Raw genomic sequence first — 133839 nt, forward strand, 5'->3', positions numbered from 1 at the left:
AGAATAGTTTGTTTACTTTATATTCTTTGACAGTTTGCTCAACCTTAGGTTTCGTTCATTAGTTCGTTATTGGTTTTAGTTTTAGCTTCGGTTAACTCTGTCTAGTGTAGCTGCCTTGAATTTCCTTGAACGATCTCGCGTCAGTGAATATGTTCCATTGATTTGAATAGTTTCATAAATAGTTGATTTCGGCGTACGTCGCTTCGAGCTTTGTTTGCTCCGCCCTGTTGGGCGGCATTCCGACTGTACTAGGTTGCATAATGATTAAAGTTCTTTTTTGTTTCTTTGCGTTCCCTTATCTTACCCGCTCTATACTGGAAGAACTGCTGAAGTGGCGGAAATCTGTGATGACGAAGCCGGGGATATCAGTGTCGTGGTAGCCGTTCCGTGTGGTGGGCCTAAATATTTTTCCTCATAGACCAGTTCCTGCGAGGAAAAATTTAGAATACAATTAACGTTACGTCATGTCAATCAAAGCCTGGCATGCAAGACGTGCGTTGTCTAACTTTCGCAGTACGCAAGGAAATGTGAAAAACGGATTATAAAAGATCGACCGTCTCCTTCCCGCACTCTAATAAAATACCATGCTGCATCACCATCTTCAGCACCGAGCTTTTTGTTGTATGGAATATTGCATACTAGTTGTCTGTTTTATGCAACATGTTGTACAAAGTTGCTATAGGGTTTGTTTTCTCTTTTGCCTGAGCTGTCAGTCCGTAAACCCAAAAGATGGATTTATTAGATTGCAAGCGCGGCATCAACATGTGTGATTAACATAAACTAGAGCAACATGTGGAAAGGGCCTAGGCGCATATGTTGCATCTCCTCTCTTCCGCTTATCAAGGCGATGCAAATGCACTTGAACGGAATAATTTTGCATGAAACGGTTGCAGCATTATTAGCTGTCTATTGGTAAAGAAAAATGCATTATAATGCATTTATGTCGGCGTGTTACATGAAGAGAAGAGACATGAAGCGTATCTGTCATTTGCGCATAGACCCTTTTCACATGTGCGAGAAATATAAACACGGTACATGGGAATCTGAACAAATATTTTGCTAACGACCATATTCTAACTCACATTACCACATAAAATTCCCCATTATTTTGTTAGGATAATTAATTAATAGCAGTGTTTTGTTTTCCCTGTAAAGTAATTTACGATACTCTGGTTATGGCACCTTGCAGAAACGGACAAATCCAGTATTGAAAACTTTACTAGGGTAACCAACTTCTTTTGGACCCCATCAGCAGCTGTACATAATTTGGACACTTCCATTTGATTTTGCTGTAAGTGTCCAAATTATGTACAGCTGCTAAAGGGGTTCAACATACGTTGGTTACCCTATTGCTTTTTTTAAATAAATTAAGCCACCAACAGTTAAATAAGCCAGTTGCAATCATACTGTTGGGAGTGGATGAGCACCTTGCGTATTACCTTGGTACACTTATACTTGAAACCTTCGAAATTTTCAGTACATACTGGCTGCACAGCAGTTTACATATTTGTCATTCCACAATAAATCAGTTTCATGTACAGACGTGTTCTCGTTATTCTCCCGAAAGTACTAACGGTTATTTCTTTGGCTCTCTGGTGGTTTCTTTATTCGTTTCCCGGTAATTCCGTGCAGTTCTGCATCTCGTTGGGTGGTCTAATGCCCACAGGTTATGTGCCCAGTGACCGGAAGTGATTGAAGAAGTTTTTAGTGCTATTACCGAGAGCTGGTTTGCCGGAAGGTGCGGTGTTTGCTCTTCCGAGAAATGTTTAGTGCGGAGAAGAAAATGAAATGGCGGACATCACGCGAGTATATTTCGCGAGGCTCAGTAGCGGAAATTATGCTGCATGGAAATTTCGAATGAAGGCGCTACTCGAGCGTGAAGATTTGTGGAACGTGATTGGTAGTCAATAGTGCGACAATTTCGTTGTTTATCGAAGATAGCCAGTTACGTTTTGTCAAGAAGGCGGAGTCCGCGCGTGATATGTGGAATAACCTAAAAGTGAATTATGAAAAAGCAATGCTGAGCAGTCAGGCAATGCTCCTGAAGCAATTGTGTGCAACTGATCTCGAGGAAGGCAGCAACGTAGAAAAACATCTAGAAGAGGTCGTAAATTTGTACGATCGGCGCGACAGTAGCGGTGTAGAGATTAGTGAGCATTTGCGAGTGATAATGTTATTGCATAGTTTACCGCTTTCTTTCGCGACTTTCGTTACTTCGCTGGAAAATCGACCCGATGGCAATTTAACGATGGATTTAGTAGTGGCTAAATTGCGCGATGAGTGTAACAAGCGATCGGGTGCTAGTGGAATCAGTGTTAAGGAGGAGAAAGTCCACAAAGCGTTTGCCAACGTAAACAGTGACAAAATAAAGTGTTTTTTCTGCAAGCAACCCGGCCATTATAAGCGAAATTGCCGTAAGTTAGCTGCACGGATATCAACACGCGGGGCACGATATTCAACAAATCTAGTCAATTCGTCTGCTTTGCCGATGACATGGATATTATCGGCAGAACATCTGTGGCGGTGGCTGAACAGTACACCAGACTAAAGCGCGAAGCAGAAAAGGGGGGGTTGGGTTAAAGATAAATACGTCTAAAACAAAGTACATGCTGGCCAGCGGAACCGAGGCCGAACGACACCGCTTGGGCAGTAGTATATTGATCGCCGGCAATAAGTTTGAGGTAGTCGATGAATTTGTCTGCCTTGGCTCACTGGTAACGGCGGACAATGATACCAGCCGTGATATTCGGAGGCGTATTATCAGCGGAAGTCGTGCTTACTATAGGCTCCACAAGCAATTGCGGTCGAGCAGACTAAGTCCCCGTACAAAGTGCGCCCTGTACAAGACGCTTATTAGACCGGTTGTTCTCTACGGGCATAAAACATGGACAATGCTCGAGGAGGACCTGCGAGTGCTCGGAGTCTTCGAACGACGAGTGCTAAGAACGATCTTCGTCGGCGTACAGGAGAACGGAGTATGGAGGCGGAGGATGAACCATGAACTCGCACAGCTCTATGGCGAACCCAGTATCCAGAAGGTAGCTAAAGCTGGACGGATACGATGGGCAGGGCATGTTGCAAGAATGCCGGACAACTACCCTGCAAAGCTGGTGTTCGCCTCAAATCCGGTAGGAACAAGACGACCAGAAGCGCAGCGAGCAAGATGGTTAGACCAGGTGAAGCGAGATCTGGCGGAGAGTACTCGGTGTCCGAGGAATTGGAGAGCGGTAGCCCTCAACCGAGTTACTTGGAGAAATTTTGTTCAACAGGCTTTGTCTTAGGACGGCAAGCCACCGAAGTAAGTAAGTAAGTAGCTGCTCGGAAGAACGGTAACAGTTCGGGTGAATCCAGTAAGAAATCGGGTTCCGGACAGCAGCAGCAGGCAAAAACAGTACAAGCAGAAAATGCACAGCAACCGAAACCAGTGGTAGCGGATGAATCTTTCTGTGGTGCCGTATGTTTCGTTGCGGGTAGTGCTATCGCGGGAGCTTGGACAATTGACAGCGGGTGTACTTGTCATATGACAAATGATCGCGATTTTTTATTGAGTACAAAAGTGGTATCGTTGTTGATGTTAATTTAACCGATGGTACGAAGACAAAGTCTTGCGGTGTTGGTAATGGAAACATGATTGGTGTGAATGCCAATGGACAGCGCGTTTTGATTACGTTAGAGCGAGTACTATACGTTCCAACATTGAAAGGAGGATTGATTTCGGTACGGAAAATGGCCGAAAAAGGGTTCAACGTAATGTTCAATGGTAAAGACTGTGAGATTCAAGATTCGCGAAACGCAGTTATCGCAGTTGGTGAGCTGGTTGGCTGTCAGTATAAGCTGAAGTATAAGCTCTTCTAACGTCGAAAAGTGAGGCAGAAGTCAAGATTCGAGAATACGTTAGGTGGACCGAAAACTTGTTTGGACGAAAAACTAAGGCAATTAGGTCTGATGGAGGAGGCGAGTATATTAGTGAGTCTCTAAAGCAGTTTTATAAGACCGAATGCATTGTTGCGCAATATACCACTCCGTATACACCGCAACAGAATGGTGTGGCGGAGCGCAAAAATCGTGCGCTTCAGGAAATGGCCAACTGCATGCTATTGGATGCAGGGTTGCCAAAATGTTATTGGAGTGAGGCCATACTCACAGCGAATTTCGTCCAAAATCGTTTGCCATCAAGAGCAGTAGATAAGAATCTCTATGAACTTTGGACAAAGAAAGTGCCTGATTTGGCAAAGCTGAAAGTGTTCGGATGCGAAGCTTATGTACACGTACCCGACCAAAAGCGGAAGAAATTCGACCCGAAAGCTAGGAAGGATATCGCTTTCTTGACCGTGAAACTAATCGCATCACTATAAGCCGTGACGCGCATTTTTTAGAACTGGGAAATGGTTCAGAACAACTGGAGGAGAAACCGCTTTCGGATGTTCCTGTAGAGCGAAGCAGGGATAGTGTGAGTGATTGTGAAGAAGAAATCATTCTTGGGAATCGGAACCAGCATGAATACGAAGAGCAAGTGCCTGACGATCAAGAACAGTCGGAATATGACGATGCAAATGAAATGAACGAAAGTGACTTCTTGGGATTTGAGCCACAATTACCAGAAGAATCATCAGTGTAGGACCATAGGAGTGTAGGAGTGTAGCTGACCGGCGTACTCGTGGAGTGCTCGCTTCGAAGACTACGTAGTGGGGCAAGTGATTGTCGATGAAGAGCCCGAAGATTATATGGAAGCGATATTAGTTCCGGATTGGAAGAACGCTATGAACGCAGAAATGACGGCGCACGCCGCAAATCGAACATGGGAGTGAAATGGGTTTTCAAATTAAAGCGGAATGAAACGGGGAAGATAGTTAAACACAAAACCCGCATTGTAGCTAAAGGCTATACTCAGACGTTTGGAATAGATTTCACCGAGGTCTACGCTCCGGTTACCCGACAGGCGACGTTACGTGTGTTGCTGGCAGTAGCTAGTAAGATAGGTTTGTTGCTGAAGCAATACGATTTTAAGACAGCGTATCTCAATGGGACAGTTGACGAGGAGTTGTACATGTCCCAGCCACCCGGATATGTTACCAAGGGGAAAGAGGATATGATTTGCAGGTTGCGTAAGAGCATATATGACCTACGTCAGTCGGCCAGATGCTGGAATAAGACGTTACACGCAGTGCTATTGGATCTGAATTTTAAAGCTTGTGAATCTGACCCGTGTCTCTAAATACGCCGAGGAGATTGTGTCATCTACATCATTGTATACGTTGACGATTTGGTAATTGGCAGTGTCGACGAGAAGGAAATTGATTAAGTCTTCATGAACCTGCGTGATAAGTTTGAAGTTACTTGTCTTGGTAAGCTTCGACATTTTCTTGGCTATGAAATCGATTTGGAAGATGGCTGCTACTCCTTGAGCTTGAAGCCGTACATAAAGTACGTACTCCGGAAATTTCAAATGGAAAACTGTCACACGCTCCACAGGCTACACAGGCTACACAGCAGAGAATGAAGGTAGTAAACAGTTCGAAGACACGACGTTGTACAGGAGCCTGATTGGCGCGTTACTGTACCTGGCTGCTAATGCGAGGCCCAATTTGTCATTGAGTGTGGGTCTGCTAGGACGCAAAGTCAGTCAGCCGAATAACAGTGACTGGCATGCAGCAAAACGTATATTGCAATACCTAAATGGCACCAAGGATTTCAAGCTGAGCTATGGATCGCAGAATGGATGGAACTTGGTAGACGTACTTGCCGTTAGAGGCCGAATATAATGCGATGTCCTTGGCCTGCCAGGAAGCGATTTGGCTAAGATGGTTGTTGCAGGAGCTGGAGGAATCAGAAAGGAATTCGACTTTCCTTTACGAAGATAACATGGGATGTCTAAGTTTTGTGAAAGCGGAGAGATGTAGTGGTCGAGTGAAGCATATAGATACTAAGCAACATTTCATCCGTGAGTTGTGTGAACAAAAGGCTATTGAATTAGTTTATTGTCCAAGTGAGGAAATGGTTGCCGATGCCCTTACTAAACCAGTAGGTCCGGCAAAGTTGAATAAGTTCTTGGTAAAAGTAGGATTGAAAAAGTGACACGGTACTCATCCAGGAGGAGTGTTGGGAGTGGATGAGCACCTTGCGTATCGTGCCTTGGTACACTTATACTTGAAACCTTCGAAATTTTCAGTACATACTGGCTGCATTGCAGTTCACATATTTATCATTCCACAATAAATCAGTTTCATGTACAAACGTGTTCTCGTTATTCTCCCGAAAGTACTAACGGTTATTTCTTTGGCTCTCTGGTGGTTTCTTTATTCGTTTCCCGGTAATTCCGTGCAGTTCTGCATCTGTTTGGGTGGGCTAATTCCCACACATACATCCTCTAGGATCATGAGTTCATTTCAGTTGAGAACAGTTGAGTCAATTAGAAGTGTGTCTAACGAAATTAGAAGTTTTTTTATTCGCCTACATTGGAGTCTCTTTTGGTGCTCTCCAAATAGCAAGCAATGGGTCGTGATCGATCAAATCCCCCACTTTCAGGGCCTCCGCAACTACCGCGAATGCAGCAACAGACCGGCTCCTAGGGATCAATCAAATTTTCAAATATCAAATTTATTACCAACACTACGTTTTACGAAACATAGAGGCAAAACTCGAACGTAACACTCGTTGCGATAAATTAAAATCAAATACTGCCGAAACTCGGTTGAAAGAACGCTGTAGACCAGAGATAGCGCTGTTGGCACTGTAATTTGTCCGTCGAAAAGGTAAGTTTAGTAGAGATAACCTCCGCTGCGATCTCGTTGGTGCATTCAAGTTGATTTGACGAAGGATGGTAGGGCAGTCGATGTTGGATGTCAAGATATCCGAAACAACCATGGCGCGCGCTGTTTCTCGGCGCTGTTTTTTGGTCATCGGTAACGGCGATTCTGTCGCCAAAAAGGACCGCGTGCCACTAGTCTTCGCCCCTATCCCCTAGTGTTGGGAAAATTCACGAAAAATGATTATTTGAATCGATAAATATCCCTCATGAACATACACTAGTCGCCTACCTCACTGATAATGCATACACCGGCTTCGAATTTTATCACGAACATTATCTCATGGCGAACATCAGAATTCGTTCAAAAAATGAATATTGAATATGGTGTGTGGCCGATTTAGTGGATATCGGATGCCCGGGGACGCCGAAAAGTGTTCAAAATAATATCCCCATGAAAAGAGAATAGTTTAAAGCAGTGTTAGTTGCTTTAAAAGCAGCAGAAGGTGTTATTTCGTAATTTTGCTTTGCACACGATATTCATATATTCAGCGATGCCATGAAGCGTAAATGTATGTAGCTCAATAGTTATTGGTGAATTGAACCGTTCATGTTTCTGTTTTCTCATGATAAAATTTTTGGTTCTCCCGGAGGACATCGCCGTATATATTCATTTTGCGAATTTTCCAATCTCTGCCTATCAAAAGCCCTGGGTTTATACTGTCTTTAGCAGAGGTTGTAAAACTCGCAAAATGAATAGATACGCCGAGCATCGGCAATCGGTTTTTATCATGATAAAACAGCTACGCGAGTGGTTCAATTCGTCAATAACAATGATCAACATACACTCACACTTCAAAGCATCGCTGAATATACAAATATCGTGAGCAACGCAAAAGTGCCAATTACCGCCTTCTGCTGCTTGTAACGCCACTAACACTACTTGAAGGTAGTCCCTTTTCGTGGTAATATTATTTTGAATACTTTCCGGCGTCCCCGGGCATTCTATATCCGATAAATTGAACATACTCAATGTTCAATATTCAATTTTTGAACGAATTCTGATGTTCACATTGAGGTTCTGTTCGTGATAAAATTCAAAGCTGATGCGTGCATTATCGGCGAGGCAGGCGAATAGTGTGTGTTCATGAGGGATGTTCATTGATTCAAATGATCACTTTTTCGCGAATTCTCCAACCACTGGTCGTTAGACATTACCCTTCTTTATCGACAGACTTCTCAGCCGGCTGTTAGAGTAAAGGAAAATTACGGGGCCTAGCCGAGATTCGAACATACGACGACTGCCTGTCAGGGTTCTTATCAAGCTCGTGACCGAGCTGACTAAGCTGGCTTGTGACCGCGCTTCCAGTTCCGCAGTGTGGGTATAAAATCAGGTGTTCCAGCCTGCAACAGTTCGAGCTGTTGAAATTTTAAAACCCAAACGCCGCACTACATGCACGGCATTCCCCCGACGAAACCATTGAAGGTGGTCCTAATGGTCTACCGCCAATCGAGGTGGTAATCGTGCAAACTGAACTGGAGTGGATTGGATTGAAGCCACAGGCCATCTACCCGATCCATCTACCAAATGCCTTCGGTTTGGTCACGGTACTAGAAATTGCAATATAACGCGGGCCCGTTGCGACAAGTGCGCTCGGGTGCACTCAACAGCGATCTGCGTACATCCCGATGACAGCGACTTAAAGTGTGCCAACTGCGAAGGAAACCATCGCGCTACCAGACGTACCTGCCCTAAGCTTTCAAAGTTCAAACGGATTCGACAACAAGTGTCGGCAAACAACCAGCCTGGTCGCAAGCGAACCGGTCGCCAACGTCCGTTCATCACGGATACGGAGTATCCTGCTCAACAGCCGTCGTCGTCGGCCCCAAACCTGCCTTAACTGCAACGGTTACTCACTAAGGAGCAAGCATATTGAACTGCTCGACTTTCTCAACGTGAAGAAGATGGGCATTGCCGTCGTTGTGGAAACCCACCTCATACCAGATGTTAGCCTTCGCCTATCTGATTTTCGACTTTTGAGACTCGATCGAACAAGTGAAGGAGGAAGAGGTGTAGCCGTTGCTGTGTTCCACCTGAAAGTCATTGAGGTCAGTACGGCGATGGGCGCAATCGACAGCGGTCTATTGGCCCAAACAAACTGTCTGTCGGTACTGCCGCTCAGTTACGATCAAATCGGAGCTAACACAAACAAACTCGGTGGCGGGAGAATTACATCATTGTCGTTTACCTCAATGCTCGCCATGAAATGTGGGGCAACCAATGGACAAATCAGAATGAGACCATATTGGCGGAAGATTCTGACTTTGATTACTGCCACTACCGATATGGTGGACAGTCGGCCCCGACGAAATTACCATCGTGCCAAATGGATCGAGTTTCAACGTATCGTCAACGACAACATCGATTCCGAGTAGCCTCTGCATACACCGGAGCTGATCGATCAGTCGCTGGAATCCCTCCAGGGAGCGATTGCCGTTGCCCGGGAAAGTGCGGTCCCAGTTCATCAACTCCACCAACTGATTACCTCTCTTCAAACAGATTCCACCACCATACATCTGATGAGGTTGAGTAATGTATACCTGCGTACTGGTGACCGCCAGAAAGAATCTATGACAAACCGTCTTTCCAAGGTTAACCAGGAGTGAATTCGAGAGTTAAGAAACAAGGAATTCAAACAGAAGTTGCAATAAATTCCATCTCTTGCAAAACTATTCTGGTCTTTGGCTAAGGTTCTCAAAAAGAAGCTAAAGCCTATCCCTCGTCTTGTCTCGTCAGGTAGCTCAGGCGATGGAACGCTGATAAAAGTGGTGTCTTCCTGGAAACAGTTTGGAAACTCCATCGAGTTTCTAACATAATACAGCGAAACAAGTCTGAATACCGGTGACGATAGCAATGGCGCTCTTGGATGACATTCGACAATGTATGGCACGATGGCCTGAGGTTCAAGCTGCATCGACATAATTTTCCGATTGTCTTATCAAGATCATCACAAACTATCTGTCTTACCGGGTTTCTCTGAATAGTGTCTTTTCGCAAACTTTTAACACCCCTGCAGGTGTGCCTCAAGGAAGCATCCTGGGCCCATTTTGTATAACAGATATATATCTGACAACCTTCCCCACCCAGAGGGTAGGGTATTGTCTCAGTTTGCGGACAACACAGCAATCATGTACGAAGGTCGTCTCATACGTGCCCTCGCAAGCTTCAGAGGGGTCTGGATACTCTGACCGAATATTTTAGGAGCTGGTGAATCGTGATCAATGCGGTTAAAGCTCCGGCAATTCTTTTTCCATACTCGAAATTTCCGAAGCTGAGTCTTGCTGCGAACGTGAGGGTGCGGTTCGGCGACTCCATCATGCAGTGGTCCGATGAGGTCGAATACCTCGGAGTCATGCTAGACAGGCAGCTGATCTTCAGGTCTCATATTAACAAAATTATCAACAAATGTACGATACTCATCCGGTCCTCGTATCCGATGATATGCAGAACATCCCAACTGAGCCTGAGATAATGTCTTTACCAAAAGTAGCAAGTTGGCACTTTCGTCGCCAACGAAGAAAGGGAAGCCCGCAGTAATCGGGGGCACTGTACAAGAAGGGATGCCCCCCGAAAATGGAGGCGCTGCCCAAGAAGTCGACTTCACCGAAATCTAACAACCCAGTTGAACTGCAGGTGGCTGCCTCTGCCAGTTCTGCCAAAAAGGTGGGCGACAACGGTAACAAAAAGCAACCGAGGTTGTCATCGGCCGACAAAGTGGCAAATCCTGTTGTTGCGGGACTAGAGCTACCTCCAATAAGTAGCAAGCTGGAGGAAGCAAAAAGGATCTGACGGTATTCTATCTTGCATCCTGAAAAAATGTTCTACCGTTCTCACTAGACCACTTTCACTGCTTCAATCTAGCAGTGTAAGTTTCCTACTCTATGGAAAGAATCAGTAATACCGTGTACCCCCGCTGGAATGTCCTTCCATAATCTGAACATTTTTGATCTGAACCCCGTTGGTATGAATGCGTTCACATTAAAAACTGATCAAGCGTCATACACAATTGACGGTTAAGTTGACCGGGCAAATTGAAAAAAAGCAAAAAAACTTAATACGTTTCCTCTTGCTCAGCAGCTTTGGCAATATAGCTCATATGCAACTTATTTCTCTCCAGCACTCAAAATAGACCATTTTAGTTGATACTGTCGAGTCAATTTCCTCTTTTACAATCTGGATGTTCGGAATTCGCGAATATTCGATATGTTTTCAAAACGTTTGTTTTCGTCAAATCAAAACAACAAGGTCATAGGGTGCGCGTCTTGCGCGTATGTGAAAGTGAATAGAGTTACCAAATATTCAGATTAAAAATGAATTCGCCTGATCTGAACGACGTGTTTTTCATATTAGCGGGGGTTGAGTGTATTCCCTGTACACAAGAAGGGTGATAAGTGCGACGTCCTGTATGGACTCATCACTGCGACTAGTATCGTTGGCCCGGGTGCTTGCTGTATGACCCGCGCACTGCATTCCTTTGTTATAATCGCTATTGAGTGAGCGATATGCTTATTGAATTTTATGCGTGCTTGTGTGTAATTGGGTTCAGTATGAAGGAAGGGTGATGAGGGGCCTGAGAATAAACCTATGCTAAAGTCACTTCGACATCGAATGGCCTGATTCTACTAAGATTCGAACCCACGACCATTCGCTTATCAAAGCAGACTCGGTAATCTAGCAGCTACAGAGCCCCCCAAGCGCAACGTTGAAAACAATCGAGGGATTACATATTTCTTCAAATCAGGATTTTTTTTTGCAAAAAGCTCAGTCTCCTCAAGTTTCGTTGATTTTCGTTTCGTTCTGCCTGCACAACATGAATGAGGGAGTGCAAATTGATACAGTGTACACGGGCCTGGAAGCACCATTTGATCGGGTGGATCACGGCATATTCCTTGCTACGCGTTGGGAAGCTGAAAGTTTCAGCATCGCTTTGCAAGTGGCTACACTCGTACCTAACACACCGTAGGTTGAGTGCGAAGATCAGGTCCGAGTTTTCTAATGTTCTGCAACATTTCTGGCAAACCACAGGGGAGAAAACTTGGATCGCTGCTCTTTTATAAATGATTTGTCAGCTCTCATACATACCACTTGGCTGTCGGTCTTTTTATGCTGATGATGTAAAAATTTTCAAAGTAATCAAAATGGCCTTCGACTGCATTGAACTGCAACGTCTTGTGGACAAGTTTGGAGATTGGTACCCGGGTAACATGTCTACTGCCAGCATCTTAAAGTGCGTCGATATCTCTCTTCACTGTAAAAATAAACCTATAGTCTTTAGCTACAACATGGTGAGACGTTTGCTCTACAACGCGTCAATCACATTCGTGATCTCGGTGTCGTCGTGGATGGCGCACTAACTTTCCGTATACACTAAAACGACATAATCTCCAGAGCAAATAAGCAACTCGGCTTAATTTTTTAAATCGCTAAGCAGTTCCGTCTCCGTGACCTACACTGTTTTCAATCATTGTATTCTTGAAAGAAGACATGCCAACGCTCAAGCCATGTTCCTGGCTAGATTGCTTTTAGAAGATATTGACTGTCCCGCCCTTCTGAGTCGACTGAATTTCTATGCTCCTGAACAACACATCAGAGGTAGATATTTCCTGCACCTGCAAGGACGTAATGCAATCTAGGGACTGTAGGGTAACCAACCTATTTTGGACCCCATCAGCTTCTTCTTCTTCAGCAGCATAGAGCCGGGGTGGCTCGTGCTGTTTCAAGCACTCGTCTCCATTCAACTCGGTCTTGGGCCACTCGTCGCCAATTTCCTAGTCGTCTCAGAAGTCGCAAATCGCTTTCGACCTGGTCGAGCCATCGTGCACGTTGGGCCCCCCTGTTCCTGGTGCCGGTGGGGTTGTTGAAGAGGACCGTTTTCGTCGCACTGTCGTCCGGCATCCTTACGACGTGTCCGGCCCACCGTAGCCTGCTAACTTTCGCTAGATGTACGATGGGAGTCTCCCCAAGCAGTGCCTGTAGCTCGTGATTCATACGCCTCCGCCACTCTCCGCTTTCAGTTTGTACTCCGCCAAATATCGTCCGCAGCACTTTCCGCTCAAACACGGCAAGGGCGCGTATGTCCTCCGTAAGCAGCGTCACGGCTTCAAGTCCATAAAGAACTACCGGTCTAATAATGGTTTTGTACATTGTTAGCTTCGTGCGGCGGCGTATGCTTCCTGATCGTAGCGTTTTACGAAGGGCAAAGTAGGCCCGATTTCCCGCTTGGATGCGCCGCTGGATCTCCTTACTAGTGTTGTTGTCCGCGGTCACCAGCGATCCCAAATACACGAACTCTTCTACCACTTCTAGTTCGTCGCCGTCAACGGTTACCGTCCGTGGGAGGCGCGCATTTGTTTCCTTTGAGCCTCTTCCTTTCATGTATTTGGTCTTCGACGCATTTATTTTTAGCCCAATTCTCCTAGACTCCGCTTTCAGTCTGGCGTAGATTGCCTCCGCCGTCGCAAAGTTCCTGGCTATGATATCGAAGTCATCTGCAAAGCCTAGAAGTTGGCTACTCTTGGTAAAAATCGTGCCTCTCGTTTCAATGCCCGCTCGTCGGATCACCCCCTCAAGAGCGATGTTGAACAGCATGCAGGATAGACCGTCACCTTGTCTCAACCCTCGTCGCGTCTCGAAGGGACTCGAGAGTGTCCCAGAGATGCGTACGAAACACATCACTCGATCCAATGTAGCTCTGATCAGTCGCGTCAGTTTGTCCGGAAAACCGTATTCGTGCATTATCTGCCATAGCTTGTCTCGATCGACTGTATCGTATGCTGCTTTGAAATCGATAAAGATGTGATGCGTGGGCACGTTGTACTCCCGACATTTCTGCAAGATCTGTCGGATAGTAAATATTTGGTCCGTAGTTGCGCGAGCCCCCATGAAACCCGCCTGATAATTCCCTACGAAACCTTGTGCTATCGGTGACAGCCGGCGTAACAGGATCTGGGAGAGTACCTTGTAGGCGGCGTTTACCAACGTAATACCACGATAGTTGCAGCAGTCTAGCCGATCACCCTTTTTGTAGATGGGACAAACCACTCCTTCCATCCATTCCTCCGGTAGCTTTTCCTCCTCCCAAATCCTCGAAATAACCCAGTGTAGAGCCTTTGCTAGCGTTTCCCCGCCATGTTTATAAAGCTCTGCCGGTAGGCGGTCCTTCCCAGCGGCTTTATTGGTCTTCAGCAACCTGATTTCTCGTTTGACTTCTTGGAGATCAGGTGCTAGGACATCACTATCTTCCATGGGCGCTCCTAGGTTAATTTCCGTTCCGCCTCCTTCTGCGACTTCGCCATTGAGGTGTTCATCGAAGAACTGCTTCCACCTGTCGACCACCTCGCGCTCGTTTGTAATTAGATTCCCTCCCTCGTCCCTACACATGTCAGGTTTCGGTGTGTAGCCCTTCCGAGTTTGGTTCACCTTCTCATAAAACTTGCGCGTGTCATTAGCTCGGAATAGTTGTTCTAATTCTTCACGATCTCTGTCCTCCTTTTGGCGCTTTTTTCTCCTCAGGATCGTGGTCAACTGGTTCCTAGCTCGTCGGTACTTGGCCAGGTTCTCTCTAGTGGCAATACTTAGATAATTTTTCCAAGCGTTTTTTTTCTCCTCCACCGCTTGTTGGCATTCCCCATCAAACCAATCATTTTGTGTACTCCGAGGCTCAATACCTAGTGCCGCGGTAGCGGCCTCTCCGATGGCCGAGCGTATTCTGCCCCAACCGTCTTCGAGGTTTGAAGCACCTAACTCTTCGGAAGAAGGCAGTGCCTCATTCAGTACTCGCGCGTAGTTCTCGGCAGCTTGTGGGTTATCTAGCTGCCTGATGTTCAGCCGAGGAGGGCGGCTTTGACGTGTCCGGTATACGGTGGACAGCTTTGAGCGCACATGTACTGCTACTAGGTAATGGTCAGAATCAATATCCGCACCCCGACGGGAGCGTACGTTCGTGATGTTAGAGAAGAACCGGCCCTCTATGAGAACGTGGTCAATTTGGTTCATTGTACGTTGGTCAGGTGATCTCCAGGTGGCTTTGTGGATATCCTTGCGCGGGAAAAAGGTACTTCGGATCACCAGGCCTCGGGAAGCTGCGAAGTTTATACATCGTTGGCCGTTATCGTTTGTGTCGGTGTGCAGGCTATGGGGTCCTACCACCGGTCTATACATTTCTTCCCTACCGACCTGGGCGTTCATATCCCCGATGACGATCTTGATGTCCCGTGACGAGCAGCTGTCGTACGTAGCCTCCAGCCTCGCGTAGAACGCTTCTTTCTCATCGTCGGGTCTACCTTCGTGCGGGCAGTGCACGTTAATGATGCTATAATTGAAGAAACGGCCCTTTATCCTCAATACACACATTCTCTCGTTGATCGCCTTCCAATCTATCACGCGATCCTGCATTCCGCCCAGCACTACAAAGCCCGTTCCCAGTTCGTTGGTAGCGCCACCGCTCTGGTAAAACTGGGCCTTTCCGCCACGTATCTTCCATACCTTCTCTCCTTTGCGACAGATTTCCTGCAGAGCTACGATGCCGAGTTTGCGGGGTTCCAGCTGTTCAATCAGCACCCGCTCGCAACCTGCGAAATTTAGCGATCTGCAGTTCCAAGTCCCGAGTCTCCATTCGTCGTCCTTATTTCGTCGCCTAGGTCGATGCCGAATATTCCGCTCCGAATATGCTTGAATGTTGTTAGTTTGTGTTGTTTAGGTGTGTAGCCGTACTGGGGCAACACAACCGAGTCTCGTGATGGGGCTGCCATCTTATAGTGCCGAGACTCACTACCTCCTTCCCGGTTAGTATACGACCTTAGTTTCCACCGGGGTTGGTTACCCGATCTCCGCTAAGGTTGCTCGTATTCCGGCTGGTACCACGAGGAGGTCGGGATCGGAGTTGCTGGATAAGAGGCTAACGACCACTATGGGGTCTATATTCCGCATTATCTAGCCGTTTACCAACCTGGACCCCATCAGCAGCTGTACATAATTTGGACACTTGCATTTGATTTTGCTGTAAGTGTCCAAATTATGTACAGCTGCTGAGGGGGTCCAAAATACGTTGGATACCCTATGATCCTATCCGATTTATGGCAATACGATTCATCGGCTAATAACTTATAATCAACGACGGCTCTCTCGTAGTCGATAAATTTGTAATTGTACTATAGTATGTATTTAGTGTTATATGTGTCTCTATAATAAAGTCGGATGATTTTTTACAAATAAATTAATCAATGTTCAACTTACCTGTGCCCGGTCGTACTTAAGCCGCTTCCAGATGGTGTTGCGAGAGGAACAGGGCTCACCTCCGCCCGGATGACACATACCGTCGACACCGTTGTAGTTGGGATTGGTAAACGTCAGTACGTCGCTTCCGCTGCGAGAGGTTTTCTTACTCTGTTTCCGTCTGGAGTTCATAATCAGCACTGGTGAGGGAGAGATGCCGCGCGAAACGTAAGCGTAGAGTACACACAAGAAAAGCAGACATACAATTGGGAGGGATATGATTGTGTTAGTGAACGTTGTTGAGACGTCATTTAAGCATGATTGGAGATTAAATGACAAATACACGATTAGCTTGTAATGTTACCTATTATGGCGATTACTACTATTAAGAATAAGCAGCCCACAATGGCGGTAGCGATAATGGCTAATTGGGTGTGCATTTTGTTTTTGCTCAGCACGGTAGATCCGCTCGATTTGGCTGGTTTCTCCTCGTCCATGGTGGTGGTAATTTCGTCGTTGGTTCTGATCGGTACAATGAAGGCCGGTTCAAGACGACAGTGCGTCTCATCGGGAACGTCAGGACAGCCACAGACGTAGCGTGTTTCAGCGAACAGGCACAGATGGCTACAACCACCGTTATCCTGGCCGCAGGGATTCCAGTCGTGCGGTTGTCGGCTTGCCGACACCGATCGAATCTCCAGAGCACCTCGCAGTCCGAAACGAACCTCTTCCACCGGGGAAGCGACCCGCTTCGGAGCTCGTAAAACCGATTTGTTATGCCAATCGGTCCAATACATGTAGCTGGCGGTCAGCGTGAATCCGAACGAATGTGTAGCCTGCGAGATGACTCGAGTGCGTCGCTTCCCATCAAAGTCACACATCTCAATTCGATCCTGCTGAGCGTCAGCCCAATAAAGCTTTTTCATGTCAAAGTCAATAGCCAAACCGGTCGGAAAGCCGAGCTCGGAATCGATTATGTTACGCCGTTCCGAACCGTCCATGTAAGCTCGCTCAATTCTCGGTGCCTGGCCCCAGTCTGCCCAGAACATGAAGCCACGCTTTGGATACAGAATGATCGAACGAGGATCATCTAGACCACCGGTCAGTACAGCCTTCCGACAAGTACCATCAAACCGAGCCACCTCAATTTTTTTCAGGGCCGCATCGGTCCAGTATAAGTTATCGGCAAGCCAGTCGACGGCTAAACCATTTGGTGTGTTTAAACCGCTGGCCACGATTACCTTAGTGTCGGAGAAATTGTGCACACTGACACGCCGGATGGCGTCCACATTGACGTCAGCATAAAAGATGTACATTCGATCGTAGTGGTAATCTAAAGCAACCACTCCGTGGACTCCTTCGAAAGGCAAAACGACGTCAAACAAATCTGGCGTGTCCAGTGAAATGCGCCCAATACCGGAACGTAGTGCAATTAGCAGATATTCCTAAAATAATGGAAATTTAGTAAGCGTGGTTTTTTTAAAGCAAGCAAAAACTTACATCTGGAACTGTCTTGCAGTCCTTGGTGCTGCCTTCTTTCATCAGCAGTCCAGTAGGACATTTGCAGGAATAGCTTTTTGGTTTTCTCAAGCACAGATGTGAACAGCCACCGTTGTTTTTGCCGCAAGGATTCTCGGTGTATTCATCTTGTTCCAGTACTACTTTAACGTCCATCAGCTGTTCCAAATCTTTGGCCACCTTTCGGATCTTACTAGTATTTGTTTTTGGAACTGAGTGGAGAGCCTTGGTTATCCAATCTGTCCAGTAAACCCAGTTACGTGTAACTGCAAGCGCATATGGATGCTGTAGGTTATCAAGCAACATCTTTCGTGCATTTCCATTCAGATCACATGATTCAATCGTTTTGGCCTTTGAATCTGTCCAGTAAATACGTTTCTCAAGTCCGTCAACGGTCAGTCCAGAGATGTAACCAAGATCGGTCGTGACAATACTCTTTCTACGTTCGCCATCCATGTCGGCACGTTCTATGATCGGGTCTTTGCGCCAATCAGCCCAGAACAGGTAGCCACTCTCGTAGTCCATTGCGATTCCCTTTGGATGGATCAGATCGTTCCAGACCAGTACGGTTCGCACACTACCGTCTAGCTCACTGACCTCGATCGAGCATCGCCCCGCGTCAGCCCAGTAAATCTTGCGACCGATCGAGTCTACGACCATACTATCTACACTATCCATACTTTCGCTAAGTATCTGCTTGACTCGCATTCCATCTGGGGAAGAACGCATTATAACATCCTCGATCGTATCTGCCCAGTAAACGTCTCCGGTATGGGTGTCCACATCCAGGGCGACAGCGTTCGAAATCGGAGGAAGCGGTAGAACGACGTCAATCTGGTAATCACTGTCCAATGATACTTGACGAATGTCTGTGCGGTGGGCAAAGATCAAATAGTTGGATGGACCGTCTTTACATGTTTTGCCATTATCCTATGAGAAAAAACATAATTTTACGTTAGAGGTGAAACAATCTAAGACATAAACAATACTTACATTAAGCTGAATACCAATTGGGCAAGCGCAGGTATATCCGGATGGGCTGAGCAAGCAGATATATGAACAGCCTCCATTTCGTGTTCCGCAGGGATTACGGACATCCTTCCTGGTTCGATGAAACACTCGGATATCCATCAGATCAGTATTGTTTGCCAGAACGACGTGCCTATCCGCCCCGGTGAGCTTATCCGCAACCTGGATGCTATGCGTATCCCAGTCAGTCCAGTAAACTTTTTTGTCGTACACATCTAACCCAAACGGATGTTTCAGTCCTTCCGTAATCAATCGATTTCTGCCTGTTCCGTCAAAATTCACATACTCCAGTGCTTTGGTTCCGCCATCCACAAAATACAATCGATGATTATCGGTATCCAGGGCTAATCCGTTGGGCCACTGCAGGTTTTCAGAAACCAGAGTCACACGACCACTGCCATCCATACCAGCTCGTTCTATCAGCGGGTTCGAGCCCCAGTCAGACCAAAACATGTAACCTTCGCTTGGATGAACCACAATATCTCTCGGCTTATCCAATCGCTCCCAGATGAGCAGTGCTCGTTGCTTGCCATCGGTACTGGCGGCTTCGATTCGGTTTGTTCCAGCGTCTGTCCAATAAATTTTACTAGTGATCCAATCCAGTGCCAAACCAGCCGGCGAAATAAGATTTGATTTAATGATTGCCTCTTGTTGACTACCGTTGATAAATGCTCGACTGATAATGCTTTTACCAACGTCGGTCCAGTAAATTACATTAGTTTGACTACACCAATCAATGGCAACGTTGGACTTAATGCCATCTAGTGGAACCACCATATCGACTCCTTTCGTTGGATTCTGTTGATCTAACTGCCGAACACGAATATCCTTTTTACGGGCAATCAGAAGGAGTTTATCCGGTACATTAGAACAAGTCCGTTGGTCTGCTTTCAAAGTAAGGCCAATGGGGCAAGCACAACGTCGATGGTTCCGGTTCGGCAAACACAGATGAGAGCAGCCACCACGGCGTCCTCGTTGATCCATCTGGCAACGGTTCGAGTAATCTGGCTGTCGAGATGCGTGGTAACTCTGAATGTCCATCGGGAAATGCAAACCTTCGTGAACGACGCGAAAACCACGCCCAGTAATCTTGTTCGCCGTGGATACAGTGCGCGTGTGCCAGTCTGTCCAGTACATTGAATCCTCGAATAAAGTCATTGCAAACGGATGTGGCAAGTTGTTGCTCAGGATTTTCTTCCGGTTTTTCCCGTCGAAGTTGGCACTTTCGATGACGTGTTTTGCATCAGCCCAGTAGATTCGATTGGTGGTATAATCGATTGCTAAGCCGTTTGGCCAGAAGATTGATTCTGACACAATCGTTTGACGCTCAGAACCATCCATGTAGACCTTCTCGATCTTTGGAACTGTGCCCCAATCAGTCCAGAATACGGTGGCCTTCCCCGGATGGACTGCAATGGCGCGTGGTTTGTCCAAATCGTTTGCAGCCAGAACTGCTCGAAGTTTTCCATCAAATGTAGAAACCTCTACGCGACGAGTTCCAGAGTCTGTCCAAAACAGTAAATTATGGATCCAATCGACAGCCAGACCTCCTGGCGATTCCAGGCCCCACTTGATGACGTCCTTGATGCCAGTCCCATTTAAATATGATCGTTTAATGACGTCAATCGAAACATCCGTCCAGAATAACAGATCTAGCTGGTAGTGATAATCTATGGCGATAGCATTAGGCAACCCTTTGACAATTGACGTGAACTGATTGTTACTGAGTGAAACTTGACGGATGTCGGCTCGGTTTGCCATCAACAGTTTAACGGCTCCTCCAACGGCTTTGCATGTACGTTGATCCGGTCGCAGTATGTATCCTGCCTTGCATCCGCAGCGAAAGCTTCCAATAGTGTTAGTGCAGTCCTGGGAACACACCGGATTGTTGACGATTGTACACTCATCGATATCGGTACAATTATAGCCGTTGCCGTGCAGCAGGAAACCAGGTCGACACATACACTCTTCCCGGCCGCTGTATGCCGTAACGCAAAGCTGCTCACATCGTGAATGTGCACTACACGGATGCACGATGGGACAACGCAGTTCGTCCTCGCCGTCTACACAATCCTTATGACCGTCGCATACGTGTTTCTGGTTGATGCAGAGCCTGTTGAAAGAGAAAATCGTTTTAGTGCATTGCAATGCTTTTCCGTAGTTGTCGCTTACAAATCTCGAGAGCTATTTCGGTTACTAGAAGGACACGCAAACTGATTCAGTTCACACTTAATGTCGCAATCTTGTTCGTCTTCACCACGCTTGCAGTCTGCAGATCCGTCGCATACCCATGAACGCTGAAAAGCAAACATTTAGTAAGGAAAAAAGAATTATTATTGGAGATTGGAGTTTGAACTCACCAAAATACATCGCCCATCTTTACACGTATACTCGTCCGGAGAACACGTCCTCCCGCCAAGTTTATCCACGGGGCAACCCTTTTCATCTTCCCCATTATTGCAGTCCTGTTTGTCATCACAGCGCCACTGCACCGGAATGCAATCCCCATCTTCGCACTTGAATTCATTCGCCGTGCACATGACTTGCTTCTTCGGGCAGCCTTCCTCGTCGCTCCAGTCGCCGCAATCGTTATCTCCATCGCACCGAAACCGCATCAGAACGCAACGGCCTCCCGGTCCACCAAGGCCACCCAGCGAACCCTTGCACTTGAATTCCCCTTCTGGGCAGCTTTGCATCGGCCGATCACAGGCCATCTCGTCCGATTCATCGATGCAGTCCGCTTCGCCGTCGCACTCGAACGATGCCGAGATACAGCTACCGTCATGGCAGCGAAACTCGTCTTGGGTGCATCTGGAAGGAAAAGATCGAAACATGCTTTTAAGTTCAACAATTAGTCGAATATATATGTATTTCGTAGCTGATGCTTTTATCTAGCGGGTCTTAATTAAAAGGTTCATTATTTGAAATAAAACATCCAATTGAATATATGAATAGCAAGTAGAAAAAATCATTAAATATCTTGTCGAAGTTCGATCTGATCAGCAATACTCGGTGAGTTATTTTGGTCCATAGTTTCCAGTGGTTCCTGACGGTTTACACTATCATATGTGGCCTGTCGATGACAATGTGACTCGAATTTCACAGCACATCTGAAGCAGAAGCACTTCACGTTAGTGACCGCTGGGTAGTTCTTACAATTCAGCTCGTCGCCATTATAGGAAAAGAATTTCATCTTACAACTACTCTGGTAGTCGTTCTGTTGCAAATAGCTTTACCTCCATTGTCATCCTTTCCCGATGCCTACACAGCCTACGCGGGGGATATAACATCTCCGTCGCTTGCGGCATCAATTAAGTTACTTCTTTCGTTATCTTGGTCTTCAAACTACCCGCCATTCAGCTGTTCATCGAAGTCCTCTGTCAAAACACTTTTATTCTTAACTTCGCCCATTTCGGCTCCGATCATCATGAAAGCCGAGCGTACAGTTTCTCGAGTTTTTTGCAATCTTTCTCCAGGAAGGGTAGCCATTATTGCCTTCGTTTCTGTTTAAATCGTGCCGTGAGGGGGGGCTCGTGCTGTATCAAAAACTTGTCTCTACTGTACTCGGTCCTGAGCTACTTGTCGCCAATTCGTCGAGCGACACGACCCACGCAAGTCAGTTTCAACCAGGTCGAGCCATCCAGCATCTTGGGCCCATCTATTCATGGTGCCGGTGGGGTCCTTGAAGAGAGCAGATTTTACTGCATAGTCATCCGGCATCCTTGCGACGTGGTCAGCTTTCCGTATGTATGTGTATGAATGCAGCAAGTGCACATAGTATGCGTAAGCAAAGTTACGGTCTCCAGTACGTAAAGGATTACCTGTTTGATTAGCGTAAACGTCAGCTTTGTGCGGCAGCGTATGCACCTTGTTCGAAGCATCTTACGGAGGGAAAAGTAGACCCGACTTCCAACCAGAGATACCAAATATTTGAACTCATCAACCACTTCCAGTTCGTCACCACCAATAGCCACTGTCCGTGAGAGGCGGAAGTTGTATACTCTGGAGCATTGCCCGCGACGCGTTATCCAATATCTGCTGATTCTCTTTGTAAAACGTTACGTCGATTTGCTTCCATCCCGCTTAAGTCATTCTCCGCTATGCTTTTAATCGCTGACTTCAAGAGAGGTTTTCTCCTAATCGCCCTCTGCCGGTGAGATAACGCGCAGCCGTTCGCGACATCGGGTTGCTTCAGTTGCATATGTGATTAGCCATGGCGGGCGCCTGCTGTTTATAATAAATAACTAGGTGTAACCCGCGTGCGTCGCCTCGCGTCTAATTGAGAGCAAATCGGAAGTACGCTATGTAACATTAACGCTATGTTACTCAATGAGGTGCAACTACGTTACTTTTGCTCATCTTGAATGCAATTTGGGGTGACATTGCGATTCTTGTTTCGAGTGATTTTGGTTCGTTTCACCCATTCGTTTAACGCGGTCGAAACGAACCAAAATCACTCAAAACGAGAATCGCAATGTTCATTGACGAAACTGGGCACTTGCCTGGGTGTTCTCTGAAGTCCCAGGAACATGTCTAAAGGTAACCAATGTGGTGCTAGGTAGTTGATCTGACTTTCATTGATCTAGTTTTTTAATTTTGGGATAATTTAAGGTGTCGCATGATAAGTTTTTGTTCATATTCGATATTGGCCATTTACCAAAGCGTTAATTCAATCCGGAACATTCCCGGTTAATCCCAATACAGCGAACTCAAAAATTCGTCGATTTTTTTAAAATTTGGCTCAGAGGTGTAGGATGGCAATACAAACCAACTGGCATTTGCCGTTTGAATGGCCTATTTTATTTTTTAATAACGGTATTTTGAACACCGTGCGATTATAGTGCCCTGGTAGCGTCTGACCTAGATATTAGCTGAGAAAAGTTCCCCAGCTATTGAAACGTTGATTTGTGAATCCAGTTGGTTTGACTTTGGTTGCTTGGTCTCCAGGTGTACCGATGACGGAGGTCATACTGAAAGGAAGTATCTACTGCGTATGCTCATGAAAAAGTCACCACATTGAGTAAAACCTTTGCGGAGATGCAAGAGACAAGTTTAATTAGAAAGATACGGCGAAAGAATTACAGGGAATGGAACTGATCGAGCCACGTCTTTTAAACTTGTCCCTTCATTTTCGACAGACTTCACAGCCGGTTATTAGAGTACAGGACAATTACGGGGCTAGTGCAACGATCCTACTGACTGACTTCGAATATACGACGACTGCCTTGCTAGAACTAAGTTAGAACAGCATCGTACCTCGAATCCCGCTTGATACTACTCTACGAAATCTCTTGCTATAGGGGATGGATGACGTTCTGGAGGAGCATCTTGTAGGTGACATTGATCAGTTACAGCAATCGAGCCTATCGTCCTTTTTATAAATGGGACAAACCACACCTTTGATCCATTTCTCCGGTAGTTTTTCCTGCTCCCAAATCCTAGAAATTATCCAATAAAATGCCGTTGTTCGTGGTTCCTTACCATTTTTGTAGAGTTCAGCTAGGAGTTAGTCCTAACCAGTGGCGCTATTAGTGTTCAGCTTACCGATTTGCACCGGACCTCTTCGAGATCGAAAGCCGGGACGCTATTAGTTTTTACAGCCAATTGAGCAGTACGATTGAGAAAGACCCAAAGGAGGACATCCAAATCCACTTACGCGACTTCAACGTGAAGGCTCAAACGTCACAGACGCTTTGAACATATCGTGTGGCACTATAGTCTCGGAGAAACAATCGAGAATGGAACGGAACTGTTTCCCATCGATTAGCGACTTTTTGGAGCAATCACTTGGGTATTTTGTGATGGCCAAAGTGATCTAATCTGAAAATTGAATAGATTACATCGGCGCTTGCCGAAAGTGAGGCAGAAGCCTGCTTGATGTACGCAACATACTCAACGCCGACATCGCATCTTTGGCTGGATAATCCTGGAGGTGAGCATGGCTTTCGCTTCGCGGAACTGTTGAAAAATAATAGACCGGCAGCAAGAACGCCTTCGTTACAAAAAGTAATAATAATAAAACCCTCGGCAGACTGTGCATTAGCTGGAGGGAATGAATTTCAGACGAAACCTGGAAGATGGTTAATGAGCGGAGAAATGCAAAAGCGGTGTTAGAACTAACACAAGCATCCCGCTCAGGGATAGAGCTGGCTCTCGTATCGTACGGATCTGCTTAATCTCTGGGCTGAACACTTTAAGCAACTCTTCCAAGTTTCAAGTGTCGCGGACAAACAATAAACCGATGTGCGTAACCGCCATAGTACGTCGCATCACCGGCGTCAGCTCTGAGGTGTCGTGAGTACTGAAACGTTGGTTCCATCAGTACCTTTTGCAGGGGGTACAAGGTACAACAATCGATCATCGATATCACCTTCTGCAGCCCAACGTTGCTAGCCAACATGGGCTTGGGGGGTATCCGATGAGTACACGCATAGCGACCACCAAGCTATACGGTACAAGATTGAACAACGGATGCCACCGTTGCGAGGGTTGAGGTCGATTGGGCGAAGGTGGAAGGATAAAGACCTATTCGTTGAAGCACTCAGCGCGAAGAGCAATCGTTTGAACCTGAGTGCCAATGAGCTGACCAACGTCCTAAGACGAGCATGTGACGCAACCATGCCTAGGACCGGTTACAGCTCGGTCCACTGGGTGAACGAGACCATTGGCCTCCTACGTTCCATAAGCCGCAGAGCATGAACGCGGATACAGAGAACCTGAACCGATACGGATGTCGATCAGGACCTATGTCGTGATGCGCATTCAAACTCCTGGGATGATGCTTACGTACCCGTCGGAAACCTGCCCACACAAGCTGAAAGTTATCGTGGGAAGACTACTCCTGCAACACAATCCAGTGAGGTGACCTCCGACCCCGTACGATCAAGCGAATGACACGTTCGTTCCGATCACAAATGGTGACCTCATGGCGGTTTACAGGGGTCTAGAAACTAAGAAAACGCCCGGTCCTGACGGAATGGCGGGTGATGGCGAAGAAGTATAAAGTGACGGCGGGTGTTCCACAGGGTTTGGTTCTCAGTCCTACTCTCTGAAATGTCATCTACGATGGGATGTTGAAGCGCGAGCTGCCCACTGGGGTCGAGATCACAGGCATCGGACACGACGCCGTCCTCACAGTAGAGGGCGAGTTTCTCGAAGAGGTGGAAATGCTGGCGTCAGACGCCATAAGTATAATAAAGGGTTGGATAGCTAGTGTCAATCTACGATTGATACACCACAAGACAGAAGCGGTAACGGTTAGCAACCGAAAGGCGGCCCTAGAAGCCAAAAATATCGTAGGGGGTCAAGTGATTGTCTCTAAACGCAATGTGAAGTATTTAGCTGACAATAGGCTGAATTTCATCAGCTATGTGGACTATGTTTGTGGTAAGACGTCAACGGCGGTTACTGCGCTGTCCAAGATAATACCGAACGGCTTAGCAGCAGTACGAGACGTCTTATGTCCAGGCTTACCATGTCGGTACTGACGTATGGTGCAACGGCTTGGGCCTCGGCTTTGGGTAGTAAGCGCAACCAGGCATGTCTGAACAAAGTGTCCAGTCTGACGGCGCTGTGCGTAACGTGCGGGTACGTACCATATCGCTGGATGCGATTGGAGTCATTACATGTTACATTACTTCTGGGTGAGGATATCGAGTGCCATAGGTAAAGGAACGTCAGAGGCATTCGGGACAGTCTTAGACCGGGCTCTATTAGGAGATGGCAAGTGGAATGGGAACGCGCTGAACAAGGCTGGTAGATCCATAGACTGATCCAGAACATCTCGTCCTGGATCGGTAGAAGACACGGTGAGTTGAATTTTTACCTTACTCAATTTTTATCAGGTCGTGGGTGGTATAAAAAATACTTATATAAGCGTGGGCAGGTAGGGTCAACCTTTTGCCCCGTTTTTACGGTAGCAGAGGGAACTCCGGAGCATGTGATGTTTCACTGTCCGCGATTCGAGGCCACTCGGCGGAAGATGTTTGCAGTCGACTAACGCAGACAACATCGTGCAGAGAATGTGCACGAAGCAGCGCGCGTGGGGCACCATCGATAAGACGGAGACGGAGTTGTAACGGCTAGAACAGGTGCAACGACCGGGCCTGACATAGCTTATCCAGGCTCAGATAAAGGGCTAAGTGGGCAGCCCAGGTCCTAGGTGACGGGTGCGGCAGCATGGCATGACAGAAGGTGTTTTCATGCAGAGTGCTGCACTCGGGTACAGGAGTTCCTGCTGGAGTAGGGCAGGGCTGCATAGTTTTCACTGTTCAGGTTCTCGTCGTTTTCGTCGAGATAATAATTAGTAGCATTGGTAGTAATCCAAGCTGGGTTTACTCATGGAGTCTTTGACAATGGAGTAATTAATCGTGTATATTATCGCAGGCGAGGCCGCCAAGCCCAAACAATGTATCGCAGACAATGGTTAACGAAGATCTGAAGGTTTCGTGTTATACGTAAATCCATTGTCGACGTCACCAGCGTTCGATATATAGAAATAGAAATTTTGGAACGCAGGTGGAGGTGAATGGCGCATACAGACAGACCCAGAAGCTCAACGTTATTGAGACTGTTCATGCGAATCTCTCCTAATGTCAAGTGACCTTAGAAAGTGGAGACTCCTTCCAAACTGACGTTGGGTTATGGACACAGAAGTAAGTCTTACAAATTGCATCAACAACGCGAAATGCAAGAATATTGCAAACAGTTTGCAAGTAAAATCCTAGCGGAGAGCTGTCAAATATTTATGTCAACTTATTGCGAGCTGTCAATCGCAATAAATCGACATGAATAAATGACAGCTCGCTACTGGGATCTTACTTGCATGCTGTCTGCCAGTTTCTTGCATTTCGCGCTTTTGATGGAATTTGCAATAAGTAATCGAGTAAGTGGGACGCTTATATTAGAAAATTTACTTACAGACGCACAGTTTACCAATTAGTGTTGTAGTTTGTCTACCCAACTTTTGGTTGAAGATGAAACAAACTTGCAATATTTATTGAACTGAAATTATCCGCTGCTAGTCAATATTTCGTTTTTCGACGTATTTTAGCTAAAGATATTGACAAATATATCGATTGAAATTGCTCAAATACAACTGCATAACTGAAAGTAGGCCAAGTTAGCTCTTTCTAGGATTTTTAACTCGTGAAGTGCATCTTTTTTCCATGGCATTTCTCATTTTTTTCACGACATTGAAGCATTCCTCAACGGCAGGACCTTCCTTTCGTTCACAAATTGTGCAATCAATTTCATTCATCACTGATGATGGTAGTGAAAAAAATCTTCTCAAAGATGTACAGCATCCAAGCGACCGAACCAGAAAGCTCGCATCACAAAATAGAGAGTATCTGGGAGAGAGAAAGAGATAATGGCTGTAACAGGCACTGAAAGCTTTCGCTCCCATATCCGCTTTCGTATTATTCTAATGCTACATGTTTCTTCTCTGTGTGGAGAGCTTGCGTGAAGGACCTTTTTATGTGTTGAAAATCTAACGCACAGCGATGGTTCCTTCGTTTGTCTCCAAAAGTTTGCACACACATTTTGTGCGCTACAAAATTTATTGAAACATAGTTAATATTGTTTCGAATATTTCGAAACATTTATAAATATTTCATCTCTAATAATAGCGTAACGCTGTTGAAAAATTACATTTAACCTCAGGTCAAAAAGTAACACAAAACATACCTTTCCAAAATAAGAGAGAGAAGAATTAGTCACAATGATTCGCACACAAATTGCGTGTCCTTCGTGTCAAGGACCACCCACGCATCGCATTTCATTCGCCAGCGTTAGTATTTACGTATCGGAGGAGCCAAATCATGCGAGAACGTAAATTTAGAAGATGAGACTTGGTTTTGTTTTGATATTGGCCTAAAATGAATCGAACGCCAACGTGTTTGTTTGTATAATTTTAAAATCTAATTTGCTTCCAAGTAGGAAATGTTTTAAAATTACTCATTTCAGATTGATTAGCACTCGAATGGAATGAATTGTTTGAAATTTGACTCAAATTGAATGTCATTTCATTCTGTTTATTTTAAAATTTTACACTTATAAATGAACTCTGCTATTGACTAGTAGCAAATTTTTCATGTTGGGAAATAGCTATTGAACTTAAAGCAGGGTAAACGAAAATGTATCTTGAATTAAAATTAACGAACAAACTTTAGTGAGGATACGCAATTCAGCCGCCATCGCCAAAAAACGCGCCCACGCACACGAATCAAAGAACAACCGCCGACCGCGCCGGATTCATATCGAGAGTGAAAGTTAATCATATCCTAGTGTGACGTCAGTCGCCATAAGGATTCCCAATTGAATGATTCATCTCCACTAATCCCCTAAAGCGGACCCGTTCCCTGTTTGAATATGAACAACTGCGCTGTCAGTTAGTGTTTTTTTCCGGTGCTCATGTGAAGTCAGATCCTCTCGTTAGCCTCCGACCTTCCGGTAACCGGTAACAGTTGAATGGCACGGAATGCGGAAAAAGAAGGCCATCCTCTGTTTGAACTCTCCTCGCTGGCAAGTGCTGTGAGTCCCAGGTTGTAATACACGACCTTCTTTCGGGTGCGTAGGTGTGAAATACTGCCGCGTGCGATAATAGAAGCAAATAGTGGAAACGGGCGACATCCAGATTCTGCTTCGTGGCCGATACCTTGCGTGTGCGCAAAAACATCATCTCTTCGTTAGATGTTAATGTTATTGGATCAACAATCTGATTCATTGGAGATAATTGTACAGATTCAAAGCGAATTACTGATATGAAAGGTCTAAAACAGCAATGCATCCAATTATTCGTGAAAAGTAGAACCGAGCGGAAAAAAGGAGCCATTATATTAAAAATAGGCTCTTTTTGAGGGTTCCAATAATGATTCGTTTTTGCATGAAGCTCGTTCGAAACGTTCTAATAAAGGTGCTGCAAAATTGTAACGCCAGGCAATATTTATACTGATGTTCGGTATCGAACGTAAAAAGTGCACCAAGCCCAAGCACCAATGTTTGCATAAAAAATTCTTGAGTCATTTTTTAATTGCACGTTTGATTTAAAAGTTATGACCAATCGTATACAACACAATAAAATTTACAATTATTTATAACGATTTTAACCAGGTAATTTAACAGATTTCAATTAGTTTAGTATCGAACGTGAGGCCCTGACGCTTTGAATATATCTGTTAAAATCGATAAGAAATTGTCGGTTTGACCGAAAGTTATTTAATAATAATTAAACGAAACTGTTTAAGAAAACTATTGTAAAGAATCAAATAAAATGCATAGTGGGCCCAAATTGATTTCAAACCCGCATATGGTATTGTATACCGACAAGAGCTATGGAAACGGCTTCCCGAGTAAGCTTACTAGACTTATCATGGCAATGATGGATGAGATCCAGTGCTGTGTGAGAATCTCGGGTGGATTGTCAGACCTATTCGAATCTCACAGGGAACTTCGACAAGGAGATGGTCTTTCCTTCCTGCTAGTCAACATTGCGCTTGAAAGTGTTATAAGATGAGCGGCGTTCGAAATGCGGGGCACAATTTTCAAATAATCCGGTCAATTTATCTGCTTTTCCGACGGCGTGGATGCTGTCGGTAGAACATTTGAGGCGGTGGAACATCAGCACACCAAATTTAAACGCTAAACAGAGAAGATTGGATTGAAGTTAAATACGTCGCTTTTTGGGAAATGGCGTATGTAGTCAAACCCAAATCGTAACAAATTTTTAGTTACTCTCCGACGTTTCGCTTTTATTTTTAAAGCTTTTTCAAGGAATCGTAACTAGTCTGTCCGTTGTCTGAATGACTAGTTACGATTCCTTGAAAAAGCTTTAAAAATAAAAGCGAAACGTCGGAGAGTAACTAAAAATTTGTTATGATTTTGGTTTGACTACATACGCCATTTCCCAAAAAAGCTACAAACAAATACAAGTCGACACCATACTACGCGATAAATACGTCTAAAACGAAGTATATCCTGACGGGCGGCATCGAGCATGACAGGACACACTTAGGCAGTTCAAAACCGTGGCAACCGACGGAGATGAGTTTTAGGTAATCGACGAGTTTATATACCTCACTGGCACCAGTAGACAATAATTGTAGCCGTGAGATTCAAAGGTGTATTATCAGCGGAAATCGTGTCCACTACGGACTCAACAAATACTTGCGGTCAAACAATCCTCTGTACAAAATACCCATTGTACAAAACGCTAATTAAACCGGTTGTCCTCTACAGCAGCGTTTCCTACATGGGGGCTCGCGAATCCCCGAGGAATTCCGCCAGGGGGTTCGCGAGCCAAAAAAAGGTTGGGAACCACCGCTCTACAGGTATGAAACGTGGACACTGCTAGAAGAGCGAGCACCTGCGAGCACTTAGAGTTTTCCAACGGTGAGTGCTAAGAACATTCTTTGGCGGCGTGCAAGAGAACGGTGTATGGAGGCGAAGAATGAATTACGAACTCACGCGTCTCTACAGTGAAGCCAGCATACAGAAAGTGGATGAAGCTGGACGGATACGTTGGGCAGGACATGTCGCTAGAATGCCGAACAACTCTCCTGCAAAAATGGTTTTCCCATCGAATCTGGAAGGAACAAGATGAAGAGGTGCACAGCGAACGAGGTGGCAAGATCAGGTGGAGCGAGATCTGGCGAGCACTTGGTGCCCAGGGAACCGAAGAGCAGCTGTTATGGACCAAACTAGTTATATCGAGGAATTATGTTAGGCAGGCCTTGTCATAAGACGTAAGGTCAAACAAGTATATAAATAAGCATATGGATGATAACTAATAAAGCGTTAATAAATAGTTGAATTAATTTCTGACAACGTGTCAATTTCTATATCAAATGACATCTAATGTTGGTATAATAAAGGTTACCTTCATCGCTAGGTGGATTAATTCAGATTTTTAGAAAATAAACAATTGTATTCGGAACCGAAAGGCAGAAATTTAAAAAGCAATTGTTGATATTGGTGGTGGTGGTGGTTGGTGAACGGCTTGATAATGCGTAACATAGACCCCATAGTTGTCGATAGCCTCTTCCTCTTATGCAGTAACTTATATCCCTACTTTCTCGTGGGTGGATCCAGTTGTAATACGAGCAACCTTAGCGGAGATCGGTTAACCAACCTCTGTTAAAACTAAGGTCGTATACCGACGGGAAAGGAAGCACTCATGCGAACGGTGAGTCTAGCAACGAGGAATAGCCTTGTTAGTCTTGAGCGTCAGTTCCCATGTCAGGGGGGCTCCTAGTGGCTTGACAATTCCTCAACCAAGTACGCGGTTGTACTCCAGGTTAGGACGCGTCACGACAGCGTCTGATCCGGAGTGGGTGGCTATATTAAGAAGTGTTTTGTCTCGGCACTACACTGATGGCAGCCCCTTCACGAGAGTCGGTAGCGTGGCCCTAGAAAGGTAGCCTGCCTAAACCCAGATTACTACGAATAATCTTAAAAATTTGACACGAAAAATTCGGTTTCACAAATGGCGACGAAATAAAGATATGGAATGGATGCTTGGTACCTGGAACTGCAGATCGCTGAATTTCGTGGGTGGCAACAGGGTGCACCTGGAACAGCTACTGGAAAATTCTGCATCGTGGCACTACGAAAGATTTGTCGCAAAGGCGAGAAGGTGTGGAGGAATCGTGGTGGCAAGGCCTAAAGGCCTAGAGCGGTGGAGCAATCAACGAGCTGGGAACGGAGTTTATAATGATGGTCAGGATACAGGATCGTGTGATGAACTAAAATGCATGCGCCTGTTTAGAATAAAAGGCCGTTTGTTCCATAAACATGCATTGTCCATACGAAGGTTGACCCCACGATAAGACGGAAGCATTCTTTGCGCAGTTGGAGGTCACGCATGATAGCTGTTCGCCACCGGACACCAAGGTCGTCATCGGCAATATGAACGACCAGATCGACAGGCAAGCGATGTTTGGACCGGTGATTGGGCCTCATAGCCTACACTCCGATACGAACGATAACGGGCAAAGATGCGTTAACTTTGCAGCTTCCCGAGGCCTGATGATCAGAAAAAATCTACAAAGCCACCTGGAGATCACCTGACCCACAATTATTGAACCAAATCGACCCGATACTAATCGGTAGTCTGGTTTTCTCGAACAGCTTCAACATCGGCGGGAAACTTGGATCATTACCTGGATTGACTTGGATCATGACTAACTAACTATATTACATACTAGCTATGGCAGATAATGTGCTGCTAGATGTGGGCACTCAAAGCTACCGACGGCATATACCTCGCGAAAAATCCGCCCTTCTCGGTTAAACATTCGGCAATTACTACAGACAACCGGCGAGATGCCGGAGAATGCAGCTCTGCCGTTCTCTGTGCAGCAAGGTGTTTCGATCCTCGAAGACGGTTGGAGCAGGATACGCTCGGCCATCAATGAGACCGTAACTGCGGTGTTAGGTGAAGCCAGCTCAAGTGTACGAAAAGACTGGTTTGACGGACAATGCCAGCATGCGATGGAGAGTAAAAAAGGAGCTTAGAAAAATTATCATTTATCATTTATTTATTAGATTCATCTGCCCATTTCGTCGTCATAATTTTGTGGTTAGCATTGCCAAGAAGGATAATTTAAGAAAGTTTCGACGAGCACGGAATTAGTTTACCGCGATCCTGTGAAGCGCCAGGAGGAGGACAGAGATCGTGACAAGTTAGAATAACTGTTCCGGGCCAATGAGATGCATAGGTTTCTTGAGAACGCGAACCAATCTCGTGAAGGACACACACGTAAGCTTGATATGTGCACGGACGAGAATGAAAACCTGGTCACAAACGAGCGCGAGATGGTTGACAAACGGAAGTAGTTCTTCAATGGCCATCTCAATGGCGATAAAACAGAAGCAGACGGAATGGAAGTTTACCTAGGAGTGCCTGCAAACGATAATAGCGTGCCAGCTCCCGAAGAACAAGAAGAAGAAGAAGAAAAAGTTGTCTTGTCACTAAAGCTAAGTTGGTAGCCCCATCCGGAGACTCCATATCGTGGTGCTAATAAGGGAAGTAACCTAAACATAGTTACTACGAACGTTACTACGAATGTCAAATTGCATTGCATACTTAAATGAGCTCTATCAAATTATTTCTAGAAAATTCAAATTTTAAAAATAAAATATAGGGTATGCTTCGTCGTAATTGCCTATTCCCGTCCTATAGGGTATGCTTCGTCGTAATTGCCTATTCCCGTCCTATCCAACACAAATTTTTAAAACAATGCAGAACTAGTTATTCCCTAATATTTTAGTTTGTTGTCTATCATACGCGATCAATCAAAGTGAGCTGAGATCTATTTAAATGCTTTTTATCAATATTTTTTTGAAACGATGATTCTACAATTGATGAAGGGACGGTAAGGGAAAGTAATGAAGAAGGATTTTTTTTCTCCCGGGAATGAAGGGGAAGGGTGGAAAGGAGGGGGAGGGGGGCGGTAATAGGTAGCTATGCTTAACAAGTTGTTGTTGTGACTCCTATCTTTTGTCCAATGCTGGAAGGTACTGGAAGGTGTGGGTTCAAATCCGGTTATAATCTCTGATTACAGCTTGGTTCGACCCATGCACCTTCCAGCATTGGACAAAAGATAGGAGTCACAACGACAACTTGTTAAGCATAGCTACCTATTACCCCCCCCCCTTCCTTTTCACCCTTCCCCTTCATTCCCGGGAGAAGAAAAATCCTTCTTCATTACTTTCCCTTACCGTCCCTTCGTCAATTGTAGAATCATCGTTTCAAAAAAATATTATTATATGCCTGACCGCATTTCAAGGTCATGACTAAAGTCACGAGTTTGGTCAATGCTTTTTATCATTAGAAAGTCCTACCAGCCAAATTTCCTACGTTTTTTCGTGCGACGAAGAAGAAAATGTTGACTAATCGTTTTAATTTCCGTCATTCATAAATGAAAATAACTTACGCAAGGCATTGTCCTTATTCTACAGTCAGGAAAACTTGCCTGACCTGCAGAAATTTTGCAGAATAACATTTGTCATGCCGTTCTACACAAATACATGCGCGTTAGCTTCGTAAACATTGTTGCGATTTTTAGTTCGGACGATGAAAAATTTTGATGGACGGATTTTAAAACGGTACGACGAATTTAAGAAATAAAGTCAGTTGCGTAATGTCAATAATATGCTTTAATAAACGCTTTTCAGTGATTTCAAAGTTCACGGATCGGAAAGTAAGTGTGTTTTAGTCAAATCAGTACAAGAACTTTTGGAGTATTCAATAAATCCATCTATCAAATGATGAAAATTGGAATGGCTTTACTTACTACGGCGGGAATTAGAAATAAACCCTAAGTCGCAATAATTAGGTGACAGTTGTAAAGTCTATGCTGGGGATGTTGAAAGATCGTAGAGAAAATGACTTCAAAGATTTTTAACTAAATTTTTAAAAACATTTGGCAATTTTTCAATAGCCCGTACTTAAATATCAGTTAAGGTTGACATGTTTTAAGGCTGGACCAGAAATGTTACAGTCACACGTACACATGGTAAATAAGGACTAAGCTTTTGGTGCTTTGAGAAAGGTTAAATATATCGTTGAAATCTCAGATAATTAAGAGCAATGCATTGGCAATGTACTAGAGTTGAAATAAAAGTTCCCACAGGTATACTTACTGCCTTGTGCAATTCCGCTCGTCGGATAAGTCGTTGCAATCGTTGTCGCCGTCGCAAACCCATTCTCTCGGGATGCACAACTCATTCTGGCATTCGAACTTTCCCTCGGTACAATCGTGCCGCGTGCCACAGTGTGTTTCATCGGTGAAGTCTCCGCAATCGTCGTCACCATCGCACAACCACTCCTTAGAGATGCAAGTGTGTGTAGTTGCACAGATTACATGCGATCCGCTGGCCTCACAGCTTTGCTTCATTTGCTTCACTAGCTCCTCCTGTACGGCCTCACAGTTCTGCTCGTCCTCCGACAAGATGCAGTCCGCTTGTCCATTACAATGCAGATCCATATGGACACAAGCACAGCTTTTGTCGCAGCGGAACTCTTTCGGTTCACAGCGGATGTCACAATTGTCCACTCCTGGGGAGGTGTCGCCATTGCTACCGGATTCACCCAGTAAATCTCCCTCCGGGACGAAAACCTTATCTAACCCGTAAGAATCATAGCCATTGTGGTGTGGCCGGTAATCCTCTGTTCGCTCGCCACCGGCTGGCCGATGGATGCCATGATAGATTGTACCGAATCCGGGTGGAACGTAGATTGGGACCGGCCTGGACCGATGACTGCGCAGATCCTGCGGCAGTTCCTGTCCAACACCGTACACCGGTGAAATCGGCCTCGGGGCTAGGACAATCTTTCCCGGTGGCAGAGGCGTCCGGATGTTCGTTTTCGCTTTCGTATTCGTTTTCGTCTTTACCAGTCGACCCTCGGAGGATTTCACCTTGCCGGGCGGATACAGCTGCCGGGGGCCGGTAAATTGATTCGCCCCGGGATACAGAATCGGTTGCGAATAGCGTCGATGATCATCCAGCGGGTGCGGGGTTGTTTCCTCATCGCCAACCACTGCAAGAGAGAGAAGAATAAAAGGAAATGGTTTTATTAAATGTTTTACTTATTTTGTTGATTTTACGAATAAAACCCTCATGTTCGATTTAAGGGCAACATAAAAGCTTTCCTTTCTGAGTTGGGGTGGTCTCAAAAATCAAATCTTTCTTTTTTGAAAATTCATAACTATTGAACTTCCAGTTGACTTCGCAGTATGACACTGGTACCTCAGACCTGTCATGGCTTGTTTAAATCTCGACTGGGAGAGGCTATTAGAGTCAATAGGACCGTAGCGCTAGCCCTATGAGTCTTGTCCTTTACTTTAAGTGGTTGCGCAGTTTGTCGAATAAAAATAGAAGGTCAAGTTCCGAAAGCGGCTGGCAAAGCCTTCACTTTTTTAAATTGCAGAAAATTAAAAGGTATGAAGTGTTAAAAAAATATTTGAAAAATTTGACGGCAAAAAAATGAAAATATAGGCAATTGTGAACAAATCTCAATAATTAGTGGAATTTGTAACCTAAATAGCAATGCCTCCGCGTCCCAAGGTTTCGAGTAATGAAATGATACCAAGGTCATCTGCGAAGGCTGAAAGCTGGCTACTTTTGCAGAAGATCATACCTTCATACCTTCAATAGCAGTATTCAATGACGATAGTTCATTCATCTGTCACAACTCTCTGCGAGATTTGAAAGGACTCGAGAGTGCTCCCGAAATACGCACGAATCACTTGCATCAGGGGACCCTTGATCAGCCGTGTCAGTTTGACCGGAAACCCGTTCCTGTGCTTTCTTTTATAGCATAATCATCATTCTACAATTTTTACGCAGCAAACGCCATTTACGCTCACTGTTCAAAACTGCAGAAATCACGTTTTAGTCCGACGCCTTTCAGCGCCTTTCAAAACTTGTCCACTAGTTCCGTCTCACCAAAGCCGAATCGTGCAAAAGAAGGGAAGCGCGATTGAACCGACATGCGAAAGAACGGGATGATGCCACTAAGAAAAGCACTTTCACTTTTTCGCATCCAGATCGTGGAAGAGACTAGTGGTATTTCAGTAGTTACGCGTTCGTTATTTTGTAGAAGAAATAGCTAGTACGGTCGAAAGCTTAGGCAGTGCGGTTCTTCGTCTATGGACGATTTTTCGTGTGTTGTGTGACAGCCAAGAAGCCGTTCGACGGCTTCTTTTGTCAGATTATCTTTTGCTGCGACCGTTGGCTGCCAACCCGCTTCTAGCGACGCCTAAGCTGTACCACCACTTCATGACGGCATCGAAAAGCAGCGCCGAGCAAACTACGCGCTTCGCTTTATTCTGGCAACGCTCAACCATCGCTAGTGCAACGGCTCAACACTGCCACGCCGCCATCGTAGCATCACGTTGCCGAACAACGCTGTTCGATGTCATCGTGCACGTGAATTTTAAAACTCGACCACACACACCCACCCACACACACACATACACACACATACACACACATACACACACACATACACACACATATATACACGCACACATATATACACACACATATACACACACACATATACACACACACATATACACACACATATACACACACACATATACACACATATATATATATATATACACACATACATATACACACACACATATACACACACGCACACACATACACACACACGCACACACATACACACACACGCACACACATACACACACGCACACACATACACACACGCACACACATACACACACACGCACACACATACACACACACACACACACTCACACACACGCACACACATACACACACACGCACACACATACACACACACGCACACACATACACACACACACACACACACACACACTCACACACACACATACACACACACACACACCCACACACACACACACACGCACACACACACACACACACACACACACACACACACACACACACACACACACACACACACACACACACACACACACACACACACACACACACACACACACACACACACACACACACACACACACACACACACACACACACACACACACACACACACACACACACACACACACACAGGATGGTAAATGGTTGAATAATGCGCTCCAGAACTATCACGAAGTTCCACAGCCTCTTATTTAGCAACTCCTATCTCTACCTCCTCGTGGTACCATCCGGGATACGCTCCTTAGTGGAAATCGGACAACCGGTGAAAACTAGGGTCGTATGCGGACAGAGAAGGGGGCACTCATGCGAAGGCTGAGTGTAAACTCTCCGCCTGCAAATGACGGATCTCGGTAGAAGCATGTTCGATGAACCTGAAAATACCGAGAACCTGAGCAGAGGGTCCAAAGCCCCCAAAGGAGGATGGTTTTAATAGCTTTTATCCATGGCTAAAAGTAAAAACATGAATGGATAAACCCCTAATCCAAGGTGTCATGCGACCCGTGCCGAGGGATGAATGGTGGGGGGGGTTCTATAAATACTCAGCCTCAAACGGAGCCTGTGGAGTACCAGAGCGCCCTCCACAGTAATCAGCCCTTACCGCATCATGAGGGGCTCTGATGTGGCGGACTTTTCTTTCCCCTCAACTCGTGGGATTCTTATGGAAGACAAAATCAAAAATACAACAAGTGTGGATACGGTGGAAAACCCGTTCGCTAGAGGAGGCATCCTGCGTTCTCCACCAAGGGTGGAGAAGGATGCAACTAGGAGCGCTAGTGTGGGTGGCAAAGGCAGCGGTATGCCTACCACGCCGGACACAGCGATGAACGGCCCAGCGCTTATCAGGGCGATGGAGAAAAATAGAGACGCTGTACCTAAAGTGGTAGCAGCGTCACAGCAGCTCGAGGTAATAATCGAGTTTACGTCAGGTCGCGGCAATTTCTCCAAGGACCTGAAGCAGAGCTTGCTCATGCTTCGGAGAACCTTGAATGCAGCGACCAAAACGCACAACGACCTCGTGGCGCGTGCAGGAGAGGCTAAGAAGGTGACCGTGAAGGCGTCGAAGGCAGTACAAACGGACGCTTGCCCGTTGACGGAGTGTCGTAACGCGGCCCAGGAGGCTACGGAAAGCGCTACCAGCAGCGGTAAGGCATCCGCCAAGCGCCCGAGACAGTCCCCGGGGGATAGCACCCCTGGCGGACCGAAAAAACGCCTGATCGGTAAAAGCCCTCAGGCTAGCGGGTTGGAAGAGCTAACCGATGAACCAGCGGGAAGCTCCAAGACAGGTGGCCCGTGGACCGAGGTTAGGGCCAAGAGAAAAGGCGGAGGAGGCTCCAGTAAAAAAACTGCTCCACCTAAACCGGCAAGAAAGCGAGCGAAGAAGGGCGACGCTCTTATCCTGAAAACCGACGGGTCGAAATACTCGGAGGTTCTGAAGGCCATGAGAGGAGACGCCCTACTCAAGGATCTGGGCGCGGACGTACGGAGCATCCGCCGCTCACGCACGGGCGATATGATCCTCGAGTTAAAGAAGGACGCCACAAAGAAGAGTTCCGCATACAAGCCCATAGCGGAAGGAGTGCTCGGGGACGGCGTGAAGGTACGTGCTCTCACACCAGAAGTGACTCTCCAGCTTAAGAACCTGGACGAGATCACCGAAGTGCGTGAGGTCGTACAAGCTCTCAAAGAGCAAAGTGGAGTGGTGGTGGCAACCGAGGCGGTTCGTCTACGCAAGGGTCCGGCCGGGACCCAGGTAGCCACCATACGACTTCCGCTGATTGACGGAAACAAAGCCCTGAAAGCTGCTAGGCTAAAAGTGGGGTGGTCGGTATGCCCACTGAGCGTGTCCAAGCAGTCGGAAGCTTGCTTCCGGTGTTTCGAGCACGGACATAAAGCCTGGAACTGCAAGGGGCCAGATAGGAGCCAGTTGTGCAGGAGATGTGGCAGTGCTGGCCATAAAGCAAAGGACTGCGCGGAGCCTCCTAAGTGCCTGATCTGTACCGGTAAACGGGACGCAAAGCACGTAACGGGAGGTCCAAGGTGCCCGGCCGGTGTGCCGGCGACTAAGCCACGTTCATAGTGCAAGTGACACAACTCAACCTGAACCACTGCAGCACAGCTCAGCAGCTGTTACACCAAGCAGTTTCTGAGTCAGCAATGGACATTGCCATAGTCTCGGATCCATATCGCGTCCCTGCCGGAAACGGCAACTGGGTCTCGGATAGGTCTGCGACGGCGGCTATATGGACAACAAGCAGGTTCCCGGTTCAGGAGGTTGTGTCAACTGCAGACGAGGGATTTGCGGTTGCCAAAGTGGGTGGAGTGTTCTACTGCAGTTGTTATGCTCCGCCGAGTTGGTCTATCGAGCAGTTTACGCGGATGGTAGACCGAGTATCAGTTGTGCTGACTGGTTTAAGGCCGGTGGTTGTGGCGGGCGACTTTAACGCTTGGGCGGTAGAGTGGGGAAGTCGTCGCACGAACCATAGGGGTCGGATTCTGCTTGAAGCTCTGGCAAAGCTCAACGTAGATCTGGCCAACGTCGGCAACACACGTACCTTCAGTAGGAACGGTGCGGAGTCTATCATCGACGTGACTTTCGGCAGTCCTGGTCTGATAGGAGACTGGCGGGTAGATAATGGCTACACTCACAGTGACCACCAGGCGGTCCGCTATGGTGTCGGTCAGATAACGAGGCGGCAGGCGGCGAGTAGGGCCAACACTCCAACCACCCGTGGATGGAAGACATCATACTTCGATCCCGAAGTATTTGTGGAAGCGATCCGGAGAGAGTGCGGTGATGGCGGTATGCCCGATCCGAACGCTGATCATTTGGTTGAGGTACTGTCGCGAGCATGTGACGCTACCATGCCTAGGAAAGGTCGTCCTAGGTATGGCAGGTCACCGGCTTACTGGTGGACAGATGAAATTGCGGAACTCCGCGGAGCGTGCTTTCGTGCGAGGAGAATTATGCAAAGAGCTCGTTCGGATGAAAGCAGGGCTGAATGTCGAGTAGCACTTGTTGCTGCACGCGCAGCGCTTAAGAGCGGGATAAAAGCTAGTAAACGAGCCTGCTTTGAAAGGTCATGTGCTAGTGCCAATGCGAACCCGTGGGGTGATGCCTACAGAGTCGTAATGGCAAAGACCAAGGGTGTGATGGCGCCCGCTGAGCAATCGCCAGAGATGCTGGAGCGGATCATCGAGGGCCTCTTTCCGCGCCACGAGCCAAGGCCCTGGCCCCAGGCCGCTGAGTCGTCCCACGGCCGACGTTCCAGTATCTCAGACCATAGCGTAGGATGGTCGGCCTCCCAGCCGAACATCCAAAGTAACGTGGGCGACGGCGGTTTGGAGGTCGGGGACGAAGTGACGGTTACGAACGAGGAACTCATTGATATCGCTAAATCCCTAAAGGTGAGCAAGGCACCGGGGCCAGACGGTATCCCGAATATGGCCATTAAAGCGGCTATTTTAGAGGCTCCCGAATTATTCGGGGCAGTAATGAATAGATGCCTGGAAGCTAGCCACTTCCCGGACAGATGGAAGCGACAGAACCTGGTCCTATTGCCGAAGCCGGGAAAACCTCCGGGTGTCCCCTCGTCATATAGGCCGATATGTCTACTCGATACTGCCGGCAAGGTGCTGGAGAGGGTTATCCTTAACAGACTCGTACAGTACACGGAGGGTACAAACGGTCTGTCAAGGAACCAATTCGGCTTCCGAAAAGGCAAATCTACGGTGGATGCCATCTAGTCTGTCACTAAGACAGCCGAGGTGGCAATCCAGCCCAAGAGGACAGGTATTCGTTATTGCGCAGTTGTCACGCTCGACGTGAGAAATGCGTTTAATAGCGCTAGCTGGGACTCCATAGCCAGCTCGCTTCGGAGCGTCCAAGTGCCGGTGTCGCTGTACAGAATTCTGGAAAATTATTTCCAGAATCGTGTGCTATGCTACAACACGGAGGAGGGTCAGAAATGCGTTCCAATCACCTCAGGGGTTCCGCAAGGTTCCATACTGGGCCCGGTGTTGTGGAACGTCATGTATGACGAGGTGTTGAAGCTAAAGTTTCCGGTAGGGGTGGCGATTGTCGGCTTTGCGGACGATATCACCTTGGAAGTCTACGGTGAATCTATCAGAGAGGTTGAGTTGACGGCTGCCCACTCTATAAGCATTGTTGAAGATTGGATGCGATCCAGGAAACTGGACCTAGCGCATCATAAAACGGAGGTTATCGTGGTTAACAACCGCAAGTCGGTGCAGCAAGCAAGTATCAGTGTCGGGGACTGCACTATTTCGTCAATGCGGTTCTTAAAACTCCTTGGAGTCATGGTCGATGACAAGCTCAAGTTCGGGAGCCACGTCGACTATGCCTGCAAGAAGGCTTCCACAGCTATTTCGGCATTGTCTCGTATGATGTCTAATAGCTCTGCGGTATATGGCAGCAAGCGAAGGCTTTTAGCCAACGTGATCCAGTCCATACTCAGGTATGGCGGGCCGGTGTGGTCATCGGCGTTAGGTACCAAAAGCTATCTAGCCAAGCTGGAAAGCACCTATCGTCTCATGTGCTTAAGAGTGGCGAGTGCGTATCGCACAGTTTCACATGACGCAATCTGCGTCTTAGCGGGTATGATGCCTATTGGTATCATCATCAGCGAGGACGTAGAGTGCTTCCACCAACGTGGAACTAGAGGCATACGGAGTACCACAAGATCGGCCTCGATGATCACATGGCAGCGGGCATGGTCTGATTCCACAAAAGGCCGGTGGACACATAGACTTATCCCGAAACTATCCGGATGGGTCAACAGGCGTCATGGCGAAGTCAACTTCCACCTGACACAGATTCTGTCATGGCATGGTTGTTTTAGACAGTATCTGCACAAATTTGGGCATGCGGAGTCCCCCGAGTGTCCCGAATGCGCGGACGTTGAGGAAACTGCAGAACATGCTTTCTTCATATGCCCTCGTTTCGAGGGCGTGAGAAGCAACATGATGGCAGTTAGCGGACAGGACACTACTCCGGATAACTTAGTCCAAAGGATGTGTTCTAGCTCGGACGTCTGGGGTGCGGTGAATGCGGCTGCTACCCAGATCGTACTTGAGCTACAAAGCCGCTGGAAAGCCGATCAACGGCGAATAAACAGCCTAACTACCATAGTCCAGTAGTTATCTAAGAGCGTGCGTTAAGCACAATAGCCCCTCCCTGAAGTAATACCGATAAGGTGGTTCCAGGGGGGATTGAGGCTGGAGACTCGAGTAGGGTTTTAGTGGGTCTGGATCTTCACGATCTTCACGGGATACCAAACCCCACTCCCTGAGCTGTCTTCTCAGGTGTCTGATAGCAGATTTCCCCACTCGTTAAAAAAAAAACACACACACACACACACACACACACACACACACACACACACACACACACACACACACACACACACACACACACACACACACACACACACACACACACACACACACACACACACACACACACACACACACACACACACACACACACACACACACACACACACACACACACACACACACACACACACACACACACACACACACACACACACACACACACACACACACACACACACACACACACACACACACACACACACACACACACACACACACACACACACACACACACACACACACACACACACACACACACACACACACACACACACACACACACACACACACACACACACACACACACACACACACACACACACACACACACACACACACACACACACACACACACACACACACACACACACACACACACACACACACACACACACACACACACACACACACACACACACACACACACACACACACACACACACACACACACACACACACACACACACACACACACACACACACACACACACACACACACACACACACACACACACACACACACACACACACACACACACACACACACACACACATAGATATCTATACCTATAAAGAAGGATTTCTGTCTGTCTGTCCTGTGTTCCTTATAGAATCAAAAACTACTGAACCAATCGGCGTGAAAATTTGCATGTAGAGGTTTTTGGGGCCAGGAAAGGTTTTAGTGATGGTTAGAGACTCTGCATAACTCGAGAACTAATCAAGCAAATAGAACCAAATTTGGCATGTGGGTGTTTACGGTGACAAGAATTTATTCTAGGGTAATTTGAGACCCCTCCCCTCTTTATAAGGGGAATTATAACTCCTCTCCCCTTTAAGAGGGGGGGTTTCCATACAAATTTCCTCATAACTCGAGAATTAATCAAGCAAATGGAACCAAATTTGGCATGTGAAGGTTTTCGAGAGCAAGAAAATTTTCTATGGTGAATTAGGACCCCTCCCCACTTTAAGAGGAGGGGCTCCTGTACAAATGAAATACAAATTTCCTCATAACTCGAGAACTAATCAAGCGAATTGAACCAAATTTGGCATATGTGTGTTTTTGGAGACAATTTTTTTTTCAATGATGAATTGGGACCCCTCCCCACTTTAGGAGGGGGGCTCCAATACAAATGAAATACAAATTTCCTTATAACTCGAGAGCTAATCCAGCAAATGGAACCAAATTTGGCATGTAGATGTTTTTGGAGGCAAGAATTTTTTCTATGATGAATAAGAACCTCTCCCCACTTTAGGAGGGGGGGCTCCTATACAAATGAAATACAAATTTCCTCATAACTCGAGAACTAATCAAGCAAATAGAACCAAATTTGGCATGTGGGTGTTTTCGGTGACAAGAATTTATTCTATGGTAAATTGAGACCCCTCCCTCTTTATAAGGGGAATTGTAACTCCTCTCCCCTTTAAGAGGGGGGGCTTCCATACAAATTTCCTCATAACTCGAGAACTAATCAAGCAAATGGAACCAAATTTGGCATGTGAAGGTTTTCGAGGGCAGGAAAATTTTCTACGGTGAATTAGGACCCCTCCCCACTCTAAGAGGGGGGGCTCCTGTACAAATGAAATACAAATTTCCTCCTAACTTGAGAACTAATCAAGCAAATAGAACAACATTTGGCATGTGGGTGTTTTTTTTTGGTGACAAGAATTTATTCTATGGTGAATTGAGACCCCTCTCCTCTTTATAAGAGGAATTATAACTCCTCTCCCCTTTAAGAGGGGGGGCTTCCATACAAATTTCCTCATAACTCGAGAACTAATCAAGCAAATGCAACCAAATTTGGCATGTGAAGGTTTTCGAGAGCAAGAAAATTTTCTATGGTGAATTAGGACCCCTCCCCACTTTAAGAGGAGGGGCTCCTGTACAAATGAAATACAAATTTCCTCATAACTCGAGAACTAATCAAGCGAATTGAACCAAATTTGGCATATGTGTGTTTTTGGAGACAATTTTTTTTTCAATGATGAATTGGGACCCCTCCCCACTTTAGGAGGGGGGCTCCAATACAAATGAAATACAAATTTCCCCATAACTCGAGAACTAATCAAGCAAATAGAACCAAATTCGGCATGTGGAGGTTTTTGGAGGCAAAAATATTTTCTACGGTGAATTAGGATCCTTCCACACTTCAAGAGGGGGGGCTTCTACACAAATGAAATACAAATTTCCTCATAATTCGAGAACTAATCAAGCAAATGGAACCATATTTGGCATGTGGGTGTTTTTGGAGGCAACCATTTTTCCCATTATGAATTAGGACTTCTTACCTTTTTATGAGGGGGGGGGGGCTCCCATTCAAACGAAATACAAATTTGCTCATAACTTTAGAACTAATCAAGCAAATGGAATCAAATTTGGCATGTGAGAGTTTTAGATGGCAGAATTTTTTTTCTGTGGTGTATTACGACCCCTTTCCCTTTTAAGAGGGTGGGCTCCCATACAAATGAAATACAAATTTCCTTATAATTTGAGTATCAAGCAAATGGAACCAAATTTAGCATGTAGGAGATTTTTGAGTCTTGAATTTATTTTATGATAGTTAGAGACCTCTTACCCCTGTGGTAGGGGGATATGGACTCTCATACAAATAAAACAGAAATTTTTGCGAAACTCATAAACTAATCCAACTCGAGAAATTCGAGACTCTTCCATAAAACATTAATCAATAACAAGACCACAAAAACTATCTATAGTAACACTGGATCATTCAGGACGAGCCGGTCGCGAGTGTTGCCGGTGACCCGCCGTCGGAAGCGCCGCCCACTGGGGGGCTTGCAAAACTCGAGATAGTGGCAAAGATCATCCGAGATTCATGATTTATGTACAACACAGGTTAATTTGTGGCAATACGAAGTTTGTCGGGTCAGCTAGTATATATATATATATATATATATATATACACCCCCACACACAGGGGCGAACTGGCAAATGCCCGTTGGGCCCCAGTAAAAATTTCGTTGTTACACAAAATGAGATGTTCCAAAATTTTTATTTCAGTTGAACTCTTTCTACGACTCACGAATGTTTGATGGCTGGGGCCCCATGATTTATGAAATCAACCGATTTGATGATTGAAAATTCAGCGTCAAATAGGACTATTAGGGCCCCGAACTTTAAACCAAAATTTCTCTTTCAATTAAACTTTTTCTATGACTCACGAATGTTCGATTGCTGGGGCCCCATGATTTATGAAAGCATTTAAGTTGAGCTGTTGGGGTCCAAGCTCCGAAAATATTACCAGCTTCAATTCTGAGTATTTAAAAGTAGAATTAGTATTTCATCCGCAGATATTGAACTGTCGGCTTAAGCTCCATACTCAGTTTACTTTAGTGGCGACGGTCCGTCATCATCCTCGATAGCGCACATCTATCAGTGCGAAGTGCGATGTCTACTCCGAAGTCTACGGCCTCTTCTTGATTCTCTGCTTAAAATAATTTTGGCTACTCTTTCGTCGGGCATTCTAGACACGTGACCAGCCCAGCGCAGACTGCCACACTGTACTATCTTCATTATAACAGCATATTTGCATTCTTAATATAGCTCGTGGTTCAGGTCTGGTAGCGTCTGCGCTACACTCCATTTTGGGTTTTGCCAAATTTTACGCTAAAACCCCAAGCATTCGTCGATCAGCTTCTTTGAGCGTCCATGATTCGTGTCCGTAAAGGGCCATCGAGAGGATTAGTGTTCTCTAGAGCGTCAGTTTTATGCGAATTTGCAAGCTACGGAACTCCAGCTACAAAATGTAATGCCTGCGTAAAGGCCAATTCGCAGCTGCAATCAGTCGTTTTATTTTGCGACTTACATTGTTGTCACATATCACGAGCATTCCAAAATATAGGGGAGTGTCGTCGTGGTTGGGCCACGTTTTGGAATTCGTCCATAACTTTCGTTTCAATAGGAATTTTGGAAATCTAAATACATCGTTGCAAAGGTCTAAGAATAAGGTATATTTCCGGAAAGTTTTGAATTGATTGCTTGAAAAATAAAAAAGTTATAGGCATTTACGTGAAGACGAAAAATGTTGTCATAGTCGGCCCATGTTGTACAGGTTGGGCCACCGCAGAAAATCTAAGACATACGTATTGAAATTCTATATAGAAACATGAAAAGAATGAGTTCCACGAACAACGGCTCAAATAGATACAAATACCCTATTTTTAATTGCATTCTTGCGAAATTTTGGCGATCTTGTGAAGTCAATATTGCTACAATCGCCTTTTCCGAAGTGTACAACAATGAAAAAAAATAACAAAAATGTAGGTTTTTATCGTATTAATTTTGCTTTATTTCATCACATTTTACGTAACTGACATTCTCTAGCGATTATTGTGCTTCTGGGCTTAAAATTATGGTGACCCAACCATGACTAACTCAAGTGGCCCGACCTTTACAAATAACGCTTTTCTAGTATTTCACCTTAGCCTTTCCAAACACCTTACTGGACGGGATTTTTCTATAGTCTTCATGTGCAGCAATACACTTCATACATTTTCAAAATTTATCTCAATAATTGCATTTCATGAATCATTTCTTGAAGAAAAGTTCATTGCGCCTGGAAAACTTTTTTTGTAAGATTTAGTCACCGAATTCAGTACGGGTGTTTTGAATACACGATTGAAACTCACAATATTGTGAAAAGTTAGCTATCACAGTAAGCAGTTTTACAATAGTTGTATCATAGATATCATGAGTTACTAAAACTGTTAAATCGTGATGGCCCAACCATAACAGTGGCCCAACGATAACGACAATACCCTATTCAGTTCCTCTTCGACACCAACACCATTGGGATTTCCACGCCATACTTCGTTTTGGTGGTGTTAATGGTAAGTCCCAATTTCTCAATAAATGACCTAAAGGCTTATTTCGCTGCTCTATTTTTGATTTCGGTGATATCGACGTCATCCGCAAAATCAAAATGTACGTGAGGTCTCACTTGCTATTCTGACTCATAATTTTTACTCATTCAGCGTCACACGAATCCACGTAACGAGTTCTGTGGGAAAACCATGTTCTAGCGTTAGCTGTCAGCTTATTTCGTTTGACTGAATCGTATGCCGCCTTGAAATCCATAAAGATATGATGAGTCTGCAAGTTGTACTCCTGGAACTCGTCAGTTACTAGACGCAGGGTAAATATCTAATCCATCGTGAAGCGACCCTCATGAAAACCAGCTTGATACTCACCGACGAAGAAAACAGCTAACGGACTCAGTCCGGATAGGGATAGCACTATGGGCCAGAAATTAAAATTTCGGGACAAAAATATTTGCGGTTAAACAGCACATCTCAGCTCAATGTGGTCTTCGGCAACTTTTTGAATAAAAAACTGATGCATATTCCGAAGGTGTCGTCCAATATTTAAGCGTTACTTAAACAACAATTTAAGTAATAACTTTTTGAGTAAACTTTTATTCACCTTTTTGGTTTCAAAATATTAAAGATAAACCAATTTTAGGTAATTTTTCTGAAGATATGAAACTTTTACCTTTTACCCATTTTCTGCAATAGACCTTTGTTTATAAACGACCCCTCAATTCACATTTCTTCTTGTAACATGTTTATTTCAACAGGCAGCTCAATGTGATGTTCTAGAAAATATTTGGCACATTAATGAGGAATATTTTTGCTGAAGACTGTTTTGCTTTATATGCATTAATTAATAAGATATAACTGATTTTAGGTTAAGGTTTAGGTTTAGAAAAGTTGTAATGGCCAACAATATGTAAACTTCGCAGCCTTTCTTGGTCTGATAGTCTGAAGTACCTTTTTCCTCTCGCAAGTCCAACCACAAAGCTACTTGGAGGTTACTTGACCACAACACAGAAAGTTAAATTGGTCACGAACTAATCAACGGACATGTATCGTAGAAGGAATAAAAATTCGTAACGATAGCACAACTAATAGTCGTAGTAGACATTGCCTAGCTGCAGTATACATGCCTTCAAAAGTCCCAACGGTGCATAATACAAGACGGAGTCGAATGCCACGATCCAACATATGGGCCATCACAGTTACCCCGAAATACTCGCATAAGCTGGAGGTAGCACTACCAACGGAAGATGAGTTAAGTGCAGCTACTCTTGAAGATGGCTGTACGCCCGAATAAAAATGTACAGCGAAAAAATATTGAATTTTACTGTAACAAAATATCGAAAAACCTCATAGAGACAGCGAAAAGCTCTGTAAGTTACATTGAAGTTACCATGAATATTGATGTTTTCACAATAAACTTTAATGTAAGCCGCCGATTTTACAACGAATAAGGAGGTGATTGGGTGAGGTTACAGTACATTTTTCGACTTTTTGCCATACATACGAACCCCAAAAACAGCTTTGTGATACATTCACTGTAATATAGAAGTTTTAAAAACTTTTGCAGTAAACTTACAGCATAAAGTGTTGTAAACAGTAAAATTCATAGTAATCGTAATGTTTTTACATTAATATTCGTTATGCATGATGGTTTTTTAACCTCTTGAAGAGTCAGGCCATAAGCTTAAGTAGGTTTATTACCCTCTGCTGATAGCAGCAGTAAAACCGATTATGCTGTTTTTGCTGCTTAACGGCAACTTAATCTAATAAAGCTATTCGCTTTGTTCCCTGGCTGCTTGTTTGTTTGCTGTGTAACAAGCTGAATCACCCGGACACCTTTATTAACTTGAAAATCAATAGCCGTGAGCAAAAAAGGTAAAGTTTCAGATTCACTGTCAGATCATTCTGATCGATTGGATTTACAACAGTGAATATAACAAAATACCCGGAAGAATATATAATGAAATTCCAGTCGTTTTCGTAGTTGTGCAGCACATATGCGTTTTAAATTTTATTGTGCATATTGGAAAGATAAATGGCGAAAATTAAAACGCCATCACAATCATGCAAACAAACATAATAAACAAAAACAAAATAAACATAAAAAAAACATTCTAGTTGCATTTTAACGTGAAAACCGGTTTATAATAATAATTACCTTTCTGCAACTCACAGTTTGTCTGGATAAATTGTTGTTTGTCGATCAAATAAAATATCCAATATGGTCTCGCAAAAAAAATTATTTCGATGTTGAACTTTAATATTCTTCTCACAAGAACGAGCACACTGCATACCGTTTGACAAGCAACCGCAATAAGATCAACGTTGATTGGTGTACCATGCTGTATTGCTACGCCCTATAAGTGGGGCGTTTATAAGATGAGTGTCGCAGCCAACCATTTTTATCGTTATAATATAAGTAAGCATAATAAATGTGATTTATTAACAGTTTTATTGTGGTTTTATAGCTATAGTTTATTACTTTTTTGGACTTTCAGCGCTCCGATAACGGCCAGAACGAATGTGCAATGGTTTTATTAGATTTTGTGTAGGGTATTGTCGTTATCGTCGGGCCACTGTTATGGTCGGGCCATCACGATTTTGCAGTTTTAGTAACTCATGATATCTATGATACAACCATTGTAAAACTCCTTACTGTGATAGCTAACTTTTCACAATATTGTGAGTTTCAATCGTGTCTTCAAAACACCCGTACTGAATTCAGTGACTAAATCTTACCAAAAAAAAGTTTTCCAGGCGCAATGAACGTTTCTTCAAGAAATGATTCATGAAATTCAATTATCGAGATAAATTTTGAAAATGTATACAATGTGTTGTGCTGCACACGAAGACTATAGAAAAATCCCCTCCAGTAAGATGATTGGGAAGGCTAAGATGAAATACTTGTCAGTCACGTAAAATGTGATGAAATAAAGCAAAATTAATACGATACAAACCTAGATTTTTGTTGTTTTTTTTTATTGTAGTTGTACACTTCGGAAAAGGCGATTGTAGCAATATTGATTTTACAAGATCGCCAAAATTTCGCAAAAATGCAATTAAAAATAGGGTATTTGTACCTATATGACCCGTTGTTCACGGAATTCATTCTTTTCATGTCTACGTCTTAGATTTTTTGCGGTGGACCAACCTGTACAACATGCCCGACTATGACAACATTTTTTGTCTTCAGGTAAATGCCTATAATTGTTTTATTTTCCAAGCAATCAGTTCAAAACTTTCCGTAAATATACCTTATTCTTAGACCTTTGCAACGATGTATTTAGATTTCCAAAATTCCTTTTGAAACGAAAGTTATGGATGAATTCCAAAACGTGGCCCAACCACGACGACACTCCCGTACACTTTGACTTGTGCATTTCATGTGATGTTTTTAAAAAGCATTTAAAAAGACTGACTAGGTATTAATAGTTTTCGTGTTTATAAGCCTGAATTGTGTATTATTGAATGTTTGGTATTGTACATTAAAAAGATGATGGGTTTTTTGTACCCACTTGAGGAAAACTTCACCTCAATTGGGTTTTTCCTCGTCATATCAAAAATTAAATTTAATAAATAAATAAAAAATAATAATAAATTATGTTTCGGTTTAGATTCAATGTATAATCTGATTACATTTTCATGAACAGAAGTATTATTTTGAGCATAAAAACTGCTTTTGAAATCCAAACAGTCAATGGCAACTTTTTGTACCTTAGGGTAGTTTGCCAATTGTTGCCCACCACCCAATTGTTGCCCACTTCTCAGTTTTTGAAAAATATCTGAGAATATCTGTATTATCGCAACACTCCAAATAATTAAAACACAACTTTATATCATTACCTTCAAATATATGTAAACATAGTTGTTAGCAAACAAATATTTGGCAAAAAAAATTTGCTGACAAAATCTGACTCTCAGTAGAGCCAAAATACGTCGAAAGCTTACAGTTTGGGTTAAGAAATCACTCATCAAATTTAAGCTTTAAGATCTCAACAAAAAGCAAGTTTTCTCCATCTTATTTTCTATGCCTTTAAAAATACCCGCATTCATAATGTTTGTTTAAATAAATATTTTTGTGTTCTAATGTACAGTGGTTAATAATTGGGAAAAAAATTAGGTTTTTGTCCATTTCTTGCACACCATCCACAAATGCCGCTGAGCTAGACCCTACTTTTACCATTCTTACTTGATTCAACTCTTATTGAAGTTTTACCACATACCACATACAAATATGTCTGATTAAAACAAAACAAATAATTATTGATCTGGAGACTAAATCTGCCTAATGATATTATCGGCCTGTAACAACTTTCGTGAATAGGAAATAATTTTCATTTCCGTAATCCATAGTCGATTAACGGAACAATGTGTGCGAAAGTTTGTCATGAAAAATTCTTAAGAAATGGAAATTATAACGCAAAACAATGCTTCAGCCTCTATTACAGGAAAAGGAGAAACTTATGTTATGGCTAAAAGAACTTAAAAGTCGAGGTTTCGACCTTATACGCTCGAATGAAAAAAAAAATAATCGAATAACTTTGCTATTGAAAACACAAAATCTCAACCAACAACGTATACTACGTTTAAATTTGAAAAGGAAAGATACCGGAAAACAAAGTTATATTAATTAATGTTAATTACTACATATTAATTCAATGCAATAATTTGTATACCTGTTCTAGTGAACCATTGTTCGGTGATGATCGAAATCAAATACCTACGTGATAAAATGGTAACGGTACAGTACTTATAATTGGTAAATATGCTTTTAAGGAGTTTTTCTTTATATGTCAATTTTCTGTGCTGGTATTTCTCTTAATTTCATCTTTTTCTTTGAAGTACAACAATTGGACTAAACGTGTGCAACATTAGGCATAGGACGCAAATCAAGTGGGCAACAATTGGATCTGTATACTGTTGGACAAAAACTCAAATTGCATAATATATGCAATATTTCGAGCTATGAAAACATACTAAATGTTTTACTGAAAGGTCATTTTGTTTACAGGAAAAATTTCGATTAAAGTAACGTAATAGTTTTCCCGAGAGATTAGGTGTGCAACAATTGGCAAATTACCCTAAATGGTTGTTTTTGCGCATTCATTCCACTACAAATATCAAATATATTTCCACTACTTGTTCAAGTATAATATATTTTTAACCTTCTACATTAAAAACAAATAGATTCAGTACACCGCAGATAATTCCTATAATTAAAACCCGTTCAACGATTCAGGTCAACCTGACTCGGTGGGAAAGACGCAGTATGATTGCTCGCTCGGGAAAACGGTGCCAGTTTTGGCGAATAACCTTGTGTTTAATGCTGGCTCTCCTGTTTTTCACTGCGTCGTCCCCTCCCCGGAGGGATTCTACGTTGTTCAATATTTTTTCCCCCGTGCTTCGATACCGTGTTCAGGAGTCTGGCTATCGAATCTGCTACCAAGCATCCCGCAGAGCTTTTGCTCCCTTTTCCAAGCGGGGCTTCTGGTGTATGTAGATTTTAAAAGCTCGCCTACTACGCTCAAACAGAGCGCATGCCTCGTAGAGGAAATTTTAGTTTCATTCAATTTTGAGAATGCCAATGAAAATCGGAATAACAATTTTTGCTATCCGTTTTACGACAGCGGATATAGTCTAAGTGCAATTTTAGGCTTAATTCCATTTTCCATTGCCTATCCCGTTACGGCTACATAAAGTAAATATAAATAATTAAATAGAAAGCAAAATATAAGCTGCATTACACTGTGTTTCCTTCGCGATGATGTTAGTCACGTAGGACTTTGCTAAGGAAGAAGGAAGCTAAATCGGCGTGGGTGTGTTATTTCATTCATTTTGCAACACCACCACCATCATCATCATCATCCTCAGCAACGTGTTCATCACCTGTCTCGTTGCGCTGTGCTGTGCTCAGAATTCGGTGCTCCCAACGGAGTCTCACACGTGTGACCTGGTGGCACGCGAGTAGCACAGACTATAGTTTGTTGAACAAATCTACCAAGTTGTTAAACACTGGTAGGTACCTACAAATGGCCGGTTTACCCTTTTCATTGAACGAACTGTTATTCCATAGCATAATAGCTCAATTTAGTAGATAATTTGAAACAAAACGTTTCAAACATTTCCTAGTAGGTACACGATTCTCAACCAATTTAGCACAATCACGTGCATGACCCAAAGCGGTCCAGCGAACGACTGAGAGTGATAATGCCATCAAACAACCAGCAGAATTTGCATTCGAAATGTAACCCGTTTCCCAGCGCTAATGCTGCAGCTGAGCTTGCTGATTGATTGAGTGTGCTATTCTAAAATTAGCAAATTGGCTTCTGGGAACACTGCTCCGCAGTGCGCGAACAGTTCGCCGCAATGCATCGCCCTAACACGGAATATTTGCAGAATTTTGTCAATTGAGAAAAACTGTAGTGGGAGCGGTAATCGGTAATTTTGTAATCATACATGTTAATACATGAGGTTCAATCGCTGATACCGGATTTATTTGGCAGATAGAATGTAATCTTAAACCAAAATGCGGTTCAAAACCGTTTCTCAAGCGGTTATGTGGGTCTGCCTGGTAAGGCCAATCCCATCTATTTTTCAATTCCCCTATCAATCTGTAGTTACTCACTCTTGACATTGGAACAACCACGGGAAGCTCACGGCTAACACATAATAATTTAGCATGGAGCACGTGTTGTAGCATTTGGGCTATGGAGACAACACTCTAACCTAGATACAAAAAAAAACCTTTTTTGACGTAGACTACTTCTGCAACTAACTGAATTGGAATTTACTCAATTGAAACTAACTGAAATTAAACTCTAGCTTACCACAAAAATACATTGTAAACTATAGTTTTAATAAAACAAAATTGTTCTAGTGACATCTTTTGCACCATCATATAACAATGTGTTCATTCTAAAAATAATACAGTAATATCTCGATATAAAGCAACTCTATTTTTGTTTCGAAGTTACGTTATCTCGAGGTAAAAGTAATGTTACACCAAGTTACATTATAGCGAAGCTGCTTTGAATCGAAGTTGTTTTGTATCGCGGTATTACTGTTTAATAATAGTAGATTGATAAACGACTGAATAATGTGTAGCGTCGCTGCCTTGCACACCTGTAGGTTTAATAGACCCTACAGTAGTTCACAGCCTCTTATTCTGCAACCTACCTCCTTGTAGTACCAGCCGGGATACCTTGGTTTAGATCTGGTGACCATGGCTGGCTTGGTGACCAAGCCAAGGTCGCATGCTAACAGGGAAGGAGGGCTCCTTCGAGCTTCGTTGGTCCTCCGGCGAAACAGGGGTTGGTGTTGCAGGCTTTGCAAGCCGTCACCACGAAAAACAATTAATCAATAAAGAACAAGGAAATTCGGACTGGAACAATCGGAATAGACCCACGTGACGTAAAAGACAATGGATTGGTAACTCGGGACGTGGAACTGACGATCTCTCAACTTCCAAGGGAGCACTGGAGTGCTCCCCACCAAACATTTTTGTCAACGAATATCTTATTATACTATTGTACAGCTAATTCCTGTGGAACAAGTGCTTGATAAGCTATTATACAACAAACATGTTGCTTGAGTCTCCGACGTATTGAAGAGCCGCAAGTTCGACGTCGTAGCACTGCAGAAGATGGCCTAGAAGAGCTCATCGGTACGTACGTTCAGAGATGAACAACGTGCACAGCCCTCACCTCAGAAGTACCGATGACGACAAGGATGAATTCTACGCGCAGTTGGAGAGTGAATACGACCGCTGCCCAAAATATGATATCTAGATCATTATCGGGGATTTCAATGCTCAGGTTGGCCAGGAGGAAGAACACAAGCCGGTAATTGGAGGGTTCAGCGCACACCAGTTTAACAATGAAATAAGACATATAAGACTTATAGATTCCACCAAGAATATGGCCGAACGTTGTACCTTCTTCCAGCACAGATTCCTATCCCAAATAGAACACTTTAGGTCCATTTAGTTGTAGCAACCGGATTAGGACAGAAATTAGTCATATTTCGCTTACCACAACAACTTTATAACAACTGTGGTAGTAGGGATGGAAGTATACCTGGAAGTCATCAAATCAGACAGAACCATCGACCAAGTTTTGATCGACACTCGGCACTTCTCAGACATCATCGACGCCAAATCCTATCAAGGCGCTAACGTTGACTCGGACCACTACCTAGAGATGGTTAAGATGCGCCCATAACTCCCCGTTGTTAACAACATTTGGTACCCAGCCCCAGCCTCGGTTAGATCTCGTGCGGCTGAGGCAGCCCCTCTTGAGGACTGCTGGAACAACATCAAAATAGCCATCAGCAGTGTGGCGGAGAGCTTCATCGAGCATGTGGCACGGAATCAGCGGAACGATTGAATGTAGGAGGGGGATAGATGAGAAAAACGCTGCGCGCGGGCCAGGATGCGCAATGCCTCACGTCAGAACATGGAAAGGCACAAACAGAAAAAGATGCAGCGAAACCAAATCTTCCGGGAAAAAAGCGCTACATGGAAGAGGAGGAATATGCAGAGTTCGAGCGGCCGCGTCGTTTTCAGAAAACGCGGAAGTTTTTTCAAAAACCGAATGAATCGCGCAAAGGCTTTGTGGCACTTCGATGAACACCCCGAAACGGTCATTGGCCTTATTAACCATTACTATAGTACCAAATTGGGGCACAGGATTACAACTAGCCGGCTCAACTCCATCCGGCGGTCTGTAATCTGTGTACATCAATCGGGACCTGCCAGAAAAGACTAATGATCGTAAAGACTGTCGCAGTGGCCTTTTAAACCAATGTCTTTCTGGCATACAAATAACAAAATACGTCTAAATGAAAGTATATACTGGCCAGCGGAACCGAGGCCGATCAATACCGCTTGGGCAGTAGTATAATGATCGACGGCGATGAATTTGAGGTAGATGACGAATTTGTCTACCTTGGCTTACTGGTAACGGCGGACAATGATACCAACCGTGAGAATCGGAGGGGTATTATCAGCTTACTATGGGCTTCACAAGTAATAGCGGTCAAGCAAGCTAAACCCCCTTTCAAAGTGTATGCTGTATAAGACGCTTATTAGACCGGTTGTTCTCAACGGGTATGAAACATGGACAATACTCGAGAACGACCTGCGAGTACTCGTAGTTTTCGAAAGACGAGTGCCAGAGACGATCTTCGGCGGTATACAGGAGAACGGAGTATGGAGGCGGAGGATGAACGATGAACTTGCACAGCTCTAAGGCGAACCCAATATCTAAAAGGAGGCTAAAGCAGGACGGAAACGATGGGCAGGGTGAGTTGCAAGATTACCAGATAACTACCCTGCAAAAATGGTGTTTGGCTCAAATCCGGTAGGAACAAGACAAGCAGGAGCACAGCGACCAAGATGGTAGACCAGGTGGAGCAACGTCTGGGGAAAAGTACTCGGTATTCGAGAAATTGGAGGGCGGTAGCCCACAACCAAGTTAACTAGAGAACCTTGTTCAACAGGCTTTGTCTTAGGTAGGCTTCATTCTCAGCACTCTTTTTGCTACCAACGGGGTAGCAGCCACGTAGCACCGTAAATACAAACGGTAGAACTATACTTTCTTCAACAATAATGTAGATAATAATTAGCTCCACAATCTCCCTCTACACTACTTTTTCGAATTCTCTTTAGTTGAGGCGCTGTAGTCAAATGAGCATCTACTGAGCAAAAAACCAAGAATGAAGCCTGGTCTTAGGACGGCAAGCCACTTAAGTCGAAGCCGTTCTAAAAAGAACGGCTTTCGGTATTCCTCTTTGCATTGAAAGTTGGATTTTGAACACACTTGTTCAGTCACACATTTGTAGATGAGAAAAGTTACCAAAATTTCGTGGAAAAAAAAACATGAATCTTGGTTGATTCTTATTTGAATTCTAATGCTTACATAGAGTTGTTATCGATGCTAAGAATAATATAAAAATAGTTTCTAAATACATAATTCATAACTTGAACAAATATGCAGCATATATGAAATAAATAAAAAATTAAATACTATTTGCCAGACTGAAATTGAAATAGCAGCAAACTCGTACCGTCTAGGTCTACCGATTTACCTCTCGTTATACACCAGAGGAAAAGAACTGTCCATCGAAGTAATGGAATAGTAGACCATGAAAACTGGGACGGACTAAAATTGTACCTGAAATGTGTTGGAATAAAACAAGGGGTAGCTCATGAGCGTCACTAACAGTTTTGCGGGTAATATTTTGGATCGCATAGCTGCTAAGGCTTCCCGGTAGGCTCGCTACAAAAACTCGTGCCTGATCAGCACAGCTTCGGTATGGCTATTTACCGTTTGCTGCAAAAAGAAATTTACGTTGAATACGTTGACGCTTGCACGCCAACCATTTCCTAAGGTGTAGTGTATTATCGAACATCGGCTTGAATGTTGCCAATGAAAATAGAAGCCTATATTGCTAACAAGTTCTACAGTTATCCAAAACGGTATTTTTAAGAACGAAAACTATCTTATATGCAGATTAAAGAAATTTTCTTCACTCTGCTGTTCTAGTGTAATTTGAAGATAGTTTAAGCACTGACAAACTGACATGACACATAGAAGAAAATCCCTTAAAAACCATCATCCTGCACATTTTGCTTGGACACTAGCACCCTCTGTTATGCATGTCGCGGAGTAGCTTGCATTTGCAGGGTTTTATACTGAAAACTCGAAACAAAGCTCGCGCGCCGCGGTGCGGTCATGTTGCGAAACATGCTTTTTTGAAAAATGAGTAGTTTTTATTGGACGATGGAATTAACGTGAGTGTCTCGTCTGTTTGTCTGTGGTTTAAGTCAACAAAAATTCACGCGATTTCTCCAAACCTGGAACTAATAAACTTTGTTGCTACTGAGACCAAAGGTACCAAACAAGGGGTCGGTCACTCGACACATTCGTTTTTATGTTATGCGTGTCGAATTGTACCGAACATTGCTGAACTGTGCCGACATTGTGCCGTTGCTGTGCCGTAGCTTACGAAATAGAGTACCTATAAGTAGAGTGACGACATGCCATTTTAAACATCTAGAAGAGACTAACAAAAGGGTGAATGTGCAAACGTAAGCGGATCATATGAGGGCTAATTGTTTCCTAGCCTAAAGCTTACTAAAAAAAAGCTATTTGTTTGACATTTTGACAATATTATTATTTGTCATTTTTTGTTGTAAAACAATCGAATCGGATATTTCGAACGAAAAATAGACATTTCAATTCAGTTGCATGTAAAACTTCGCCTGAAGGTGTAAAATATTTCTTGTGAGGTGCGTCCACCTCACTTTTACTTTTTACTCCTTTTTACCTTTTTACTTTTATCTTTATTTCCTGTATCCTTACTCTGTTTCTAGGGACTTCTTTGCGTAATTGTGTCGGAGGTGTGCCAGTGTGTGCCGTAAACAATACCGGAGTATGCCAAAAAGTGCCGAAGAGTGCCGCGGCACAATGTGCTGAATGTCCGACCCCTTGGCACCAAGCAGTCAACAAATATACCAGCTCTTAGTAAATGTGTTCGGTCAGGCTTTCTGTAGCCATCCAACAATCGACACTTTTCAAGGCCCAATATGTAAATGAAGTTCTAATTGATTGATGAAGATGTGTAAATATTTGAAATAACAGCACAGTTTCCTATATCAAACCATAGTAAATTAGTTGTACGTAAACAGCTGTCTCTATTTTACATATTCAATATTTAGTTTACATAATTGTAACATATAAACGCGACTATGTTAGGGAATTTATGGGGGAGTACATATTTCTATATTTAATAAATTTTCCTAAATAATCTCCTTACCATGCTGAATTACCGTGCCAGCGTTAGGCCATTGTTATGGTCGAGCCATCACGATTTTACAGTTTTAGTAACTCGTGCTATCTATGTACAAGCTATTGTAAAACTTCTTACTGTGACAGCTAACTAAGTTATGGAATACAATTTTGAGGCACATAATTTTATTAATTCTCTAAATAACCTGATGGGGGTTGAATGATCCCCTGTGGTAAACAAAGCAGGTTGCAAAACAAATCTCGGAAACTAATTAAACTTCAGAAGGATGTAAATGAAATTATAACGAAAAAAGCGTCGAATATGTAAATACAGCCCGGACTCGATTATCCGGGTGCTCATTTTTATTTAATCGAAGATAATCGAATCACCCGGATAATCGAATCATCATTTTTGGTACAAAATTTTTTTTGGTGTGAAGTTTTTTGATTTTTAGGTATCAGAAATCTAGATAGAATTAACAAAAGGGCAAATGTCGCAAATGTAAACAAAACGAGTGAGAGTTACTTTTTGCTGGACCAGCATAAGAAAATCAACCCTCACTCGGTTTGTTTACGCTTGTGACATTCGCCCTTTTGTTAATTCTATCTTCAAATGTTTTATTTATTATTGATCTATCTTCCCAAAAGTCAGAAAAATCCTTACGATTTTTTCCACTGATGATCTTTTTTTGTACAATATTATTTTTTGTATGTTATGTTTTGCAATATTTTGGTATTATAAATGTTTTTTATTATTGATCAATCTCCCCTAAAGTCATAAAATTCCTTTTTTGCAATTTTTTACTGATGATTACGATGATAATAATGATGATGATAATGATGATGGTAATGATGATTTTTAAGTAAAAAAATTGATTTCATCATCGCAGGATTTATTTTTGTGTTTTTCGCCGATAAAAGGGATATAAGAAAGGAATTTTGTAGCTTTTGTAGCTATTTTGTAGCTGTTAATCAATGCTTGTCTAGTTGGAATCATCATGTAGCATGAAAATTATAACATTTGGGTTTAAAATAAATCAGTGAAAAAAAAATTTTTTTTTTTCACTCGGATAATCGAGTCTAAAAACCCGGATAATCGAATCCCCGGATAATCGAATCCCCGGTTAATCGAATCCCCGGATAATCGAGTCCGGCTTGTAAATAAAAGTCATAGTCTTAAAATATTTTTGGACGCATAAAAAATATAAAAGTTTGTATCACCCTTATACCACCCGGATTCACGGTCACTCTAAAAGTGTGAGAAAATGTGCTATAGACTGAAGTCGCTTTTCACGCGGTTTGTTTTTTATACGCGACTATTTTTACGCGAATTTCGGAATTTACGCGGTTTTTACGCGATTTTCGGAATTTACGCAGATGTGCTCAACACGTCTATTTTTTCGCGTAGTGTTGAAATCCACAAAGTTTTATTACGCGAAATTTTGGTTTTTTACGCGACTTTTGGAATTTACGCGGCTTTTTTACGCGAATTTCGGAATTTACGCGGTTTTTTCTACGCGAATTTCGGAATTTATGCGGTTTTTTTACGCAAATTTCGAAATTTACGCGGTTGTTTTTTACGTGGTTTTGATTTACGCGGACGTATCCTTCGCGTAAAAAGCGACTTGAGTGTATTTTATTGCGCTCTTCACCCTCAAATGGACTGCACAGTTATAAAGTGCAACTGTGACGAAAAGTGTGCTACTGATAATATCGCTAGTACTCTTATATCGATAATACCATCAAGCTTTATCGTCACGAAAGAATATCGAAATTTGGAGGGTTGGAAGAGAAATCTTCTTCTTGTCTTCTTATTATTTAAACGTTTTTATTCTATTTCTTATATATTTTTCCTTGTGCTGTAATATTATAGTTATTAGTTTATAACGGTAAGAAAACTTTATCAATAATCGTCATAGATTTTGATCGGCATTTCCCATCATTACAACTCTCACATCTGAGCCGACATTTGATTTGGCAGTGGTACCAGTACCAGTTGCAGGAAAAATAAATAGTATTTAATTTTTCATTTATTTTATATACGCTGCATATTTAGTCAAATTATGGCTTATGCATTTAGAAACTATTTTTATATTAATCTTAACGTCGATAATAAGTTGATGTAAGCATTAAAATTCAAATAGTAAACAACCAAGATTCATGGTGTTTTTCCACGATCTACAAATGTGTGACTGAAGAAGTGTGTTAAAAATCCAAGTTTCAATGCAAACAGCAATATTAATAAACTTCTCTAAAAGCTCTAAACCATCCGCTAAGTTGGTTTCGAGGTACGATGCTGGCCTAACAAACTAGTCGTCGTATGTTCGAACCTCGACTAGGCGGTGCTGCTAGAAAGAGTCAGTATCAGTAGGATTGTTGCACTAGCCCCATAACCAGGGATGGTTCGATCACTTTGACTCAATTTTGATTCATTTGACAGTACCGTCTCAGCCGAGCCAAATATAACAATCTTATATATGGGACATTCGTAGAATTAGTTCTAATCTACAATTTTTCTGAACGAAGTTTTGCTGTATCGTTTGTAGTTACGATGCTACAACGCTAGTAGCTCACCAGTGACTAAATGAACGTTCATTTAGTCACTAACAAGATACTAGCATTGTAGCGCCGTAACTACAAAAGATAGAGCAAAACTTTATTCAGCAAAATTATAGATAATAACCTGTTCTACAAATGTCCCATATGTAATTATGTCATATGTGGCCCCGTTAAGACGGTACTGTCAAATGAATCAAAATTGAGTCAAAGTGATCGAACCATCCCTGCCCATAACTGTCGTCTACCCTAATAGCCGGCTGTGAAGTCTGTCGCTAAAGAAGGGTCAAGTATTAGAAAGACGTTTAAGACCAAGGCTTAAAGACACCATCCATGAATAATTACGCATCTTTACGTAATACCAAATGATCATGTTTTTCCGTATCTAGGAGAGAATCAGACAAAATAGACCTTTTGTGAATTCTTCACGGTATCAAATCGACGACATTCAACACTGTTGTTGTTTTTCAAATAAATTGTTGCTATTTAGGTTTATTCTCTTGGTTTTGAGCTAATATTAATCGTATTAAGTAGATTTTACTGTGTATTTACAGGTGAATGAAGAAAATGGACTATTCTTGCACTTCGCACAGTATCGTGCGGATGAGATTTGATTCTCTTGATGTTTTGACACCATTTGGCAGCTATTTGAGTACATTTCACGGACTTAAATAGAAACTATTCTGTTTAATAAACTTTTATCATGATTTCCGGGTGGAATAGGGCAAAGGGCCCCGGCAGTGCAAGTATCCCTGAATGACGGTACTATTTATCTCTTAGAAAATGTCATCATCTGTACTATCATGTATATCATCTGTACTTGAGTACTGCCTCTCAATGTGAAAAAAGGTTTCTTTAGGAGGGTAGAGAACTGACTAATTATTAATTAATTTTATGTTTTTTATTTAATTCGAAAAACAATGAGGATATGAGGAAAATATTCCATTATTTATACAGCAACATATATTACATATCTTTTACGTTTATTTCAATTGTACAATTGAAAACTGTTGGGGTTTTTAGCACCTAACACTTGTTATTTGTTCATAAACATAGATGACATTTTTATCACGATCGAGGCATGCTACCCTGGTCCATGCTTCCGTTAGGCCAAATGAGACTTTCTGATCCAACCTCTCGTATTTGGGTTAGACTCGTTGCTCTCAACTGTGAGTGCACATTTCTCACGTCCTCACAAAACATTCATTGCTACACGGCTAAAGAAGCTTTCCAGAGACAGAAAAAGAGCGATGTCACGGGTTTCGCCATAGAGAGAGGATGTTAAAATAAGAGGAACCATCAGATGGGCATTGACGGCGCACAGTGGTTTCTCGGCGGATGTTGAAAAACACAGTTGAAGGAAAGCTTTTCTCTCTAACGACAACCGTGCTGAGATAGGCGGTCAGGAAAACCGCCCTATCCGTTCCGCTCTCCTGAGAAAGTGTGCGACTTGAACGAATAATATGAAAAATTTCCATTGATGAAAAAAGGTCCTCGTTCGAATGCAAGAGCAGAAAAGAAACGGGTCTACTTACCAATTCCAATCACCAGTAGCAATATCGAAAAGGTCGCTATCGTTCTGAAGAGCCGTCCCGAGACATTCCGGATAAATCCACTCCGACTTCTATCGATTTGTACGTTCCAAATGCAGTAGCTCATGATCACTCGTCTCGTTCTGTTTGGGGAGCGCAGATTATCGGTTGTTCCCGCTTGTTCCTTTCTATGTCCGTTCGTGCAAGAGCTCGGCCAGTTTACGAGATGGTGTAAATGGAACAAAAATCCGGGGATGACCACTATCCACCCAGTGGTAATCCGTTGTCGGGTTTTGATTGATTGGGTTGACTTGCTCAGTCGATTGCTTAAGTGGCGTTTTTCTTCACTTGTTTAACACACACGCTCGCACACACTTCGAAAACAACAATCCGACACTGGTGCTAGCTGCTTCCACGAAAAACGCCACGCGATATTAATTATGTTCCATCACTCGTGTTGTTTACAACGATTCACTAGCCAAAAATCACCGATTTCTGCACAGTCAATCTCCTGCTGGGGTATTGAATGGAATTTCTTCTAAACGTTGAAATCGGTGATCGATTGTTCCAGTAGGAATCTTCTCTTATATCCTTGCTTCATAGTTTTTGTCTTTGGTTCTACGGCAGGTCATACATACGACAACTATTGCATTGAATGAGACGATGTTATTTTTGTCGAATCGAAATGTACGACCCTCGAAAGGCCATTTCGGGACTCCGGATGGATGGGATTGCCAGGTCGCATTAAAATTTAACGACACCGAACGCGAAATTCAATGAATGAAAGCACACGTTGCTTTTTTTCGGAGCGGGAAATTGATGATGCTGAGAGAGAGAAAGAGACAGAGAGCGAGCGAAAGTGAGGTGCGCGTTACTGACATGTTTGGGAGTATAGATTGTGATGCGAAAATATCTTTTCGAAATCGTTATCATGGGAGGATGCTGTACCGAAGGAAAAATCATGAAAACATGGTTTGATTCGGTAGATATTCCAATCCTCAACATTTTGAAATATGTCAGCACTGGTGTACAAAGCATACTTTAAGAGCATGGCAATTGACAGCATTGAATAACAAAATTGGAAAGCAACATTAACCAAATTTGAATACTTTTTAAACATTGTAATTGGCGAAAGCTAGCCTGGATATTTTTCTCGAAATAGGTAAACTTCGCATTAAAAGTATCGATACAACCTCAGGCAGTAGGGAAAATGGACGAGAGTATCAATATTCAAGCGAAGGTCATTAATCGTGCTTACTTTAAACTCCGGAAAAAGCTCCAGTTGGATAAAATTCGCCATACCATGAAGTTGATCATCTGCAGGCACGAGACACAGGTTATGCTCAAGAAGAATCAACACGTCCTAGATGTTATTGGACGTCATATACGGCGGAGTGCTGAAGGCTGTTGAAACGTGAAAAAAGTAAATGTGCTCTGAATTACAGCAGCTGCTGGATGCGCCACCCGTCATCCATATTGTGAGAACCGGCCGGCTACGACGAGCTGGCCACACCGTGAGAATGTCGGATGACAATTGTGTGAAAATAATGCTTTTAAACGACCTGAAAGGAACGAGGTGAAGCTGAGCAAGATGAGCAAGATGGATCAACCAAGCGGAAGCAAATCCTTCTTAGATTGCTGGTTGGAAACAAGCAGTCATGAACCGAGTTGAATGGAGACAAGTTCTATGTACAGCGCAGACCTATTTAGGCACCCAAGTAACATTGTCAATTTTATTGCACTCTTACTGCGGTTTCTATGACCAATTTTGGCAATAAAAGCCATCATAAATGTATAATAAGACCCTGGTTGCTATCTGGGTTAGTAAGTAATAGGTTGAACCTCCCAAAAAAATTTCCCGATTTATAAAAATAAGCTTAACGTGCCACGCCAATGGGACTCGATAGTATGTGACTTCCAATTATCTTTTTCCGTTTAAATTTTGGCATTTGGGCACTTTAATGCTTGTTTTCCCACTGTAGAATGTCCATTCTAATAAACTGAATTTCAGTTCAATTGGATGGTCACGATGAATTCTAGAGATCTCCAGTACCGTCATGCGGGGATACTTGCGACGCTTTTGAACGACTTTCGAAGCATACCATTTAGGTCCAAATGTAAGTAGTCAAAACTAGTATAGTGGTTAGTACTTTTGAGTTATGATTCTTAGTAAAAATAGCAACCAAACGAAACTGTGGAATTTTTCACAATTTTTAATTTTTCGAGATAGCAGAAAGAAAAATAACATCGTACAGATGCAAACCTACGCTGAACATACTGTCAATTATGATAATTATCCATTTTACAAGTGCCGCAAGTCGCGCCATATTGGAAGTAACAACACGAATACATCATTTCTTCTGAAAATTCAAAACATAGACAGAGCTCCAAGTTGCCATTTATTAGCTTATGTGATGCACTAATTGTGTACAGGGACTAAATGAAAAGAATTACTTCATGTTAATGAACTGCACACAACTTTTCACACCCATTTTTCCTACTTTAAAATTAAAATTATTACCGATCGCACAAAAACAAGCAAAATGATGATATAATAGATTAAACTTAAGTAAATAATAGGTAAATGTCCCTACTTTAGAACAACATTGACTACAAAAGGTTATGTAAGCGAACAAATGCGTAGGAGCTGTTAAAAGCGCGATGCGCACAAGTGTTGCAAGTAACCCGGTGTTGCAAGTATCCCCGGATGACGGTACTTTTATACTCGCAACTGCGAAGGAGGATCTTTATTTGTTTAGATTGAGTTTGCACCAGTTTTGTGTTTTTTAGTCATTTATAGTAAATAACATTATTTTTATATCATTTGGGAAACATTTCTGTGTCCATTTAATGTTCTTGTGCCTTTTCCGTATCATTTCTGTGCCATTTTGTGTAATTTTTGTATAAATTTGGTGTCATTTTTGTAGTATGTTTATCATATTAATGAAGTTTTTGCATTAATTTCGTAGCTTTGCTGTAATTTACGTCATTTATGTTTTATATATTTGCATTATTTTGCGTCATTTTAATTGATACTGTGCAATTTGGGAATATGTTTGTATTGCCACAAATTAAACTGTGTTGTACATAAATCGTGTATCTCGGATGACCTTTGTCACAATCTCGAGTATTGCAAGTTTCTGAACAGTTCATAGGTGTTTTAATATATAAATTTTCCTCACAGTAAAGTAGAAAACAACTACCCCCATTGCTTAGCCTGATAAAATAAAGCGGATAGCATTTAAATATTCGCCATCATTACATACCATTTCGCCGAATACTATTTTGCGGAACACCAATTCGGTTTACCATATCGCGGAATATAGAGTTTCGCAGAATACCATTTCGCGAAAAACCGCGGAACGTTCCATTTCACGGCAAATCTTTTCGTAGAAAGTACCATTTCGCAGGGGTGACCCAACTGAAGGAAGGAATAGAGGTCAGTAGATCTAGGAAAATAAATAAGCATAAATAGATGTGATCTCTACGGGGGCTGCCTCCCCGCAGTAGCCGGCGCTTCCGACCGCAGGTCGCCGGCAACACTCGCGGTCTATGACCGTTTCGCGCTGAATCATCCAATGTTACTATTGATGGTTTTTGGTGGTCTTGTTATTGACTAATGTTTTATGAAAGCGTCTAAAATTTCTCGAGTTCAATTAGTTTTTGAGCTACGCAAAAATTTCTATTTTATTTGTATGAGAGTCTTTATCCCCCCTACCACAGGGGTGAGGGGTCTCAAACCATCATAAAAAAATTCCTGCCTCTAAAACCCCCCACATTCCGAATTTGATTCTATTTGCTTGATTAGTTCTCTATTTATGAAGATATTTGTATTTAATTTATATGAGAGCGCCCCCCCTATTGAAGGGGGAGGGGCCCCTCTTAAAGGTGGGAGGGATCCTAATTCACCATAGAAAAAATTCTTGCCTACAAAAACCTTCAAATGCCAAATTTGGTTCCATTTGCTTGATTAGTTCTCGAGCTATGAGGAAATTTGTATTTCATTTGTATTGGAGCCCCCCCTCCTAAAATGGGAGGGGTCTTAATTCACCATAGAAAAAAATCTTGCATCCAAAAACCTTCAAATGCCAAATTTGGTTCCATTTGCTTGATTAGTTCTTGAGTTATGAGGAAATTTGTATTTCATTTGTATAGAAGCCCCCCTCCTAAAGGGGAGAGGGGTCATAATTCCCCTTGTAAAGAGGGGAGGGGTCAACACGTAATCGTAACGCGTAGCGAACGATACAAAAGAATAAGTACACTTTTTAATCTTCATTTAATTATAAGACTTTTATATGAGAAAATTGTATATATTATACTAGTCCACATCGGTTGACGAAATAAATAAATAAATAAATTCACCATAGAAAAAATTATTGTCTCCAAAAACACCCACATGTCAAATTTTGTTCCATTTGCTTGATTAGTTCTCGAGTTATGCAGAAATTTGTGTTTCATTTGTATGGGACCCCCCCCCCCCTCTTAGTAGGGGGAGGGGTCTCTAGGAATCATAAGAACCTTCCCTGGCCCCAAAAACCCTATATGCAAATTTTCACGCCGATCTGTTCAGTAGTTTTCGATTCCATAAGGAACATATGGGCAGGCACACAGAAATCCATTTTTATAGGTATAGATTTTGTTACCATAAAGCCAAATTAAAGCGTATCGATTGGTGCCAAAAATACGTTGCCATAAAATTAATAATTAGAAGGATCATTCTCAATACAACCGTGATAAAAATCCCACAATATAACCGCAACGTTCTGTAACGTCTAGCTTACGTAAAGCTTACGCACACTGAAACGAAGTACACGTTTCCGGTCGAAATAAAGCATATATGCAAGTCGCTTCTATCTAAAGCTTCTCTTAGTTCATAGCAGTGTCTGTAGAAGAACGCTCAGACAGCAAGCTGACCACAGATTTTACGGTAAGCTCAAGTTTTAAGTAAAATTATACATCATATGTATAACTTGGAATCTACGGTAGGTTACAATCACTATAAACCGCGTATCGCGTAAAATATTTACAGAGACGAGCGTAAAGGAAATCACTTCACTGCATAACCTACAGCAAATTGTATGGGAGAGCTAACCTCGAACCCGTCATCCACAAGGCTACTGAGTAAAGCAGTTGCCAGCACGCAGTGATCGCAACAGGATCGTCGTTCCGTACGTCTACGTGGGACTCGTAGATATTCCTACAGGTTTCTGCAATTCGCAAGCTGAAGGTGAAGTAGTGTTTCCGTCGCGTAATCGTAAATCGTGTGTTCTAAGAGCATCGTAGTGTGGAGACGATGCGACAAGCGATTGAATGATCCACGTGATAATTGTGCCAGTTGTTTTACGCTCTTAGTAGAGCACTCGTATAAACGCCATCGAAGAGGCGTACTCGAATTTTTAGCGCGCTCGAAGAAGCGCGATCCATGTAAACGCGCTCGAAGAAGCGGGATCCGTTGAAACGCGCTCGAAAGAAGCGCGATCGAAAGCATAAAGCGACGTCATTGATGTATGACGTCAACATATCGCTCCGGGAAAGGGAGTCAATCTTGGACGCTGGAAGATGCAAGGTAAGCCTCAAGCTTCATTGGTTCTTTGGTAGCAAATTAAATAGTTTTGGTCGACTTTCGCCCTATTCTATTGACCAAAAGATAGCTAGCCGGTGGAACTGACATTGAAATGAGCAGGGGGAGACTCGACCAAGATTCGCTTGCCATTAAGTGGCGAGTTTGATTCAGATTAAAATTATATAGAGATAATATTCATTACCGTAATAATTTGTATGGGAACCCCCCCTCTTAGTGGGAGGAGGGATCTCTAACCATCATAAAAAAAAAAACTGTCGCAGTGGCCTTTTAACCCAATGCCCTTCTGGCATACAAAAAAAAAACCATCATAAAAACCATCCCTGGCACCAAAAACCCCTACATGCAAATTTTCACGCCGATCGGTTCAGTAGTTTTCGATTCTATAAGGAACATACGACAGACTGACAGACAGAAAGCCTTTTTTATAGGTATAGACTAGTTAAGTGCTTACTTTTTACTCGGAGCCCCTTTGTTTGTCAGTAACTCGTACACCTGTTATTGTAACGAAAATTCTCATAATATAAGAAACAAAACTTCTTTCCACTCCCTGTTGTCCACCAACCACTTGTAAATCTGTCTTTTTGATAATTCTTATAAAGCGAGGCAAAGCCTATTTATATGTTTTTGTCTCCCTTGTCAATGGCCGTCCTATGCCCTCCTTTCAGAAACCGCCTGTTGTCATCCGGCCCCTTCACTTGTACAACAGCTATCACTCCACATGCAAGATAAACGCACCCCTTCACCCATTTGAACTTCATTCCCCACACGCGTCGTCGTCTACCCACCAATGCTAATTCTCTTAAGTCTAATAATATTGTGAGTTTCATTGAAAAGTATCCACCGATCAACACAAAAATGAAATGCTCTTTCATAGTTACCGGGTCCATTTTAATATTATTGGTAGAAATTACACAGAAATTATAAATTTTTAGTTACTTTTGGCGACACAGTTAGGTGAACAACATGTTTGTTCACACCATTCTGGCAACAGTTCTAGTGCGGTGTTTGCTTCAAGCGCGGTGTTTCCTTTAGACCGCGTTTAACTTTGGGCAAAGCACCCAATATGTGTGCCAAGTTTGATGAAGAATCGTCCAGGCGTTTCGGAGTTATGGCGGAACATACATTAATATTCACGTTCCACGTACAACAAACCCCCCCTCCCCCTTCCATCCCCCTGCTGGTTCCCAGTCAGTCAGGTCTCTTTTCTGTAATGCAGCCAATTAGAAGTTTGATAGAGAACGGTCAAGCCATTCTGGAGTTATGGCGGAATATACATAAAAACATAAACATACAAACTCACGTTCACTTTTATATATGGGCCATTCGTCAAGTGCCCGAGTGCCGAGTGCATGTAATCGATCTTCTCGGATTTGAACCAAATTTTGTCAGATTGTTCGTTTCAGGTCAGGAAGAAAAAAACCCAATAATTATACTAAAAAGTTGGCAACCCTGTACGGCTTTCAGTACGAAACAGCCCAAGCAATAATTTCGATTTTATTACACGCTTATGGAAGCTTTTATGACCAAAATTGGTCATGAAAACCGCAAGAAAATCACGATAAAATTCATAATGTTGATTGGGAGTTTACACAATGCAATGACCAAAAAGCGGTAAAAAATTCCTTTTGTTTATCTTTCTTAGATTTTCGTATGAAAAATTATAACGTATATAGAAAAAGCAACAATAGATTTTGTTTTCACGGTTAAAATTTAAATAAAACGCATAAATTGCTTAGCTGTTTTTACTCCTCCACCACCTTCACTTGCCCAACACCAGAAAGACAAACAATTTGTAATGCCCTTACTAATATTAATTTTGGTCGCTTGTTTTATTTTTCTATAATTTTTTGCATAATTTTCGTATCATTTGCATTTTTTATGTCATTTTCTTATTAGTTTTGTATATTTTTGAGTCATTTTTGTATCGTTACTAGTACTATTTCGAGCATTTTTGGTGTTACTTTTGTATCATATTTTTATTCGGTCATTTTTGAATCATTTTGATTTCATACATCGTTTTCGTGCCGTTTCTGTGCCATGTTTGTCATGAAATTACGATGTGGTTCATTTGTTTTTTGAAATAGGGCGTGCTGAAAAATGGCGCTTGGAAAATTTGGATGCACATTTAGTTTCTTAACCAAACCAATCGACTTAATTTTGTTTTGTACCATTTTTGTGTCATTTTTTTATATTTTTGAGTTATCACTGCGTCAGATATTGTGTTATTTTTACAATATTTATTGTGTCATTTTGATATCTTTTTGCCTTTCTACTATATAAATATATAGTATAAAGGTATAGAAATCACTTGGAAAACCGGAAATGGAAAGAAGGTCCTGCGGGCCGAATGTTATATACCATTCGACTTAGTTTCGAAAACTGAGCATTTTCTGTGTGTGTGTATGTATGTGTGTGTGTGTGTGTGTGTGTATGTGTGTGTGTGTGTATGTGACGCTTTTAATCTCACTCACTTTTCTCGGAGATGGCTGGACCGATTTTAATGTTCTTAGTGTCAAATGAAAGGTCTAGGTGTCCCATTGGTCGCTATTGAATTTCATACCGATCGGACTTTTAGTTCAAAAGTTATGTATAAAAATATGAAAAATATGGGACTTCATTATCTCATAGGTCCCTTAACCGATTTGAACAAAATTGATTGCATATGAAAGAGGAGCCTTGCAAACCCTTAACTTCCAAATTTCATGACGATTGGGCTTGTAGTTTGAAAGTTACATAAAGAAATGTGAAAAAATAGTATTTAAAACATATTTTTGAAACATATAAACATTAATTCAATGAAAAACATCACACATTTTATTATTATTTGAAAATTACTGCTGAGATCTATCAAACGAAACCGAGTTATTAAAAATCGGACGGTTCATTCAAAAGTTATTTAAACTTTAACACTTAAGCACCGTATGTTAAACCGTTAAAACGCGTGAAATCAAAACAAATGTTGATTGTAGTCAATGTGTGTGATGTATGTGTGTATGTATGTATGTATGTATGTATGTATGTATGTATGTATGTATGTATGTATGTATGTATGTATGTATGTGTGTATGTATGTATGTATGTGTGTATGTATGTATGTATGTATGTATGTATGTATGTATGTATGTATGTATGTATGTATGTATGTATGTATGTATATATGTATGTATGTATGTATGTATGTGTGTGTGTATGTGGTCCCAAGCAACAATGTGAGTTTGATTGTACTCTTGTGGTGGTTTTCATGACCAATTTTGGTCTTGAATGCCATCATAGGAGTGTAATAAAACTCAAATTGTTATTTGGGATGACAATTTGCAATTTTTAAATTTGCATTGAAATTCAAGAAAAGATGTTTCTCACTTTTGTGAATCAATTGTCTGTTTTTGAAGCCTCTTAGTCGAATACGAAATTTGAAATCAAAGAAAAGAAAAAACTTTTACCGACTAAATTCCACAATTTAATATTTATTTGTGACAAATACGTATACGCTTTGAAATAAGACACTGATGAAGCCTGCACGTCGTAGACGAACTACGTATCTGTTGCAAATAAATATTAAATAGTGGGATTTAATCGAAAAGCTATTTCTTTTCTTTGATTTCAGATTTCAATTGTCATTTTGTTCACTTGCTGTTACTCACAATTGTACACGAAAAGCAAACAGCGAAAAGAAGCAGTTAATTTAAGCATGTAGGTATAGTGGTGTATAGGATTAAAAATACTAATGAGTTTTCCAAATAAATTTATACAAATTTCAAACAAATTTTACGCATCAATAGACGCTCTTTTTAATCAATAGATACTGGAGCTTAGTAATGTTATATGAAAAACAGGAAGTAAACGTTGCACGGTAGTAATTTTTTAGGATTTGTTTTCGTTAATGACATTTTAAAGGACAGATGTCTTATGTCATGTATCATGTTTGAACAAATAAATCAAAAATGACAAGCACTGGAAATCATATCGATCATATTTCCCATTCTCAAGCATGTTTAAGGCGCAGCTTGCACTATTTTTCGACCTCATCTTGTTTTCCTAACCCTCTAACATTGTAAAAACGATGCGATCCAGCTAATGACTATCTTTTCATGAAAGTACATTCAAAAGAAGCTTAAGTTTTGATTTTCATGCAAAATAATTATCTGAAGGAGCGCCAGCTAAGAAAAAGTTCAATTTCTCTTTTTCATATCTAATGCTCTATTCAGTTATTTTTTCTAATTCAAATATATTGCAAAATTGAAGCCAAGCAAAGTAATAGTAAAATTTTGAGATTAATCATTTTGTTGTCGATATCCTTTGTCTTCAAAAGCGAAGTATAATAATTTTTCTGAACTCTTGTTTTTCAAAGATGCTCACTTTTGAACGCATGGTATTAATTAATTATCAAAAAATCTGTTATAACCACATATTTCATATTGTCAATTCAAAACAAGTTTCGTATGTAGCTCTGAAGCCCGAAAGTTAAGGCCGACCGATTATAAAACTAAATAAGGTATTACAAGTATTTACGCACCCAAGGAAAGAAAATTTAATTATTCTACGCAATACGTTGGTAATTTTACTGGCAAATAAGGATTTTCAGGAATACGGAACGGATATTTAAAAATATAGTCAAGTTAATTATACATAGATGTTCCTGAGAAATTAAATAATGATTATTGTGGCAGTAGAAAGGCTAGGTCACGCCGCTAGGTGGATTAATTCGGGTTTTTGTATTATTTATGTAACGTTTATAGGTCGCTTAGGTATCATTTTTGTTATTTTGATGTCATGTTTTATCATTTGCATATTATTTCGGATCCGCAGAATCCGTAGATTGGAGAAGATGACGATTTTCCTATACTTTTCCCAGGAAACATGCTCGTCGAAAAATTGAATATGAAAGAATTTGCAAGAACCAGTATATTATAATCGCAATACATTCCCGCTCCTGCGCAAACATGTTATTAAAGCTTCATGTAACTTATTCTCACAGAAAACATTTATAAATTATATTAGGAAAGCTTTATAAATGCAGTAGACGTTTGCAGAAAACTTTTATGAATTTGGAATTTTGTGGATAAGGCACCATCTCATAAAAAAAGAAAAATAAAACTAAATTTTATTTTTCGAACACTTTTATAAATAAATTTTCCAATAACCTTACAGCAAAACCTGTCTCATAGTGATTGAATGACCCTTCCCATTTTCATATTTTCCGTGTTTTCACTCAGCCACCTGTACATTTGCTATTGGTCCAGGTAGAACTCGTAGCTGTATCCTCTCAGTTAGCCACGAAATACGACACTGGTCTAACAAGTTGGTTGTCGTATGTTCGAATCTCAGCTGAGAGATCTAATGAATCTCAACTGATTAAACGTGCCGGCCTCTACGTCTTTAAGGCCCGGAAGGCACCGAACCGGAATGACAAACAAATTACGGTAGCTAATACCCGCGCCAGGAAGCTATACCGAGAGTGGCTGACGAAATCGAGTTGCGTCGTCATAAACGATGAGACTTACACCAAGACGGACACAAAGTAGCTGCCGGGATGGAAATCCAGGTTGGCCGTTCCTGAGAAGGCAATAAAGCAATGTAGTAGAAATCTAGTCGTAAGTGGCGAGACTGATGGCTTCGGATAGAAATTTACGGAATGCCAAACTGAAGTGGACGTTTTCATCGAAGCCGCTAATTGCTACTAGAACATGGTTTTAGGAATCGTTTGCTAATTAAAAATGTATCACAAATAGAAATATTGCTTTCAACAGGACTCTACTCCTCCTCAGCAGTCAAGTTCAATAGAAGAGTGGTATCATCAGAATTTTCCCCGTTTCATATCCGAATCTAAATCGCTTGGATTACTTAGCTTGAGGTGATACATGCTTAGTGAGATTGGAAACACAAAAGGTCAAAGTTTGCAATCATTGAAGCAACAATACTATTGCCTCTGGAAACCACACCTGCCAGCTGGAAAGCACTTCGAAAACGTCTTCAAATATCTAATAACCTTACGCTAGGCAACGTAGCACTGTGGTCCAACAGGGCGAAAGGAGGAACTCCTCTCCTATCGTCTTTTGCTGTCACCAAACGTTTGTTCATACGATTCCGATAGTCTGTTCATTACGTTTTTAGTAATATAGAGTCTCGCATGAATCTAAACCTCCACCAATCTGAAACTCCCAAAACTTAGTCGTGGCTTACTATGATAATTAAAAACAAATCTAACTTTTTTATGTTAGAAGATTGAGACATGGTTTCTTAAACAAAGTTGTAGAAAATATAAAAATAAGCAACTTTGCTGAAAAAATGTAATTTACATCTCCTTAAAGTGCAGAGTAATAGAGTTTTTTTTAAAGTTCCTTAAAAATAAGTTTTTCATCCTTAATCTTTGCTAGTCCATTGTACAAGAATACATTGTTCTAAGCAAGTATCGAGGCGCTCAAAATACAAGTTTTTGCAGAAGATCGCCAATCTTTAGAGCAGTGGTGCCCAGGCACAAGCATGATACGGGTCAAATCAGATTATCCCATGAATGTCGCGGGCCGCAAGATGTAAAATATGCGACAACAAAAAACATTTTTTAGGAATCACCACAAGATTTAAACCGGAAAGCATTTAGATCCATAACATGCACGAGGCATTACGACTGAGTAACTCCTGTGTCATCAAAAACTTTAATCATAAGTCAACTATTTCCCAGATCAGTCCGCGGACCGCATCAATCGTCATGAAGGGCTGCGGTTTGGTCATCACTGCTTTAGAGCATTTCCTTGCAGTTATTGCATATTTAAACTTTATTTTTCCTTAACTTTACGGACCAAAAATATGAGTGGGTGGGGACAGACGATATCTATAAGTTTGTAGTACTTGAACTTGAACTTGAAGCTTGAAAGTGAAGTACTGATTTCATATCTCCACTTGTCCCATCCTATTCTAGCTGAGTTGAAGCCAAGGGAAAATATGCAATAACTTTGTATGAAATTTGCAGAGATTTTCAGTCTCCGGTAAAACTGTGTGTTTTGAGTGCTTTGATAATTTCCTACAACAATGTATTTTTCTAAAAAGCAACTAACAAAAATTAAGCATGAAAAATAATTTTTAAGAAACTTCCTAAGAATATGCTCTATTACTTTGCGATGAAGATTTCTTCAGCAAAGTAGCTTATTTTTACATTTTCTACAACATTGTCGAAGAAACAATGTCTCTCTCCCTCCTGGCACAAAAAAGTTAGATTTGTTTTTTCAGTCCTAAGTTGAATATCGCTTTATATAAAATTAAATGAAAATCCTATTTCTGTTTCAGGTTCGTTAGAATATTTAACATATTTTAGATCCTGTATATTAGAATATCAGGTTCAACTCAAATTTTAAAACTTGACCAGTTCTGATTAGTCTTACTTTTTTTTTAGCAAAGCTGAATGATAGTTTTCTATGACCAATTCCCTGAGATGTAGAAATATTAATTTCTAATATTTCTTCCTAATGATAAAGTTAAAATAAACCAACAGCTTGATGACCCTATCCGACAAATGTGCACAATGAAACATCTCCTCTAGCACTCGCCTTCGCAACGATTGTCCCGTTCCGATCGTATTTTATTTGCAAAGCCAGCTGAGCGTTGCTGCTAAAATGGCTGACTATATTTGCGAATTTTTTTCTCAATGAACGAACTCCGGTTGCCATCCGGCAGCAACCCGCTGTGTGCAATGAACGAAAACAACCGAGCGCACGCGAGCAGCAACCCGACGAACGCATGGTGGTTGACTAGCTGGCTGGTGGGCTGGCTGGCGAAGATGGCTATGCTGAGACGGAACAGGACGGAACCTTTTCTTGCCTGGCCTGTACTGGCAGTGGGCTATAATTGCGAAAGTGTATCATCTCCATAAACCCCGCAATCGGTACCATCTGTGCCCGCGTATCATCCACATTCATTTCTCTGCGAAGGACAATTTGCACAACCTACGAGAAAAGCTTCACCACACCAGAAGCAGCAGCAGCTTTGAGAGAACCCGAGAGCACCCAAAACCCCCTCGAGGACGACTGGAGAACACCCAGAGAGCTCAGGTTGATGAGATGAAAAACTGCAACAACAAAAACTTAATGGGTGTGTTTTTCACGAATCGAAAATTTCGGTTGGAAAATTCCCATCCATCCGACGGTGCCGAGCGGATTTTCGAAAACTGCCTACATCACGAAACATATAGCAGCTTCGATCGATCTATCGATCATCGCCTGGATCTTACACTTTATCCGTTTCGCAGGAGCATTTTTTCACGTGGGCGTGATGTTGAACCTTCTTCACTTGGTATCAGACATTCATCCATTTTTAAAATCCATTCGATCACTGATGGCATGTAGGGGTGGAAAATTTTCAACACTTGGTGGGGCCATTCTGGCTGGAACGCATTCTGCGTACCGCGCTAATCGCGGCCAGCCACTATGTTAATAACTTTAAACACAATTAACACTATTTTCGGAAGATTTTCACTAAATCCAAATGTCCAACACGAAAAAAGATGGAGGAACTACACTCCCTTTTTGCAAGTTGCACTCTCCCGCAGTCCTTATGCTGTGTGTGCTTAGTGGGGTGAAATTGCGTTTCGCCCTCCTCGGTAGAACACGCGGATGCTGTTTGCAGGTTTTTCCTTTGCTTGTACTTTTGAACGTGGCCGACTCGAGACTGACGAGATAAGCTGCTCAGCAGCGTTGCGATGCTGGCTGGAGAGTTGAACAGCAAGCTTTCGCCCACTTTTTTCCGTTCACCATTCATACATATGCGTACAGCTTCCAGCCTTTGCTTTGGAGAGATGCGATGCTCGCCGTTGGAGAAATGGGGCGAACTGGTTCGCCGGTTTGGCTAGATTAATGCACATCACAGGCAAACATACCGCTAACTTTATTTTGATTTTTCATATGTGAGTTTTATATTTTATTTGATGTAATATTTGTACAGAGTGAGTAGTAATATCGGTCAGTGTTTTTTGGACGTGTTAATTCAAAAATTGTTTAATCACAGATGTGTCTACATATTTTTTGTTTAGAGTGTATTCCTGTATAAACACAGCTTGCAAGTTTGTTTTGAATTGTCATTCGTTTAACCCTATCTGTCCCAGGGGTATTTTGGTGGTTTACAGTTTTCGATCATGTGAAAAAGCGAATAATAAGCAATTCGTCAAATATGACTATACAGCTTCTAAAATAATGTTTTTACTACGTTATAAAATCAAAATATCCATATTTAAATGCCTTAAAAATTTTATCGGCCTATTTTAGTCTCGGAAGTCATGGATCACCTGTGCTACCATGGGACAGAGAGGGTTAAGAGTGGTAGTAACCCGAGCAGGAGCGAAGAGCAAAATTATATAAAAACAATATTAAACTGTGTTATAATGCTATATTTTGTTATTGAATAGATCATACATTGATAACACATTTTGTTATTGAGTAGATATTTTAAACAGTGCACAGTGGTCCAAACAGCGAAATACGTGATCGTATGATATTGCGCCAAAACGTGAAGTTTTTCGCATATAGTTTCTTTAGGAACATTTCTTGGTATAATAAGCCCCTTCTTGTGAGAGAAATTTTTGGGTGATTAATTCCCTTAAAAGTGAGATACGAAATTTATTTTCTCGTACACTCAAGATACAGGTTTGGTACTTTCGGCAAAGTTGTAGTAAATATTAATGCAAACAACTTTGTCAAAGACACCATACTTGTATCTTTTCATGGAAATTATCTATGAAGCGTTATTCGTGGACAAACCCTTTGAAACAGTTTCTAAACCCTGACTTATTCTGGTCAAATTTTACGTGTTCATAGTGTTCTAAAAAGTTGTTTATCTTGCTATAATCAATGTTTTTGTAGAACATTGTTATACGTGATTTTCTGAAGTTTCGGAGATTTTGAGCATTTTTGATGAAAAATACTACTTTTTTGAGCTTAAATATTTCCCAAGGTGGCAAATGGTGGCAGATCAAAAAACTCGTACTTAAAACTACAACAAAAAGATGTGTTGCTTATTTTATTTTTGGTTTGAGTAAAGTTAATTGTTAACTGCTTGTTAATTCGTGTTTTCTAATTAAATAGTTATTTAGTCATTCCGAGAAAATTCGGCTTTCTGTGACTGTTGTTGAAATTCGGCCATTTGGATTTCAGCCATTCGTGATTCGACCATTTGTGTTTCGGCCCTTCGGTACCAGCCCATTATGAGTGTGATCTTTTGAAAAGACACCAATCGAAGGTATTGAACAAAATAGACTCAAGTTAGTTATTTAGAAGTCTTGCTCTTATTAATTGCGGCAAATAATTTTAAGTCTACATTCATTTTCGACTCGAAAATAGGCGAAAAAATTGCTGGTAACTCAACTTGTTAGAAAGAGATTGTCAACGTAAACAAAAAGGCGTTTATTGCATCCGAAGTACATTTTAATTATTCTATAAACATGACTGAGATGGATTTTTAAAACAACTATAACTTTTGAGGATACAAACAGATACAGACAATTGACACTTGCTTTTAAAGGTTTTTTGTTGTACTTTTAAGTATGAGTTGTTTGGTCTGCCACCATTTGCCACCTTGGGAAATATTGAGGCACAAATTAGTACTATTTTTCATCAAAAATGCTCAAAATCTCCGAAATTGCAGAAAATCGCGTATAATAATGTTCTACAAAAACGTTGATTTTAGCAAGATAAACAACTTTCTAGAACACTATGAACACATAAAAGTTGACCAGAATAAGCCAGGGTTTAAAAACTGTTTTGAAGGATTTGTCCACGAATAACGCTTCATAGACAATTTCCATGAAAAGATACAAGTATGGTGTCTTTGACAAAGTTGTTTGTATTGATATTTACTACAACTTTGCCGAAAGTACCAAACCTGTATCTTGAGTGTACGAGAAAATAAATTTCGTATCTCACTTTTAAGGGAATTAATCACCCAAAGGTTTCTCTCAAAAAAAGGGGCTTATTATACCAAGAAATGTTCCTAAAGACACTATATGCGAAAAACTTCACGTTTCGGCGCAATATCAAACGATCACGTATTTCGCTGTTTGGACCACTGTGCAGTGGTTGTAAGATGAGTTTAATAACTGATTTTGTTATCATATCTTATTTTGACCTTAAAATGACATTCGATATATTTCATAAAAATTTTTGTTATTGATTAAAGAGATTTTAGATCATAAATCTATACCTATAAAAAAGGATTTCTGTCTGTCTGTCTGTCTGTCCCTATGTTCCTAATAGAATCGAAAACTACTGAACCGATCGGCGTGAAAATTTGCATGTAGGGTTTTTTGGGGCTAGGGAAGGTTCTCTCGATGGCAAAAGACCCCTCCCCACACTAAGAGGGGGGGCTCCCATACAAATCTATGCCTATGAAAATGGATTTCTGACTGCTCTATGTTCCTTGTAGAATCGAAAACTACTAAACCGATCGGAGTGAAAATTTGCATGTAGGGGTTTTTGGCGCCAGGGAAGGTTCTTATGATGGTAAGAGACCCCTCGCCTTACTAAGAGGGGAGGCTCCCATACAAATGAAACAAATTTTTGAATAACTCGAGAACTAATCAAGCAAATGGAACAAAATTTTACATGTGGGTGTTTTTGGAGACAAGAATTTTTTCTAGGGTGAATTGAAACCTCTCCCCACTTTAGGAGGGGGGGCTCCTATACAAATGAAATACAAATTTCCTCATAACTCGAGAACTAATTAATCAAATGGAACCATATTTGGCAGGTGGGTGTTTTTGCAGGCATGAATTTTTTCTATGATGAATTGAGACCCCTTATCTTTTTAGGAGGGGGGGCTCCCATACAAATGAAATAAAAATTTCCTCATAACTCGAGAACTAATCAAGCAAATGGAACCAATTTTAGCATGTGGGGTGTTTTTGTAGGCAATTTTTTTTCACTGGTGAACTGAGACCCCTCCCCTCTATAGGAGAGGAATAATGACCCCTCTCCCTTTAAAGAGGGGGGCTTCTATACAAATGAAATACTAATTTCCTCATAACTCGAGAACTAATCAAGCAGATGGAACAAAATATGTCATGTGGGTGTTTTTGGAGACAATGATGTTTTCTATAGTGAATTGAAACCTCTCCCCGTTTCAGAAGGGGGGGCTCCAATACAAATGAAATACAAATTTCCTCATAACTCGAAAACTAATTAATCCAATGGAATCTTATTTGGCATGTGGGTGTTTTTGGAGGCATGAATTTTTTCTGTGATGAATTAGGACCCCTCTCCCTTTTTAGGAGGGGGGCTCCCATACAAATTTCCTCATAACTCCAGAACTACTCAAACAAATGGAACCAAATCTGGCATGTGGGTGTTTTTGTAGGCAATTTTTTTATGGTGAACTAAGGAGGAATTATGACCCCTCCCCCTTCAATGGTGGGGGGGGCCTCCTGTATAAATGAAATACAAATATCGCAATTGCAGGGATCCTTCAATTGGATCACCCCTACGAAATGGTACTTTCTACGAAAAGATTTTCCGTGAAATGGCACATCCCGCGTAAGGTTTTTCGCGAAACTCTATATATGGTCTACCAAGAATTGGTGTTCCGCAAAATGGTTTGTAATGATGGCGAATATTTAAATGCTATCCGCTTTATTTTATCAGGCTAAGCAATGGGGGGAGTTGTTTTCTATTTTACTGTGAAGAAAATTTATATATTAAAACACCCATGAACTCCTCAGAAACTTGCAAAACACGAGATTGTGATAAAGGTTATCCGAGATTCAGGATTTATGTACAACACAGTTTAATTTGTGGCAATACGAAGTTTGTCGGGTCAGCTAGTATTTTATAAAATGATTTTTTAATATCCCATATGCTACTGCATTTGTTATTCAATACCTTAATAATACACTCAAGTCGCTTTTTACGCGAAGGATACGTTCCACGGAAATCAAAACCGCGTAAAAAAAAACGCGTAAATGCCAAAAACCGCGTAAATTCCGAAAACCGCGTAAAAATAGTCGCGTAAAAAACCGCGTAAAAAGCGACTTCAGTGTAGATCAATGACACTTGTCGCAGTGATGACCCAGCGAGCACCAAATCGTACATCAATAACCGAAAATTATCATAAATAACTCCTAACAAATTCGGAATCGTAACTAAAGCTTAATAAAGTCCGCCTAAGTTGATTTTCAGTCGTAAATAATGATAATAGCTGACATACATACGATATACAGCACAGACTCGTATAACAGTACGAAGCTGGTCGGGCTTAATCGGATATTATCGTATATAATTACTTATATAGATGATACTCGTACATATATGTATTCCTCATCGCCTCCAAAGTACCACGAATATGCCAATTTTGCGCATCAAATACGATTTATTAGCATGTATAAATGTACGTAATGCTGATTTTTAACTTTTTTGTACATATAAAAATGCCGTCTGGGAAGTCCATACAAAAAAAATTTGTACCAGTATCTTTTAATACAAATTATAATAAATAAAATTCTCCTAGACAAATAAATAGTTTATCAAAATATTAGCGCTCCGATTTCCTCTATCCAAGAGATTGAATATCGTCTGTAATACACTCACTTTCAATTTCGTAGTTGATTCTTCTGGTAATTTGTTCGATTTGGCTGTCGTCCTCTGGCAATGGTAAACGGTTTATTTGCTCCAAAATTTGACCTTTTAGCTCTGGGTTCGGATTATTTTTAGCGTCATTTCCTAACAATTCAGGACCACAATTGCTCCTATTCAATGAATTGATCAAATAGGTTGACGATCTTTTACCAAATAACAATCATACTCACATAACCTCCTTCATTTGTCGGTTTTTCTTTTGCAGCTGCTTAATTATATTTAGGATTTTTTGTCGAATGGTTCGACATTTCCGATTGTTTTGTTCGACTTCATTGATAATTTGCTCTCCGTTGCTGTCATTTCTCCGAGTCTCCGATCATCCAAGACTCCTTCAAATTGGTTGACTTCGTGGCAATCAACCTGCACACACGCACCCGTTTATGTAAATACAAAGTCTAATGAATCACTCTAAACCGCCCATAGTCATTACTTGTAGAGTGCCTCTAGAGTTGTTGACTTACCTCATCTTTACCCACGAAATTGCAACATTTTTCACATTGTTTTCTGAAGCTCTCCTTGCTAGCTTCCAAGCTGTGCATTAGTTGCGTGCGAATATCCAACAGTACATCGTCCCTTCCCAAGTAACAAATTTAATTTTAAGGTGCACTTTCCACTTTCCAAGGTTTCCAGCATTTACTCCTTAAAACCGATCATAAAACTTATAATTCAGCGAAACTGCGATAAAACAGCCATAAAAGGAAGTCCACACTAAACAAGGTTCTCAAGAATATTTCCAAAGATCCCTTTAAAACTTGTAATTTTTATTTATTTATTTATTTATTTTATTTATTTATTTCGTCAACCGATGTAGACTAGTATAATGCATATACAGTTTCTTATATAGAAGTCTTATAATTAGATGGTGATTAAAAAGTGTTCTTATTCCTTTGTTTCGTTATCTACGCGTTATGATTACGTATTGAATTAAAGTGATGTTTAAGTCTATGCCGAGACATTGTAAAGTCAATGGTTTCGCAGTATTGATTGTACGCTGCCATCATACGATTTAGTGAACCGAATTTTGCATAATTAGTACGATAATGGCTTATGGCAAATAAATTTCGATTACGAAGTTGCCGGGTAGGTGTATAAAAGTTCAGTTTTGATAAAAGTGTTGCTGAGTCAATACGGTGCGAAACGATATCGTTTACAAATGAGACCATTGCATAAATACGACGCTCTTTTAATGATTGTATATTTATAAGCATGCAGCGTGCTTCGTATGATGGAAGAGGAAATGCTGTCCAACCTAATTTACGAAGAGCATATAAGAGAAATTGTTTTTGTACTGATTCTATTCTTTCTTCGTGCGTGATTGAAAAAGGAGACCATGCAATGCTGCAGTATTCCAGTATTGACCTCACATAAGCAATATATAGTGTTTTGATGGTGTATGGATCTGAAAAATTATAGCTAAAGCGTTTAATAAAACCTTTTATCGATATCTATTTATAATGATTTCCAAGTGTTACTTGAAACTAAAAGAAAACCATCACAAGTGTTGATGATTTTATGGTTGTCTTCTCAAAGAACATTTGCAAGACACCATGCACTTTTCACAGCCTTAAATTTTTTAATTGACTGAGAACTATAAGAGAAAAAAGCATTCGCAGATATTGCTTTTCCAAAATGGATATAAATGAAAATTGAAAATAAAAATAGTAACAAAAGCAGTTGCTTTAAATGATAAATAAAGGATAAATTTTCCATGCCACGCTCAGTTTGTCGATGTTTTGTGACATGAAAGTTAGAAAATTTTACCGCGCCGGTTATTTTTGCTAGATTATTGAAAAATTTAATTAATAAAAAAAATTCAAAAATTTCATCAAAAGGTTGATACCTAGCAAATTTTTAACAAATTGCGACAAAAAGCCTTTAATATGTCCAAACATTTATTTGAAAAGATAAGATCACTAATGGTACCGCAAAACACCATATTTATAAACGCCCATATGCAATTGGCTACAATTTCAAAAGCAGTCTAAACAGCTCTGTTCGCCATTTTTTCAATGGTTTTATCTAAATCAACCAGAAAGCGGTTCTTAGACTAACATTTCTTGCACAAGACAAAGACATTGTTCCCAAGAGGGCGATAAGTTCATCTATACTTATTGCATTCTTGAAGAAAACAAGTTGCGCTTGAATAAGAATTGTTTGAATTACTTAAGGACACCAAGCTTTTTTGCAACCATTCTACTATAAACAAAGAAAACGTCAACGAAGTGTCGATGTTTGTGCTGGAGATTCATATACTTCTCCTTAGCTCGATATTTTTAAAGTACAGCAGTAATGTTGTTTGTCAATATAAATTGATTTTAAAAATTAAAACAGGACTGCACGACAGTTCCATGCGGAAAATTTATTTTGCGGAATTTTCTATACGCTTTATCGTTACCATCGCTTTTACAAAATATGCTTCAATTGCTTCAATCATTTCAAGCATTTTCCAAACAAAGACACCGACTAGTGATATAGAAGTCGTTTAGTATAAAAAATACGAACAACTCTAGGGGAAACCCGCTCCGCCTCCGGCAAAGCACAATCGAACTAAATTTATCTAATTACCTACAAATCTACTACTGATGCATCGTCACCGGCACCGTCATTCTCTAGCTCAGTTGCTCCTGACATTGTTTTGTGACTTCACTGATTGTTCATATGAAAGAGTTTTCAAAATATTGAGCAGATTTTTGATTAATTTTTGTTTAAAAGATCCAAATCTTTTTAATTTTCTCTTAGTTCAGACCATGGGCGTAGCGACGGGGGGGGGGGTTTGGGGGTACAAACCCCCCCTCCCAGGAGAAAATTTGTTAAACATTTTCAAGCTTGTAATTTCACAGCCAGCTGTTGTTTAAACTTACTTACTTACTTATGTGTCCATGTCTGCCGGTTCGGTAGAACAAAGGGATGAAATCAGAGATCTCCACTGCTGACGGTTATCCGCCATGGCTTTTATCTGTCGCCAGGACAGGTTCTCGTCTACAGCCCGGATGTCATTGGCTAGGCTGTGTTGCCATGAGCCTCTGGGTTTGCTTCTTCTACGCTGTCCTTGTGGATTCCAGTCCACTTCCACCTACGTTCACGAATTTCTGTGGCTATCGGCCGTTGATGACACCGACGATGGAGTTCCTCATTGGATATCCAGTTATCAGGCCACCTTGTTTAAATAAAGTACAGGAAAATATACAGGCTGATTGTACGATCCCCGTCGGCGTCGTGAACTTAGAGCCGGGGTGGTTCATGCTGTTTTAAGCTCCATTTAATTGTATCTTGGGTTACTCGTCGCCCATTTCCCTGGCGTTTCTGAAGTCGCAGTTTTTTACTCAAAAAATAAAAAATGTCGCTTTAGACCTGGAAAAACCATCTCGCACGTTGAGTCGCTCTGTGCCGGTGTCGGTGGGGTTGTTGTATAGAGCCGTTTTCTTTACGACGTGACTGATTCACTGTAGTTTACCGACTGTCGCCAAATGTACGTTGGTAATCTTCCCAAGCAGTATATGTTGCCCTTGATTCATGCACCTCCGCCACCCTTCGTTTTCAGCTTATACTTCGTCAAATATCCGCAAAGGCGCGTAAGTCCTCCGTGAGCATGGCCTATCGGTCTAATAGGGGGTTTGTACATTGTCAGGTTACCGTAGCGTTTGGCGAAGGCCAAAGTAGGCCCGTTGTCCTCCTTGAATTTGCGATCCCACATACACGAGCTCATCTACCACTTCTGGTTCGTCGCCGTCAACGATTACCGTCTGTTGGTCTTCGACGCGTTGATTTTAAGCCCAATCCTGCTAGGCTCCGCTTTCAGTTTAGTACAGATGGCCTTTGCCGTGGCAAAGTTTCTGTCACCTGCTTAGCCACCTGGCAAAGTCATCTGCTTAACCAAGAAGTTTGCTACATTTACTGAGAATCAAACCTCTCTTTTCGAAATCTGATCATCGGATCACCTTAAGAGCGATGTTGAGAATCATACAGGATAAGCTGTTCTTCAGCACCCTCGCTGCGTCTCGAAGAGACTCAGTTCTACGGACTTTATCAGCCTGGGAAGCCATAACTTTAACTCTATTATTTCAGTTTGATTTTTTGTCTGATGAGCAAAGCAAAGCCGTGGGATTAAACGTCCTTTCTAAGACTTGACCATTCTTTATCGAGAGACTTCGCTGCCGGCTATTAGAGTACAGGACAGTTACGGGGCTAGTGCAAAAATCCTACTGACTCTATCTAGCAGCACCGCCTAGCCAAGATTCGAACATACGACGACTGGCTTGTTAGACCAGCATCGTACCTCGAAACCAACTAAGCGGCATTTGTCTGATGAAGAATACACTCTAGTCGCTTTTTACGCGAAGGGTACGTCCCGCGTAAATTCCGAAAACCGCGTAAAAAAACCGCGTAAATTCCGAAAACCGCGTAAAATTAGTCGCGTAAAAAGCGACTTCAGTGTACTCAATTTCAACCAAAATAGTTTTTAACTGAAAATAATTCTCCATTTCCTGAATAAGCTGCTTACGGTTAGGCTATGTCAGATTTGTTCTTGTAAAACCCCCCAAGGAACTTTTCTGGCTACGCCCGTGGTTCAGGCACCCGTTTTGACAGATCAGTTGTTTACGCTAGAATGTTCCTTCTTAAGAGTATAATTACTCTTTCAAGATTACACGATTTTAAGAGATTTTTATGGCAGCATTGTTAAGATAAACCAATCTTGCAGAAGAATGTCATAAATTTTTGTCAAATCTATTGTTAAGTTTTCAGGAGCGTCGTTTTTAAGTATAAATCAAGTACCCCTTAAAACCGTTTATAAGGCGAATTACACTTATTGATAATATAGTTTTATGAGTGTTTCTTCAAGTCTCCTTGAGTCATACTTTACAAATGTTAATCAAACAAGATAAAATTCACTTGAGGAAAAACATCATAAAACCTGATACACTTGGCAATGCTCTGATAAAACTACTATAAGAAATACTACAGTATCTACTGGTTATGATGAGGTTCAATGTAGAATCTTTAAAGAATTTTGTGAAGAATTATCGCCGATTATTTCAGATATAATCAATTCCTCAATTCTTCAGTGCCGGATACCATCTGCATTAAAAATATCAAAAGTGGTTGCAATTCCAAAAGTACCGAACTCCAGCACGTTTTCGGAGTTCAGACCAATTTCAATTCCTAGTGTGGTAGACAAGATTTTGCAGAAAGTTGTCAATAAACAGCTGATGGATCACCTTGAGGGTAACGGCCTTCTCTCATCTCGGCAGTACGGTTTTCGACCGAAATCCAACACACAAACTGCTTTATTCGATGTCGTTTCTACCATTCAATCATTATATGACCGTAAGCAAAAGGTCGCGACCGTTTTCCTCGACCTAAGCAAGCACGGGTAGAAATCTAATCTCTAAAATGAGCAAAATGTCTCATGATTTCAAGTTTCTAGCTTATGTTTTATGAAAATACACCATGAATAATAATCACGATATCATAAACTTCTTGTAGTACAACACAACGCAAGATCATGAACTATTATTCATGATTCTAAGCTGCCTCATACCGTAGTTCAATCATGATTTGACAGCAATTCAAACTACATGATTTCATGATTTTATTCATGGTATCAGAATCAGATTTCTTTCCGTGAGGCATTTGACACCTGTGATCGAAAAATATTGCTACGCCGTTTAAATGAGCTTGGAGTGACAGGAAATAGCTGCAAGTGGTTTAGAAATTTCCTCAGTAATCGTAAACAATATCTTTGTGATAAAGGTATTAGTAGCTCTCAACATGTTATTGACTTTGGAGTCGTGCAAGGTAGTACCTTAGGTCCAACGTTGTTTAACTGCTATCAATTAATTCAATTATTTCAATTATTTATTAAGTCGACATCAACAGACTATAGTCCCAATGATGGATAAGTAGCTTAATCTAATAATAATCACAGTCAAGAAATTACAATTACAAACACTAACAATTTTCTTAGTCGTCATTTGTTGAAAAAAACATAGAGAAGTTACGACGGACCGTTTCACGTGACAACTTAAAATCAAAAGCGAATGCAACCCGATTGAAAACTCGCTGTATACCAGTCAATGAGCTGTTTCGTCCGTAGTTGGTGCGTTGAAAAGGTTGCATTGAGTTGTTCCGCAAATTTGATTGCCTGGTGTTTTCGTTAGGCAGCACGGATCGATTTCGTGATGATACGATGATATTTGTTGCCGTTTGCTTGCAGTCATTATTTTCTACCGCGTTCATCGACTGATACTCCGCAAGTTTTCGAGCAAAAGATTCAGAAGGTTTCATCGAGATTCATGCGCACTTGGTTTCGACGAACTGAAAATGAGTTACCTGTCACTTCTTTATTCAGATCCTTTAGTGTCTGTAGTGTCTCCAAATGTATTAATCGGCAACGACTTTCATAACTCGGGAACTGGAACGGATTTCGCCATGGTAGACATGTGATATGTTGGAACTTACTCTGCTTTCGCGCATTAAATCCTGTGTGGAAAATGCTATCGCGACTGAAATGGCTAACTTAGTAGATTCATTGACTGCTGAAAACTCTAATTCTACTTCTGGTGAAACCTATGCCAGCGTAACTAGCTCTGTAAGTGCAAAAGTGACAAGCAACAATAAACGCAAAGTAATGGATGTGGCCGCAGAGGAAGGTGGTATTTTGAGATCAGGCAAAAGACGTAGAATGGCTACTGTTAACAACTCAAATTCCGAAAACCTGAAAAAGGGAAATATGTCAGATACTTGTGACACGCCACTGAGTTCAATTAAATCACCTAAGGCTAGAAATGACGTCGTAAGCAGAATCGAGAAAACAGTTTTACTCAAACCAAAGAATTCCCAGCTGCTAGAGTTAACGAAAAAAGACATTAATGCAAATCTAGACCCGGTGAAGTATGAGGTGAAAAACGTCCAATATAGAAAAAATGGAGACGTAGCGATAGTATGCGGATCTACAATGGTTGCCCAAAAATTGTTGGATGCTTCTAAAAAGGTGTTGAGTGAAAATTATGTAGCTGAGATCCTAAAACCGTTGCTGCCAAGGATAAAGATTTAGGGGTCCCCAACGATATTATAAATGATGAAATCACTGAAAAAATTAAAATACAAAACACGCTTCCAGATACGGCCAGCTTAAATCTAGTAAGAGTGCAGGCCAACGCTAAGAATAACACCAAAGCTGTAACTATTGAAACTGATCCCTTGACTTTTAATCAGCTAATGAAATTTAAGCGCGTTAATATTGGTTGGGAACGGCATAAAATTTTTGAATATGTTGACGTTATGAGATGCTTTCAATGCTCACAATATGGCCACAAAGCGGTGAATTGTAGCAATGCTGTGTGCTGTCCGAAATGTGCTGAAGGACATCCTGTTGGTGAATGTAAAGCAGAAACCGAGAAATGTATTAATTGTCACACTCTAAATGAGCAGCAGAAACTACCCCTTAGCGATCACCTAGACGTTAATCATGCATGTTGGAGTACAAAATGCCCACTGTATCTAAAATACCTGAAGAAATCGAAGGTTAAAATAGATTACACCATATAGCAATTAGTGAAAACTTCACCTTGGAATGATGCTTGCCTAGGACCAGTAGCTCAGTACGACGAAGATGGCCAACCACTCAAGGCTTCGTTGGCACAATCGAATCTAGCAGTCGAGATACTTTCCGCAGTTCCGGCGACCTCCGTTCCTTTAACTTGTGACAACGTGGGATTATCTGTTCTGTCAGGTAAATATACAATGGGTATATGTCCGGCCGAAGCTATCGTAGGTACTACACACACTCAAAAAGACCTTCTTCCACACGAACCTCACAGATTTGTGATCAGAGGGGAACCCTCCGATAACACGACACCGCCGATCACCAAACCGGTTCTCAATCGCATCGAGAAATCAATTGCGGTATACTACCAAAATGTAAGGGGACTTCGGACAAAGATTGACAATTTGTTTTTTGCTGCTTCGGATGTGGAGTACGACATCATTGTTTTCACCGAAACATGGCTGAATGATGAAAAAAATTCTGCACAATTATTTGGTGCCAATTACACAGTATACCGGAACGATCGCGATCCCATAGCTACTGGGAAAAAGAGAGGAGGTGGTGTACTCATCGCAGTTTCTTCCAAGATTAGTTCCTCTATGTCTACGTCTCTAGTTAGCGACAATATCGAACAGCTCTGGGTGAACGTCCATGGACCAGGCAACACCGTTGCCGTTGGTGTAGTATATATAGCCCCTGAGCTTGCATCTGAGGCTGGTTTGATTGACAAACATATCGAATCTGCCCTCAGCATAACTGAATCGCTGCGGCCGTGTGACTGTCACTTACTCTTTGGAGACTATAATCAACCCAACTTGGTGTGGGCAAACTCTTCAACTGGCTTTCTGTATCCCGATCCGTCGAAATCAAGATTTTCCCATCCAAGCTCCGCTCTCGTTGATGGAATGGCTACTTTGAATATGAAACAAATCAACAATGTTAAAAACAGTAGAGACCGTATTCTGGATCTTATTTTCGTCACTAGTGAATTTGTTTCGAGATGCACCGTGTCTGAGGCAGTCGAGCCTCTCCTTCAGACTGACATGTTCCATCCAGCCCTTGTTACTAGCTTGCAATGCAATATTTCAGAGAACTACTTTAACGTCACTGACAACAGTAAGTTTGACTTTTACAAAACCGATTTTGCTGAGCTTGAACGCGCTATTGCGAGTCTCAATTGGTCTCGATTATTAGATAGCGATATCGATAGTGCCGTAGAAACATTTACCTCGCAGCTATCACGTTTTTTTCATCGCTTTGTTCCTATTCTACGCCCTCGGAGAAAACCGCCTTGGTCGAATCATCAACTTCGGGAACTAAAACGGATACGAGCAGCCGCGTTGAGAAGATACATTAATCATCGCAACCCGTTTACAAAGTGTGAATTTAATATCGCTAGTACCAATTACCGGACATTGAGTCGCTATCTTTATTCAAGATACGTCCAGCGAAAGGAAGCTATTCTGAAGCGCAATCCAAAAAGGTTTTGGAATTATATGAATGAGAAACGTAAAACAGGTGGGCTCCCGACAACTATGTTTCTTAATACTAAAGCAGCTGACAATTGTGAGGACATATGCAATCTGTTTGCTGACCATTTTTCTAATGTGTTTAAAGCTGATTCTGCAAGTGAGCAATTCATGAACTTGGCATTGAGATCTGTACCTAGCGACGCTATTGACGTCAGAGCTATTAGCTTTACTGTCGTAGACGTGCTATCTGCCATTCGAAAACTAAAATCTTCTGTAGCGGTTGGACCTGACGGTATCCCCTCGATTGTACTAAAAAGATGTGCGGACTCTATTGCAATTCCGTTGACTATAATTTTTAACGCATCGTTAGCCCAGGCAAAGTTCCCCGAGAATTGGAAGCAATCTGTAATGTTTCCCGTACATAAAAAAGGAGACAGACGTGACATCACTAACTACCGTGGGATCACCTCGTTGTGTGCCGTATCCAAACTTTTAGAAATTTTAGTAGGAGACGTACTTTTTGCCGCAGCCAAATCATACATATCGCCTGCTCAGCATGGATTCTTCAAAGGGAGATCAATAGAAACAAATCTTGTTGAATTCTCATCGCTCTGCATCAATGCTATTGAAGATGGATACCAGATAGATACAATTTACACTGACCTTAAAGCAGCTTTCGACCATGTTGATCATCAACTACTGTTGGCTAAAATCAATCGCTTGGGTGCCTCGTCACATTTCGTAGGTTGGTTGAGATCCTACTTAGTAAACCGTAAATTAAATATCCAACTTGGTTCATGTCAGTCGTACTGCTTTACAAACAAATCTGGAGTACCACAAGGAAGTAACCTGGGGCCATTACTATTCTCGATCTTCTTTAATGATATCTGTTTGCTAATACCGGATGCTTGTAGACTTGCGTATGCTGATGATCTGAAGATTTTTACTATCGTGAAATCAATTGCAGAATGCAGCGAATTACAACGGCTAGTGAAACTGTTTGAGGATTGGTGCGGCTGGAATCAACTGGAAATTAGTGTATAGAAATGTTGTATAATATCCTTCACGCGCAAAAAATCGACTATTGATTGGGTTTATGAAATCGGCGGATGCCCCCTCCATAGAGTTAAAGTGGTGAAAGACCTTGGAGTTTTGCTAGATTCGCAGTTCTCGTTCAGAGATCATTACTCGAGTATCATTGCCAAAGCCAACAGAAATTTAGGTTTTATATCCAGAGCTGCCAGTGATTTCCGAGATCCCTATTGCATGCGATCATTATTTTATGCCCTTGTTCGCTCGGTTTTAGAAACAGCTTCAGTAGTATGGAGTCCTTACACAAACTACTGGGTAACTAGGATTGAAGCTGTCCAAAAACGTTTTATAAAGTTCGCTTTGAGGCTGCTTCCATGGAGTAATCCGACACACCTACCGCCGTACGAAGATCGCTGTCGTCTGATTGGAATGGAAAACTTACAGCATCGTCGAAACTCAGCCAGGGCCATGTTCGCAGCTAAGCTATTGCTCGGAAATGTTAATTCTCCGCAACTTCTAGAGAAGATCAATTTAAATGTGCCATCAGTATTCCTGAGATCTAGAGAATTTTTGAGGTTGAACTTCAGACGAACGGACTACGGAAAAAATGACCCGGTTTATGCTATTTGCAGTGAATTCAACAAAGTGTACCATACATTCGACTTTTCTCAATCTGCTGCTACTTTTAAGAAAAGACTGAAGAACTTAAATCTGTCCACTAGGTAGTATGTATTTGTAATTAGTTGTAAGAGTTATTCATGTAGACAAAATAGTCAGATGGATTAATAAACAAATAATAATACTAATAATAATAATAATAATAATAATAATAATAATAATAATAATAATAATAATAATAATAATAATATAATAATAATAATAATAATAATAATAATAATAATAATAATAATAATAATAATAATAATAATAATAATAATAATAATAATAATATAATAATAATAATAATAATAATAATAATAATAATAATAATAATAATAATAATAATAATAATAATAATAATAATAATAACAAAGGTAAAAAATGAATAAGGTTGATTTGCTATTCTATTATTACTTGGATTCGCTTGGTATCCGCCAGCCCAGGGAGTTCAACGCGGAGGCTTACTACCTCCGCTTGTAAAGCTTCCGGTGGATCGGCCAGCGCTGCCGCTTCCTTTGGCAATTCAACGGCACCTTGAGCTTTGAGGCTGGCAACAAAAGCGTCTTTTTCGGCGAACTCCCGAGACATAATCCTGAGCTGCGTTTGTAGTTGTTCCTGTCAAAAAAAATACATGGAAAAATACATAAAAGTCTTGATTTGTTAGAAACTCATAGTTTCTTACAATTTTTAGCTTTCTTTTCTGGTTACTTTGCTCTAGGTGGGTTTTCTCCTCTTGAAATTTCGTTTCTGAAACGAAAAGTGTAAAGAAAATATCCACTCGGCCCAATACCGTTGAAGTTTCTATACCTTTTTCAGCCAACTTTTCCTGCAGCTCAAAGTGTTTCGTTTCTTCCTCTTCCCGCGCGGTTTCGACATCGATTAATTTTTGCTTTAGTTTTTCCAGAGTGTGACTCTTTGTTAACTCGCCGCATTTCTGACACAGCTCATTTCGCAGGTTTATGATGGTTTTGTCCAGATCCTCATTCTCATCTTTGTTCAGCTAATAAAGCACGAAAATACGAATAAAAAAAAGAAAGATAAATTATTTGTAAGAGAACAGATCAAATGACTAGAGAAAAAGATAAAATCTGATTTAATCCATCTAGTGGTGAAAGGAAGCTTTGTTATAAGGTCTTACTTGCTATTTAAGATAGAAACCGACACATCTTCGGAACATAATTCATCTATTGGTTAACGTTGCGTAGGGCGTTGTTTTACATAAAATTTTTGGAAATTGATTAAGTTTACACAATTTGAACACAATAGGAGCACTTATAAATTTTGATAGATCCTTTTTCCATAAAATTGCGGAGTCAGTTGTTATTAATGTGAGTAAGTGCAAGTAAAAGTAAGTTATAAGGGGAAATACTATTCTTTAACATATGCATTGCGTAGTAAAGGTCTAGTTTATAGGTTTTTGAGCTATGCATAATTTCCTGTAATGCCATTCTATTTGATTCACATCAATCAAGTTTTCTTGAATAAATTTCATCAATTTGTATTAACCTTCGGTTAGTCACGCAATGGAATTTGTACAACACGTGTAAGTTTTTGAATGCCATATTGTTATAAAGTTACAAGTCGTTGTTTAACTAACGTACATTCTTCAATAAACTTGTTATGAGCAAAATGTCATAACTATTCAATGCATTAATGCTTCAAATTGTTAGGAAAATAGAACAGCATAAACCGACCTCACAGAAATGAAGCAAGCAGCATGTGAGGTGTACCGCAATTGACTCTAACCGGAATTTTCTCTCGTTTCTTTATATGGAAAATGCTGTTTTTCTGTAGCAAAACTATCAGCAAATGTAAAATGTATCCGTCTGTTGGTAGTCAAGTAATTCGGAGTCGAGTCAAAATTAGAGTATATTTTATAATCAAAATTCTACGGTTCCTGAACAAGCAAACATAGAGGTATACTATATTTAGCTAAGTTGTGTATTTTAACTATTTGTACAACTTTGTAATACTTGTAAAAGTCATACAACAATTCCAAAAAGAACTTAAATAGAAAAACTGATTTTATAAATTCACATACAATAAAGTTTTTTTTCTATCTTTGCTGAATAGATAGAAGGTTGCTGTCTTCAGCAAAATTTCTTGTAATAATATGCTCGAAAACTTTGCAGAACTCGTCAATGTGTTATATGGAAACTGAAGAAAATTTTTTTTTTTTATTTCACTTTAAGGGGGAATAATCAAAATTTAAATTCTACCAGACGATAGAGCTTTCAATTTCCAGAAACTCTTCCAAAAGTTCGATAAATCTAAAACCAAGTTTTCCCAGTCAAAACGACATTAGAGCACGTTTTTCGGTTTTGGGCTATTGTGCGCGCGAGTAACCGTGTTACAAAAGTTGGCGCGAGTGTTCGAGGGTTAATGTCTTTTGACCGGCAAAACCAATTCTTATGAAATGCAGATTTGCAGATACATTCGCAGTGTCAAAACCTTTCGTTTGATACTAAAATAATTGAAACTTGATAAATTGTCTCAGTTAAAATTATTATAAATTATTGTTAATTTTGATGTGTTGTACACGATTGTTCATAGCTTTCAAATTAAACGTCCAATCAAAAAACAAATCAATAGTGATCAATTAGGCTTTATAGCCTTTTAAATGCGACTAATAGCACAAAAATCGGTTCAGCCATCTCTGAGAAACAGGCGATAATTATTACCTTGTCAAAACAGGTTTTTTAAGGTTAACTTTTAAACTACAGCCCGGACTCGATTTTCCGGGTGACAGTTTTTATTTTCAGCCCGGATAATCGAATCACCCGGATAATCGAATCATCATTTTTGGTACAAAATTTTTTTAGGCATGTTAAGTTTTTTTACTTTTAGGTATCAGAAATGTTTTATTTACTATTGATCTATCTTCCCAAAAGTCAGAAAAGTCCTTTCTTACGATTTTTTCCACTGATAATTTTTTTTGGTACCAGATTATTTTTTGTATGTTATGTTTTTACCTTTGTTATACTATATAACAAAGGTTTAGAAATTGGTCGAAAAACACGAAATTGATCCAAGGCCCGGAGGGCCGAGTCACATATACCAATCGATAGGGTTCGACGAACTGAGCAATGTCTGTGTGTGTGTATGTATGTGTGTATGTGTGTATGTGTGTATGTGTGTTCGCTCCGAATTTTCTATCGCCTGTTACTCGGAGATGGCTGAACCGATTCGATCGCTATTACTTTTGTTTGAAAGGTATTATTGCCTAGTATATCACTATTTAATTGTTTCGTGGTCTGACTTTTCGTTTGAAAGTTATAGGCAAAAATGTGAAAACTACGTGACACGGTTTTCTCCGGAACCACGCAACCAATTTTAACAATCTTAGTACCAAACGAAAGCTCTTACTATTACTGAACATTTTGCTAAGCTTTATTGAAAACGGACAAGCAGTTTAAAAGTTAGCCTTGAAAAACCTGTTTTGATTAGGTACAAATGAACGCCTGTTTTTCAGAGATGGTCAAACCGATTTACACGCTATTAGTTTCATTTGGCAGGTAATATAGCCGGATAGATCACTATTGAATGGTTTTTTGATTGGACGTTTAATTTGAAAGTTATGAGCAATCGAATACACCACACCAAAATTAACAATAATTTATGATTTTAACCAAGATAATTTACCTAATTTCAATTATTTTAATATCAAACGAGAGGTTTTCACACTACGAATATATATGCAAAATTTCATAAGAGTTGGTTTTACCGGTCAAAAGATATTAACCCTCGAACACTCGCGCCCACTTTTATAACACGGTTACTTGCGCGCATAAGAGCCCAAAACCAAAGAAAACGTGCGCACTAGAGTTTTGACTAAGAAAACTTAGTTTTAAGTTTATTAAACCTTTGGAAGAGTTTCCTAAAATTGAAAGCTCTGTCGTCTTTGACTTTGTCTTTGTTTGACGTCGTCTTTTGATTAATCCCTAAAGTGAAATAAAAACTACAAGGTATACAGCCCTAAGGGTTGTACGAAAGGGTGACGTAGGACTATATCAGATCATCAGATCAAAGACTAATGTAAACTGCATTTCTGGCATATGTATGTTTATAAAAATCTGTGAGTGCCATTGCTTAAGTGAATGTTTAAAAGAGAAGAGCGAAATATTCCGATTCAATTCTTCGTTGAATGCAATGGTGGCTTTGAAAATACGTGGACGGGGGTTCATAAGTACAACGCCTGCAACCTTTGAGACATAGAAATTTTTTTTAAACATCACTTGTGTGCATCATAAAGGTTGATATGGTAATGAATGACCAATTTCTGTTTTATTTGTATGAGAGTCCTTATCCTCCTACACAGGGGTGAGGGCCCAGCTAGCACCAACTCGTATATCAATGTACGAAAACTATCGTAAATATCCCCTAACAAACTCGAAATCGTAACTAAACCTGGACAAAGTGGGATCAAGTTGATTTTTTGTCGTATATAATGATAATGACTGACATACATACGATTTCGGGACAAAATCGTAGAGTAGTACGGAGCGACTCGCGCTTAATCGGATATTATCGTATATAAATACTTATATAGTCGTAACGCTCAAAATTACTCGTAATCACGTATATCGCCTCCAAAATAGTACGGATATGCCAATTTTGCGCATGTAACACGATTTATTTAGCATGTATATCTGTACGTAATGCTGATTTTTACCTTTTTTATACACATGAAAATGCTAGCTGGGGGGTTTCAAACCATCATAAAATAAATAAATTCAAAATAAATTCATGCCTCCAAAAATCCCCACATGCTAAATTTGGAGCCATTTGCTTGATTAGTTTTCGAGTTATGAAGAAATTTGTATTTCATTTGTATGGGATCTCCCCTTCTTAAAGAAAGCAAAGGTTCTAATCTACCATAGAAAAAATACCCCTGGTAAAAGACGGATGGGTCTCATTATACCATAGAAAACATTCCTGCCTTCTAAAACCCCCACATGCCAAATTTGGTTCCATTTGCTTGATTAGTTCTAGAGTTATGAGTAAATTTGTATTTAATTTGTACAGAAGCCCCTCCTCTTAGAAGGAGAAGAGGTCTCAGTACAACGTAGAAAAAAATCGTGCCTTTTGAAACCCCCATATGCCAAATTTGGTTCCATTTGCTTGATTAGTTTTCGAGTATTGAGGAAATTTGTGTTTCATTTGTATAAGAGCCCCCCCTCTCAGGCCCCCTTTAAAATTGCTCTCTCACCCCTCTATAAAATTGCTGGTCATTTTATCTATCCAACGATATATAAATTCTTCAGTTCCGTTCAGTAGTTTAGTAGTTATTAGCATTTGAAATCTTTCATTCAAACGTTACACTTCTATTTTCGTTTTCACAAAGTGCTACCCAGTCCCAGTATAGTAAACAAAGACGTAGTCCTACGTCAAAAAATTATTTTCCTTTAGTTTCAATATAACACATTGATGTGTTCTGCAAACTTTTAGAGCATATTATTGCAAGAAATTTTGCTAAAGACAGTAACCTTCTATCTCTTCAGTAAAGATAGAAAAATCTTATTTATTGTATATGAATTTGTAAAGTCAGTTTTTCTATTCTAACTCTTTTTGTAATTGTTGTATGACTTTTCCATGTATTACAAAGTTGTACAAATAATAAAAATACATAACTTTGCTGAATTTATTATACCTCTAAGTTTGCTTGTTTAGGAACTGTAGAACTTGGATTGTGAAAAATACCCTGATTTTGACCCCGAATTACTCGACTACCAACAGACGGATACATCTTAAACATTTTACATTTGCTGGTAGTTTTGCTGCATACAGACACCATTTTTCCATATGAAGAAACGAGAGAAAATTCCAGTTGGGTCAATTGCGGTATACCTCACATGCTGCTTGCTTCATTTCTGTGATGTCAGTTTATGCTGATCTATTTTTCCAACAATTTAAAGTATTAGTGCATTAAATAATTCTGATATTTTGCTCATAACAAGTTTACTGAAGAATATACGTTAGTATATACGTAATACACGATTTGTAACTTTATAACAATATGGCATTCAAAAACACATGTTGTACAAAATACAACAGCGTGAGTAACCGAAAGTTGATAAAAATTGATGAAATTTATTCAAGAAAACTTTATTGTTGTGAATCAAATAGAATGGCATTACAGGAAATTATGCATAATTCAAAAACTTATAAACTAGACCTTTACTACTCAATGTGTACGTTAAAGAATAATATTTCATCTTACAACTTACTTTTACTTGCACTTACCCTCATTATTAACAACTTACTCAGCAATTTCATGAGAAAAGGAACTATCAAAATTTATAAGTGCTTGTATTTGGTTCAAATTTTGTAAACTTATTCAATTTCCAAAAATTTCATGTAAGCCAAACGTGTCGATTTCTATCTCAAATAGCAAGTAAGATCGTATAACAAAGGTTCCTTTCACCACTAGGTGGATTAAATCAGGTTTTTTAATATTTAGGTATTATAAACGTTTTGCCTTTCTACTACATTTATAAATATATAGTATAAAGGTATAGAAATCACTTGGAAAACCGGAAATGTAAAGAAGGTCCTGTGGGCCGAATGTCATATACCATTCGACTCAGTTTCGAAAACTGAGCATTTTCTGTGTGTGTGTGTGTGTGTGTGTGTGTGTGTGTGTGTGTGTGTGTGTGTGTGTGTGTGTGTGTGTGTGTGTGTGTGTGTGTGTGTGTGTGTGTGTGTGTGTGTGTGTGTGTGTGTGTGTGTGTGTGTGTGTGTGTGTGTGTGTGTGTGTGTGTGTGTGTGTGTGTGTGTGTGTGTGTGTGTGTGTGTGTGTGTGTGTGTGTGTGTGTGTGTGTGTGTGTGTGTGTGTGTGTGTGTGTGTGTGTGTGTGTGTGTGTGTGTGTGTGTGTGTGTGTGTGTGTGTGTGTGTGTGTGTGTGTGTGTGTGTGTGTGTGTGTGTGTGTGTGTGTGTGTGTGTGTGTGTTTGTGTGTGTGTGTTTGTGTGTGTGTGTTTGTGTGTGTGTGTGTGTTTGTGTGTGTGTGTGTGTTTGTGTGTGTGTGTGTGTTTGTGTGTGTGTGTGTGTGTGTGTGTGTGTGTGTTTGTGTGTGTATGGAACGCTTTCAATCTCACTCACTTTTCTCGGAGATGGCTGGACCGATTTTAGTGTTCTTAGTGTCAAATGAAAGGTCTAGGTGTCCCATAGGTCGCTTTTGAATTTCATTCTGATCGGACTTTTAGTTAAAAAGTTATGTATAAAAATACGAAAAATTTGGGACTTCATTATCTCATAGGTTCCTTAACCGATTTGAACAAAATTGATTGCATTTGAAAGAAGAGCCTTGCAAACCCTTAACTTCGAAATTTCATGACGATTGGACTTGTAGTTTGAAAGTTACATAAAGAAATGTGAAAAAATAGTATTTAAAACATATTTTTGTAACATATAAGCATTAATTCAATGAAAAACATCACACATTTTATTATTATTTGAAAACTGTTGCTGAGATCTATCAAACGAAACCGAGTTATTTAAAATCGGACGGTTCATTCAAAAGTTATTCAAACTTTAACACTTAAGCACCGTATATTAAACCATTAAAACGTGTGAAATCAAAACAAAACATATCAATCAAATGTTGATTGTATTCAATGTGTGTGATGTATGTGAGTATATATGTGTGTATGTATGTATGTATGTATGTATGTATGTATGTATGTATGTATGTATGTATGTATGTATGTATGTATGTATGTATGTATGTATGGATGTATGTATGTATGTGTGTGTATGTGATGACAATTTGCATTTTTTAAATTTGCATTGAAATTCAAGAAAAGTGAGAAACATGTCAATTGTCTGAAGTTTTTGAAGCCTCTTCGTGGAATACGAACTCTGAAACTAAAGAAAACGAAAAAACTTTTACCGACTAAATTCCACTATTTGATATTTATTCGCAACAGATACGCTTTGAAACAAGACACTGATGAAGCCTGCACGTCGTAGGCGAACTACATATCTGTTGCAAATAAATATTAAATAATGGGATTCAATCGAAAAGTTTTTTTCTTTCCTTTGATTTCAGATTTCAATTGTCATTTTCTTCACTTGCTGTTATTCACAATTGTACAAGAAAAGCAAAAAGTGAAGAAAAGAAGTGAATTTAAGCATGTAGGCATAGTGGTATATAGGATTAAAAATACTAGTGAGTTTATTTTTCCAAATAAATTTATACAAATTTCAAACAAATTTTACGCAACTTTAGCTGCTCTTTTCAATCAGTAGATACTAGAGCTTAGAAATGTTATATGAAAAATAGGAAGTAAACGTTGCACGATAGTAATTTTGTAAGATTTGTTTTCGTTAATGACATTTTAAAGGACAGATGTCTTATGTCATGTATCATGTTTTAATAAATAAATCAAAACTGACAAGCACTGGACATCATATCGATCATATTTCCCATTCTCAAGCATGTTTATGGCGCAGCTATTGCCCTATTTTTCGACCTCATCTTGTTTTCCTAACCCTCTAACATTGTAAAAACGATGCGATCAAGGTAATCAAGACTATCTTTTCATGAAAGTACATTCAAAAGAAGCTTAAGTTTTGATTTTCATGCAAAAATAATGATCTGAAGGAGCGCCAGCTAAGAAAAAGTTCAATTTCTCTTTTTCATATCTAATGCTCTATTCAGTTATTTTTTCTAATTCAGATATATTGCAAAATTGAAGCCAAGCAAACTAATAGTAAAATTTTGAAATTAATCATTTTATTGTCGATATCCTTTTTCTTCAAAAGCGAAGTATAATAATAATTTTTCTGAACTCTTGTTTTTTTTTTCAAAAATGCTAACTTTTGAACGCATGGTATTAATATCAAAATATCAAAAAATCTGCTATGAACACATATTTCATATTGTCAATTCAAAACAAGTTTCGTATGTGGCTCTGAAGCCCGAAAGTTAAGGCCGACCGATTATAAAACTAAATAAGGTGTTCATCAAGTAACATAAATGACGCTTACAAGTATTTACGCACCCAAGGAAAGAAAATATAAATATTTTACGCAATACGTTGTGAATTTTACTGGCAAATAAGGATTTCGAGGAATACGGAACGGATATGTAAAAATATAGTCAAGTTAATTATAGATGTTCCTGAGAAGATAAATAATGATTATTGTGGCAGTAGAAAGGCTAGGTCACGCCGCTAGGTGGATTAATTCGGGGTTTTGCCTTTCTACTATATAAATATATAGTATATTGCCTTTCTACTATATAAATATATAGTATAAAGGTATAGAAATCACTTGGAAAACCGGAAATGGAAAGAAGGTCCTGTGGGCCGAATGTCATATACCATTCGACTCAGTTTCGAAAACTGAGCATTTTCTGTGTGTGTGTGTATGTATGTGTGTGTGTGTGTGTGTGTGTGTGTATGTGACGCTTTTAATCTCACTCACTTTTCTCGGAGATGGATGGACCGATTTTAATGTTCTTAGTGTCAAATGAAAGGTCTAGGTGTCCCATTGGTCGCTATTGAATTTCATACTGATCGGACTTTTAGTTCAAAAGTTATGTATAAAAATATGAAAAATATGGGACTTCATTATCTCATAGGTCCCTTAACCGATTTGAACAAAATTGATTGCATATGAAAGAGGAGCCTTGCAAACCCTTAACTTCCAAATTTTATGACGATTGGGCTTGTAGTTTGAAAGTTACATAAAGAAATGTGAAAAAATAGTATTTAAAACATATTTTTGTAACATATAAGCATTAATTCAATGAAAAACATCACACATTTTATTATTATTTGAAAATTACTACTGAGATCTATCAAACGAAACCGAGTTATTTAAAATCGGACAGTTCATTCAAAAGTTATTTAAACTTTAACACTTAAGCACCGTATATTAAACCGTTAAAACGTGTGAATTCAAAACAAATGTTGATTGTATTCAATGTGTGTGATGTATGTGTGTATGTATGTATGTATGTATGTATGTATGTATGTATGTATGTATGTATGTATGTATGTATGTATGTATGTATGTATGTATGTATGTATGTATGTATGTATGTATGTATGTATGTATGTATGTATGTATGTATGTATGTATGTATGTATGTATGTATGTATGTATGTATGTATGTATGTATGTATGTATGTATGTATGTATGTATGTATGTATGTATGTATGTATGTATGTATGTATGTATGTATGTATGTATGTATGTATGTATGTATGTATGTATGTATGTATGTATGTATGTATGTATGTATATATGTATGTATGTATATATGTATGTATGTATGTATGTATGTATGTGTGTGTATGTGATCCCAAGCAACAATGTGAGTTTGATTGTACTCTTCTGGTGGTTTTCATGACCAATTTTGGTCTTGAATGTCATCATAAGAGTGTAATAAAACTCAAATTGTTACTTGGGATGACAATTTGCAATTTTTAAATTTGCATTGAAATTCAAGAAAAGATGTTTCTCACTTTTCTGAATCAATTGTCTGAAATTTTTGAAGCCTCTTAGTGGAATACGAAATTTGAAATTAAAGAAAAGAAAAAACTTTTACCGACTAAATCCCACTATTTAATATTTATTCGCAACAGATACGTATACGGTTTGAAATAAGACGCTGTTGAAGCCTGCACGTCGTAGGCGAACTACGTATCTGTTGCAAATAAATATTAAATAATGGGATTCAAGCGAAAAGCTTTTTCTTTTCTTTGATTTCAGATTTCAATTGTCATTTTGTTCACTTGCTGTTACTCACAATTGTACATGAAAAGCAAACAGCGAAGAAAAGCAGTTAATTTAAGCATGAAGGTATAGTGGTGTACAGGATTAAAAATGAGTTGATTTTTCCAAATAAATTTATACAAATTTCAAACAAATTTTGCGCATCAATATAGGCTCTTTTCAATCAATAGATACTAGAGCTTAGAAATGTTATATGAAAAATAGGAAGTAAACGTTGCGCGGTAGTAATTTTGTAAGATTTGTTTTTGTTAATGACATTTTAAAGGACAGATGTCTTATGTCATGTATCATGTTTCAACAAATAAATCAAAAATGACAAGCACTGAAAATCATATCGATCATATTTCCCATTCTCAAGCATGTTTAAGGCGCAGCTTTTGCAACCCTCTTGTTTTCCTAACCCTCCAACATTGTAAAAACGATGCGATCAAGCTAATGACTATCTTTTCATGAAAGTACATTCAAAAAAAGCATAAGTTTTGATTTTCATGCAAAAATAATTATCTGAAGGAGCGCCAGCTTAGAAAAAGTTCAATTTCTCTTTTTCATATCTAATGCTCTATTCAGTTATTTTTTCTAATTCAGATATACTGCAAAATTGAAGCCAACCAAACTAATAGTAAAATTTTGAGATTAATCATTTTGTTGTTGATATTCTTTGTCTTCAAAGGCGAAGTATAATAATAATTTTTCTGAACTCTTGTTTTTCAAAGATGCTAACTTTTGAACACATGGTATTAATTAATTATCAAAAAATCTGTTCTGAACACATATTTCATATTGTCAATTCAAAACAAGTTTCGTATGTGGCTCTGAAGCCCGAAAGTTTAGGCCGACCGATTATAAAACTAAATAAGGTGTTACAAGTATTTACGCACACAAGGAAAGAAAATTTAATTATTCTACGCAATACGTTGTGAATTTTACTGGCAAATAAGGATTTTGAGGAATACGGAACGGATATTTAAAAATATAGTCAAGTTAATTATACATAGATGTTCCTGAGAAATTAAATGATGATTATTGTGACAGTAGAAAGGCACGCCGCTAGGTGGATAAATTCGGGTTTTTTATTATTGATCAATCTCCCCTAAAGTCATAAAATTCCTTTTTTGCAATTTTTTTATTGATGATTACGATGATGATGATGATAGTAATGGTGATGATGATGATGATTTTTAAGTAAAAAAATTGATTCCATCATCGCAGGATATATTTTTGTTTTGTTCGCCGATAAAAGAAATATAAGAAAGGAATTTTGTAGCTTTAGGGAGGTGTATCAATACTTGTCAAGTTGGAATCATCATGTAGCATGAAAACTATAACATTAAGGTTTAAAAAAAATTATTGGAAAAAAATAATTTTTTTTTTCACCCGGATAATCGAGTCTAAAAACCCGGATAATCGAATCCCCGGATAATCGAATTCCCGGTTAATCGAATCCCCGAATAATCGAGTCCGGCCTGTACTTGTTTGTTCTCAAAAAACCTTCCTGACAATTTTTATGATAGCAAGAGCTTTCATTGGGTACTAAGATCATTGAAATCGGTTGTGTGGTTCCGGAGAAAATCGTGTCAGGAAGTTTTCACATTTTTACTCATCTATACATATAAAGAAGGATTTCTGTCTGTCTGTCTGTCTGTCTGTCTGTCTGTCCTGTGTTCCTTATAGAATCAAAAACTACTGAACCAATCGGCGTGAAAATTTGCATGTAGAGGTTTTTGGGGCCAGGAAAGGTTTTAGTGATGGTTAGAGACCCCTCCCCCCACTAAGAAGGGGGGCTCCCATACAAATGAAACACAAATTTCTGCATAACTCGAGAACTAATCAGGCAAATAGAACCAAATTTGGCATGTGGGTGTTTTCGGTGACAAGAATTTATTCTAGGGTAATTTGAGACCCCTCCTCTCTTTATAAGGGGAATTATAACTCCTCTCCCCTTTAAGAGGGGGGGTTTCCATACAAATTTCCTCATGACTCGAGAACTAATCAAGCAAATGGAACCAAATTTGGCATGTGAAGGTTTTCGAGGGCAAGAAAATTTTCTATGTTGAATTAGGACCCCTCCTCACTTTAAGAGGGGGGGCTCCTGTACAAATGAAATACCAATTTCCTCATAACTCGAGAACTAATCAAGCAAATGGAACCAAATTTGGCATGTGTGTGTTTTTGAAGACAAAATTTTTTTCTATGATGAATTGGGACCCCTCCCCACTTTAAGAGGGGGGGGGGCTCCTATACAAACGAAATACAAATTTCCTTATAACTCGAGAGCTAATCCAGCAAATGGAACCAAATTTGGCATGTGAGAGTTTTAGATGGCAGAATTTTTTTTCTGTGGTGTATTACGACCCTTTAAGAGGGTGGGCTCCCATACAAATGAAATACAAATTTCCTTATAATTTGAGTACTAATCAAGCAAATGGAACCAAATTTAGCATGTAGGAGATTTTTGAGTCTTGAATTTATTTTATGATAGTTAGAGACCTCTCACCCCTGTGGTAGGGGGATATGGGCTCTCATACAAATAAAACAGAAATTTTTGCGAAACTCAAAAACTAATCCAACTCGAGAAATTCGAGACTCTTCCATAAAACATTAATCAATAACAAGACCACAAAAACTATCTATAGTAACACTAGATCATTCAGGACGAGCCGGTCGCGAGTGTTGCCGGTGACCCGCCGTCGGAAGCGCCGCCCACTGGGGGGCTTGCAAAACTCGAGAAGTGACAAAGATCATCCGAGATTCATGATTTATGTACAACACAGATAAATTTGTGGCAATACGAAGTTTGTCGGGTCAGCTAGTAACTTTTAAACAAAAAGTCGGATCATGAAACAACTAAATAGTGATACACTAGGCCATAGTACCTTTTAAACAAAAGTAAAACCGAACGAATCGGTTCAGCCATCTCCGAGAAACAGGCAATAGAAAATGAAGCACACACACACATACATACATACACACACACACACAGACATTGCTCAGTTCGTCGAACCCTATCGATTGGTATATGTGACTCGGCCCTCCGGGCCTCGGTTCGATTTCGTGTTTTCCACCAATTTCTAAACCTTTGTTATAGTATAACAAAGGTATAAAATGAATAAGGCTGATTTGCTATTCTATTATTACTTGGATTCGCTTGGTATCCGCCAGCCCAGCGAGTTCAACGCGGAGGCTTACTACCTCCGCTTGTAAAGCTTCCGGTGGATCGGCCAGCGCCGCCGCTTCCTTTGGCAATTCAACGGCACCTTGAGCTTTGAGGCTGGCAACAAAAGCGTCTTTTTCGGCGAACTCCCGAGACATAATCCTGAGCTGCGTTTGTAGTTGTTCCTGTCAAAAAAAATACATGGAAAAATACATAAAAGTCTTGATTTGTTAGAAACTCATAGTTTCTTACAATTTTTAGCTTTCTTTTCTGGTTACTTTGCTCTAGGTGGGTTTTCTCCTCTTGAAATTTCGTTTCTGAAACGAAAAGTGTAAAGAAAATATCCACTCGGCCCAATACCGTTGAAGTTTCTATACCTTTTTCAGCCAACTTTTCCTGCAGCTCAAAGTGTTTCGTTTCTTCCTCTTCCCGCGCGGTTTCGACATCGATTAATTTTTGCTTTAGTTTTTCCAGAGTGTGTTGACTCTTTATTAACTTGCCGGATTTCTGACACAGCTCATTTCGCAGGTCTATGATGGTTTTGTTCAGATCCTCATTCCCATCTTTGTTCAGCTAATAAAGCACGAAAATACGAATAAAAAAGAGAAAGATAAATTATTTGTAAGAGAACAGATCGAATGACTAGAGAAAAAGATAAAACCTGATTTAATCCACCTAGTGGTGAAAGGAATCTTTGTTATAAGGTCTTACTTGCTATTTAAGAAAGAAACCGACACATCTTCGGAACATAATTCATCTATTGGTTAACGTTGCGTAGGGCGTTGTTTTACATAAAATTTTTGGAAATTGATTAAGTTTACACAATTTGAACACAATAGGAGCACTTATAAATTTTGATAGATCCTTTTTCCATAAAATTGCGGAGTCAGTTGTTATTAATGTGAGTAAGTGCAAGTAAAAGTAAGTTATAAGGGGAAATACTATTCTTTAACATATGCATTGCGTAGTAAAGGTCTAGTTTATAGGTTTTTGAGCTATGCATAATTTCCTGTAATGCCATTCTATTTGATTCACATCAATCAAGTTTTCTTGAATAAATTTCATCAATTTTTATTAACCTTCGGTTAGTCACGCAGTGGAATTTGTACAACACGTGTAGGTTTTTGAATGCCATATTGTTATAAAGTTACAAATCGTTGTTTAACTAACGTACATTCTTCACTAAACTTGTTATGAGCAAAATGTCATAACTATTCAATGCATTAATGCTTCAAATTGTTAGGAAATAGAACAGCATAAACCGACATCACAGAAATGAAGCAAGCAGCATGTGAGGTGTACCGCAATTGACTCTAACCGGAATTTTCTGTCGTTTCTTCATATGGAAAAATGTATCCGTCTGTTGGTAGTCAAGTAATTCGGAGTCGAGTCAAAATTAGAGTATATTTTATAATCAAAATTCTACAGTTCCTGAACAAGCAAACATAGAGATATACTATATTTAGCAAAGCTCTGTATTTTAACTATTTGTACAACTTTGTAATACTTGTAAAAGTCATACAACAATTCCAAAAAGAACTAAAATAGAAAAACTGATTTTATAAATTCACATACAATAAAGTTTTTTTTTCTATCTTTGCTGAATAGATAGAAGGTTGCTGTCTTTAGCAAAATTTCTTGTAATAATATGCTCGAAAACTTTGCAGAACTCGTCAATGTGTTATATGGAAACTGCAAAAATATTTTTTTTATTTCACTTTAAGGGGGAATAAATAAAATTTAAATTCTACCAGACGATAGAGCTTTCAATTTCCAGAAACTCTTCCAAAAGTTCGATAAATCTAAAACCAAGTTTTCCCAGTCAAAACGGCATTAGAGCACGTTTTTCGGTTTTGGGCTATTGTGCGCGCGAGTAACCGTGTTACAAAAGTTGGCGCGAGTGGCCGAGGGTTAATATCTTTTGACCGGCAAAACCAATTCCTATGAAATGCAGATTTGCAGATACATTCGCAGTGTCAAAACCTTTCGTTTGATACTAAAATAATTGAAACTTGATAAATTGTCTTAGTTAAAATTATTATAAATTATTGTTAATTTTGATTTGTTGTACACGATTGTTCATAGCTTTCAAATTAAACGTCCAATCAAAAAACAAATCAATAGTGATCAATTAGGCTATATTGCCTTTTAAATGCGACTAATAGCACAAAAATCGGTTCAGTCATCTCTGAGAAACAGGCGATAATTATTACCTTGTCAAAACAGGTTATTAAAGGATAACTTTTAAACTACTTGTTTATTCTCAAAAAACCTTCCTGACAATTTTTATGATAGCAAGCGCTTTCATTGGGTACTAAGCTCATTGTAATCGGTAGTGTGGTTCCGGAGAAAATCGTGTCAGGTAGTTTTCACATTTTTACTCATAACTTTTAAACAAAAAGTCGGATCATGAAACAACTCAATAGTGATACACTAGGCCATAGTACCTTTTAAACAAAAGTAAAATCGAACGAATCGGTTCAGCCATCTCCGAGAAACAGGCGATAGAAAATGAAGCGTACACACACACACACACACACACACACACACACACACACACACACACACACACACACACACACACACACACACACACACACACACACACACACACACACACACACACACACACACACACACACACACACACACACACACACACACACACACACACACACACACACACACACACACACACACACACACACACACACACACACACACACACACACACACACACACACACACACACACACACACACACACACACACACACACACACACACACACACACACACACACACACACACACACACACACACACACACACACACACACACACACACACACACACACACACACACACACACACACACACACACACACACACACACACACACACACACACACACACACACACACACACACACACACACACACACACACACACACACACACACACACACACACACACACACACACACACACACACACACACACACACACACACACACACACACACACACACACACACACACATAGACATTGCTCAGTTCGTCGAACCCTATCGATTGATATATGTGACTCGGCCCTCCGGTTCGGTCTCGGTTCGATTTCGTGTTTTTCCACCAGTTTCTAAACCTTTGTTAGATAGTATAACAAAGGTAAAAAGATAAAAAGAGTGAATCATGGAGAGTTGAACAAATTTAGAATAATGACAAGTTGTTGAGAAGAAATTATGAAAAGACGAAACCTGTGAAAAATGGAAATCCGAACAAAAATACAAAAAATGAATAAAAGACAAGATGAAATATGCAGAAATGAATAAATATATAATAATGTATAAACATGAATTTATGTAAATATGAAAAAATTAAAACTAGAAATACAACTTTATGGGACTCTTCTATAGTCCAGATAACTTACCTGTCCGATGCTTTGCTCTAGCTCCTGGAGGAGTGCATCCCTTGCCTTCAGTTCACACTCCAGCTGGGACGCTCGGTCCACCTGTTTACTGTAGTTCGCTTCTAAGCCCCTGCACTTTTCCTCGATCTGTTTAGCGTGTTCCTTCAATGCTTGCAGCTCCTGTTTCGTCTGAAGAATAACTTTCTGCGCGGCACTGTCAGCGGTTCCTTCGTACGGGGGTTCCTTTGCCACTTGCTGCTGCTGATCGGCGACTAGCTGATTAGAAGACAATTTCGGTATTGAGGCGGTTCTTTTCACTGGCAAATCGGCAGCCGCAGCCGAGTTGGACTCGCTTCTGTACGTAGTAGCCGTTGCCGTTGTTGGGCGAACCGTTTTTTTTAGGAGCGGTATAGTTACCGGTTTATGAAGCCCTCGTTGAATCTTATCGTCCGGAATACCTAGCTGAGACTCACTAGATAATCGAGCGGAGAATAACCTACTTCTTGAACGAGAATGGCTAACTTTTGTTTCACGCACATCAACCGGAGTGCAGTTCCTAGACGGCCGGGATTCGGTGATGGTAAATGTTGAAGATTTTTTAGTTACTTCCATGTTAATTTTCGATGAAATTGTTGCCTTCGTTGTTGTACTGACTCTCGGGTTTGGTTTGCTGGATGGCCGAGACATTTGACGCGGCACGGTGATTGTCAAACCTGAAGGTTTTTTCGTTACTCCCGTGTCGATTTTCGATACAGCTGCTATTTTTACGCGTTCACAAAACAGTAAAACATTAACCGCGGCCAATATAGATTAACGACACTTACCGTTGGGAGGTCTAGTCTTGTGGTCACTCATTTTCAGTTAATGAATTCGACGGATGAGGAACAAACAACGATGGTACGAAAAACAAAATCTGCTTGCTATGATTAAGTTATAATCAGAAAGCATTTTGCTTTACTATCATTGGTTCTCATATAAGTTGACCGTCGCACAGAGGAGTATTTGATTCAAAAATCTGGTCAAAAGGGAAATATCGAAACCTTTCTTTATTCATCATATTGTACATCTTTGTGTTCCTAGATATCTGGTGCATTAGTTGGCAGCCACTTTGAATTCTTTTGTTTTGTTTTTGAATTGCACCAGCTGTCGAAATACTAATGTTTTTCGAGCGATGAATTTTTTTTTGAAAATTACCAAAATTTATATTCATTTTTCTTGAAGTTGGAGTCAATTATCAACGTAAATCAAAATGACTCTGCAATTAGAAGATATTTGTCATGTTCTTCCTTTGGAAAAAGTTTTTTTCTATAGCTTAAACAAAGGAACGGAAAGGTTTAAAGGAACGTCGAAGGCATCTACTATTTTGATGAAAGTTTTTTTGTTTCAAAATAGTTTTTGTTTATCTTCCGGGTCCGTCCGGGCTGGAAATTCGATCCCGTCTGATAGAGTAGGGTTCTGAATAACTGACCATAGAAGTACATTTTGGGAAAATTTGCGAATTCGCGATTTATCTATTTTTTAGTTACGCTAGGTATTTGCATTGTTTCGTATTAGGGTAGATGCTCCATTAGTTGCGCCACTAAGCACAATATAACTTCATTTTTCTTGTTTATTGAGGTACAGTGGACTCTCGGAAAAGTTAACTCTCTGAAAATTTAATTGTTCAGAAAAGTTAAGCGAATATCAGCTCTCATGCAACGCTCTAAAAAGTTAATTTTTGCCTTAACTTTTCTGAGAGTTTGAATTTATTGGTTGTCCAAGCGTTCGTCCACACACGTGTGTTTACCTTCTATCTTTTTTTCTCATTTTTCGGTTTATTGTCGCCTTTCCACAATTTCATACAGAGTCACACCACAACTGGGGTTAAATTAAACTCTTGTACTGGACAGTTCCAACAATAGTTCAATACGGGCACATAGTTGCTTCAGGATTATTGATAACATACTGGAAAAGCGCAAACGCAGATTGAATTTTAAATGCAAAAGAAGGAACTAAAAATAAGAGCGAACAATATCAAAATGTAGTCGCAGACTACGAAAAAACAAAAGTAAACTAGTGAACCGACTATTTTAAACTTACTGAATGGAACTAAGTATTATTTCATAAAGATCTTACTACACATTTCTTTCCATTACTTACACATTACACAAAAATGTGTATCCTGTATCCTGGAATGCATTTTTCGCATTTTTGTATTTATCATTTTCAATGATCCTAAAACTACTCGGAAAAGTTAATATTTCGGAAAAGTTAATCGACCCATTCCCCAATCGATTAACTTTTCCGAGAGTCCACTGTATATGCTTCAATGCTTGATGGATATAAGTTTATCAAAAACAAGGTATTTGTCACAAGGCAAGACAATTGCTTTCGTTGTACGAGAAGCTTTATATTCCGATTCAATTATATTGTACCAACAGTTGCGCTAATGTTTCCTTAATTAAGTTTGATATTCTTTTAATTGTGTTATTTCATATACATTGCTAGGTTACTAAGAGAAAAAACATCGTAGCAAAACTATAGAAATGAGAGCCTGTAGTTGTGCGCTCCAACTGCGCATATAGTTGCGTTAGATTTTGGAAAATAGGCATTTTAGCAGATAATGCTTTAATTTTAAATGGTGTAGTCTAACTACCAATACTTCTAAGAACCTGTTTTATATAATGAACCTAATTGTTTTTTCTAAAATGCTACGGTGACGAAAATGTGCATTAATAATGAATAGTAGCGCAACTATTGGTACTACCACAACTATTGGATCAACTACCCTATTTATTTTTCTTTGTCATTTTACTAAACAGAATCCACCCAAACATCCAACAGAATAGATCCTAACAATTGCTTGCAGTTGCTGGAAGACATCTGCATCGTTGGATCGAAAATTTGAAATCTTAAAAGAAAAATACACGATTCTTTTACACAAAACATCACAAACAACTTGAACATCGAAATGGTCAACTTGCGCTCGTAGCACCTCGTATCCAAGATCGTTTTACCCAAGAATGAATAACACTATATGGATCAGTGAAACATTACATTTTCTGCCTGGATCAGCGATTCCGTCTTAAATAACAAATAAATGGCGTTATTTATTAAGAATAAAAGCCCAAACATCCAGTCAGCCTCAAAGCACGATACCGGACTAATAAAGCAATCGTTGTATGTTCGAATCTCATCTGGGTGGTGCTGCTAGAGTCGGTATGGTCGTTATATTATCCCCGTAATTGTTCTGTGCTATAACAGCTGGTTGCGAAATCTGTCGATAAGGAAGAAATAAGTCTGAAAGACGTTTAAGTCGAAGGCTTTGCGTTGAAGTATTTGTTTATTTACTAATGTGACCTGGTGAGATTCCGAACATAATCTAATTCCCCTCCTGGTAAACTTCTCTAAACACTTCATTTTCCAGTTAAATTGGTATATTAAAAAAGATAGCCTTTATACAAAGACAGTTTATATATTAACCAGTGGTAGAAAAAATTCCATTTAGTTTCTTCATTATATAGCAGACCTTTAATTGCTGATCAGCTTTACCGAAAATATTTTGCTTCCAAATAAACAGAATCTTGAATTTCGTTTCTTAAGTTAAATACGATTTAAAAGGTCAAAATATCACTTTAAGGTGGATACAATCCAAAATTGAATCATCTACAGTTATATTTGTATACTTTTACAACTTTTGACATCGATTCATGCTCGTTAATACATTGAATTAATTTTGACCAACTTTTTGATCCAAATACTCCTCTGTGGCGTCGGATTGAATCAAATCACTTCTACAATTGTACCTACAACACTTGTAGACTTTCGAATGCCATTTTATTTTAAAGTAATAGATCGATATCTAACCAGTGACGTAGCTAGGATTTTCGCGTGGGGGGGGCAAGCAATTTTTTTATTAGAGAAGTTTCAAACCTAAGAGGTTCACTCGCCTCTGGAGAAAGGCCAAGTTATTATGCAGAAAACCATTTATTTAAGCCATATATTTAATGCTTATGTTACAGAATTTTTTTCCGAATTAATTAATTAATTAATTTAACTAAGTATTCATGTAACACAAGTGTTGCAATTTGCCATAGGGAACCTATCTAGATAACCGTTAACGGCAGATTAGGTACTCAATTCAATTATCACTTTACGATCTCTCTTGATGAGACCGGAGTTCAATTATTCTCTTTTTGATCTTAAGCTGGATCAACGTACGATCGTTGCGATTGCTAAATGTAGACTATTTTCTACATTTAGCAATCGCAACGATCGCACCTTGATCCATCTTACGCAATCCGAACGTCGTCCAGTAAATTGTTACATTTCATATTCTGTAGACAGGATTCGAATCGCGGACCTACTGTGTTCAGTTAAAACGCGAATTGAAGTTTTCGGTAGAAGAAAAATCGCGATCATAATTGCCAGAGTTAAGGAGACACCGAAAGTGGCTAACGTTATTGTGTTAGAGCGACACATACTGTACTGTACATCTCATGTGTTCGTTAAAAACCTAAACGTTTATTTGAATGTTGCATTAGTATTGGTAATATATGTCAAATGGCAGAGCTTGCAAACATAAACACAGCTGATCCGCAGCCAACCGCACCGACTTCGAACATCCCGCAATATGGTTTATTTTCTTTATCAAGACATTCCGATTCATCTAAGATTTGCAGCAGCAATCCTATTGATCCTATGCATTCAATAGGATGGCTAATTAATCCGTTTGCATTGAAGGCGAGTTTTTTGTTTACATTCTCTAAGCTTATCGACGCGGCAAAAGCAGAAAGCTCTTTAAAAGCTCATTGATGTGGCGAAACTTTGAGACCGTGGTGCTGTTTTTTCGGAAAGCGCTAGTGCAACGAAATATGTGCACAACGAAATATCTATTAATCAATTCCGGTTATACATTTATGAACACGTAATGATCTATATAATCCGTTGTATTTATTTTCCATTAGCAATTATGTTTTACTGAGCATTTCTTGATATATACCGGGTCGATAAATGGGATGACAAGATTTAGGAAATTCTAACAGCACTGGGAGCACTGATTACGTGCTCTGCCAATACATATGCATTTTTAAGGCGCAAAACAATAGATGCATCGAACGGTAGCCATTTATCCAGCCATCTTTGAGCCATTTTCGGTTTCCCCTTAATACAGCGTGATTGCCACTAGTGGATGGCACAATAGAGAGATCCCTTGCCACGCGGGTTAGCGATCGAGATCTGCTTTGTGTAGGCGGTGGTGCTTATTGTAACATTATTACAATACGGACAGTCGATAGCCACGAGTGAATAGGCTGATCGGACATTGTCAAGGTGTACTTTGTATAGACGGTATTGTGTGGTAGAGAACAGAACAAAAGCCACCGAAGCGAATCCTTGTTCGGTCACATTATAAAGTGCTCCTCAGTGACCTATTTTCCACCACGTGACGAAAAAAAATGAGCTAGACGATTCGGTTTACGGTAGCGAGAGATATTTCACCGTCGGGAAAATCTCTGCGGGTAGGATAAATCCGCGTCGGGGATTATCCGAGTAGAATACGTGCGTACATATTTCCATCGACGTCGGGGAAATATCGAGTCGAAAGTCGCCGGGTAACCTTATAGTAGATCACAGCACGTGGCCGCGCGTAAAATAGTTGTGCCGCTGAAGAGTTATTTTATTCATGCTGCTACTGGGTTATGTCGGTATATGAGCAAGAAAAATTTGATGACGCCTTGGATCGCGAAAGTGGAGTCCTGTTGCCTCCAGGGATGGCCAGCACCTCAACTTGCAGCGGGTGCGAAGAGTGATTCACACAGTTCTCTCAGCGAATAGCAAGGATGCAGAGGTATAATCATTAGTTCACTGGCTCCTAGATGCAGTGTAAGTGGCAATGGAACTGACGACAGCGTCTTTTCTACTCCGAAACACCGCACAAAGCGGACATGAAAACAACTACACTGCCACTGTGAAGGCCCCAAGTGTGGCTTCACTGTGAGATACAAGTGTGACTTGGCTGTGCGATCCTTACTGTGAATCCACACTTCATAGAAATGTATATAGTTCACCAGCGCGCTGCAGCGGTAAAGATACTGAGAAGTCACTTGGAAGCAGTTTATTGGGGAGTTCGCTTTGTGTTGTTTCCATTTCGATGAGCTACACAGAAATTGAAATGCTTCTATGATGCATGTCAATGAATGATTTTTTCGCGTGGAGCTGGCGGTAATAAGATATTTCGAAGATATTTCATATTTTTATTGCCGTAGGACTACGTCTTACCGCAGATTGCCAAAAACTTACTTGCACCGGACAAATAGCTCTAAGCGGACTTTTTAAAGATAAAATAGTTGCAATCGTTGATTAATAATATTTAGTCTATTTCCAACGCATTTACATTCAATTTTTTCATTTCAAAAAAGGGACTCGATTTTAGCACGGTTTCGATTTTCGCAACATAGGCGATACGCCGTTGTTGCCTAATTCGAAATCCTACTGTATTACAAATCACACCTGGTTGTCCGCGCTCTTAGAATACCATTCTGGCCCGATTTTCGAATAGGTTCTATTGTTGCCATCAACGTAAAAACCGCGTGGGTTATTCCAAACTACCATATAAGGAAACAAACTCTCGCTTCTTTATTTTTGTTTACAGGACTTAACTAAAAATCAGGCTAGCAGTTTTGCTCTATTTCATTATCGCTAAGAACTTTAGTCACTATGAAAATTTATTGTAATTGTAATTTATATAATTGTCTCGATATTGGTGTTTATGACATATACGAAATAATTTTTTATTTGATTTTTAACGGCTAAACATTTAATTATGAATAAAATACACCAATGTTGCATGTTGTAGTATAATCGACACATTTAGTTAATAATCGAGTCCGACGTGATTTTGCACAGCTATTTTCGCGGTATTAGCAAGTAGGTACTATCTAAAAACTGACATGTAGCATGTAACTTGTTTTTATAATTTTCCCAATATTAATGTTGCCCGATGTTTCCAAGAAACTTTGGCCACACCCCACAAATATTAGGATGGCAACAGAAGTAATATTGATCAAAAATGAACAAGTCGCACCTTAATTAACATTGACATTATTCTAACAGTAGGCGAGAGTAGTCAACAGTGAGTCAACGGGCATAGCTAAGTCATAAAACAAGATCCATGATATTTACATGGAAAGTGAAGTTTGTGAACCTACATCGTATAATGCAGTTTGAGAAAAAAATGTTGATTTTTCAACAAAAATCAATTTTAGGGGGTCAACATAAATTTTTTTGCAATCATTTTTAAGTGATGTTCAACAACAAATACATATTAAATTAAAACTAAAATTACTGCACGGCATCACATAGTAATAATAGTTAATATTAAAAAAAATATTGTCCGCTAGTCCACTATTTTTTATTCCTATTAGCAACGGTGACACACAGAGACGCGGGTGACACTTAGACATAGCTTTCACCATGCATATTTTTTTGATTTTTTTGTGTTCAATTGCATTAATCCATAGGGATAACCTGTAAATAAATGTGTTAGTTAACACTCCATTAGTCGCGCAGCTAAGCACAATGTAATTTCTTTTTTCTTGTTCATTCAGGTATATGCTTCAACTAATGCTTGTGGGATATTAATTTATCAAACATAAGGTGTTTGTCACAAGACAAGTCAATTGCATAAGTTGTGTAATTTCTGAGAAAAAGGTACATAAAGTTGAAAATCGTGTTTTTCCAGGAGCGGCGTTTTATTCGGCGAGGTTGTTTTACGCCGCACTGGAATGCTTGTGTGTATGACTTTGTGTATGATTTTTTTCAAATAAGGCCATTGCAAATAATTTCAAAAGTTTTTGAGTTCTACAGCCTGAAAAATTCGAAAAATGAGTGTATGAGTTGAGTTAATGCTTCTAGCATGAAACAGAAATAGAAATTCGAACAACGGAGTTTCAGAAAATCGCTAAAAATGCCTAAGATCAATAGTTTTTTTTGCTCGAATAAAAAAAAACGAAAGAAAAATTTTTCGGCCGATTTTCTGAAACTCCGTTGTTCGAATTTCCATTTTTGCTTCGTGCTAGAAGCATTAACTCAACTCGTGCGCTTATTTTTCGAGTTTTTCAGGCTGTAGAGCCCACAGACAATTGATTTTATGAAAAAAATTAACTCATACCCTACAAATTATTTTTTGCCCCACGATTTTTCAAGCCAATTTCCAAGGAGGGGGGGACAAAAACTTTTGAAATTATCTGCAATTAGTGATGTCCGATTTCTTCAGTTAATCAATTAGTTAACAATCGATTACTTTTTAGGCGGCCAATAATCGACATCGATTAATCGGCGCTGGATAATCGATTAATCGAAATAATCGATTGGTTATAACCATTACGTCCTGTAACGGGGCGGGATGGGTTTTGGGGCAGGGAGCAGTGACAACCTTTACTTAAGCGCCAGGCAAGGATTAACTTGCCGTGAAGGAGCGTATTTAGCGATACAATCCCGGTCCGGCTAGAATACCTCAGGGCAGGTCCATCAAACGCTCAATTTTAAACTTACGAACGAAATGCCGACTAACCTAACATCGGTTGAATCCGTTCGGCTGACTCAAGAGGGGGACAAGAGCAACCATCGGCTAGTGCAGTGTCCCCTAGGCATCCTACACTAACCTACCGGAGGCTAACTCGCGAACCGATCTGGGGGGGGGGGGCACATTCGGGGACTCACACTTTCCGCGGACAAATATCGTAGCAAACACCATTTCGAGGGTTAACAGATCTTCATTTACACGTTTCGCTTAATCTAGTGGTTAGTTTTCTTCAGTTTTTCTTACGGCCTGCTGCTTTTTGTCGACGAAGGGTATCTGATGTTACGATGAACAGGTGACTGTGCTAGACTAGCGGTTTCGTAGACCGCTTACAGATAGCCCGGACCAAATACGTGGTGGGTGGCAAATGGTGAATCGAATGTTTGTGAAGCCGGTACGAACGGTGGTGAATCCACGGACAGTAACAATTGGTTATGTGGTGGGTATAGCATACGGTTGGCTCTTCGGCGATCGGTTCCTACGATCGATGGTGTATAGGGCCACGGATGGTAGCAACTGCCTGCTCGCTCGGTGCGTTGCTCGGAGAATCCGATCACCCACTCATGGTCGACACGTGTTGATGCCAACTGACGACGGTCGCGCTCTCAAAATCTAAGGGAAGACCTCCGTTTGAAGGAGGGTACTGGTGGTCTTTTGCTTCGTTCGACTAGGTAATCTAACCTCATTTTAGCGCCTATATTTTCTACCCGTGTTTTTTTCCACTTTACTTCTACTTATTGTATCTTTTCCGAATACTAATTTACTTCGCTTTTCGTCTTCTCATGTATCACTTTGCGTCTTCTAACTTCTAGCCCTTTCCAATCTTGCGTGTCATCTCTTAAGTGGTTATCTTTAAAATCGCTCATTCCCCAGACTGATTTGCCTGTCCTGTCAAGCACAGGACTTTACGACGGGACCGACGATTCAGCTTCGGCTAGTTTTGCCTGGTTCCATCCGGTGGGCATTAGCAGGGTTTGTTTACTGTCGCGGTACCCTAACCTTTTTTCGGGGATAACGGCAGGTAACGCAAACAGGCTTTTAGTGACGGTTGTGTGTGGGATTTGACAATAGGGTTTGTTACCTTATTTATTTTGTAACCTCGTTACAATCCCCGACACCAAAAAATAGTTTTGCGTCCCGTAGTACTGTCCACGAATGTTTTGGAATGTGCAGTCAGACTTAGGCTAGTTACATAGGAATCGAGGAGACCGCATTTTTTGGTTTTTGTATAGAAAAAGACGAATGGTTTTACCCAGTTTTCTAAAAATTCCTTCCAAAATTCCGTGTCTGACAGACTGACAAATTTTCGAATTATCTTTTGACGGTGGCACAGTTAGTATCTAGATAAAGTTTAGTTTGGTTTTAAGGCTTCAGCGTGGTATTTAAACCGGCCTACTGCGTGCAAACTGGATGATTAAAAGCAAAGCCTTGGGGTTAAACATCCTTTCTAAGATTTGACCCATCTTTATCGACAGACTTCACAGCCAGATATTAGAGTACAAGACAGTTACGGGGCTATTGCAACAATCCTACTGACTCCATCTAGGAGCACTGCCTAGCTGAGATTTGAACATAGAACTACTGGTTTCTTAGATCAGCATCGTATCTCGAAACCAACGAACTGGCTGATTGCGTGTGGTTAATTTAGAAGGTAAGCGCCTGCCACTGTAATAATTAAATTTGTTAGAAATTGACAAAGAATAAAATTTTAAATAATCCGGCATAATCGATCGGCCAGTTAATCGATTATATAATAATCGGAACATGAAGCAATCGATTAAAAATTAATCGATTATTTTAGCGGATAATCGATTAGTTCGATTAATCGAGAAGTAATCGGACATCACTAGCTAGGGGTATTCACGTAGCGCTTGCAATGTTGCGTATACGATGTATTGCGTATTTATACTGCCGCTATTTACATAACAGTTTCATCTCCATAGAAACTGGGACTGTTATGCGAATAGCGGCAGTATAATACGCAATACATTGTATACGCAACATTGCAAGCGCTACGCGAATACTACTGCTATGTTTTCTATTCCGTGCCGTCTTGCATTTGTGTGATATCTACGCAGCTTTGGCTGTGCCAGCGCACCTTCTCCTGTGCGAACTAGCGAAACACGATGGAAAAGAGGAGACTAACAAGTGTGAGTGTGAAGAAACAACACACTCACCTTTGAGTACGCTGCACCGACGCTGTGTGGTTCAATATTTCACTTCTCTGACCAACTGTGATTCACACAGGAAAGAGCGGGTGTAGTTCACCCGCGTGTAGAAACACAGTGAATGTGCCGTCCCTGGTTGCCTCCTACATTTACTGATCGTAAAGAGAAAGTGTCGTTGAAAGTGAACAAAATGGAGGTGGATCTTCAAGCACAGATAGCCAGCCTCCGACATAAGCTGGATACATTGCGGCACAGTCAGAGTCGCGAACAACCCTCTACCAGAGCAGTTAGCTCAAATGGACCACGGTTACCCGACATTCGTGAACTCCGAGAGTATGTGACAGTGTTTGATCCTAGTTCGCCGATCTGCGCTTCCGCCGAAATGTGGGTGAAATCAATTGACGATACGGGCCGTAGTTATGGTTGGTCGGACGACGTAAAGTTACACTGTGCACGATTAAATTTGGGTGGTTGTGCGAAGCTGTGGTTGGAAGGATGTTTAGTTACGATACGAGACTGGGATAGTTTCAAATAGGAAATAATGAAAGGTTTTCCTACTAAGAAAAACCCAGTGTATAACCAACCCAGTGATGTCGACGCGGAAGTGGAAACCCACTCAAGTGGTCGAAGAGTACGTATACGAGATGGCTGCTATGGGACGCAAGGGTGGTTTCACAGAGGATGTAATCGTAACCTACATCGTGAGTGGATTGAAAGCAGTCCTGCAGAAATCCGGGTTGGCAGTAGGCAGAGTAGAAACCGTCCAACAGCTTTTAGAACAATTACGCTGGGTGGATAATGTAGAAGCCGTATCCCCGTCGCCCAGTCGTAGTGGAGGAGCAAATGAAAGTATTACCTAGAGCAGTGGATAAAAGTCGAAGCGTGGTGAGGAAGAACTAAACTACTATCAGTGTCACGAAGCAGGACACGTTGCGAGAAAGTGTCCTAAAGTAAAATGCTTCAGGTGTTCAAAAGAAGGTCACGTCAAACGTGATTGTAAGGTGCTCTTGGGTGCGCGACCCGAAATAAAGAAGGAGCCTAAGGTAACCAGCGAAACGAGCTTCATGAGAGTGATCAGCAGAGGTGGGCACATTTCCGCTAATCCGCTAACAGCTAACTAGCTCAGCTAACATTTTGGTTAGCGGTTAGCGGTTTCGCTAATTTTTAAAACCGTTAGCGTTAGCGTTAGCTTCCGCTAAATTTATGTACCGCTAAATAAACCGCTAACTTTTTTTAGCAGGAGGAAAATTGCTGAGGAATATGAAAATTTTCTTTTAATTCTGCTATTGAACTATTATCTATCAATATTGTCGCACAGATTTGAGTCGAATCTCAAGACTTCGTAAAGTTTTGTACGCCTGGAAAACAGTTTTTCACAAAATTTGCTATGGCTGCGGAGCTCCAAAGCAAACTTTGAAAAACTCTATCTTATGGAAAATTTCTAAAATGTTTTTTATTGTTTCTTGTTCCTGTACTTGTGTCATTCATTTACAAATGTGGCCATTGACAAATTTCATCATTGACAATCCGGATAAAATATTATTTGGAAAAATCTTTTACAAAATGTTCCACAGTGATAGAAAACTGCAAAGAATAATCAAAAAACCATAGCCTGTCTCTTGAAAATATTTTCTATCTGTTCTATTTTCAATGTGAGAATGTTCTTCAAAACATTTTTTATGAGCGCCTGTGATTTTTTTCATGATTTTTCCAGATATATACTTTATCTTAGACTTTCGCAACGAACATTTCCGTTTTTGCCAAAATTGGCGCTTATCACAGTATTGCCAAATTTGCGCTACCACACAATTTAGCGGTTAGCGGTTAGCTTTAGCTTCCGCTAAATTTTTGGTTACTTTAGCGGTTAGCGGTTATCGAAGCTAACGTTTTGAATTAGCGGACTAGCTGTTAGCGAAGCTAAAATTTCGGTTAGCGGTGCCCACCTCTGGTGATCAGTAAGCAAAGTTTATTCCGGAAGACGGTTAAGCTGGCAGGTGAAAAATTTGAGGCCCATGTTGATTCAGGTGCCGATCGATCAATGATTAGGGAGAAGTACAAGCACCAAGTGGGTAAAATTTCATCGTGCCATTTTCTGCTGCAAGGATTCGGTAAAACTGAAAAACTAAAAGTGACGGAGATAGTTACGATTAAGATGCGCGTTGACGAAATCGAGTTGGATGTTTCGTTGGCCGTAGTACCGGAGTGGGCGCAGGATTGCCCAGTGATTATTGGCAAGGACATAATCGAACGGGATGATCTGGTTATGGTGAAAAGAAAGGCCGAAGTTAAATTTGAATGGGACGATGCAAATCGTTGTGACACAGCCAGTGATAGGTCATCGGAAGCTGAACCGGAAGTTGCCAGCATCTATAAAATAGATTGGTCGGCTGGTAATGACATAGATCAGGAGATGGTAAATAGCGAAGGGAGCCCGGAGAGTTCCCAAAATTTGTAGGAGTACGATTTTGAATTGCAACACCGAAGCGATCCTAAATAGACCGAGATCATTGACCAGTTGGACAAGGATCGGCGGACGGACGAAGACCGTCAAGCGCAATAGTGCTACGTGCTAGAAAATTGGCTTTATCGATTAGTGGACGGCGTAAAATGTTGGGTTGGCTGCTAAAATACGTTGGCGGGTGGTAAAAAGCTTTCATGACGATCGCGGACATTTTGGTGAAGAAAAAGTGCTTCAAATGATGAAAGAACAGTTCTGGTTCCCCAAGATGAGAAAATACATTCGGGCATACATTGCGGCTTGCCCAAAGTGCGCGTTTCATAAAGAGAAGGTTGGACGCGAGGAGGGGTTTCTACATCCCATTCCCATGACTCCGATACCGTTCCATACGGTTCATTTGGATCATTTAGGACCATTTTTGCGTTCATCTAAAGGCAACGAGCACCTGCTGGTTTGCATTTGTGATTTCACGAAATTTATTTTAATAAAGGCGGTTAAATCGACACAAACGGGGCCAGTCTTGAACATGATAAATGAAATTGCGAGCATTTTTGGCCTACCAGCTCGCGTGATCACCGGTCGCGGGACAGCATTCACTGCGAAAGCGTTTCAGAAGTACTGCGGAGATAACGGGTTGCAGCATTTGAAGGTTGCTGTGGGTACACCTCGGGGAAACGGTCAGGTGGAGCGTAGTAATAAAACTATTCTCACAGCACTACGCAGTCTGATTGACGTAGATGATCGATAATAGGACGAGAAAGTCAAGCAGCTACAATTTGCGATCAATAATGCCCCTAATTCTACAACTAAAGTTACACCTGCATCATTGGTACTAACATTTAAGTCACGTGATTATATTTTCAATGAGTTAGTGGTTGCGCTGCACGATGAAGGGGAGCACATCGTAAATGACCCAGAGGGTTTACGGAACAGTGTTGTCCTTGTCAACGCTATTCGACAGGGACAAAATCAACAGAAGAAATATTTCGACAAGAGGAGAAAAGAAGCTGAGCATTATGAGGTTGATGACCTCGTGTTAGTTAAAAAGGATCAGTTCGTACCGGGCGGGAGCAAAAAGCTAGAGCCGCGGTATAAAGGACCATTCATCATAACTAAGGTGTTGGCGAACGACCGCTACCAGATCGAAGACATTCCGGGAAGCGACCGAGCTGGGAGAAAATTTCAGACCGTGTATTCGGCGGATAGAATGAAACGCTGGTGCTCAGTCGCCGATTTGGACGAAGCAGGTGATGATACGAAGAACGAGAAGGAATAGATGATACTAACCATTGATGATTTATAACTCAATTATATTTGATTTTTGTAGTAGATTAGCGTTTTAGTTTCGGCTAGATTTAAGATGCGGACATCTTTTGATCTGGGTGTCCGAACTGTTAAAATTTGCCATAGGGAACCTATCTAGATAACCGTTAACGGCAGATTAGGTACCTAATTCGATTATCACTTTACGATCTCTCTTGATGAGACCGGAGTTCAATTATTCTCTTTTTGATCTTAATAAAATAGTCTACATTTAACAATCGCAACGATCGCACGTTGATCCATCTTACGCAATCCGAACGTCGTCCACTAAATTGTTACATTTCACACAAGTAACTTTCTAATGGTTTTCAAAAGTTTGCGTACAGTATGATTTGTGCTAACTAGTTTGCTGTTGAGAAGAATGTTTTACAGGATTTTCAAAGACTGCATAGCTTCTGGCACTCTCGCATCGAGCCTACTTTTCCCTCCACAAGACGCTTCGATCAAGGAGCATACGCCGCACAAAGTTGACGATGTACAAAGCGCTAATCAGACCCGTAGTCCTATTCTTCAGCTGACGAATTTCTCGCCGGATCTCTTCGAGATCGGGAGCAGGCACGCAGTTGTCGTTTGTAGGCACTCCGAGGTTAACTTCCGTGGCGTCTCCTATTGCTATATCACCGTTGAGGTGCTCATCGAAATACTGCTTCCACCTGTCGACCACCTAGCACTCGTTTGTGATTAGATCCCCTCCCTCGTCCCTACACATGTCAGGTTTAGGTGTGTAGCCCTAAACCCTAAGCCCTAAGTGTGTAGCCCTAAGAATTTGGTTTACTTTCTCGTAAATCTAGCGCGTGTCATTAGCCCGGAATAGTTGTTCCAGATCCTCACGATCTCAGTCCTCCTTCTGGCGCTTTTTCCTCTTCAGGATCGTGGTCAACTCATTCCTCGCTCGTCAATACTTGGCCAAAGTCTCTCTCGTGGATATGCTTAGACAGTTTTCCAAGCTCTTTTTTCCACTCTATTTCTTGTTGGCATTCTCCATAAAACTAATTATTTCGTGCACTCGAAATTTCCACTCCTAGCACCGCGGCTGCGGCCTCGTTGACGGTCGAGCGTATCATACTCCAACCGTTTTCGAGGGTCAAACCATCTAGCTCCACAGAAGAAGGCAGAGTTTTGCCCGGTACGCGCGCGTAGTTTTCGGCAACTGGCGGGTTGTTTAGCTGCCGAATGTTTAACCGAGGAGGGCGGTTTTGTCGCGAGGTATAAACCGTCGATAGTTTTGAGCGCACATGTACTGCTGCTAGGTAATGGTCCGAGTCGATATCCGCACCCAGTAGGGAGCGTACGTTGGTGATGTTCGAGAAAAACCGGCTCTCGATGAGAATATGGTCAATTTGGCTCAAAGGTCGTTGGTCAGGTGATCTCCAGGTGGCTTTATGGATATCTTTGTGGGAAAAGAAAGTGCTTTTCCTCATTAGGCGAGGCACACTTTCTTCGTCCATCGTTGTGGCTATCTTATTCCCCCAGGTCTTCATCTGATTGATGTCTTTGACAACTTTTCCCTTTGCCTTGAGTCTCCTCTTCATGATTGCCCAGTATTTCTCAATATGACGGAACTGCGGGCAATTGGGTTGGTTAAGGTCTTTCGGAACAAACTGGATCCCTTTCTCTGCATACCATTCTTGAACGACTTTGCTGTAATGACAGCTTTCCAAATCTCAAAACATCGCGGGATGGTGGTGGGATAGAATAAACGGCAAAATTCGTTTTTGAAGGCACCTCCTTTTGGTACAGTTTCGACGTCATTGTCGTATTTGTAACGAAAACTTTCGTTTTTCAGTCACATCTGCAAATGCCCTGCAAAACCATAAATTTTAGTGCAAATTGCAAATTTTAGTGCAAATTTAAATTGGCTTGGAAAATCCCCTCGAGCCGTTGCCAAGTAAAATGTTTTACCTGGCCTTTGTCCGAAGTCAGCCTTGACATAGGTTTCATCGTCCATCAGAAGACACCCGTCGAACTTGGTTAGCACTTGGTCGCATAGCTTTCGAACACGGATTTTGGCCACACTATTCTGTTTTATGGTTCGGTTTGGCTGTTTGCTTACTCGATATGACTTGATTCCTTCCCGGAGTCGAATTCTTCCCACAGTACTATGGGCAGCACCGAAATTTTCTGGCCAAATGACGATTCGACAGATTGAGATTCCTCTTGATGGTCTTCAAAATTTTACCACGCACTTTCCGGTCGTCAGTTCCCCTCCGATGATTAGCTTGAGGTTTCCGAATCGTCGTCAATGCTTCCTTATACCGTTTGATAACGCGCCATACGGTATTTCTGGGCAATTTCAGCTGTTCAGCTAGCCTAGATGCAGATTACAATGGATTTTTCAAATAACTGTGCACAATTTTTTCCCTTCTTTAGGCGGCTTCCATGTTGTTTGTTTGCCTAATACAGTTGTTTTTCGGAATGTCAAAAATACATAAGTGAAGCTAACAAAATTTCCGACACGTGGGCACCAAGAACTTCCAAATCCGTCCACCAAGAGCGCCACAATATGAGCAAAAGTTTGTTCCAATTCAAAATGACGCAAGCTTTATGAGGGGAACCACAATTTCAGCGGTGGATATATTGCTCCATCCTCTGGAGTTTTACTCGGTGGCAGAATTCCGTCGATGCTGAGGAGTGAATACCCATTTGCCCACTAAAGAATAAGCGAAAACTAAAGGCAACAATCCCATCCCCCATCAGCATCCTTGGATTGTGAATTATCAATCTTTATTTCAACAATTAAATTCTCACAACCCGGGATCGACACTTGAACTTCTTTTAGCAATAAAAATGCCAAACGCCCACTTTCATAAAATTCAATCATTTCATTTATTGTAATTCACAATACGATTAAAACTATAACCTCATTTTATATACTTTGTTTATTTTGTTTTTTTTTTCTGTTTAATACTTCCTATCGCATTTAGTTGTAGTTGACATGGCTTTGTTCCGTTCACAGCGGTTCGTAAGTTTGATTTTCAACTTAACAACAATTTTTGTTTATGATGACCTAACTGAACCGAACTGATACTCCTCATGTTTGCTCTACGTAGATGAATGCATGATCGAGTTTGCTTCGATTGCACTAATTGTTTGCTATTTTAAAAGGGCTACTACAACGTTGACTGACTAGGTATGTTCCGTTTCTTTCGGTCTGGGTTTTTGCTCCGTTGAACACTTGTTTTTTTTTCGCATCTATATTAGGTATGCAATGTTTGTTTATGTGCCCCTTAAACCCTTTACTCTAATTGTAATTGGGGGTGATTTCTCTGCCATGCTTATGAATGTACAATTTCTTCGGATGAAAGTTGGTACTATGATTCGTTTTTCATTTTTATTTACTTTTGACTAGTTGCAATTCCGTGTAGATGTGGCGCGTACCATGGAATGGACAAATGTTTTGTTGCCATTATTCAACTGGTTTAACTTAACATGAAATCTTCGCCTCATTAATATAATGGGGTTTGTTTGCAGTTGTACACTATTAAATGTTTTTTGACAATAAAACAATAGCTAAACTGTGGAGTTTTACATCTAATGTCAGTGCTACTTTCACTGGTGTGCCCAGAATGGTACAGCACTCGTGCGCTAATTGCACGTCCTCTAGTCGCACCGTCTTTTAATTGCACATCCGCTAGTTGCACGATCGTGCAACTAAAAAGCAGTTGTCTGTCAAATTACACGTGGTTTCTCAGGTGGCTGCTATAAACAAAAATGCAGCGTTGCCGAATGCAAACTCTCTATCTCTGCAATACGTAGATACCTTACAACCAAATTCATGCAAATTTTGCTAAACTTTGGCTAATTGAACACCTATTCAACAAGCTTTTAGTTCGTTTGTAAAAATTTAAATGTTTTTCCCAAAATGTAGCGTACGTGTGAATGCATGTAAAGAGTTCTTTACAGTGATAACGCATCACGTTTTACAATAAATATTGGCTACCATCGTGCAATTAAAAAACGAAATTCGCTAATCGCATCGTCTCATTCGTGCAATTAGCGAACGAGTGCTGTACACATCTTCTAATCGAAACAATTGATCTAGTCGTAGGTGAACGCTAAATTATTTAATAAAATAAAACTTTAAAATTTAATAAAACAAGTCCTTGCGCTAAGTATATGGTTCGAAAATTGCAGCGCGGGATAATTTTTCACCAATTAATTTTTTTAGTTACTAAAAACCTTTCTGTCAAAGTGTACGTTTTACCATTTAGAGGTCCAATTTGTTTAGTCAAGATATATTTGCAACATTGGTATCCCACCTTCTGTCAAAATCTGGACACCTCAATGGCTACTGTATTGTGTTTCAATTATCTATTAATAAATTCTATTCCATTATACAAAACAATTGCCAAAAGCCTCTACCCATCAGATAGATGACGTAATCAAACTTCAACAAGGAAATGCTTGCTTATGTGGGGTGGATTATATTTTACTACTTGTTAACAATGAGTTATATATATAAATGCTTCCAGTGAATAAATGAACCATAATAAATATTCAACTACTGCTAGTATTCACAGCATCCGTGTTCAAACACCTAGTGTTTACGTTAGGACTTCAGTGTAACTAAATTTTAACCAGACGTACTGGCGACATTACGATCCATAAAATGTTTGGTGGAATATTTGGGCTTATCTGATGTTGAAACTAGATAGTTCGGAATTAACCAAAAATCAGCAGTTATCATCACCGGGCCGATGCCGTCATGTTTAAATAGTGAGAGTATTGTAACAGTATATCTAATATTGTATATTCTATTAGTAGGTAATGTAATGTATATATTTATGTTGTCTCACTTTTGATCACATTTCATGCGTCACATTTCTTGTTCGGTTTTCAGATATTCGCTCATTTATGTACTTTACTATGCATGGTGTATATTGGAAACAATTTTATCGAATAATCGAATTCACCTCGCACCAACCCGCCGCCAGTTTCGAGTATTATAGATTCCTGTTCCTATGTAAAAATGCAAAGAATCGATTGCCATCTTATGCAGACCTCAGGAAGAGGTCTGTTTTGCCCTATTATTCCCAGAAACCATGGTAAAAGCTACTTAAACAGTATAGAAACTAATTTGCTGCCCGAGAAATAAATTTAAATGGTTTTAAATTTTGTCGAAACATCAGAAGAATCCAACCCCATCCCGTTGTGCGAAACCAAAAACCAATTTGCCCAATTCACCCCCAAATCCATAATAAAAACCTAATTAAACCGATAAACCTAAAATCTGGGGGGAATAAACTCAAATAACATGCATTCCTAAAAAAAAACATCAGGAGAGTTGAATCACAAATTATACAGACTCCACGCGTGGAACAAAAAGCATAAAATTTTAGGGACCTGTTTCATTTGAAGTGAGTGATTTTCGTCCCTTGCTTATCTCATGATCTCACGTATTAATGTGACTCTCAAACGCTATATATTGCATATACTCTGCTGGAGTTTTGTAAAACTCAGTCTCACATCAATCCTAGAAACCCAATTATCCATATTGGTTATCTATTAGTTCATTTGTGAAAATAATATTTACAAAACGGTGAGTAGTTTTTGGTTAAATGCCATTGATTTCATACCGTGAAGAACTCACAAAAGGTTAATTTTGCCCGATTATCTCCAAGTTACACGATAGAACTTATTTAATCATTCTGAAAATTAATTGCCGCATAATAAATTACCTCAAGCATTATGAACTTATTAGAGATACGCCGTTGACAGCGGAAAAGGTCACGGTCCTTAATCTCTTATCCAGCAACTCCTATCCCTACCACCTCATGGTACTTATTTACTCTAGTGGCAACGGTTCGTTACCGACCCTGCGCCGAACGAATTATGGTCCTGCAGTACTGTCAGTCCTAGACTGCCGTTCTCCAATCCCCAGGAACACCAGCTGAGCGTGCGTCGTCTTCAACAGCGCACACCCATCGAGTGCGGCGTCTGCCTCGGAGTCTACGGCCTCTTCCTGGTTCTCTGCTGAAAATAGTTTTGGCTATTCTTTCGTCGGGCATTCTGGCCACGTGCCCAGCCCACCGCAGCCTGCCACATTGTACTACGGTAGTAGTAGTACTACTATAGGGTAACCAACGTATTTTGGACCCCACCAGCAGCTGTACATAATTTGGACACTTACAGCAAAATCAGATGGAAGTGTCCAAATTATGTACAGCTGCTCCCATCAGCAGCTAAAATACGTTGGTTACCCTATCAGCATATTTGTATGCTTGGTACAGCTCGTGTTTCATGCGTATGCGCCACATTCCATTTTCCGTTTTGCCACCATGGATCGCAGAATTTTACGCTCAAAACCCCCAAGCACTCGTCGACCAGCTTCCTTTAACGTCCACGATTCATGTCCGTAAAAGACCACCGCACCGGGAGTATCAGTGTTCTGTAGTGCGCCAGTTTTGTGCTAATTTGCAAACTATGGGACTTCATCTGGCTACGTAATCCGTAGAAAGCCCGATTGGCGGTTGGAATTCGTTGTTTCACTTCGCTGCTTACATCGTTGTCATATGTCACGAGTATACCAAGGAATATACAGGGTGCGTGACGAATTTTTGCAGTAAATGACATGTTTTAGAAAATTAACACCAGTTAGTCATATATGCGAAGAATAGTTTGTGGTTTATTTTCCTTTGTAACATATTATTTCATTTAAAAAAATCGCCTTCCTTTTCAACGACTGTTGACGCTTCTGGAAACTGCCGCATGTAAGTTTTACCATGTTTTGATCCATAGACGTCTTCACCTCGATGATCTTAGCTTTGAGCTACCTAAGCCTGGCCGCTCGACGACGCCCTACCCTACACAAAATAATCCAATTGATTGATATCGGGACTGCTAGGGGGGCAGATTTCCTTCTCCCAAAGCTCTGGAACATTTTCAGCAGGCCATTATTGCGTTTTGTTGGCATTATGAGCAGGTGCTCCGTCTTATTGGAAGATGAAATAACGGCCCGCAGCAACCACCTTCATCCACGGGACAACAACATCCTTTAGAACCTTCAGATATACATCGGTTGTTACCTTTAGTCCTTGTTCAAAGAAATACGGAGGTACCTCGCTTGAGACTTCGCCTAGAGCCATCACATGGGTCGGAAACTTTGTTGACATGACGATAGGAACCTATCTACGATCTGGTGCAAGCCACCTGTCATTCTTTCGATTCTCCTTTTGATCTTGATTAAAGTTTTTTTCGTCAGAAAAAACGATGACAGATGAGGATGCTTCAACCGACTCAGAAGATTTGGTTTTCTCCGATCGCTGTGATTTGGTTGCAGCATTCATAAATTGACCTCTGTGTAGCGCATACACCTTATAACCAAGGTGTTTGGTCATTACTCGCTGGATTGAGAAATCCGAACACCCGATTTCGCGAGACATGGACCTCATTGACCTCACTGGATTCTTTTTAATCTTTCTTTCCACTTTTTTGATCCTGTTCGGTTCAGCGGTAATGGAACGGCACTTGTATGCCTTCCGGGTAGGTGTGTAGGATAGCTTATCACTTTCCCAAGCCCAAGCAATGTAATTCCTCGATAGTTTTTATACTCGAGTCGATGCCCCTTTACAAAAATTGGGCAAATGAGGCCATCCAACCAGTTCTGCGGTATTTATTCTTCCTCTCAGCTCCTGACAATGATCCGGTGGGTTGCTTCATACAGCTGTTCGCTTCCCACTTTAAGGAGTACAGTCGGGATGCCGTCCTTCCCAGCAGCCTTACTGTTTTTCAGCTCACTGATTGCCTTCTTAACCTCCTCCTGTGTTGATAACTTCACAGCTTGGCCATCGCTTACAATTCTTATCCTGTCCCTGCTGATCTCCGCGACGACCTATCTATTCAACAGTGTCTGGAAATGCTCCTTCCATCTGGCTGCTACGGCCATTTTGTCAGTAAGCAGGTTGCCATCATTGCACATCACAGACATGGCAAAACTCCTGCATCTCACCGTTTTGTCGAAACTCAGTGT

General features: G+C 40.7%; 2 protein-coding genes across 2 annotated transcripts; both read right to left on the minus strand.

Annotated features, from left to right (window-relative positions):
- Positions 1-309: 309 nt before the first annotated feature.
- On the minus strand, positions 310-64285 carry LOC128746044 (low-density lipoprotein receptor-related protein 4). Its single transcript, XM_053843094.1, has 9 exons — positions 64162-64285; positions 35211-36108; positions 20927-21377; positions 20739-20863; positions 18531-20679; positions 17520-18467; positions 16384-17464; positions 16041-16219; positions 310-426 (listed from the first exon to the last, which is right to left on the minus strand). The coding sequence occupies exons 1-9, from the start codon at positions 64283-64285 to the stop codon at positions 310-312; spliced, it is 6072 nt and encodes a 2023-aa protein (XP_053699069.1).
- Positions 64286-83263: 18978 nt separating this feature from the next.
- Positions 83264-112216, minus strand: LOC128746045 (myosin-9-like). The gene is made up of 12 exons (XM_053843095.1): positions 112186-112216; positions 111383-112119; positions 108334-108529; positions 108209-108273; positions 107941-108141; positions 94867-95059; positions 94742-94806; positions 94474-94674; positions 86219-86232; positions 83811-83922; positions 83520-83659; positions 83264-83459 (listed from the first exon to the last, which is right to left on the minus strand). Exons 1-12 carry the CDS (start codon positions 112214-112216, stop codon positions 83264-83266), a joined length of 2151 nt encoding a protein of 716 aa, XP_053699070.1.
- Between the last annotated feature and the right edge of the window lie 21623 nt (positions 112217-133839).

The sequence above is a fragment of the Sabethes cyaneus genome, chromosome 1 (assembly GCF_943734655.1).
Source record: "Sabethes cyaneus chromosome 1, idSabCyanKW18_F2, whole genome shotgun sequence".
NCBI lineage: Eukaryota > Metazoa > Arthropoda > Insecta > Diptera > Culicidae > Sabethes > Sabethes cyaneus.

Excerpts from the sequence above, each read along its gene's own strand:
- LOC128746045 (XM_053843095.1), bottom strand. The coding sequence starts at position 112,216 with ATGAGTGACCACAAGACTAGACCTCCCAACG. Across the intron at positions 108,274-108,333 it reads GGAAAAGTTGGCTGAAAAAG|AAACGAAATTTCAAGAGGAG; the intron begins GTATAGAAACTT and ends TTTTCGTTTCAG. Across the intron at positions 94,675-94,741 it reads AGAAAAGAAAGCTAAAAATT|GAACAACTACAAACGCAGCT; the intron begins GTAAGAAACTAT and ends TTTTTTTGACAG.
- LOC128746044 (XM_053843094.1), bottom strand. The coding sequence starts at position 64,285 with ATGAGCTACTGCATTTGGAACGTACAAATCGATAGAAGTCGGAGTGGA. Across the intron at positions 36,109-64,161 it reads GCTACTGGTGATTGGAATTG|TGGTTGGCGATGAGGAAACA; the intron begins GTAAGTAGACCC and ends TCTCTCTTGCAG. Across the intron at positions 17,465-17,519 it reads ACTGCAAGACAGTTCCAGAT|GAATATCTGCTAATTGCACT; the intron begins GTAAGTTTTTGC and ends CCATTATTTTAG.